The sequence below is a fragment of the Mesoplodon densirostris genome, chromosome 9, assembly GCF_025265405.1.
Source record: "Mesoplodon densirostris isolate mMesDen1 chromosome 9, mMesDen1 primary haplotype, whole genome shotgun sequence".
Lineage (NCBI taxonomy): Eukaryota > Metazoa > Chordata > Mammalia > Artiodactyla > Ziphiidae > Mesoplodon > Mesoplodon densirostris.
In genome coordinates this window covers 64,047,591-64,191,769 of record NC_082669.1, presented here as the reverse complement: position 1 = coordinate 64,191,769, position 144,179 = coordinate 64,047,591, and positions in this window count along the sequence as shown.

Below are 144,179 nucleotides of genomic sequence, written 5' to 3'. Positions count from 1 at the left end.
CGTCCGATTCTAATATTGAGAAGAATCCCAGCACCACAGGGAGGGAGGTCTCCCACCTTTACTGCAAAGCAGGCCATGACAAGCCAAGCAGAAGGAGAACTGTCCAGGACCCGCTCTGCAAAGCAAGGCAGGGAGGCCTCCCGTGAACTATATATAGATTTCTGGCTCTGCAATCCCCGGCTGGGTGAATCTTTTGCTTTCATCTTAGATCTTTGTCTTCAACGTGAAAGGAGGCTACACGAGAGCCTGTTAGAAACTGAAATTCTTCTCAAAGACAAATTACGATGGGTTTCAGCCCGAGATCGGAGAATAGAATGTATCCTCCAGGCTCCTTTGTAACCTCAATACCTCCCCCAAGCCTCCTGGAGGAAGGTATTGGGAGATCCCCTGATCACAGCCTTTGGGTCACATCCAATGAGGCACAGGCACAGCAAGTCAGCCTCTGAGCTCATCCATCCTTAGTGGAAATCATACTCTGCAGAGATGGTACTCAGTACACGCACAAGCCTATCTGCCGTACTCCACTCTCTCACACTGAGGAATTAAACAACTGTTGGCTATTTACCTTGCTACCTCCTGGCCCACATGATGTATCGCAGCTTCTGTTTATGGCCTCTTGGTGACAAAAGCTGATTACAGACCTGAGGGGAGGAAGCTTCGTGGCTGGACTGCTGTTGTTGATGTCACGATCACCACGGTTTTCCATGGACTCACCCACGTTCTCTGCATCGTTGGGTGTTCTCACTAACAAAGTAGGGTATTTCACAGTATCTGTGAAATTCACCCCTGTCCCCAGTGTATTATCCAATAATTAAGGAACCTTGGGGGTGTGCCTAAACATTGCTGACATTTTATAAGGGAAAATGGACGTTTGTTGAGAGGAAATCTTATTAATAGAGAGATTCTCTGGCATTATATATGTGTTGTAACATTACCATGGACGAAAATATTTTGCACATATTTACTTATTTATTGTACACAGCAATCCTGTGAGGTCTTCAGGGTGGCTCTATTTGTCCCATTTTATTGATGAGGTCAGGTGATTTGTCCATGGACTTCAGGCAAAGCCCCTGTTTCTTCTGAGGCAAAGCCCACCTCTCTGCCCAGCGATGCAGTCCTCATCTCCATGCCTTCTGACTTTCTCTGTGGAGTCACAGTCTTTTTTTTTTTTTTTTTTTGCGGTACGCGGGCCTCTCACTGTTGTGGCCTCTTCCGTTGCGGAGCACAGACTCTGGACGCGCAGGCTCAGCGGCCATGGCTCACGGGCCCAGCTGCTCCGCGGCATGTGGGATCTTCCCAGACCGGGGCACGAACCCATGTCCCCTGCATCGGCAGGCGGACTCTCAACCACTACGCCACCAGGGAAGCCCCGGAGTCCCAGTCTTTTGCTCTCTTTAAATTCTCCCCCAGGCTCTCATTGCCTCTGCTCTAATTCACCCCACACGCCTCATTCTCACTTCCAAAACGGCTTGCCACTGTCGCCAATACTAATATGAATGTCAACATTTCTTGAGCGTTACCGAAATATCAAGACACGTGTTGCCTCAATTACTCCTTAAAGCAACGTTGTGAGAGAGGTTTCATTGTGAATCCCATCACAATGGGATGAGGAAACGGAGGCACAGAGAGATCAATTAACTTGCTCAGAGTCACACAGCTAGTCGGTGGGGAGCAGGGGCTTGAACCGAGGCAGCCTGACTCCAGAGCACATTAGCTGCTGCGTCCAAGAGGCCCTGCAGGGCTTCATCAGCTGTCTCCTCCCTGATGCAGGGTCGTCTGTGTCCACTGCCCCTCTCTTGAAGAGAATGAATAGAGTACTTGACCTTGACCTACTAAGTGGAGCAGTGATAAAGTTCTGCCAACTTTCTTGATACATTTTCCCCCTTTTGCTGGCCTCCAAAACAAAGCCCATTTGCCTGCCGCTGAAGCTCAGGGACTGCAGATTGTAAATGTGGTCCTTGGTCTCATCCCAGCTGACAGCTAGCCCCAGGGCTGGCGGCAGCGCTCTTCTCAGGGAAGGAGCACTCTCACCAGATGTCATTCCCCGTTCTTTTCCTCTACCTTTCACAGAAGCTCTGGGGATCCTTTCCAGTCCCTCTCTTATCGCTCTTCTGGAAGATGAAAGGAAGCAAGCGGCCAGCTCCAGTCTTTTCTCCATCCTTGGATTCCTCCTATGTCTCTCCCACCATCACAATCAGAAACTTCTGCTCTGTCTTGCTTCCCGTCCAGAGGACTGCTCCAAGGGCCACAGTGGTGCCTCTGACCCAATCCAAGAGGTTCATCACTTCGAATCTCCAAATTCATACAGACTCACTCTGTTCACTACTGTTATTCTAGACACTTCCTTTCTCCCCCCCCCAACCCCCCTGCAGATTTTGCCCAATACTTACCCACTCCCTCCCTCCTGGGCTCCCATCCACTTCATCAGCTCCTCCCAGATACACAGCTTCACTGGACATGTCTTGAATCTCCTAGCAGCCGGTGAGATGGGGAGAGGGGGTGCTTCTATGCCCAAGAGATGCTTCTAAGGGAATTCACCTCCCATTTGCTCAATGCGACAACTTCGTCCTCCTCCAGGAAGCCCTCCTGGACCACCTTTCCCAGGCACTGGCCTTTCTCTGAATTCACAGCATCTACTTTCTGGCGTCCACATGCTGCAGTTCATCCCATTCAGCCTCGTGGCATTTCTTGGACTACTGTCATGCTTATTATTATTGTTTCATATATTTATGCTTTTGCCTCCTCAAATAAATTGTAAGTTCCTTGAAGGGGTTTATAGTTCTGGATATTCTTCATAGTGCCTTGATTTCAATAAATTTGCTATTTAATTTAAGCTTTGGTTGGGTAGCAAAATACATTTTATTGAGTGCCCAAAGCAAGAGGATTTAGGTGAGCCATTTTGAAATTCCTTGAATTCTAGTTAATCATTTTATCTTTGCCAATTGGGATTCTATTTCTAAATCAGTGAATGAACAAAGGAGCTAACAGAAAGTCAACCTCTAGCTTATAATAAGAAAACATTTTTTTAGCAGGACTTTCTATGGCCTGAAAACAATTTTTTTTAATTATAAAAAACAAAACAATTTATTTATGGGCAGCATTACTATTTACTGGTTAAGAAGATGCATGTCATGGGCTGAATTTTGTCCCTCCCCACCCCAAATTCATGTGTTGAAGTTGTAACCACTGGTAGGTAACCATATTTAGACATAAGGTCTTTAAAGAGGTGATTAAGTTAAAATGAGGTCGTTAGGGTTGGCCCTAATCCAATATGAATGGTGTCCTTATAGAAAGAGGAAATTTTGGCATACAGAGACAGCAGACACACAGAAAGGGGCATAAGCCAAGGGGTGACCATGTGAGGACACAGCAAGAAAGTAGCCACCTGCAGGCCAAGGCAAGAAATCTCAGGAAAAACCAAACCTGCCAACACCTTGATCTTGGACTTCCAGCCTCCAGAATTGTGAATAAATAAATTTCTGTTGTTTAAGCCACCCAGTCTCTGGTATTTTGTTATGGCAGCCCAAGCAAACGAATACAAGGCTTTTTCTTTTTTTGAACTTCTGATTTTGGTAAACCTCCTTTTTCATGGGTATGCTATGGATATAATCCATTGTGCAAATTTAGCAATAATTTATGTTACCATTTCCCTAGTCTAAGACATTTAGACTTAACTCCTTTGTTTTTTTTCATTTTTATAAATCTCACTACAAAGAATACATGTGCACAAAGGTTTTTGTTTTTCTTTGTTTGGGCTGTGGAAATGTTTTCAAAGAAGCTCAGTGATTCTAGGATGAGGTCAGTTAGCAAGTTCACCAGCCTGTCTTTCAAAGACTCGGAGGAATGAAGTTTGCTTTCCTTTTTCTTGTGCCTGGTACCCACCATAGCCCATTTGGAGGGCGGTGGGTGAGGTTGAGATGGGTGATGGGGCAGAGGGTCCAGGAGCGTCCCAGGAACGTTCCCCTGGGGTGCAAGTGCAGTGAAGCTGTTTTCAGAGAACACGTCTGTTCTCCTAACTCACTGTCTTTGGCTCTAATCTCCAGAGCCAGCTTTCACAGCCACACTTTGGAGTCATTGCCTTCAACGGCCACGTCTTTAGGGGGTGCGTGCAGGGCGATCAAGACTATTGGGATGGGGCTTCCCTGGTGGCGCAGTGGTTGAGAATCTGCCTGCTAATGCAGGGGACACGGGTTCGAGCCCTGGTCTGGGAGGATACCACATGCCACGGAGCAACTAGGCCCGTGAGCCACAACTACTGAGCCTGCGCGTCTGGAGCCTGTGCTCCGCAACAAGAGAGGCCGCCATAGTGAGAGGCCCGCGCACCGCGATGAAGAGCAGCCCCCGCTTGCCACAACTAGAGAAAGCCCTCGCACAGAAACGAAGACACAACACAGCAAAAATAAATAAATTAATTAATAAACTCCTACCCCCAACATCTTAAAAAAAAAAAAAAACTAGACTATTGGAATGTAAGTTCACCTATTGCTTCCAGCCCCATACATCCCACACCCTGGCTGATTAGTACACTGAAGAGGTCTCATTGACATTTCGTGGTTTAACATAAAGGTTTCTTGTGCATAGCTCACGAAGAGAGAGACAGATTTTCAAATAGCTGCCTAATATCTTTGTCAACATAGAAATTAAATAGATTTAGGAACTTCAGGAAAGCATACACCCATTTAATGCCCAGTAATGATCAATTCCAATTTCCAGTTGCAGAAATAGGAATTATTTTCAATGTGCTCTGTGGGTTATTCCAAATAAACATCTGGCATCATTTTATTTCTTTTTAATCATTTGAATATTAAATTCAAATGATTTAATATCATAGGTCTATCTATTTATTTGTCCAGCTATAGGGCTGATGATACTATGAAGATATTGAAAGGAATCCACGTCTCCATTAACTTTCAAATGAAAACGTTAAATTGTTTTAAAGCAACCATTTGCTTTTTTTTTTTTTTTGTGGGGGGGGCGGTACGCGGGCCTCTCACTGTTGTGTCCTCTCCCGTTGCACAGCACAGGCTCCAGACGCACAGGCTCAGCGGCCATGGCTCACGGGCCCAGCCGCTCCGCGGCATGTGGGATCTTCCCGGACCGGGGCACGAACCCTCACCCCCTGCATCGGCAGCAGACTCTCAACCACTGCGCCACCAGGGAAGCCCCATTTGCTTTTAATATATACCAAGGTTGGATTACAAACTTCTCTAAACTTGTTAGCAGTATTTTTTTTCTTTACCAGCAGCAATGAAGGACAGAAATACCACCTTGCCTTCGGGGTCAGACGTGGGTTTGTGTTTGAATGAGATTAACCCTTTGCTTTCCATATTGGAGAGAGAGCACACAGAAGAATGATCCAAAACTCCAGATTCTGGTGTGTTGTTCTTTTAGATGACTTGTTCTTTTAGTCTCAACCAATCAGAAAAACAGTTCTCCTACAGGCATCTTGTGCAGCAAGAGGAGAGGTTTGGGTGATCCGAGCTCAAATCCCAGCTCGGCTCCTTTCTAATGCCGTGAGCTTCATCAACGTGATTCACTTCTGTGAGTCCCAAATTCTTCTTTAGGGCAGATTAACAATAATCCATCATTAAATGAGGTAATGTACATGGAACATCTCAAACTGTACCCAGTAGGTGCAGAATAGATGACAGCCATCCAGATCATGAGAACAAATCCAAAGCCACAGAGGCCTCACCAAAGGCCTACTCAGGACTGAGCTTGGGGAACTGGGTTGAGATTAACTAGGTTGTGTACCTGCAAAGGTCATCCGGAGTTACAGTAATACGACCAGAAGCAAATTAATTTGGGTCTAGAAGCCCAACTCCTTCCTCCCTCAGAGGACCACCTCAGACAAATGAGCAGTCCAGCCTCTGTTCAGGAAGGAAACGTGAATTCAGTCAACAGGTCCAGGCCTCTGCTGAGAGCAATAGAAACTAATCAAAATTATAGATCATTTTAATAAGAGGTCACTTTGGAAACCTGAGGACAGTTATAGTTGATTTAGGTTAGTGTGAGGACTGTAAAGAAAACACCTTGGGTCTTTAAGTCCTATAGCTTCCTTTGGGTAATTACAAAGAAATACAGTAGTGTGTAGAGGTGCACCTCTCCATGGCCTTCCATGGATCAGATGCACATCCCTGCCAATCAAAACCAGTACTTCATTCAATAAAAGTTTGAGATAGGGCTTCTCTGGTGGCGCAGTGGTTGGGAGTCCGCCTGCCGATGCAGGGGACACTGGTTCGTGCCCCAGTCCGGGAGGATCCCACATGCCGCCGAGCGGCTGGGCCCGTGAGCCATGGCCGCTGAGCCTGCGCTCCGCAACGAGAGAGGCCACAGCGGTGAGGCGCCCACGTACTGCAAAATAAAGAAATAAAGAAATAAATAAAAGAAATGTTCTTTAAAAAAAAAAAAAAGTTTGAGATAATGTATTTCCTACTGTATTAGATGTCCCGTCCGCCACACGAGGGCTATGACCACATTCCTCAGCATTGGATAGTATTTCAAATGCCATTTGCTCTACCCAAATCAAGGCCCTAAAAGTGACAGTTCTATTTTCTGTACTCACAGGCATTAGTATAGCATGTGGACAAACAGCTTTTGATCCCAATCCTGTCTGTCACCTCCTACACGTGTGACCAGCTCCCTCGTCTGAGAAATAAGAGTCTTTGTTTTTTTGTTTTTTGGGGTTTTTTTTTGCGATACGCGGGCCTCTCACTGCTGTGGCCTCTCCCATTGCGGGGCACAGGCTCCGGACGCGCAGGCTCAGCAGCCATGGCTCACGGGCCTAGCCGCTCCGTGGCATGTGGGATCTTCCCGGACTGGGATACGAACCCGTGTTCCCCTGCATCGGCAGGTGGACTCTCAACCACTGCGCCACCAGGGAATCCTGTGAGAGTCTTTGTTAATGAGAATAATTAAACGAGTTAATGCCTGTGATATATTTTGTCCAGTGCCTGGTTCATAGTAAGTGCCCACTAAAATGATGGAATAAATGGTAGCTACTCATAGATGGGTTGTCTGGATTCTAATAGAAACATAATGGATAATTAATTTTAGCTGAGTTAGACTTGCTTTAGGCTGGGGCTTCTCAAGGTAGATTTAAAAAGCCTTTGAAAAAGCCATAGACATAATGCCAGCCCACAGATTTGAGACCCAAAGTAAGAAGGAAAAGCCCAAGAAGTGTTATTCGCTCTTTCTCTTCCTTTTTAGTTTGGTTTTCAAAAGAAGCTACCCTCACACATTCCCTTCCCCACTACCCTGGGGATACTGTAGTGTGTTTTGTGTTCATCACTCCTCTGCTTTATCCAAAGTCTCCTGCCTCTCCCTGAAAGACGTAGTTTTAGACCTGCCCCATCATCTTCTTTTTGCAGGACATTACGTTTGTGAGAGTCATCCACGTGGCCACGATCTATTCACTCTCCGGGCTGTATTCCTTGGTACAAATATACTCCAGTGCGTTCTTCCAATCTATTGTTTTTGGGCATCTGCATTGTTTCCAGTCTTTGCTCCTATGAGCATTCATATCCACTAGGAGAATGCAACAATGTTTCCAGGGTCCTTATGATGAATGACTTTAGAATTTTACTGAATTCTGTACCTATCAAGATGATTTTGTGGTTTTCCTCCTTTAATCTCTTAATGTGGTAAATTAAAGTAACAATTTTTTTCTAATATTGAACCAATGGTGCATTTCTGGCATAAAACCTACTTGAGAGCTTGTTTGGAGGTTCTAGCAGGGGAGTGCAGCTTCTCACATACCCTTGACCGAAGAACAGTCCTCCTCTGTCGGGGAAGGTCATCCTCTTCGATGGAGCACACAGCTTGGCGATGGACGCACATGGAGCTGTGAGGAGGGAAGGGGACACCCGCCTAGCCTGCCAGATCAGCCGAATCAACCCTGGCGATCAATGGGGTGACAGATGTCACAGCCAGATCACCCTCACATCCCATAAACCCTACTTTATCTCTTTGTTGCAGAATTTGGTTTACTTTTATTTTATTTAGTATTTACAGATCGTGATCCACCTTTACCTAGATTTGGTATCAAGATTACACCCGCATCAATAAATTACTATTTCCTTCTTCCCTCCCTCCTTCCCATTCTTCCTCTTTTCCTTCCTCTCTCTCTTTTCTTTTTTCTTTTTTTTTTAATGCTTGAGAAGAGCTTGTGTAAGAGGACAACCATTCATGTTTTGAAAGGTTGATGGACCTGGAGTTTTTGTTGTTTTTAGCTATTACAAGTAAAGCTGCTATACACATTTGTGTACAAGTTTTCGTCTGAGCATAAGTTTTTATTTCTCTGGGATAAATTGTTTTAGCCCAGGAGCACAATTGTTGGGTCAAATGTTAGTTGCATATTCAGTTTTTTTAAGAAATTGCTGAAGTGTTTTTCAGAGTACTTGTACATTTTATGTTCCCACCAGCAATGTCTGAGCGATCCAGTTTCTCTGCATCCTCAACAGCATTTGGTACTGTCATTATTTTGTATTTTAGCCATTCTGATAGGCTTGTAGAAATATCTCATTGTGGTTTTAATCTGCATTTTCCTAGTCTAATGATGTTGAACATCTTTTCATTTGCTTATTTACCACCTGTATATCCTTTTTAGTAAAATACCTCTTCATGTTATTTGCCCATGTTCTAATTGATTTGTTTGATATTTTACTGTTGAGCTCTGAGAGTTCTTCATATATTCTAGATACTAGAATTCCACAAATTCAATTGATAACGTTTCCCTTATTTTTTGTCATTTTAAGCATCTTCTCATTTCCATCAAGAACCATGAGTAACCATGGGTTACTTTAAAGTATATTCTTTAAAAGTTCAAAACAAGTGGATTTTTAGAAATTATCTTTTTGTCCTTTATTTATAACTTAATTTCATTGCAGTCAGTGACTGTGACTTGACTCATACCAATTATTTGAAATTTTTCAATACTTGCTTTTGGTTTATAATGTGGTCAACTTTCATAAATGTTTTCTGTGTGCTTCAAACGAATCTCTATTTTCTGATTATTAGGGGTAGTTTTTAAGTTTATCCATTAGATTAGGCTTGTGATGTTCAATTCTTCTGTATTCTGATTTTTTTTCTCTGCTTGATTTACCAACTACTGAATGTCTCCCTCGATCATGATGGATTTGATAGTTTCTTTTTATTTTCTATCAATTCTTGTCTTTTGTATTTTGCAGATTTGTTACTGAGCACATACAGGGTCCTGGTGAATTCAATATTTTTAAAAATATGGGGCTTCCCTGCTGGTGCAGTGGTTAAGAATCCGCCTGCCAATGCAGGGGACGTGGGTTCGAGCCCTAGTCTGGGAAGATCCCACATGCCACGGAGCAACTAAGCCTGTGCACCACAACTACTGAGCCTGCGCTCTAGAGCCTGCGAGCCACAATTACTGAAGCCCGTGCATCTAGAGCCCGTGCGCCACAACAAGAGAAGCCACTGCAAGTCTGCGTACTGCAACAAAGAGTAGCCCTTGCTCGCCGCAACTAGAGAAAGGCTGCACGCAGCAACGAAGACCCAAGGTGGCCCAAACCAAATTAATTAATTAATTAAAGTAAAAAAATATATACTAATACTCATTATCTATAGTAATGCCTTTTACCTAAGGTCTGTTTTATCTGGTATTATTATACTAGCTGTCTTTTGGATACTATCAGCCTGTTGTTCCTCAGATTTGTTCTCCCCTCTATTATGACATGATTTTTCCTCTCTCCCATTTTTAGCTGGAGCCTTGATCTCCTGAGTGAAAACTCAGCAGCTAGGTGTGGCCATGTGACTAATTTCCGGCCAGCGAGATAAAAATGTTGGGTTGTTTGACAGCTTTCAAGAACCTACCTTAAGAGGAGGTGCAGGATGTGCCATTTCCTCTTCTTCATCCTTCCTTTATCCTGAATCCTGGAATGCAGATGCTGCCATCTGGGACCATCTGAGACAAGGCTACCTATTGTGAACCGTAAGATAGAAAGAGCCAGAGGCACCCACATAAGGCTAGTTGCTCTCAGGTATTAGGTAACCATTGACAAATCAGTCCATGAGTCCTCAACAGTAAATATGGCCAACAGTTTGAAGGTCAAGCCACAGCTGGTCCATCTCCATGGGCCAATGGCCTGCTTTCCACTCTAAACCAATGGACCAGACAGAAAGCTCTGGTCCCAGAATCCTCCCTGGGGTACATCAGGCCTGTCTAGTGTCACTGCCCATGTTAGATAGCTCCCAGATGGCATCAGGGCCCTGATGCCCATGAGGTTAGGAATCTGCACAATTCATCCTTCCTGCATTCCTCAAATCTGGTCCAAGCACAACTTTAATTTTCCAGCAATGTTTGAAGCCTAACATTCTTGACTAAAGCAGAAAATAGGCAAGCAAAATGTCCACTAAGAGTTTTAAAATGTGTTCCCTTGGCTTCCTGCTAAATTCTGTTTCAAGTGTATCTTATCACTGACATTTAAAAATTTTTAAATTAGCTATATAGGGCTTCCCTGGTGGTGCAGTGGTTGAGAGTCTGCCTGCCGATGCAGGGGACACTGGTTCGTTTCCCAGTCCGGGAAGATCCCACATGCCGCGGAGCGGCTAGGCCCGTGAGCCATGGCCACTGAGCCTGCACGTCCGGAGCCTGTGCTCCACAACGGGAGAGGCCACAAGAGTGAGAGACCCATGTAGGGCAAAAAAAAAAAAAAAAAAAAAAAAAAAAAAAAAAAAAAAAAATTAGCTATATAGTTTCACTATATATCCTGCTAATATTGAGCTGAATTGGATTCAGAGATGAGTAGTATAGATACACTGAGTTCATAATATCTTGCTTCCTAAGTTTCCTGGACAGCTGCTTAAAAATTTAGGTCTGGCCTAACAGTTCTCTAATGGGTTTTTTCTTTCTTTCATAACTAGAGAAATAAGGAATTCTGCTAAATTGAAATATAATTTTCTTATACTAATTGCTAAAAGTAAAGGGCTACCATTTCTATGACTCTGCCCATGCTCGAAGTCTCTGTGGTGACACCCTGAAAGATTAATAATCTTCTGAAATAATTAGCAAATTAGCTATTTCCTTTTTTCCTTCTCTTGAGGAAAAAAAGTTGAGGCTGATGAAGTTTCCTGTTCCAGTGTCCGAAGGTGTGTGCTTGTAGACAGCACCCTCTCATCACACCTGTGGCTCTCAGGTTTGGGTGTGCATCTGCATTCCCTGGGAAGTGGGTTCCCATACCACACTCCTCTAGATTCCCAAAACATACTCCTCTAGATTCAGGAGGCTTAGAGAAGGGTTCAGGTATCTGTATTTTTATTAAGTCCCCAGAAGATTGTAAGGCCTTCCAAGATGAAAAACCAGTGCATTTTCTTCTTGGATTATCCATGCCTTCCTCCTTGTCAAGATAGGGAAGGGCAGGAGGGCATGGGGCTGCCACACCAGGTGAGTTCTCCAGGGCTGGTCTGGTGGATGATAACTGTCATCCTACAGGGGATACCAAAACCAGGGGAGAGGAACGAACAGCTCAAGTTCACCAAGCTGATAAGAAATTGCCCAACCTGTTGCCAGCACCAATGAGGCCATGACTCGGAAGTCAGGAATCCAATGGAAGCTGAGAAGCAAAAGCATGGGTCCAAGGGAGAGGCCAGGGCCACTGTGAAGGTCAAGTGTTGTCTTCTACTTGTGGCTAGGGTATAGGTGGGGCAGCTACATCTTAAGCATCACCATTGTCTGACAGCTGGAGCAGACTCAATCAATCTGTGATTTTTCCAGGAATTATTGACTGAGAAACTGGTGGAGAGAGGAGCTGCCTGAACATAACTACTTGATCTGCTATTGGGTCGGCCAGCTCTTTAAGAGGCAATACCTTGGGACCCTGAAAACAGAAGCAGAGGTTGGAATCCTGACTCTGCCATCACCACGCTGTGACCTTGGACAGGCCAAAGTCATCTCCCCAGGGCTGACCAAGTCAGCACTTGGTCAGTGTTGGTACATTTGAGAGCAGACTCCTCGTGTTTTTGCTTTTTATATTTTTATGATTGATCATCAAGCTTTAAATACAGTTAGTACCCAAAAAATACCTGTTGAATGAGCAGATTCTAAAAATAATCAAAATAAAGTAATCAATGTGATGTGATTCATTGATAAACAGCAGGCTTATCCTGTCTCTGAAACTTAACTCAGCCACGCTCAGCCAAGGCAAGATTTCGAGGCAAATGGATAAATAACGGTGGTAAGGACCTAAAGACTATTTAATGAACAAATGAATGGTTAAATGAATGGATTGTTAAAACTAAATTACTGTGTAGACTTTCAGTCACAGGATGCTAAATACCCACATAAAAAATGATGCCGGGCCTCCCTGGTGGCGCAAGTGGTTGAGAGTCCGCCTGCCGATGCAGGGGATACGGGTTCGTGCCCCGGTCTGGGAGGATCCCATATGCCGCGGAGCGGCTGGGCCCGTGAGCCATGGCCGCTGAGCCTGCGCGTCCGGAGCCTGCGCGTCCGGAGCCTGTGCTCCGCAACGGGGGAGGCCACAACAGTGAGAGGCCCGCATACCGCAAAAAAAAAAAAAAAATGATGCCAAAAAAGTATGTTTGCTATTAAAAGTCAATTAAATATTTCAGTAAATCCAAATATCTGGATATCTGGGTTAAGTTCATCAAGTGACTGATTCTTGACTGAATTTTTCATTTTAATTGAGTCTCTTTTGAGATGGTGTAGCCCGAGTCACTCTTGAGGACACAGTGAAGGAGAAATGTGAGGAGGCATCATGCGCATGGGTAGCCTTGGACTGTCTCATGAGTTCAGGTTGCAAAGAGAATTTCAATGTCACCACAGTCAAAGCAGGTTCACAATGAAGGAATCATTTCAGAGTTTCTATTTTTAGATTCCATCACAGTAAAATAGGGCTTTGAAGTTTTCCAAGACCTTTATCTCATAGTTTTTAATTAAGGAGAACTGCATTATCACTGAAGTATATAATCTTCTCGGAGCTATAAAGTCCAGCTGATGGCCAATTACGTTTTAATCTGTTTAATGAAATTTCCTAATAAAATATCTGATCAATGAATATTTGTATTGTGCATGTTTTACACTAATACATGGTGACATAAATGCCTAGTCAGAGGTGCGCGTGTGCTTACATACATCAATACTGTTCAGGCTCTTCAGCCTTATAGATTTATACCCAATTTGCTTTCAATGTTTCCTGCGTTTTTTGAGCAAAATCCCTTGTTCAGTTTAAATTTCTAATATTCAAATTTATATCTAGATGTTAGTAACCAAAGGGAAATTATTTAGCCACCGCTATGTATTTTACATGCAGATTTTTATGGAGTTGCACTAAACCAAGCATTGCAATATATGGTGTGCCAATTTGTTGCTGGCTTTTTTTCAGTATATTAACTACAGAATTGTAAAATGAAAGAGGCGAGAATTTCTCACCCCAGTCCATGAGTTGTATGTGGCAGTTCAAAAAGCCCAGGAGTTCTGCCAGCAACTCAACTGAATCCGAACATTTCTCTCCTTAGGATGCTACTTTTTGTGCAGTGTTTTTCTCTAACCCTGAGAAGGGACGATTAAATAAATAATGAATAAACATGTCTCACTGAAGGGACTTTGACGTTTCATCTAAGTTTACACGTTAATTAAAATAAGATTGTTCTAGTCCCCCTCAAAGGGTATTTCTTTTCTTTTGAGCAACTAGACTGAAATATAGTATAAAAGTGTGTGAACACTCTGTTAAATGCACAGATTTAACCCTGCCGTTTTGCTTCTAATCATTATTAATTGCCTCCAGTGGTGGACATTAATTTCCCTATTGCAGCAACATGCATCTTGAGCTTGGGCATATCCTAATACATCAAACGGGACAGGTGATATAATTCAGTTGGTCACAGCTGGAAAGGAGACAGCCACCCACATGCAGGCAGTCTGTCAACCTTAGTTACACTGCAGACACCACCACAGCCTCCGAAACAACGTTGTACATTTATCTCTGGGGATAACGTTACATGAATTATGGCCGCTTGGTTCATCCTATTTAATCTGTTATTGTCTTAGCGACTACAAGAATCAAACAGTTGAAACTCAAAAATCTGAATTTGTTCCTAGCCATTGAAGGGGGAGAAAACGGAGACAAATGGTCAAACTCATGGTTCAGATGAAGTGATAAGTGCTTGGTTCAGTGTGGATTATATCTGAAGATAGATGTCATCAAAGGATTTAGAGTGAGCCGCTAGTGATGTTTACTGTGATGTGACTTCAGGGTCCTGCCTTGCTCTGTGGACCTTTAGGAGATCTTGACAAGTTGCTCCTAGTACCTTGTGTTTATACAAGACTGGCTCTTTGGAACAAAGTTATTAGCTTTGTTATCCTCAAAGATTAGCTCAAAGCTTCTCAGTGGTAACACAGAAAAAAAGAGGTAGGGTGGGTATTAGAGTCGACTGGCTGAGAGAAACGAGACGATGATGAGGCTGTGTTGAGTTATGAGCCAACATCAAAGTTGCAACTGGGACTCAATGCCAAATTTTGGTTCTTGAGTCTGGCTCTCCCTGAAGAGGTACTTTCTCTTCCTCTGCAGGATTCATTCTAAGTAAGAGAAATGCAAATCAAAACCACAATGAGATATCATCTCACACCCATTAGGATGGCCATTATCAATAAGTGTTGGCAAGGATGTGGAGAAACTGGAACACTTGAGCATTGCTGGTGGGAATGTAAAATGGTGCAGCCGCTACGGCAAACAATATGGTAGTCCCTCAAAAAATTAAAAATAGAACTACCATATATACCATATATATACCATATATATATACATATATAATTCCACTTCTAGGTACATATCTGAAAGAATTGAGAGCAGGATCTCTAAGAGATATTTATACATCCGTGTTCATAGCAGCGTTATTCACAATAGCCAGGAGCCGGAAGCAACCAAATGTCCATCGACAGACAAATGAACAAAGAAAATGTGGTACTATATAAATACAATGGAATACTACGCAGCCTTCAAAAGGAAGGAAATCCTGTCACAGGCTACAACATGGATGAACCTTGAAGATGTTATGCTAAGCAAAAGAAGCCAGCTGCAAAAGGACAAATGCTGAATGATCCCACTCATATGAAGTATCTAAAGTCAAAGTCATAGAAACAGAAAGTACAAAAGGTAGGGAAGGGGAATGGGAATTCCTGTTCAGTGGGTATAGAGTTTCAGTTTTGCAAGATGAAAACATTCTAGAGATCTGTTGCACAGCATCGTGAATGTACTTACTACTAAACTGTACACTTAAAATGGTTAAGATGGTAAATTTAATGTTATGTGGTTTTCACCACAATACAAAATACATATAGACAGATATATAAATCGAAAAGTCTAGAGGAATATCCACACAATGTTTACAGTGTTAGAATTGCGGGGAATATTTTCTAATTTTTTTGTTCTCATATACCTATATTTGTAAATTTTCTCTACAATGATATATATTGGAATTCTGTCCAGAAGTTAGTTTATCATAGTAACTACCTTTTCTAAAAATAGCCCCAGGCCCACAGGTGTCTTGGCCAAGGACACAGAGAGTCAGCAGCAAACCAGGAGGAATGTTGAGTCATTTGCTCACCCAGCAAGGTGGGCAAACACGCAAGTACGCTCCTGTCTTGCTCCACATCCAGGGACATAAACTATTTCACAGCAGGAATCGCTGGACCTTCTCTACCAAGGCATTCTTGGGATTTTCTTTACCACCACCCAGCTCCCCATCTGCCCAGAGTCAGCTCAAGTAAAACCTCCCAGTGGGAGGCCACTCATCACAGCACTTCCTCTCATCTCTCTTTTTGTATTTACCATATCCTGCCTTGTTAATAGTTCTTTGTGAACCTGTTTTCTCTTTCTCATTAGATGATAAACTCTTGGAGGGTAAGATCCATGTTTGCTGCATTTGTGTATCTCCAAACACAGTGTCTACTCATGGCGACCCCTGGAGGGGTAGCCGCTAAATGAATGACAATGAATGAACAAACCAGTGACTGAATCGACGAATGACATGACCACTGAACTCTCAATGAGCAAATCGACAAATCAAGTCAGCTAGGACAAAATTTTTCCCATGAGTTCTGGATTGGTTCTTATTTTATCCAAAGCAAAGCAGCAATCCTTACCCTCAAAACTTCTTTTTTTTTTTTTTTTTTTTTTTTTTTTTTTTTGCTGTACGCGGGCCTCTCACTGCTGCGGCCTCTCCCGTTGCGGAGCACAGGCTCCGGACACACAGGCTCCGCGGCCATGGCTCGCGGGCCTAGCCGCTCCGCGGCATGTGGGATCTTCCGGGATAGGGGCACGAACCCGTGTCCCCTGCATCGGCAGGCGGACTCCCAACCACTGCGCCACCAGGGAAGCCCAAAACTTCTTTTTGATCAAGGAATTTTTATTCGTTGTACTTAGTAAGAATTATAAAAAGAAGGATTACAATAATAATTATAACTATGTCATCTCAGCCCCATATTTTAAATAATAAGAATCCATTTTTACCTCAATAGAGGCAAATTTTCATTCTTAAATTTGCTTTAGCAGTGATCTCAGACTTTTATACAAAGACAGGATATATGCTTTATAAGAATGGTTTTGTTTTATCATATGTCTCCAACCTGGTCCCTAGGGGAGAAGTTATAGGTGGGTCCTATTTTGTATATTAGAGATGCCTCTTTGTGTAAATAAATTTTTCATAAATCAAATTATAGTTGGGGGCTTCCCTGGTGGTGCAGTGGTTGAGAGTCCGCCTGCCGATGCAGGGGAAACGGGTTCGTGCCCCTGTCTGGGAAGATCCCACATGCCGCAGAGCGGCTGGGCCCGTGAGCCATGGCCGCTGGGCCTGTGCGTCCGGAGCCTGTGCTCCGCAACGGGAGAGGCCACAACAGTGAGAGGCCCACATACCGCGGAAAAAAAAAAAAAAATTATAGTTGGGATATCATAGGGGCACCACTATTTCAGTGGAACTTTCCAGAAGGGTTCTGTAAAAACAAGTTTTGCAAAGCAAGTAACCAGACATCATTTGTAGTGTTTGTAAACTTTGCTATATAAGATTTTCTAAAAGTGCAGCATGAGGTTTTATCCAATGGTTTTGGCATTAGGTTTAAAAAAAGGTAGCAAAATACATTCACAGCCTCTGCAGGTAAGGCGTCCATAAGTTTAACCACCACAAAGAATCAGGATTCCGTAAGACAGATCCCAGGCTTGCAGTGACTGTCACTCTTTCCTTGCTTTCATCTCCCCTGCCTTTCCAGAGGAGAGTCTTGCAGGATCCAGGCCTGAGCACCGCTTTCTTCCAGGGCTTCCACAACAGCTGTTTATTTTTCTCTCATTCTGTTTTCTCTTGGAAGAATCTGAACTCCCCCTGAAAAGCCGGCCTCAAACGCCTTTGTCAACTTTAACTAGAGGGCCTGGCTGGCTTTTGCAAGAGTCCCTCCCTGCAAGATTCACTGTCCCTTGCCTGCCTGCGAGGAGGTCTGGCCACGATGCTTGAACTGTTTTTCACTCACACGGAGGTGAGATTCGCAGCCAGGCGGGCGATGATGGGCTTCAGATGGCAGAGAGGCCGTGTGCCGCCAGCACGGCCTCAGACGTGGAGCTCCTCTGGGGTTGCTGTCAGGGACTCACACAGGACATTTCTGTTATCTAGGCAGAATGTGTGTCTGGGTTAAACTGTCAGTGTCACCGTGTCACCAAGTTCTCTGCTGAGCCCGAGACAGGCCTTCCCTATCAGTGATGGCTACAGCAGGCTGGGATCAGCTGCCTCTCCAAGCAGCCTGCTTTTTGCAGTCACAGTGTTTACAGGGCATCACAGGCAGCCGCCAGGACTGGGATCAGCATTCTCTCTGAGTTTGCAAGGGAACAAAGACTACTCCGAAAGACGCACGCGGAGGAAAAAGCATGATAAGATGTCCTGTGACTACAGAGACGCCTTTTGCAACCATGTACAGTCATGCTGTTAATTAAAAGAGTTAAACTTGGAAACTAGACTTTGATGCAATGTGTTGTTTCCATTCTTGGAAATACAGTCACGAGGAGCTAATAAATAATCCATGAATGCTCATCTTTTTAAGTCATTTCAAAGGGATGAAGTCAGCCTGGATAATTGTAAATGCAATGGCTCAAGCCCAACTCCATTAAAATGGAAAGGTGTGAACTGATTAGACACTCAGCTGCTTTTGATAGAAGTCTTAAATTCAAATGCCACATCATTTGTTTTTAGAAAATGGAGTAATTACAATAATATTTTCTTCATTTTTAAGGTCAGATCTCTTAAAGTCTACGTGCCTGTGCCTTATTTAAATGCAGCCAGAATAATTTTCCCTCCATTTGTTAATTAAATGTGTATGTAGTTTAAAGGTAACATCCACCCTTATTTTCTCTGGAGGGGAAATAAATAAATATTCCAGGTGTCTAGCTCCAAGTTTGGAGGGGAGAGTTATAATGTTATTTCATTTCAGATATTATTAGTGAAATGGAAATTAACCTGACTTTCCACCCTAGTAACTCTATTCTTGCTGAGAAAGATAGCTTTTGTTTAAAGCGAAGGTGTTTTCCTACTGCTGTAGCTTCTCAAACCTATTGTGATCTGAATTTTTTTTAATTGATAAAGGATTCATTCAGTGGTAAAGTCAATACTTTTTAATATTCTTGTAGCATCAATGCCCAAAGCAAATTTTGTAAATACTTACCTCTTGTGGGAACTGCAGTATGTTAACAAATATGTATTTTTCTAGGATTTTGATAAATACCTGAGAAGTTTTTTATAAGGGAAAACTAAACAAGATTTTATTGTTTCAAATGGGCCTGGCATTTTAAATGAGCCCAAAAAAACCACAAAAAACAAAACTGATCTCTGCTTACTATAAATTAAAAGGGTTCCTTTTGCCTCCTTCCTCCTGGCTTTCGGGGAGTTAAGCTCCGGAAGTCAGTCACTGTACAGAAGTGATGGAACCGGAAGCAATCAATTTGCTCAGGAAGGGCAAGTCTGGTTACAACTGGGTCCAGAAATCTCCAGATGCACCCCTCTTCTGTACTGTCAAAATATTTAAATTTCCTGCAAGCAAGCAGTTGGTCAGTCTACTTTCAGGATTGTAGCAAAACAAAAGAATTAATAAAAGGATTCAACAAAACCAGGTAATACAGACCAGAAAGGAAACCATCGATTCAGCTGGCTTGGTCCCTGGGCAGAGTTCTAACCAGGTCTAGCAGGATTCCTGGAGTGCCCCTTCCAAAATATCTATTTGCAGCGATTCTGATTCCAGGGTCCACAGGAGCCAGGTGTCTGTCCTCTGGTGATTATGGTGTGCAGCCCTGGGGAGGGATCACTCATGTTTTATTATTCATCTGTTTATGTACTAGAAAGAAAATGTAGGGCTGAGGGTGGGGGTGAAGAATAGACTTGGAAATATTTAACCCATGCTAACAAAAGCTGGAGAGAGGCAGCTCTCTGACAGATACTGCCCCCGACCCCAAGAGTGGGTCTGTGTTCGAGTCCTCCCCATCTTAGCTGGGCAAACTTGGACCCTCAATTTATCTTCTCCAAGATTCAGCTTTCTCATATGTAAAACAGGACAATCTATTACCTCCTTCATTAAATTTAGGAGAATTAAATGAGTTAACGAATGTAAAATGAAGGCAATTAACAATGTTTAGTACATAGTAAGTGCTAAGCCATTATTATTTATAGATCTGTAGACCTCCTTTAAAAAAAAAGGTCTACAGAACTGGAAAGGATTTTAAAGGTGTTCAAATCCAGCCCTCCCTCCAGCATCTCATGCACATCCCATTGGAAACTTGAATGTGTTGGCTTATTGATTATGGAAGACATGTTTAGACAGCAGGGAGAGACGACTAGCTTGGGGAAAGGCTTGGAGATAACCTTGACAAAGAATTTTGAATGTCACTGTAATCAACAAGGGAACTGGTTAAGGTAAAGTTTCCTTCATGGGTGTTACATGTCCCAAGCATCAATTTGAGACCTGACCTGACTGCTGGGCGTAGAACACATGGAAAGGTAGTACATAGCAGGGGTGTGAGGTCAGGTGGCCTTGACCTGGGAAGGAGGTTGGGGTCGGCAGTGAGACTAGAAGGGAAGAGCGAGGTGTGAGGGTGACTCTGAAGTTTAAAGAACGAGTTGAAGGGCTGGAGGGTGAGACAGAATGTGGGATTGAAGGTTCTGTGTTTTGAGTCCAAAGACAATTTTGTGCAGGCCCTGGTGATGAAAATATCTGCCGGAATTTTTAAGGTTGTGCTGTCCTTTCAGCTTTGTAATAATTTGATTGTACTCATCTGTGTTCCTCAAGGCAGGATATTTATTACCTCTGTGTAGACTCACATAACTGGATTCTGTATGTATGGGAGTGTAATAAAAAGCAGCTGATGTTTATTGAATACTCACTATGTGTATGCCAGGTACTAAGTTAACTTCCTTAGTTCTCACAGCAACCCTGAGAGGTGGATACCATCCTTTTCCCCATTTCACAGATGGGGAAACTAAGGCACTGAGAGGTCAAATGGCTTTTTGAAAGCTACTCACTGAGTAAGTGGGGAAGCAGGGATTTGAGCCCAGGCAGCGTGCCTCCAGAGTCCTGGTCCTTGACCCCTGGGAAGCGATGAACACTACCCAATTTTCCCAAGGTCACAGCTGAGTAGTGATCACATTGGGATTCAAATCCAGGTCAGATGCCAAAGCCCAGGCTCTTTCCCTTATTCCCCAGCCGACCCCAGAGACGACATTAGCAATTCAAACACCAGGTTCAATCACTGCTTGGGGGTAAAAGTTGTCCAGGGTTCAGAGAAGCAATTTTGCAGTGAACCAGGGTGACACTAAGCAGAGTTTTCTCTTCCTAGAATATAAGACTTGTATGAAGGGAGGCACTTTCAAAAAAGATTTTTCTTAGATTTCTTTGCACATTAAGTTGATAATTACACATAGGAGTTGATAATTACAAAAGGAGGGCACTGATAAACACCAAACCATTATCTCGCAGGGGGATTGGGTGGGGTGGGTGAGAATGAGAGCCTTTTGGAGTTTGGGTCATGTAAAAGGGAATTTTTCACATTTTCCCCTATGTCCGTACTATATCGTTTGAATCTTTTATAATGATATTGTATTCATGTATTAATTTTCAAATTTAAAAATGAATTTTAAAAAATATATAGAAACAGAAACTTCAGGTTTTTAGGCAGAAATAAGGAAGTCCTAGTTATCCAATACTATAAACACATTTTTACAATTAGTGTTATGCAGGCAAGGAAATAATTCCAGTGTAACTAAATATTGTATCTATGTATGTCTGTGTGTGTCCACAGATATACATGGGCAGGGCACCTCACCAGGATGGCAGGCCGCAGCTGTATATATTGGGGCAACTAATTATCCCTCACTTCACTAAAGGAAGAATTTCACAAAAGCTTTATAGATTCCAGGAAGCAAATCTGCAAAATTTGGTAAATGTAGAAGAAATGATCCAGTATCGAGATAAGGCATCTAACCTTAAAAGATTTTTTTTAAAAGGCAACCAACAGTTAAGTGCCCACTGTCTATTGCTGGGTTTCTCCTGGCTGCACCCCACAACTTCACACCTTTAGTAACAGGGATCCCCTGATATGCCGAGGCATGACAGAGTTTCCAATTGAAACTCACTTGTAATTTATTGTTCTTCTCACATCAGTTTGCAAGGAAGGGAGCACAGAAGAGAGACATGCATCCTGTACATCCAAGACAGTCTGGTTGATCTCTTCTGTTCTACCTATTATTAATAGCACACTCCCACCTTCACTCAGCATCTGATTTTGATCGATCAGCCATATGGTCACTGTAGGCTAGAGCAAAGCCTGTATCTTGCCAGGTCCAAAGGAGAGAGCCGCCCATTCGTCCTTGTGCACAGCAGCTGTGGTGCCTTCCTGGTCTTGCTGTCTCTGCGCAATCACAGAAATGTCTCAGTCCTCTTATCTCAACTTGGGTCCCCTATCTTTTCCATCCCTCCTTCCATTTCCTTTGCTTAAAGCTAAAACCAGCTTTACTAGTCCCCGAATCCCACCTCTCCCCATTGAACTTCTCAAGGCCACTGAAGCTTCACACTGTAGCTCCAGCTTTAGGTGAGTTCCCAGATGAAGGGAAGAGAGAAACTGAAGTCCCAAGATACCATAGCAACACCAGACAAGTTAAGCTACTTCCTAGGGTGGGAATGAAGCTAAGGGTGTGGAGAAGACATTAGACCTACCTTTGATACCAACATACTACGCAAATAAGCAGTTATGGGCTTGGAATCTGATAAATTAAAAAAAAAAAAGAAAACAAAACACATATGCATGTACAACTCTCCCTCGCTCTCTCTGTCTCTCTCTCTGTCTCTCTCTCTGTCTCTCTCTCTCACACACACACACACACACACACAGGAAAACAAGCTTTTAGAATGGTAAGTGCTTCAGAAAAATAAAAAGAGACTGGGCATCGCTCTGGGGTTTCTCTGGGAGGCAGTATCTGCTGTGGGTAGGACCTCCAGCTCAGGATTCAGACACATCTTAGCTTACAATCCAGCTCAGCCATCTACTAACTACGTCAGCCAGTTTTATTCTCTGTACAATGGGAATAATAAAAGCATCAAAGCATTGTTTTGAAGTTTTGAAGATTAATATGATCGTGGGGTTAAAGTAACCACAGTAATGATTCAATAAATGTTAGCGAGTATTGCTGTTATTATAGATATACTACTGACAATGTCATGATAAAGGGACATTGTGACCTTATCAAAATATGTTACTGGAGCATAGTACACGCTGCATAAATGTTAACTGTTATTATTATTACAATTGTTAGTTCAGCCTGTGTAACAATTTATCATTACAACGGCAAGGAATTGCCAACCTGGCTCTTGACGGCGGGTTTGCCATCCTGTGCTGCCTCCTTGGTTTCCTCTCGTGTGAGGGCTGCTGAATACCGGCATTATGTCAAATCTGGTATTTCCGGTGGCGTCTCCAAGGCTCCCCACCCAGCCGCACATATACAAGAAGCCTTGTAGTCAATACCCTCACTACAATTCTCCAGAATTCTCCTAGCCCGGCCTGCAGCACTTCCAGTAGAGTTTCTGATCTAAAATGAGAGGCAAGGTAGGTCGTGGGGTATTTTAACGCTAAGGAGGTTTTCCCCACTGGCCATTTTTACAGCATCATACTTAAGGAGGACCCTTTCTGAGGGCACTTATTCTGTTTGTTTCATAGTTTGGTGGCACATACAGTAGTGTTTTTCTATTGAAAAATGAAGCCTCTAAAATTAGATGGTGGCCGTAAATGTTTTATGGGTGCCCTGCACCGTTCATACTCTCGCTTTACCTCCTGTGCTCCACTCAGCTGGGACGGCTCCAAGCTGCCAGCCGGATTTGCGGTCAGTTCTACTCGCTGAGAAGCAGCGGCCGATGACACTGAACGCTGGGCAGGGCAGGAGACCCAGGCCCCTTTCCAGGCATCATCTCCAGCTGCGTCCACCGTCATGGGGAAGCCCTTCTCTCTTGGCTTCCTTAGACCCCAGCTGCCTGGGGTCAAGTCCAGCTCTCCGCTTTCCAGCTGTGTCACCCTGGATAATGGCTTGACCTCTGTGAGCCACCGTTCCTCACCTGTAAAGTGAGAATAACAATGAGACTCGCCTCCCACGGTGCTGGGAATGAAATGAGATCGTGTTCGAGAAAGTTCTAGGCATCCATAGTAATCCCTCCTAAGCGCCCGCTTTATCATTGAGCAGACTGGCATTTCCTGAGCACCTGTTCTGTGTCACCCCCATGCCAGGTGCTTACCTGGGCTATCTCGTTGAAGCTCTGCCACCCTGAAGGGCTCCCACTGTCATCCCGCGTACGTGTGAGGGAATGAGTTTCAGGGGTAGAGTCCCCTCTCTTTGGACCCGCAGGGGATGAGAGTGCAACACCAACTCGGCCTGTCTGATTTCAGGGTCTTACTTTTCCTACCACCCCCACCATGCAGAGGCCTCATAAATAACACATCTCTGGTGGGGCTCAGGGCCTGTAGACAGTGACCTTTGCTTGGCTGTGGGTCCTTTCCCACGAGCAGCCCTGCAGGGTCTGCCTCGGGCTCTGTGGTTCCCTGGAGCCATTTGCTAAGCAGGATGTGAGGTGTGGGGCGTTCGCTTACCAGCCTGGCTTATCTGCTTTGGGGCAGGGCCTTCCTGGCTCCGGCCTTGTGGGTTCATGATTTGGCATAATTACGGTGACCACAATGCCACCACTGGCTTTGCTGAGGAGCCTCCCAGGCCAGGAGCCTGAGAGGAAGCAGGATGGGGCCTTGGTTTAGATTTCAAAGGCTGGAGATAAAGGGGTGTGTTCCCCAGCTTCCCACCTGGTTCTATCTCAGAAAAGCAGCTCTTGATTCTTTTGCTTCTCCCATTATTTCACGAACTGAAAACTGAAAGAAAATGATTCTTCCCTCTATCATCCCTGTTTCACTCTCTATTACAAATGACAGGTCTAGGGACAGTCGTCCAGTTGCTGTTTTCCACCTGTACAGGTCAGCTGCTGGTGGGCTTCCCGGCAGCCACTCCCTCCTCTTCTGTCCCACGTCTGAATTTTCCTCTGCGGCGTCACTGCTTCTCTTCTCTCAGCCCTTGAGCTTCCGGTAGCACCACTCACCCCAGGCTCAAGGGAACACCATGTGACTCAGCCCCAGCCAATCAGAGCATTGCATTCCACTGACCACAGGATTGGTCCAGGACTAGACATTGGCCCACTGAGATGGAGAGATACTTTTGCCAGGACTTCTCAAAAATCATTTTTAATTGCTTACCATCAACAGAGCAAACAAAGAAAATTTTCATCCACACTTGCATACGTCCTGACATACCACTGGGTACCCCTAGAGGTACATGGCCCCATTTTGAGAAGCATAGTCCTACAGGCAAATTCCAAACTCCTATGCACTCCGTATAAAGATCTTCACAATTTATTGCAAACTCATCTTTTCAGCCCCATCTCTTGCCACCCCGAGTTTCTTGCCATTTCTGGGACAAGCCCTGGTCTTCCACTCCTCTGGATCTTTGTACCAACTGTTCCCCTTGTCTAGAATGCACTTCCCCCTCCTATGCCTAGAAAACTCTATCCATGCTTCTATCTAGATCCACATCAGATGTCGCCTTCTCAGGAAGCTTTTTCACTTCCCAGATTTTTAGCTGCTTTCTCCTCAGCTAGACACATATCTTAACCTGGGCTTGTCTGATTCTCACTTCCTCACTGGGCTATAAGCACACCCCTAGGCACCTCTGTATATCCAGAGCTAACACAGGGCCTGAATAAAGGCTTATTGGATGGGTAGATGGATGGATGGATGGATGGACAGACCAATGGACAGAGGGACCATTGTGCTTAGGAAACCCAGCTCCCACACCTGCCACAGCATCCCAGCCCAACTGGCATCACTTTCGAGTCACAATGACGGTTGAATCACATACAACCTGGTTCTTACACAGGCATAATTCTATTTATTAATTGCCAATTTCATAACAATCCATTTCACTGTCTATGCCTATTAAACTCTTGAATGTTTTATAAGGAAAGGAAAACAGGGCCAGTTGCTCTTTTCCCTTAGTCTACTTGCTTCCTGACGGCAGCCAGGGCAGGAGTCACTCTTAGAGCTGTGGCAGAAACTGGCTACCTGCCCACCAACCCCGTTTCCTTTCCTCTTGGGCACACAGCTCAATTATATTTCCCAGCCTCTCTTGAAGTTAGGTGCGACCATGTGACAATTCCAGCCAACGGAACATGGATGAAAGTGATAGATACAATTTCCAAGTCTGGCCCATGAAAACCACCCATGTGAGATCCTGTGTGCTCTTTCCCCAACTCCTGGTTAGAAGTGAGAGGGCTCTGGGGTCCCCAGGGGGTAATAGAGAGTCAATATGGAAGACCCCAGGTTCCTGACTCACTGTGTGGAGAGCCACTACAAACATCCACATTGGACTGGGTTGTAAATAAGAAATGTCATTTTATACTCTTAAACTCAGTGATGTGCTGGAGCTGGCTTATTCTGACTTGTGAAAACCAACGATTAAATTTGAAGGAATTTTGCAAGTCAGTTGTTAAATACAGCCATTATTAAGAGTTAAGTTTTATAAACTAACAAATACATTCTATTTTTTAAAGGTAATAATATTCAAAACTCATCCCAACCTAATAATTTTACCATATTTATTATGTACTGCTCTTGAGGTTATTTTTGTGGAAATACTGTGTAATGGGAGGGTTACACATATCTCTTCCCAACTCTGCATTTAATGATGTCACATTGTGTCTTGACATCAGCCACAGTAGCAGTACTTACACTGTAGAAATCGGCAAATACTACAAACCAGGCTTTCCCCCCACTGGAAAGGGTTAAACATTGGCCAACACACCACTCTAAGGCTTGTCTGTTACAGGAGCAAATACTTCCCTACCACACTGACTTTCTACGTTAGGAAAAGATAACAGATTAAACGCACATTAGCTACGTGCATTAGCTCAGCATAAAGGAAAAGCAGCCACAGTGGCCACAGAAGCTGCCCAGAGCCGTGGCACGTGAAGAGTCACACCAACGCTCAACATGCTCAAGTTGAATGTCAGTGGTATTGTGTGCTTGAGATCCCGCTCATCTTCAGAGCACGAGCGTGTGATGACGGAGGCACAGCAGTTGTCATTGCCTGCTTTCACATTTATTGGGTGACAAGTATAAATAAGAGGGAATGGAAATATGTGTGCTAAGTTTCAACCCACAGCACTTGCTGGAGAATACAAAAGTGAAGATGCTCTGTGTTCCTGCCCAAGTTCTTTGAGGAAGAAAATTTCTCCATGTTTTAACTCTCAGCAAAAGCATACGTTTTGGCACCAGCACCTGGAGTGGACCCAGGGAGAGCAGAGAGGCCGAGAGAGTGGGAAGTCCGTGGCCAAGGCAGATCCTGGGCTGCAGGTGTGAGGACAGCAGGCCTTGGGCCAGAGCCAGATCGACGGTGTTTGAATTCACCAGGTTTGCACATGGCAAAATGATCGAAATAATTATCCTTTGTGGAAGCCATAATATTTTACTTAGAGGAAGGCAGGCAGATCCTTGGGCAGCGCGGCCCTCCTCCTCGGGATATAAACTGCTGAAGTAGACCCCAGAGTGCAGGGCCATTTGCGAGAGACATCACGCAATTCGCAGGACATTTCAGTGCAGACACTGAATGAACTAATTCTGCTAATAGAGTATTTGATTTAATGGCACATTAAAGGGGAAAGGGGAGCGCAGACACATCCTTCAGCTCAGCAGCTGATGGGTTACCGTAGATATCATAAGTGAAGCAGCTAAATTCTTCTCTGCCTGCACCAGAGCATGAGAGTTGCAGGAACAGACACGGTCATTTTGCGCCTGGGTTTTGGCTCAGGAGCTCCGAGCAGAAATCATCAGGTTAATGCAGTGCTCCTGCACGGAGGTTATAACGACTGGCTGGAAAGACTGACCCACACAATAACGATGAGTTTCTTTCCCTTTTTGTTCAAAAATAAAAGTTGCTAGATCACACCAGAGTGGAATAAAATAGAACTAGGGGTCACCTAGTGGATCATCACTTTTCCTTTCTGAGCCATTTGTTTTTAGTTATTTGCCCTTTGGTTCCTTCTGTCTTTTATGAGTGCCAGGCTCTTTACATGTATGCACATGTTATTTACATGTACATCATCATGTAACCCTGGGAAGGAGATGCTATTTTCATCCTACTTTACAGATGCATAATCTGGGGCACAGAGACATTAAGTAAATTTCTCAAGGTCACTCAGCTAACTGGGGCCAGAGCTAGAATTTAAGTCCAAATTTCTCTGACTCCAGAAGCTGGGTTCTTATCCCTCCAAAGTACTATCCTTTCAGCTGGAAGGTGGGGCACAGCAGAGCTCATTAAATATCATCACCCAAAAAAGCCCATCAGAATTGATTTGTTTAGAGACTCAAGCAATAAAATATATATCTCCAAACCTTTAGAGCAAACCTTTACTTTTACAATTTCAAATTCAGTTTTTCAATTTTTAAAGAGTGCTTCCTTAAAACAATCCAATGGGAGTTTTACAGTAATTTTTTTTTTCAAGAAAGCTTCACCTTGTATCTTTTTCTTCAAGATTCATATATAAACCCTAATCAGAAAAGGTGGCAAATTTTAATGATTTTGGTTTGTTCATTCTCTATTTATAACACCCCTCCTATTTATTTTTTCATTCAGCTGCCAGAAGGTCTTTTCTGAAACTGAAATCTGATCAGCTCAGTCCCTTCATTGGGTTTTCCTGTAAAACGTGGGCCGACCTCCCCAGCGTGGTGCACTCACCGCGGGGCCCTGTTCACCACTCCTCCTGTCTGCCCTCCCTCTCCCTCTCACTTGCATCTTAGATATCAACCACAGCAAGCTGCTAGGAGAGGCTCCAGGACTTTGCCTGATCTGCCTGCTCCATTCTTTGACTGGATGACGCACAATTCCTGCTTCTTTTTTGAAAGCAGCTCCGTGTCACCTCCTCCAGAAAGTCCCTGTGGACTTCATCTCCTCGCCCTACCTGTATTTGGGGCTGCTTCTCTCTGCCCCCATTGAAGCCTGGGTTTATTTCTTTCATGGCCCTTGTCCCATTTCATCACCCTTCTCCACATGACGGTCTCCTCAGAGCCTGGCACAGTGATTCAACGATGCATGAGAGGATCACCCAGAAAGTCTGATTTGATTCGTCAGTGGAGGGCTAGGGTTGAGAACCTCACCTCTGGCCTCATTAAGGTTTGCTGACCAACTAACTGAATGGATGGATACATGAATGAATGAACGAACACACTGAGGCACAGAGCCTGAGATTCTTACCTGCTTCCACCAACCCTGGAGACTACGACTTGCTCTTCCTTAACATAATTAGAATTTGTCTAAGGAGGCTCCTTGATCACGCACTAGGTTGGGGGCTGTGAATTCAGGTCCTGAAAGTTCACAGACTCCTCGTTTGACTTCAAGAACAAGAATGGACTGCCACTTGTTCCAGTACACAAAATGGGAAAGATGATTCCTCCCACGTAAAGGAACCCCTCCGTGGAGCTGATGGCAGATGCTGTGAAATTATTAATTCTGACTCAACAGATACCCCTTTCCTCCTCGACCAGCTGGGATGAGAGCTCATCTCAAGTTCTCTGCCAACTAAGAATCCCAGAACCGTTGGTGGTTGGAAGGGGTAACAGCACTGCCCAGTGACCACTGGAAACACCCCCGTGTACTGGAGGGCACGTCATCCTGACTCGGGCTACACCTCTGGCAGAAGAGGCCTGACAGCCCATCCCTGAGGTCACAGCAGAGCAAACCCCCAACATCACGGCCAAGTCTGAGAGGCCAGTTCATGGAACAAAACAACCTTGTGCTGCTATTGCTGAGACCCACAGGCATGGAGAGATACCCCTTGCTAAACCTGCACCCTTTTGTCCTCATTCTGAGGAGAAAAAAGCCAAAAGTCCTGGAGATTTTAGCTCACAGAGCCCAATCTCATAAGCTAGAAAATCTCAAGCTAGAAATCACAAGCTAGAAAAGCTAGGAGATCTCTTGCATTTGAAAAATCACAGATGCATGCTCTGCCTTCCAGCACCAGGCAGGAGAAATGAGACAAACAAGCTCTGAAAATAAATCTGACTCTCTCGTGGCTCCTGAGAGCCGACAAGTGTTTGTCTATCTGCCGCAAGCACTCACACTGTGAATTCATTGATTTGATAATACTCTAGCATAATTGATTGAGGAGCCTGGCTTCTTGACTTGCCTCCATGTTTGCTGTCCGATATCTTCCCAACACCGCTCTCTCCACTTTACTTGTGACGAGGAAGGAGAAACCAAAGATTTTCCTGGCACTTTCTGATGGGATGACACCTACTCCATTGGCCGTCCTGAGACAGCATGCTTTTTGAATTCTTGAATGGCGGGAACTGTTAGCTGAGTGTTCCTTTCTACTGACAGATCTTACTCATCTTCCCAATACTGCGTGCATCCTCTCTACCCTGGCTGTCCATTTGTATTTATAGGTAACAAAAAATAGCTAGAGGTCTATTGCTACACCTGAAGTCTCTCCCTAGTAAGAGGGACATAACAGCAACCACGGGCTGACACAGAACAGTGATAATGGCAGAATTGTCACAGGAGCTGTTAGCCTGGGGAATAATACTGATCTTTCCACTCTCAGCAACCAGACCCATCCACCTCTCTGCAACTGTGACATTCAGATGTCACCACCATTTCATTAAATGGAATCAAAACAGCTGTGAGGATTGCTGTTTTATTTTCTAGCACAAAGTCATCATAACTTACTTTACAAAGCAGCTAGCAGCCAGCAAGTGCAGCTGAAATGGAAAAGCCGACTGCAAAAGGAGGAACTTGAAAGGGGGACGACCTAGGGGCAGGTGGAATCTGGAGCTAGCTAGGAGCCCCCCGTGGCTCACTGCTAATGACCCAGGAGCCCTGGTCATATGGTTATTCGCGAAGATATAACCACAGGACAAGTTGAGTTTGGCATCTAGTAAACAGATAGCTATATTCTAAGGTTCAGTTCAGCCTTCAGTAGATCACTATCCGGCCACTGCTAGAGGCAGAAGCTCAGACAATATAGTACTTCCAGTGCCCTTCTCCGCCCTGCCACACTCAGCCTCAGCCCTGATGCAGTGTAAACCTCCTCAAGACATGGTTGTTAAGTCTTAGGAGGCATGCCAGCTTCTTCAGCTGGACAGCGTGGCCAAGACAGTGTGGCTAAGTGGTTAAGTCACTGACTTTCTAGTGAAATGGGCTGGGTTGCATTCTGCCCTGTGCTGCTTAGTAGCTGTGTCACGGGGAAAACTACTTAACCTCCATATCTCAGTTTACGCATCTGTAAAATGAGCTTCATGGGGAGAGCAGATCTTGTCAGTGCCTTGCCCTTACCTTCAACCTGACTGCTTCCAACTGTGTTTCTTGCCCTAAAGCTTTTTCTGGTGGTCAGAGTCCACTCTCTGCTCACCTGGCAGGCTGGATGCACCAGAGAATTAATGCTCCCTAGGAGCAGCTCTCGACCAGTGAGAATGGGAGTTGGTGTATAAATTGGTGATGGTATATAAATACCTCAACTCCCTTGCCCCTTGAGTAGGACAACCCTAAGACACAGTTTCTCTACTGACACCCAGATTGCTACAGCGGATCAATCTGCAGTCGACCTCAGCGGCCACTTGCTTAATAGCAAACCCTTTGCTAGCTGCCTTCTTTCTTTGCCTCACTTTCCCACTCATCTTCTGGGGTTTCCTGAAATCATCTCCCAGATAATTTCAGAGGGCACCTTTTTTCTCACTGGTCTTGTGGAAAGGTAGGGGCTGCCTTTTTCTCATTGGTCTCTCCAGAGAGAATGTCTGTTTCTAATTGCCCCCCCACCCCGCTGTAGATGTGCTTTTTTTTAAAGCCCATGGTCAGGGAGACCCTGCAAATCTACATATGAGATTTTCTGGTTCCCAGATATATTTGGGCTCACTTCACAGCCATCCTCAAAATCCAGCAGTGAGCCTTCCCAAAGTACTATGTTTCTGCATGCATGTTGTTTGATACTAGAAATATCCTAGCATTATCATTTGAAAACTCCATTATCAGGACAGTGAATTAAGTTGCACATTGCTATTTCCTTTCTGAAACTGGTACACTCAACCCCACAGCTTCTAAAATGTGCTAGATCAATACTACATTCCGACCAAGTGAACCATTTGCTGTCTCCAAGGACAGCACAGCAAATTTTAAAAATCACAAAATCCATTTTATTCTTGACTTCCAGTATATAACTGGGAATACTTCAGGGAAAAAAAATCCATGAATCAGTTTTGCTCTTTTAACCTTGTAGGATCTTGTAAGAATTTAGGCATTCAAAAAATGAGCAACTATACACCAAAGGCTTAGAGTTCCTTGGTAATGGTACTTGTTGTGAATTAGCACTTATTCATAGGAAGGTTGAAGTCTACAGCTTGTTAACGTTTTAGTTGGAGAAAAGGTGTTAATGAAAGTAGTATTTGCATTTATTTCTCATCAAGGCTAAATGAAACTGGGTAGAAGAGTCAGATCAAGTTCATCTTCTGGGGGAAAAAACAATTCAAAGCACACACTTTCTTAACAGAGAGACAGTCACATAAAAATAACAGCTGAGGGCTTCCCTGGTGGCGCAGTGGTTGAGAATCTGCCTGCTAATGCAGGGGACACGGGTTCGAGCCCTGGTCGGGGAGGATCCCACATGCCGCAGAGCAACTAGGCCCGTGAGCCACAACTACTGAGCCTGCGCGTCTGGAGCCCGTGCTCCGCAACGAGAGGCTGCCATAGTGAGAGGCCCACACACCGCGATGAAGAGTGGCCCCCACTTGCCACAACTAGAGAAAGCCCTTACACAGAAACGAAGACCCAACACAGCAAATAAATAAGTAAATAAATAAATAAATAAATAAATAAATAAATAAGCTCCTACCCCCAACATCTAAAAAAAAAAAAGAACAACAGCTGATATTATTATTAATCCTCATTATTTTAACTTCAGTCTTTGGGTCAGGGCACCTATGCAGAAGAGTTTTTGTGGGCCTGGGCATCTGGGAGCCATGTACAGCTACACAATGTGGTCATGGCACTTTGCGCAGGCTGCCATTCTCTGATGGCAGGACCAGTGTCAACTCCCTCTGGAGAGTTGATGCCTCTCTGAGGGTCCATGAGAAGTCTGGCAATTCTGATGTGTGTCTCAGGGTAACATTTATTCCAATTCTTCCCCCTTTTAATCAGTTGAAAGTCAAACCCGTTTTAGTGCTGATGGGCCAGCACCATCTGTAGCGAGCACCCATGATCTCTTTTCTGCTCATTGAAGGGACTTAGGAATGCCTGGTAGACAGTCTCTTACTGGAACCAATGGGACACATATAAAGCTTAAGGGATGTCGACAAACCTGTTCTTGGCTTTCATAAAATTTCTTCCTCTGGTGTCTGGACAGCCCCATAACTTGTCCATGGAAAGGGCTGCTTCAGAAAATTGCTTTTTATGGTGGCAATTCAGTCTCACATCTGAGTCCTTGATGGTAAAAGGTATTTAAATTTAAAAGCGTATTTTGATATAAAGTCTATGGAAACCCACTCCCTCCCAGTTATTTGGATACTCTCGCCAAGCAGAGACCTTGGGGCTGGCTGCTTCATGCCTATTTCGTTTTCCCATTCAATCCATTTTCACTGAAAAGGAGACATAAGCAGAGAAGCCAATATAATTTTACTGGATCCAATGCACTGCCACTAAAACAAATATGTGTACACTCAGGCCAATACACTTTTATTAAAACAAACAGAATTTAATTCAAACCAGCATTCAATATATTTTCTCAAAGCAATGAAATTAAGCTCCACCAGTACTTCTGCTCAATATGTTTTCCCAATCAAATCCATTTGAACAAAGTGAAATATATTTATCATAGATAACACAGTTTTATTAAAAACAAATTCACTGAAACTGAGTTTCCCTTTGAACTGATAGATAAAAATTCTAACCAGTTGTACAATTAGATCATAGAACAGATGTATTTTTACTTTAGCAAAAAGCATTTCTATTCAAGTCCACTTTAAAACATGCTAATGGATAATAAAAGTTGCTCCAACAATGTCTTTAACGGAGTATTTTCTCAAAAGTATGTCCTTTGGGGTTGAAGTACAATCTACAAAATAAAAAACACTTAGGGAAAAAGAACAGTGCTGGGAATATGATCACAATAAATTCAGACTTGTAATGATTAAGTACTTAAGTCTACCCATGTGTACTTAGTGTGAAGTTTTTGGACATGTGTGAACACACAGACATGCTTGGGGACATTCTGTAGCTGTGCTATTATACCCCATTACCCAGAAAAAATCTTCCTTATCAGTGTTCAAACACATAAATTCTCATCTGTCTGAGGTCCACTAGGGATTCTCATGCTTAGGGCTAACATGATGGCATGGGGAGTCGGGTATTCGTATGGCTCTTTGGAGGGGATTTCAGTGTTGGTGCTTAGATCACAAAACACCTTTGAGTCTTCTGAAGAACCGTGGAGAGGGAGAACTACTTCCAAATGCCATGCACCTTTTGCAGAGTAACAAACTCACTTACTACATACAAGCAAGAGTATCCAAATGCATTCCACCTCTACCCAGGGCCACCATGCTCCTGCCATGTGCAAACTCTCAGGTAGAGGAGCACATCTGGAGAAATTAGAATCCTCCCCATCAGGGAACATTAGGGCTCTAATCCATGGCCAGCGTGAACTCCACCCTGTCTGCCTCTGCAGTGATCCCCACCCTCTGTCTTCTCTGCCTCTATCCTACCCAGAGGCTGTAGGTCGTAGGGGTAGGACAGAATTCTACTCCCTTCATGAAGCAGCCCAGAAAATACTCTCTAAATCAAGATTGTGGGTTCCCTTCACTGTTTCCTCTTCCTGCCTAGAAAAGTGCAAAAAGTACAGATTGTGCCCACAAGTCATTGGGCAAATAATTCATTGACCTCTAGAGCACCCTGGCCTTGAATGAACCAGACCCACCTTCCCTGAAACACAGCTAGTCACAGAGGACCCCTTGAGAACAGTTAGCCCCAGACGTTCACAACAGAATTGTTTATAAAGGTGAAATGTTAGAAACTTGAATATTTAGCATGGAGGGGCCTGGTTAAATGTATTGTAATACCATCTTCCTAATGTATTCCATAGTATTAATACCAACATAGTATTGCATGCATTCAAAATGATATTGTGGAGAGATTTATTAAATGGGAAATGTTCATCATATATGACTAAATGAAAAAAATGTTTAACGAAACATTATGTGTAGTAATTTCTTATCTTCATAAAGTAGACATGCATTCCTTTGCATAGATGGACAGACGACACTAAAATGTTAATAGTGGTTAACTGAGTGGAAGGGTTATAGATTTCTTTTTTTAATCTGTAATTGACAAATTTCCTACAATAAGCATATATCACTTTTGATATAAGAAAAACTTATTTTAAAAGTGATTTTTAAAAAATTTTATTTATTTTTGTCTGCACTGGGTCTTCATTGCTGCACATGGGCTTTCTCTAGTTGAGGCGAGCGGAGGCTACTCTTTGTTGCAAGCGCGGGCTTCTCCTTACAGTGCCTTCTCTTGTTGCAGAGCACGGGCCCTAGAGCTCGTGGGCTTCAGTAGTTGTGGCACGTGGGTTCAGTAGTTGTGGCTCATGGGCTCTAGAGCACAGGCTCAGTAGTTGTGGCGCACAGGCCTAGTTGCTCCACGGCATGTGGGATCTTTCCGGACCAGGGATTTAACCCATGTACCCTGCAAAGGCAGGCGGATTCTTAACCACTGTGCCACCAGGGAAGTCCCTAAAAGTGATTATTTTTTAAAGGACAGTGTTAAGTCCAATCTAAAATGTAGTGACCAAATATTGGGTGTGCCTCTGTCATCTTAACTCTGCCATCCTTTCAGAAAGGGTCCATGTCACATTTTTTGTCTTTGTGTGAGATTCTATTTGAAGGATTTGTTCAACTTGTCATCCAACATACACTTATACAAGAACCCAGGTAATAAATTCCTCCTTGAGTTTGTTCCAGGAAGCAGTGGCTCAGCAAAAAAAAAAAAAAAAAAAAAAAAAAAAAAGATGTGCTCACTTTATTTTGTCAGATGAAATGAACTATGCCACCCCAGATTTTCCTTTTTGCTTTCGCTCAGAGCCATGCCTAGCTGTTCCAGTGATCTCATTTCAGATGTCTGGAAACATCCAATGCCTCTTCTCCTCTTCAGCAATTTCAGTTCTACTTTCTTCCTTGTTTTCTGTTTTTGTTTTTGTTTTTTACTGTGTTTACTTATAAAAGAGATTCAGATTTATTTTGGAAATCTTTTGAATTACAAAAAAAATTACAAAAAATATTACAAAAAAATCCTATAGAAGCAAATCCTAAACAAATATAAATATTTGACCATGATTATGCAAAGAAAGCTCCTGTTGCTTTCTCGATGTCCATAGAGACATCATGCTGGGTGAGTGACACCTGAGGAGGAACCCTCAGGAGCTTGGGACTCATCTCATTCCTCTTGCTCAGGTGCATGATCCTCTAGCCTCTGCTTGGCACTGATAGGGACAGGTCAGCTTCCCTGCCTGGAGGAGCAGCTGGGGTGTCCCCCTGTGGCCTGAAGGCATTGGACGGTGAGCCCAGGAATGGAAGGCATCCCCTTTCCTTCCCTGGGATGCTCCGTGTGCCCTTCTGGGGAAGATTTGCTCTTCTGGGCTGCTTCACGCACATGGTTCGGCCCCTTCAGTTCAACTGGGTCCCTATTCGATATTTTTCTGTGACCCACTGGGAAGATGGAGGATGGGGACGAGAAGGAAGAAGGAGAGAGGGATGGTTTGGTGGTTGGTGGTAAAGAAAGATACAGACAGACAGACAGAGAACAGAAGAGACAACACAGAGTACACGGAACATGTTTAATGAATACTAACATTTATCCTGCTGCAGTTGAAACCCAGGTGGAATAATTGCTGTTCATTGTATTGTTTTAGATGAAAATGGTAGAAATAAATGTAACTGTCAAAATTGTAAACCTTCCCATCTTCATTAAAAATAGAGTTAAGAAATGAAAAGCTGAAGGCAGGGAGGCAAGAGTGTTCCGAGATTTCATTTCTTCCCCCAAGGCAACATTCCTGACGAAGCTTGGCATTCAGGTGTCCTGTTTTCTGTCTTGCTACTAACAGTTACTTCATTTTCTCCTCCCTTGGAAAGGGTCGCCCAGAGCCCCACGCCCCTCCCCCAGCCTCCAGCCTGTACGTCTTCCGAGACCAGTTATCCTCCCTCACTGGCCTTCAAAGCATCCTACTCACCAGTTCTTCCTTCCGGTCCTGGGAAAATGCCTTCTCCAGAAGCTGTCCATGCATTAACCAATCTAAACCTCTTAATGACCCTTTGAGAGGGACCTCTTATCCCCATTTCACAGCAGTGGAAATTGAGCTTCAGAGAAGTTGAATAACTGACCCCGGGGCACACAGCTCGTGCAAGGACTGAGTGACAGGGCTAAGATTCAGAGCATCAGCTGACTCCAAAGCAGGCGATCTGCCCTACCCCTCACTGCTTTCCCAGGAAGTCGCAGGGATCGCCTGGCTCCATGTGCACCTGGTGCAGAAGAGGAAACAGAAGCCCAGAGAGGTGAAGTGGCTTGCTCAAGGTCACCCTGACCCTGCCAGTTAGCCTGGGGCTTTCTGCACACTACCATACTGCATAGTTCATTATATTCGAATTCTTTAGCTAATACATTCAGATGCTCAAAACGTGCCACTAAAATTACTGCCAGCATTTTCTAAGAGAAAGCAACTTAGTTCCAACCTCTTTCTCCATCATTTTTCTTTTAATAAATAGCACAGCTGTGGTTTTATTCCGTCTCCTTTCATTTCCTCTCCCTGCCCTCAAGTGGTGGTGTCAACGTGTGACCACGTGGCTCCAGAATGGGCCAGCGGGAGAAGGGAAATTCTTGGAAAAGACAGGAAGAGGATTAGCTCTCTCTCTCTCCATTCATTTCCAACCCATGTCCTTCCTGTGTCCCTGGAATCCAACCTCAGTCTGTGGGCTTGGGAAGTGACTGAAGCCAATGGCTGGTCTGTGAGGGAAAGAGGAGGCAGATAAACCAGGGAGCTGAGAAGTACATGGAAATCACACCCTGACCTGCCCAGGTGCAGGGAGCAGGTAGGCCAAGCCCCAGCCTGCCGATGCTTCTCCTTGCACAGGAGAGAGCCAATCGCTGGTTTCTGTAAGATTCATAGACCTTATCAAGAAAAGAGACCAGATACATTTACTATTTGTTGAAACATGGAGGTTTAACTGTTGATGGAGACACACAGGGTGGTAGAAAGAGCACGAACTTGAGAATCAGACGGATTTTGCTCAGAGTTGGAACTAAGCTACCGACTAACTACTCGGCTAGGGGTCTTGAGGAAGTTATTTAACCGCTCTGAACCTCAGCTTTCTCATCTGTAAAATGGGATACTAGCACACAGTGGGTGCCCAAATATGTATTTAATGAACTGATTTTAGAGTACTCAAAATCATTCGGATTACTGTTTTAAAATAAGAATAACCCAATTCCTGTCCATCTGGAATCCAATTACCCAGTGTGGAGTTTCAGAGGCAGCAAAGATCTTAATAGCTGAACATCACTGAGGTCATCCTGAAATTTATTACGTATCCGAGAGCTTATGTTGACTGTATTCTGGAGGCAACACACGATGCACAGAGTCAGCCCTCTCTACGTGGTTCAAGTTGTTAGAATGACTTAAATTTGCAGGACCACGCACTTATGAGTAACGGTATGCGTGAATGTACACACACACACACACACACACACATCTGCACTCACTCACACACAGGACCGCAGAACTCACTAACAGGCAGGAGTGGAGTAGCAAATCATTACGTTCAACCATCATGAGCTCCTGCAGAGCTCAAGAATGCATGTGAGTTTCCCCCCTAAAATCCCAACAGGCTAGAGTATTCCCGAGCTTTAAAATAATGTATTTTTTAATCCAAACACTAGCAGACATTTTCCCAAAATCCAGAAGTGTTTTGTCAAGAAGGAAAAGGAACTAACTAAACAGAAGATGAGTGGCATTTCTCAGCTATTTTATCACATCGCAACTTCAACAAAACCAAGCCTGTCCTGGCCTCACCCATGACGGCTCTGCCAGCAGAATGAGTGAATTGGGGCAGATTTCAGTTTTAAATGCCTCCTAATATCATTTGGGCAAATTAGCTTACGTGGCTGGACATTGGATTCCAGCCACAGAGAATGTTCTTTTCCTGTCAGAAGCTCTGATAACCCAATGCCAGAGTGAAATATCAGTAACCTCTTAACAATTTTTCTTGATTTCTTTAAGAGTGAACATGAGACATATTAAGAACAACAGCCCAATCATTAAACCCCATGCGGTTCTCCTAGGAGCCAGCTCTATTGCTTTAATCAGATTATGGACAACTCATTCTCAGCCCGGCCATTCATCTTCTTTGTTTATATACACACCAAGTGGCATTCTTCTTAACTTCAAAAAATAGTAATCAAAACTGAGAACCACAAAAGACCTTTCACTATGTACGGAGTTAAGTAACATCTATTTGCTTTCATTAGTTTCTAAACAACAAGTACACTGGTTCTGATTAAACCTGGCATGTGTTAATTACATCCGAGGTCCGGGGTTGTTTTGTCTACAATAGAGGATGACTTAAGAATGAAGCCAGAGCTGAAATTTGAGGCTCCCAGGCCTCAGGAGTCACCTGTCTCCATGCGTTTCCTCAGTGAAAGTTTCCAGCCTCAGAATGGCAGCAACGGATGTGAGCGTGTCACAGAAAGTTACGTTTTGGGGGGGTTTTGTTTTGGTTTTAAGCCCTCAGCTTTATCGCCCGTTTTATGGGCTGGAGTTAAATGGCAGTACAAGGCAGTTTGCTCTCTTACTGCTCAGCACTAACAGCCATCATGAGCCATAATTAGAAGTAAAACCACCACATAAATAACACGGCAGAAAAATTGTCACCAGGTCGAGCCAGAATGTGGCTATGGGAAACTTCAGTGGGTCCTGGCTACTTAAGGGGCATTGTGTGTTTTAGCCCATATTTGCCTTACTAAAGCCAAAATGGGAGCTGTTTAGACTTTCAAAACAGCTCTTGAAAATAGACAATGCCAGTTTAAACAGACTGTCTGCTGCTTAGTGTGATGTAGAAACCCTTTGCCTGGAGGCCAGGACAGCTGCAAGGGCTGAGAGGGAAAGGATGGGAGCCAGAGGTGAGGAAGGGTAAAGAAGTGGCTGGCAAGGAAGAAGCGCATGGACTTCCCCCATCAAGGAGGTCTGGATAGATTTCACTACTGCCCATCATTGAGCCGGGAAGGTCACACTTCCTCTGGGGGAACCAGTGAAGTTGGGTGGCCTCACAGAGGTTGCTTCTGTGACTTATACTCAGTGATGAAGTGGGAGCAGGCAGACTAACATTTCTAAGCATTTTACATCAATTTTCGTTAATTCTTATAACAGCTTTAAGAAGTCAGAGAAAATAAACTGAGTCCTGCCCTGGGACAGGGCCCTGAGGAAACAGGACCAATGGCCCACTTTCTGCCTTTGGCCTGCCCATGTGCAAAGAGGCAGAAGATAGGAATTAACTTAAGGGCGCCATACAAATAATCAGAAGCATTTCCTTTTTTCCTGATTTAGCCTCCCTCATGCAGGGGTTAGGAAACAAACCAAATACAGTAAGCCTGGAATGGAAGGAACATGGTAGACAGTAGTTTTCAATTTTGAATCACTTAAAAAATTGATTTAAGTACATCCACTTGCTTTTTAAAAATAAGTCATATGTATTTTTCTATGGTTCAGCCAGAATAGTTAAGGTCTAATCTTCAGATGGAATGAAAGAGAACATTCCTCTGAACGATCTAAAAGCCCACATGTGTCCTCTAAAAAAGGATGGTTTGCTTTCTCCTTTTCTTTCTGCTTTTGCAAAATCAAACAAATAAAAATAAAAACAAAACAAAATTCATCAAAAACTCTGTGTTGAGAGTTTTTTTAAAAAAGAAACATTGTATCTGGTATTAAGCAATGCATGTAGTGGAATGGCTCTCTACATATACACGTAGGTAACACAGCTCCATTTCACATGCAGATTTTTGTCTGCATTTATATCTCTGCAGGCCACATATGGCGTGACACCGACATTTTTTAAATTAAGATATGAAGTGCTCATTTTTTTGTGGACCTGCTATATTCTAACAAATTTACTACACATCTCAGAAAACACATAGCTTTGCCAAAGTTGGTGAGCAGCCCAGCGCGGTTTACCTCCAGCCCACAGCTCTTTCCCTGAATTCAATACTGCAGGCACAATTTAATGCAAACCCAATTTATGACTTAATGCTCTAGGGACCATAGTGAGAGATTGTTACATTATTCTTTTCTAATCCTATTTGTGTTTTAATTTGCTAAGTCTGTAATGAGGTGCATGCCTTGAATAGATTCAAGATCTTTCACATCGCTTTTGACTTTGTTTAATATAATAGATTTTACAGTTTGCATTAAATACCCAGGTGCTACGGTCAGTATTATCTCTTCATTTTCTCAACTAGAGTGAATAAAATTACACCATGAAAGTAATTGTATACATGTTTCCTTGTTTATTGTAATGGTTTATTTCCTATTATAATTCTTGATTCAAATTACATCTAGTTCTCCAAAAGTCAATTCTCCATGGGCTCTTACTACCCCCTTTCCATACAACTGTTCATCTCTGAAAAGAATGGAGACTTGGCTGACAATTGATTAGTTGAGTAATAAGAGAATAAGTTTCCTAGCCTAAGTTGTGATACTTCAGTTAAACAGAAGGGAATAAAGTGAGGAAGGCAGGGAGGGAGGAAGAAAAGGTGCTGTGTCACTGTAGACTCACTATTTTATTTCCGGTGTTCGGCTGAAACGTACCATCCCTAATCAGAGCTGCTACGTCACCCAAACCCACAGTGTGTCATTTGCTGTCCATAACTGTGTTATAGCCAATTATAGTTAAATTCTCTGTTCTGTATGCACAATCAAAGGGTGTCTGGAATGCATTTTGCTATTTTCTGAATCCTATTATTGCAGACATGTTTATTACATTCAGAAGATGGCTTTCTAAAATTACATTGGAATTGTACAACCCACCTGCCATTTACAAACAAAAGAATTTAAGCATTTTTTTTTCTTTTTTTTTTTTTGTGGTACGCGGGCCTCTCACTGTTGTGGCCTCTCCCGTTGCGGAGCACAGGCTCCGGATGCGCAGGCTCAGCGGCCATGGCTCACGGGCCCAGCCGCTCCGCGGCATGGGGGATCTTCCCGGACCGGGGCACGAACCTGCATCCCCTGCATCGGCAGAGGGACTCTCAACCACTGCGCCACCAGGGAAGCCCTAAGTATTTCTTAACAAGGAGAAAGTTCATTGTGCTCTTTCCTGGTAACTTTTCTCGTGTTATTTTCTTCCATGGCCATTTTTATAAGACTCATTGCTCGTCTCATTTTTGTAAAAATATCTAAGCTCTCCAGTTAAGGTTTATTTTTAAATTGATAACTACACAGCCAGTCAAAAAGGAGTTGCAAATTGGCTGTTGACACCTGGGGTAGATGCTTGTGACAATTTTCACTGTGAAATTCTTCTCAGACTATGTATAAAGGAATTGTAAAACGGACCCTAAATATATCTATTTGATAGCCCTGAAATCACTCCTTTAGGTTGCCTGTCAAAAGAAAGAAATTTCAAGTTATGCCCTTAAATTTCATTTGGGGCCATTTTAAGAGGAAAGTGAGTGGTGTTAGAAAGACACATGATATCTATTTGAAAACGTAACACTTCATCATTAATTATTAAGGGAGAAGTGAAAGTGTTTCTGAACCCAATGCTTTTCCTTTCCGTTCTACTGAAGTTTATACTCTTAAATCCCACCGACCCAAGCTTATTTTATTACTGGTATTTGCCTCCAAGGGCCAAGGGATATTACACCTTTTTATTTGCTATTTTTACAGGACCCAACAAAGTGCTTTTAAAATATATAACCACTTAATTCAAGTCAAGCTTTTTCAATACTCCTTTCCTTCAAGCCCTTTCTAATTTGTTTTCCTCCAGCCAGGAGCCTGGAGAAGACATTGTGATTTATGTTTTCATTTATTTATTTTATTTGGGCTTTTCATTTAAGCAAAGAAACACTCCCCACAGCCCTCAATTCTGCATCATCTCACCCCACTCCACCCCTTTGTATTTGGACCATTAAGATTTTCTTAAGGCCAGACTTTGGAGTATTAAACGGATTTCTTCAGAGCTTTGACCACAGTCTGGAGGAGGCTTGGACTGGGGTGCTTCTGGGGGTGCCAAGGGAGGGTTGGGGGAGGCTCTTTACACCACTCAGGGTGGCAACATCCCAGTGCTTTACACTTTCACCTTCTTGAGGACAAGCTCTATCTCTTTTTTCCTTTATCACTTCATGCCCAGCCCACTACAGAGCTCCTTAGACAGAGCACTGGAAGAACTCAGCCTTTCCCTAATGATGAAGGGTGCCCTGCCACAGAGCTTAAATTTCCATATGTTATTGCTCAAATTGACATATTGTTTTTGTTTGGACACTGGGTATGGGATGGAGGAAACTTCTACATGACATTTAAGAGTTTGGATTTGACAGTTTAGAGCCATGGGTTTGAGTATCTGTTCTACTCCTTACCCAGGGGCCTTGAGCAAGTTATTCCCCTCCACACTGATTCACTGATCCAGCCAGTCAGTCAGCAAAAACTTCTTAGGCACCTACTCTATGCCAGGCACTGAGTTAGGCACAGTGGGTAACAGGTAACAACATAGGCATAGTTCCTGACTGCACTGATCTAGTGAGGCCGACAGATGGGCAAACATTTACAGTAAAATGTGTCAGGCATGATAATAGGAGAAGCCAGGAAAGCCTTTTGGAAAAAAGTGATATATAAGTGACATGAAATCAGTTTCCTCCACTGTAAAAAGGGGTTAATATATTACCTGCCTCATGGGGGCACTATGAGATTAAGTGAGATAACATACAATGGGCCCTTGCATTGCTCCCACATGAAGTGAAAACTCTGTTAAAAAAAAATGGGAAAGCAATTATTGTCATCATTGCTAAGTACCATTCCAGGATTCCCAAAGAAATTAACATTGGAGAACCACATAGTTCTTTTTTTTTTTTTTTCTTTTTTTGCGGTACGCGGGCCTCTCACTGTTGTGGCCTCTCCCGTTGTGGAGCACAGGCTCCGGACGTGCAGGCTCAGCGGCCATGGCTCACAGGCCCAGCCGCTCCGTGGCATATGGGATCCTCCCGGACCGGGGCACGAACCCGTGTCCCCTGAATCAGCAGGCGGACTCTCAACCACTGCGCCACCAGGGAAGCCCCACATAGTTCTTTTTTTAATAGAAAGGAGTAAACAATAATGTTGCCTTTAGAACATTAAAGTAAATTTGAAGATAAATGAACTAAAATTAATAGACTCTCTCAAGTAAAAGTCACTAACAATTGAGTCTGTTTCAAACACCAGCTTCTCTAGGGCAGAAAGGATCAGACAGCTCGGTTCTACCCACTTAAAAAGAGGACTCATCCTCCGCATGGAGTCTTGGACATTTCCAGCAGAACGATGCTCCTCCAAAGTGTTTTTACCAGTTTATAAAAGGTAATAACATTTACTTTCATTTAAAGCGAGCAAGGAAGCATTTTTAAATGAGTATTCATACATTGAGAATTGTATATGTAATTGTAAATTATATTTGCTCATTGTAACTTCAGAAATGAAATTCCCACAGAGACAAACTTTGGCTTCACCTACCATCAAACTAAGCCACCCTTAGGAGACCATGGTTCATTCCAGGAGGTGCTATGAACTCAGTGGATGCAGTGTGGGTAATGAAGTTCTCCAGTGCAATTCCTGAAAATAATAAAATAATCAAACATTAATGAGCACGATCTTTGATTACTTATGCAAATGTCACAAATATTTGGAGAAAATTATCTGTTAGTCACAACAGAATTCATCTTAGGAGAAGGACTGTCTTCATTTTAGCAAATACTTGGCTGGCCATTTTTGTGCCTTTTGGGGTCCAAGACAATTGTCCTGCTTAGTAACATAGGAGTAACGTTAGTGAAATGCTCTGCTTAGTAATTTTGAGGTGCTGGGAGCAGCCTAAGAAAAAGAGAGAGGGGAAGAATATTTTGAGGGATAGGGACAGAGCAGCCGGTGGGAGATGTTTAGGAGGAGAGCTGGCAAAGAGGTTACCTTGATGTGGGTATGACAGAGGCAACATCACCAAAAATGATGTCCAATATTCAGTTTTTAGTTAGCAGTACGTAGTCTGCCAAGCTGGATTGCTAAGGAGCACTTGCTATGTGTGAGCACACAAATACATGGAATTGTCACCATAGGTCTCTATGTATTGCATTATATGAGAAGATACTGGAAGCCCTCAAGGAAACTGAGGGTGTCTTGGTGGCTACCGGGAAGAGAAGAGAGAGCAGCATTGGTGTCCAAGAGAGATCCAGAGGTCGGCAGGAACAATGTATTGGAGGAAGAGACCCCCAAGAACACAAGCCCCTAGGAAGTCACAGAAATCATGGGCAAGGCAGTGATACTCATACAGCACGTGAACAAGAGGATTTTTAGCCTGTTTTACCCCACCTGGGCTATATGTCTACATATAAACTATAACAAGCCCTTAATTCTTCTTTCATTGGAAATTCTTCCCAAGGCAAGGTAACCTGAAAATTTAAGCCACTATACTGGATGAGCCCTCGGGTCAGACTTTGGAGGAACTGACAAGTTGAAGAGACCACATGGAGCTACTTTTCAGATTTTCAGAGATGCCAGCAACGGCTCCTTTGTATGCTAGTATTACTATCCCTTTAAGATGAATTCCCCCACTGTCCTCAATGAATGGTTGCTGATCTAATGATTAATTGATGGCAAAGAGTCTCTAATGACCTAATAGCTCATTAGGGTAGACTGAGCCAGCAGGGGTCTTCGAAAATGTTTTTTATTCCACTCTGAGGCTTTGTGAGTTTTCCTGTACATACATCAGACCATGACCCAGGTTATTAAACCTACAAATGTGAAACCACAGCAAGAACAGGATGGACCTACAACTATAACTTGGGAGTATAAGGGCAAACATGGAACCCACATGACAGAGATGTACAACACTGCCAAAATCATATGATGGGGAACTAGAGAGAGACATGCTGGGAACCAAATGGGTTCCCAATAGGTGATATCTTATGCCAAGAATTAAATTGTCACCATGAGAGTGTGGGTAAATTCACCATTCATTCCTCATCTAATAAATTAACGTTTATTAAATACCTATCACTAATATGGTAGTATATAGAAATGCTTTATATACATTATATCAATTTATACGATTGCAATGGTCACCTCACTTATAAGAACACTGAGCCTCTGGCAAGTCAGGAGGCTCGAAAGAGTTATATAATATGTGCTTTATATCTACACACCAGGTCTGGAACAGATCTGGGGCTCAAATCTAGGTCTCTCTCTAAAATCCCTGCTTTTTTATTTCTCAACACATTGTGCCCTAGCAGGGTTCAAACAACTCAGGCATCTTATTTCTTGGATAATGTTTGTCTCTAAAGATATAGGGAAAGGTGATTACTGTTGGTATTCATTTTTAAAAAGCAGTCAATTCTGGTAGCATGAATAATTAAAATATTCAGGTAAGCCCCAAGCCATAGTGCTGAAGAATTCGCATTCATCTCTTCTTTCCTGCACTGAGCCCGACACTCCTGGGCTATCATTAGGATGCTCCATGGATGGATGAGCTCCTTTCCTGGCAACAATCCTCATCTGCTGATGGAGCTGGAACTGCCGGGAAACAGGGAAAGAGATAAGAAGCAAGCACCCGGGAAGACTGACCTTATGGTACAGAAGTGTCTCTAGTTAAATTTGAGAAGACACCGGTTGTAATATTTTTGTTCAGCACAACAAATCCCACCTAATTTTTTTTTTTTTTTGCGGTACACGGGCCTCTCACTGCCGTGGCCTCTCCCGTTGTGGAGCACAGGCTCCGGACGCACAGGCTCAGCGGCCATGGCTCACGGACCCAGCCGCTCCGCGGCATGTGGGATCCTCCTGGACCGGGGCACGAACCCGTGTCCCCTGCATCAGCAGGCGGACTCTCAACCACTGTGCCACCAGGGAAGCCCCCACCTAATGCTTAACTGAACTGAAGTTTGAACTGAAAACAATCATCAGGGAAAAGACGAGGGTATCAAGAGCATGGCCAAGGGACAGATGTCAAAAGAGAGGTATGTCTGTAAATTTGGCCAAGATATTTATTCTCCAACTTCTGTCCACCAGGGCTGAGGGCTGCTCCCTGGGGCATTAATGTCCCAGTGTTTCAGGCTCCTGCTGGCCGAGTGAAGGCCTTCTGGTTGAGAGGCTTGCTGAAGGATGCTCAACACAAGTACCAAGGGTAAAGGCGATATGAGCAGGCCTTTGAAAGCATCTGCTACATGTGCTTTTTTTCTAGAAGAATGACCAGAACAGCCCCCAAGCCCACATCTGTTCATGAACATACAGAATAGGAACATATTTTTACCTTAGTAGTGTGTAGTATATACATCCTCCCCAGAACCATGAGAGTATATAGTACTAGCATAAACATCCTGAAATATGTCCAGCTATGGAGAGGCAGCTGTTCATCCCTCTTTTAAAGGATTCAGGCAATGTCGGTTGACCTCTATTATACAACTGGCATATATGAGCTGAAATAATACTTTAACAGTTTTTTAGTACCCAACTATATGTTCTAAGAAATAGCAAATGTTTAATCATAAATATTTTAATGGCTTCAGGGATTCATGATATTCAATGACCGTGTTAAATGATAATAATCACATCTGGTTTATTACTATAGTAATTCAGCAGCTTCTCTTCAGCAGTTATTTTTTATTATATGTGCTGTGCTACTGTCATGGTCATTTATAGCAGTAATATTTTAAAGTGGCTCATTTGTTTGTTTAAGGACAGTTTCACAATATATTTCTGTATTAATGTACATTTCACACTATTATTTCCAAGCTGCCACTGGAAAATTGATCCTAGCCTGTTACGACTGGAGAGGCTGAAGACATGCGAAATGCCCAAGCAGAGATGGAGTGGGGTTGACCAGATGGGGCTGTCCTGGTGCCCACTGGGGTTATGACAACCGCGATGAGCCTTACTCATAAATGAAGGTGTGCACTAAGAAAGAGTTAAGCAGTCATAAATATGAAGGGAAGACCCTAGATCTGGGGAGGCATTCCAGGTGAAATACCCATCTCAGAAGCAACAGCACTTTGGGAAGAACCCAAAGACGCATGGTTTGCAAGGCCTGAGGCCATCATCAGGCCTCAGCAGGCTTCTCAGTGTCAATAACAAAATAACAGTGAGGAGGTGAAGAGTGAAAACATGTGAACTCGCAAGAGTGAAGCGAGGGCAGATCAAGGTTAGTCGCTGGGTGGCTTAGATGATGACAGCAATTTCAAATCTGCTCCAAGTGGGCATTAGGAGTGAATTGCCGAGGCACGGGCGAGCAGCTCGCTATTCGTGTCCTTTCATTCGAGTGGCTCAGGGCAGCAGGGATTACGCTGGATTTGTGTGTGATGCCCAGTGTACTTTTGTCCTGTACGTCACAAATTGTTGCTTGTGATGGGGTAAATATTAGCCTGAAATCATATATTGCTCTTCAGTGGAGAGGCGGGAGGGAAGGGGTCCTTAATAACCCAGGAGAGTTAATTTTCTGTGACATTCTGCTGAACCTGGTTGTGGAAATTCAGAGGAGCCCAGAGAAGACCGCCAGGCTCCTGCCCTGCTTCCTCCTGGCTGGATCCCGATTGGTTGGGTGACAGAGGGCAAATGGCTTTTACGGCTATGAATGATGTATGACCGTAAAATGGTCTGTAACCAGAAGTGCCAACTGACATGCCTGCTGATTTAACGGACACCCAGGGTTATGTTTGCACAGAAACGCTTAAATAAACATGTGCTAGGTTTGAGGCCATTTCCTAAGCAATCATTTCTCTCGCTCTCCTTTTCTATTTTATCTTACCTCATCATAAAAACAAGGAGAGTAAAACTACAATTCCCTTTTGTATAATGATGAAAAGGTGCTCATTGCCCTGGCAGTTTCTGTCATCCTCTCTACGGAGTCTGGCCCTTTTTTCCTCTGTCTACCTGAAGGGGGCGCTGTGATAGACTATGGAAGCCCAGGCAGGGCTGTCCACTGCAGACACTTGAACGAGCTGCCTCTTGGGAATGGAAGAGATGTCCTCTATTTACTTTTGCCCTTGGTGAATTAGGAAAAGAAAGCTCTGAGGTCACTTTTCAATCAATGGAATGGCAAGATTTCCTTTCAGCTACAAATCAGCAAAAGCACCAACGATGGGAAGATAATCTTCCCATGATGGTCCTCAAACTGGAAAGTATCCCATGAGCTTATTGGTTTCTTCCAATACATTTGCTGCACCCAGAGCAGTGAGGATTAATGCAGTTAGATTTGGGTGTCGAAGTTTAATCTAGATGATTTTCATATGTCTGCTGAATGGTCATTAGAGGAATATAAATTTTACTGAACGTGTAAGTTTTCTCAAATAAATTGATCAGAAACCCATAAGATATCATAGAGTAGTTCCTGGTTATGTCAGTGGAAAAAATCCCATAAGATCCATTTGATATATATTCCAGGCTGAGTCAGGGATGGTAAATCAGACCCCAATTTTTCTTCACGGGATCTCAACTGGGTCTCACAATCTCTTTCACAGGGTCTCCAAGCAGACACTACCCACTGATCTGGGTTGGCATTCAAGATAAAATTTAGGTGCTGCTCCTATTCTAGAACTTTTAGCTCCTTCCTTTCTAAGAAGAGGAATTTACAGAATTTTCCATCTTTTTCTATTACCTGGAAGGTTTTCTTTTAAACTAGTAGAATTATTTGTTTTTTAAAGAGTATGTAAACCTGTGAACCCATCTGATACTGGTGTCTTTTCCAATGGTAAACTTTTAATCATCTTTCTTCTACGGCACTTGGTCTCCTCAGTTTTCATTTCTTCTTGGATCAATTTTGATAGTGTGTGCTAGGAGATTGTTTATTTTAGCTTTTCAAATTTATTGCCATTTTGTTGCATGTAGTATTCTCTTCGATTTAAAAAAAATCCTTCCTGTAGCTGTAGTTATATCTCCTCTTTCATTGCCAATTTTGTACATTTTTGCTCTCTCTTCTTTTCATAGTCAAACTTCCAAGGGTTTCTCTATTTTATTGGTCTTAACATCCAGCTTTTGGATTTATGAATTCTTTCTATTATTTTCTTTTTGTTTCTTGTGCCATTTATTTCAGCTTTTGTCTTTATTAATTTCTCTTTGTAGTTTCATTTGTTGCTGTTAACATTTTTTTCTGCTTCTTAAGATTAGTACTGAAGTTTCGGGGGGGGGGAGTCCTCCTTAATAATAAAAGCAGGAGTCACCAACCTATTACACATGAGCCAAATTGGACCCACAGCTTGTTATTGTACAACTTGGCAGTTAAGAACGGTTTTTACATTTTTAAAGCAATGTCAGAAAAAAAGTCTGTAACAGAGACCATATGGCCCACAAAGCCCTAGCCCTTTACAGAAAAAGTTTGCTAACCCCAATAAAAGCATTGGCTATACCAGGGGTTCCCAACCCCCGGGCTGCAGACTGCTACAGGTCCAGGGCTATTAGGAACCAGACAGTAGGAGGTGAGCGGCGGGCCAGCGAACGAGGCTTCGTCTGCCGCTCCCCATCGCTCCCCATCGCTCACGTTACTGCCTGAACCATCCCTTTCTCCCCTGACCCGGTCTGTGGAAAAATTGTCTTCCATGAAACCTGTCCCTGGTGCCAAAAAAGTTTGGGGACCACTGGGCTATACTTTTCCCTCTGAGTACAGCTTTCACTCTAGATCCCATAGATCCATAGGAAGTGTTCTAATTTCCCTTGTTTCTTAGATACTTCATAATTTACTTTTCAATTTTCTCTTTTATCAAGGGGTTATTCAAGAGTGTATTTCATGCTAAGTATATTTTTACCCACCTTTTGTTTATTTGTGTCTAATATTATCAGCTTAATAAGAGAATGTGGCCGATCTCCATTCCCCAGCTTGAGGCTGTCCCTTCCAATCCATCTGACTGGCTCTTCCTGTCTGGTCCTGGAGGCACTGGGGTTTACTACCCACACGGTATTCTTTTTTTTTTTTTTTTTGTCATGTAGTAGTTTTTAAACTTTCTAAACCCATGCTCCCCTGAATACTTTTTTGCCATTAAAGACTTTCATTTTTTAAATTGAGAGATGATTGTCATATAACATTGAGTAAGTTTAAGGTGTACAAAAACATGTTGATTTGATACGTTCCTATATTGCAGTAGTATGATTACCACTGTAGCATTAGCCAACACTTCTATCATGTCACATAATTATTATTTCTTTTTTGTGTGGTGAGAACAATTAAGATCTAGTCTCTTAGCAACTTGGAAGTTTGTAATACAGTATTGTTATCTATAATCACTATGCTTTGGATTAGACCTCCAAGACTTATTTATCTACTAATTGCAAGTCCCTGAACACTTTTGATGAGACAAAATCCTCTTCCCCGCCTTTAATAATAATTGACCTTTGATCTAAATTAAATATTAAGACGAAAATAAATCAAAACAATGAGACAAAATATTGCTCTGTTTTCAAAGTACACGCTCCTGAAATAGTGACACCCCATCCTTAGGGTCGGCAGTCACCACTCCAGAGAAAATTCCTCTAGTCTGACATGTCACATTTCTAGTCTGGTGGGACTCCAGGACTCCTTAGTCACTGCAGTGTGCTCACTGTAATAGAGATGACAAAGCTCCTTGGTGTAATGTGAGTGACAGAGACAAATATGTTTGAACCTGGTCATCGATAAAACTGCTGGCTCAGTAAAATAAAGATGTCCAAGAATTCAGGCCGTGAAGGAGGAAGTAACACTCAGAATTTTGATATCATCACCATACACAATGGACCACAGAGAAGAAATGACTTAATTACCTGGGTTTCAAGGAAAGAAACTTTCAGTCTCCATGAGTTATACAGAATTTTTTTAAAAATAAATAAATGCCACTGACTGTGGCCCAGAAAGACCACCTGGTCACTCAGACTGAAGGTGGCATTTGCCTTGGAGAATTCACCCACCTAGAGTCTGGCCTCAGTGCTATAGAAACATCATTGCATTTATGACTGCAAGTTGATTGCACCTGGGGACACTGGTACATGCTAACAAGTCTCAGAGAGACATATCAAATCATATGCCAACTTCTTTATTTACTATGAGAAATGGAACTGTGTGTGGATGGAACCATCGTGTGTACATGGCCAGTACATTCCAATAGTCTTTTGTCCCATAAAGTCATTAGCACACTGCACCACTCTTCTTCCTTCTGTGTATTTCTGTGGGTACTCAAAAGTACCACTGAGTTCATCAACTGACGAATGGATAACTAAAATGTGGCATATCCACACAACAGAATATTATTTGTCAATAAAAAGTAATGAAGCAATGACACATGCTACAACATGGATAAACTTTGAAAACATTATGCAAAGTGAAAGAAGCCAGTCTCAAAAGATCACATAACGTGTGATTCCATTTATATGAAAAGTCCAGAATAGACAAGTCCACAGCGACAGAAAATAGATTAGTGGTTGCCTAGGGATGGAGAAAGGGGCTGGGAGTTAGGAAGTGGTGGTAACTACTAAAGGGTACGGGGTTTCTTTTTGGGCTGATGAAAATGTTCTAAAATTGATTGTGGTGATGACTGCACAGATCTGTGAATATATGAAGAACCTATGAATTGGATCCTTTTAATGGATAAATTGTATGGTATTGAATTATGTCTGAATAAAGCTGCTACCAAAAAAGGATCACTGAGATAATTTTGGATCATAGTGCTTCTCGGTTGATATCTTCATATCTTTGAACTAGACGAAAAAGGAGCATTCGTATATTTTCATACATGAGCATTTCATTTAATGAAGTGTGCTTCTCACAGGAGATGGCAGGAGTGTAAGAGGGCAAGCAAAACCACCAAAGCACATTTCAAGCCTCTACCTGTATCACATCCACTAACATTCCATAGACTAAGCATGGCCAAGCCTAAAATCAATGATGAGAGAGTGTCCTTTCTGTCGACTCCACCAGGAAGCATTGCCAATGTCATGTGATAAAGGGTGTGGATATATAATCCTACTATGGGACAAGGTGGGGAGTTTGAAATGACAATCAAATCCATTACAGGTGGCTGTTTTCTTTCTGGGGGTAGCAGTGGGTGAGTGTGGCCCTAACACAATGGAATGCTGACACACTCATGTCTCCTGGCTCTGCCACACTGGGAACTCAGATCCACCTCTTCCACAGATCATAGTTTTCCTTGTTTTTATTTTGTATGTTGACAAAAGTCTTGGGAATTTTAAACTGTTGCAAAATAAATTGAACCATGACTTTTATGTTTCACAACTTGCATAATTGACTTCATCTACTTTGATAATTCTATCTTATCTTATTTCTAATACTTTGTAATTTTCTTCTAAGAAGTTGGGGGATGTATTGGTAAGAATCAAGTTTGACTGAAAATAACTGAGACCCAAAATAACACTGTCTGAAGCGAAATAAAAGTTTACCTGTCTCTCAGGGAAAATCCCAGAGCAGGCAGTTCAGGCTGGTGTGGCAGCCCTGCTCCACGAAGACTTCAGGTAGCCATGCTCCTTCAGCAGTGACAGCAGTGAGTAGTTCCTGCTGTCATGATCCAAGATGGCAGCCACCACATCCACATTCCATGCAGCAGGATGGAGAAAGTGATAAGGAAGAAAGAGGCAAGGGGCATGTGCCAATTATTAGGAAAATTTCTAGAAGCTGCCATATCTCATTTGCCAGAACTTTGTCTTATGGCCACATCTAGTGCAGGGATAGCTGGGAAAGAGAGTCTATATTCCAGTCAGTCAGATGCTCCAATAAAAATTGGGAGTTCTAAGAGAGAGAATGGATATTGAGTGGACATGTAGAAATCTCTGCTCCAGAGGAAAACTGTCCCGTATCCTGCAGCTTCAGTACTACACAGGTGGTTTGGGTAGTCATCATTTTTCATGAGAACTATTATTATAGTTTCTTAGATAGTAGATATCTAGAAAGATTCCATTGCCTAGTGTTTCCATCTCCAGACTCTGGAGTCATGTTGATAGGGTTCCAATCTAAGTGGTTCCTCTTAGTTGTGTGACCTTGGGATAGTTTCTTCTCTGTATTTCAGTTTCTTCATCAGTAAAGTGGTAATAGTAGTGCCCATGTCACAGGGGACTTGTGAGTTAAAACATGAGCTATTCACAGGGAGATCAGCTCGGTGCTTTGTGACCACTTAGAGGGGTGGGATTGGGAGGGTGGGAGGGAGATGTAAGAGGGAGGGGATATGGGGATATATGTATATGTATAGCTGATTCACTTTGTTATAAAGCAGAAACTAACACACCATTGTAAAGCAATTATACTTCGAGAAAGCTGTTAAAAAAAAAAAAAAAAACATGAGCTATTACTATTAACTGGTGTCCCTGCCTCTAGTTGCAGCCCCTTTCCTTCTACAATGGAAATCTGATGCTATCTTACTCCATTAAACCCGTGGAAATTTTCTTAGTGTACACACATAAAGCCCCAGATCCTTGGCATGGCCTGGAAATTCCTTTATAATCTGGACTCTGTTGGCTTGTCTTCCGCCTCCCAGTGTGTAACCTGCTTTGGGCCCTATCACACCACTCACAGTCTTAGAACAAAGAATGTCACATGCTTCCCATTCCTCTCCCTGTGCTTCCTGCATGCAAAGTCTCCCTGGCGCTCCTCCTTTCCTTGAGACACAGAGAGCTGCTTCCTCTCCCAGCTCCGACATATTTCCTATCTGTGATATGAAGTGATATGACTCTTGACATAGGTAGATGTCTGCCTGCACAAAACTGGGCCTCCCTATGCACAGGGACATAGGGGATTCAGGTCTGAGGCCCTAGGAAGATGAAGTCGGGGCTCAATATTTGTTGAACAAATGAATGAACGCATCTAATACGACACAAATATTTGGCATCAGGCAAGAGAATGAAAGAAGTATTGCAAAGAAGAAAGAGCTTAAAGTACACTTTTCCCAAGTTATACACTTTATAAAGCAGAGCAAACAAAACCCATAAAATCCAATGCCAGTCATCACTTTCCAAATAAAAAGAGTACCTTATAGCCATGTTTCATGAATAATATATTGTGACACGGACTGAGGATTGTAAACCCTCTTGTTCACTTCAAAGTTTATAGACTATGATCAGCTGGTTTTGATCGGCCGTCAGAAGGTGTGTACTTAGGGGCTCGCCATCATGACAGCTGACATTTACTGAGTTTTACTCTGCACTCACACACGGTATGGTGACACCTGCCTTACCTCGTCATAGCTAAGAGGTAGGCACTACTAGTATCTCAAGCTTATCAGTGAGGAACTTGTCCTGTGGAGCGGGTAAGCTGGGCTTGGAACCCAGGCATTCTCACTGAGTCTAACTCAGTCACTTTAGCTACAATTGGTGCGAGAATAATAAGCCAAGGATCCACGTCTAAGAAAGGAAAAACACATTTGTTTTGCTTTGCTCACGATGATCTCTTGAGTTTTGCTCTTAACCATAAATGGCAAATGTATTCAATTCTGGGAGAACCAAATCCCAGAAATACATGTAATTTCCAAGCATAAGAGATTAATCAATTAAAAAGGAAGTTAACCTCAGAGTCAGTTTGTTTAAATTAAAAAAAAAAAAAAAAGCCAAAGCCACTGAATTCCAGAAATCACTCCACTGAAGACAGCAGAGATGCCCCACATTTAACCTCTCCACAGCCCGGCTCTCTCCTGGTTAAGGCAAAGCTCTGACTGAGCTCTTAAGAAGCTGGAGGGAGGGCCTCCCTGGTGGCGCAAGTGGTTGAGAGTCTGCCTGCCGATGCAGGGGATACGGGTTCGTGCCCCGGTCTGGGAGGATCCCATATGCCGCGGAGCGGCTGGGCCCGTGAGCCATGGCCGCTGAGCCTGCGCGTCCGGAGCCTGCGCGTCCGGAGCCTGTGCTCCGCAACGGGGGAGGCCACAACAGTGAGAGGCCGGCATACCGCAAAAAAAAAAAAAAAAAAAAAAAAAAAAAAAAAAAAAGAAGCTGGAGGGGTCAGTTGCTAGAGACAGATGGGGAGATGTTATCAACCACATAAGAGGCCCTTGGGGGCATCAAGCACCTTCCCCATGTTTCTAATGACGAAGAGGCCAGTTAATCTGGCCATAATTAAGTATCTTGAAGTGCCTGCAGTAGCCAGTCCTCGGGCCACCTGCCTACTCACCTCCCAGCCCGTGTGGGTGCCTCTCCCACCGGGCACTGATTCCACACAGGCGTTTACAGCACAGTGACAAGAACAGCAGGAAAGCACTGCTTTCTCCCAAGGGTGGAAAAGCAAAGACCAGCACGTTCTCCAGAACCGTCACCCCACAACCCGTGTCCCCAGCCTGGAATGAAGATTCCTTAGTTTACTTGGCCCCCTACACCCAAGTTGGAGATAAATAGAAAACCAAGCAGCAGCATCTATAGTATGTCAAAGGGTGCTAAGTACTGTGGAAAAACTAAACCAGAGAAGTGGAAGAGGAAGTGCTGGGTGGGCATGAGAGCCATCTCAAATGGGGATGATGAGAAGGCCGGGGGGAGGAAGCAGCATCTGAGTGAAGACCGGAAGACAGCAAGGGAGTGACCCACTGGGGGATGAGCAAAGACCCAGAGACACCTGGGGGATGAACCTTCCAGCAAAAGGACCAGAAGGTCAACGTGGCTGGAGCAGAGTGAGCTACGGGGAGAGGAGGAATGACAGTTAGAGAGGTAGCAAGGGGAGGGGTGGCCGAGGGCCCTGATGGCCAATATGAGGATCTAGGCTTTTATTCTGCGTCAGATGAGAAGTCATTGGAGAGTTTTGGGCAGAGACATGACACAAGCTGCCCTATTGATCAACTGATTGAAGTATAGTTGATGTCTAATATTATATAAATTATAGGTGTACAATATAGTGATTCACAATTTTTAAAGGTTATACTCCATTTATAGTTATAAAATATTTGCTATGTTCCCAAGCTGCCCTATTTTAAGAGGCAAACCCTGGCACCTGTGTTGAGAAGAGACTGTGGTGGGAAAGAGCAGAGGCAAGGAGAGCAGGTGTGATAATCCAGGGGAGCAGCAAGGGCGGCTGGGAAAGGGGTGGAGGTCGTAGGGGTGGGGAGAAGTCACGGGGTGCTGGGTATCTTTGGTGGTCTTTGGAAATAAAATCCTCCATGAAGGCAACCAGGCTTAATTCTGTGCTGTTCCCCATCACGGTTGCGTGTTATTCATGGGGATTTACTAAAGTGTGGAACACGTGCCTAGAATTTTGGGGAAAGCCAGAGTTGGGGGAAAGACAAAAATGTGTCTGGCTTTTAATCAAATTAACCCCCGTGTAGGTCATCTTCTAAAAGGAAAAACCATGTGGATATTGGTTTCAGTTCCCACTCAAACTTCCCCAAAGCAGGGCACACGCCTCCTCTCTAGGCAAATTCTCTTCTCTTCTCCCCTCCTTTTCCTCTGGGTCCCTCCTAAGACCTTTGTAGATTTCCCAGGGATGTCTTGAAGCTGTGGGGACCCATGAACTTTGATTCCTTTGACTGCCACCCTCCAGTGCCTCTGGACGGCCAAAAACCCAGCCGGCGGGCCACACAAATACGCTCCTGTGGGGCCTGGGCTGCCAGCCAGGAGCAGGTTGTGGAATTTGCAGCCAACCGAGGGCAGATTGCTGGAGTTTGGTCAAGAGAACAGATGTGCATAGTGGGCCAATCTGACAACAGAGAAACATTTCCCCGTACCTTTTAAAGGTGCACAATTGCCTGGTTAAGCCAAGGCAATTTGACACACATCACCTTGTTCACAAACAGAGAGAAAGCCCTTCCTACCCGGGGGTGTGCAAACGACTGGAGAGGAAGCCAAGGACCTCAGAAATGCTGCAGCGCAGCTTCAGGAAACAAATGTCAGTGGAAAGGGCCCAAAAACATATTAATGGACTAGATGTTACCACACCCAGGCCAAAGCAAGAAGCTGTTGATCGTCTGTTCACGCTTCATTTCAAGGCACCAGTGGAGTTATCCTTACACAGGACAACCTTCCATTCCATTTAAAGGAGCCCACCCTGCAGACCTTCTGCTCACTCCTCCACCACCTACCCAGCATCTGTTCTTCTTAATAGTGCCTGCTCCTTTTAGGAATTTCACGAAATCCCAAGGAAGTGGCAGCATCTTTGTTCCTAAGACACTTAAAATAGAGCAGGGGAGACCAGATGTCCATTAAGCGAAACGCCCAAGGCAACAGAGCGGAAATGCTGAGACAGAGAAATGGCTTCATAAATGAGACCAGTCCTATATTCTCTCCACTCTGCCTGGAATAGTCCATCCTCTTCCACCATTGTCCACCCGCCTTCTGCCATCCCATGCCTTGCACCTGTGATCACCATCTTCTCCTTTGAGACTGAACTCAGGTATCGATTCCCGGATGAACTCTGCCAACACACACCTCTCTCCCCTGATCCCTGTTCCCGGGGCACTGAACTCATGGAGTCCTTCCCTCATGCCTGTCTTCCCCACCAAACTATTCACAATGCTTGGCACATAATGTGTGCTCAATTAATACTGATGTCCATGACATGAAAGTCTGGGCTCTGATTTATCTGAGGGAGCTACAGAGGATCGTTTGACACGGATGTGAATTGAGGTAAATACTCCTTGACTATGTGGCACATTTAAGCCAAGTGCTTTTCATGATACAGAGCATGGAAAAAAACCTAGGATTACTCAAAATGTAAAACAAAAAAAAGTTAATTTTAGAGGCACTAAAGCTTTCCTGGAGGAAAACAATGAGGTCTGGAAATGGACATGATGTCTGTGTCACCAAGATGGCAGGAGACTCTTGGGAGCAGTGGGGAAGGTGAGGTCAAGGAGATGTGGAAAGCACGGGCAGATGCAAGAAGGCCTTGGAGCACTTAAGGGAATTAGGTTCAAGATCACAAAGGGGAGGAGAGAAACACGGTGCACCACCAGTGTGACTATCTGGACATTCTCTGGGCAAACCTCAGGGAGTTCATCAGCCGGAGTGAGGTGATTTCAAAAAAAGGCATTGTCACCCCAGAATCAAGGGGGAACCTGCAAGCCAGCAGATAGAAGGACAGGAAAGTCCCAGAAAGAACTTTTCCAGGGATGAGCTTATAGAAAAAGGGTGAATGTCGGATAGTGATGAACAACTAAAACAGCGTGATTCACAAGGTTAACCTGGGCCGAGTTAAAAGTGCAAGGAATACCTTGTCCTCTATAAAGAGGTTCTGCACTTCAGAAAAGGGGTTTGAATGTTAAATCTCAACTAGTGATTTAGAGAAGGAAAAAGTGATAGTGTAGTCAGCTGTCCGTAACTGCGGCTTCTACATCCTCAGATTCAACCAACCAAGGATCAAATATATTGGTGAAAAAAATTCCAGAAAATTGCAAAAAGCAAAACACGAATTTGCCTTGCTTTGGCAAGTATTTACATAGCACTTATATCATATTAGGTATTATAAGTAATATAGAGATGATTTAAAGTATACAGGAGGATGTGTGTAGGCTATATGCAAATACTATGCCATTTTACATAAGGTACTTGAAGATCAGTGGATTTTGGTATCCACAGGGGTCCTGGAATAAATTCCCTTGTGAGGTAGTTACCACAATAGCACCTGAAAAGACTGTTCACTCTTACATTCATTCAGTGACAGAGCAAAAATTTTTTAGTAGTAAATATGAAAATATGTACTAGTTATTGTGCTAAGTGTATGAGGGAAGGATGAAACATGCCTCTGCCCGTATCCAGGCCCTTGGGGCTTAAAGCCAAATACAGGATATCAAATATACTTTATTAACTACACTACAAGATAAATAAATAAATGTCATAGGTCAACTGCTAGGAAAGTCCAGAGGAAAGTGAGATTGTTTCCAAGAAGAATGATCAGGAAAGGTTTCACAGGGGAAGCATCGTTTGAGCTGGGCTTTGAAGGATAGGTAGGAGTATGAAAAAAGCTTGGACAGAGTTTTACACAAAGAGCTATATGGGAGTTTGCTGTTAAGATGATAAATCAAGCCAATATATTTGTAATTCCCCAAAGCAATTCCATGCCTTTGTTCATGATATTCCTTTCACCTGGAATACCCCTCCCCTCTTCACCCCCTTCTCCCCAACCATCTCCCTATTTGTCTTTCAAGATCATCACCTCTTGACAAACACACCCCTGACACCCTGAATCACACTCTCCGTCATGCTATCACTGGGGTCTGCACTCTGCGCAGGCCTCTGTCACACACTCGCCACCCAATCAGGGGTCTGTGATGGCTTCTTTTTGTACGATTGTGCGTGCATCCAGAGGGCCCCGCCTGGGCTAGATTCACCTTCACAGACTCAGTGTCAGGCCAGAGCAGGCACTAGATGGACAAAGGTGAAAGATGAAGCCATGGGGTGTATGGTAGTGCCGAGCGTCGAGAGCAGAGACAAGGGCCTAGGATAGATCTTTGGAAACTGCCTATCTTTTGAAGAGGGCAAGGAGGAAAACAAAAGCAGGTGTAATCCAGGGAGAAGCCCTGCTTGCCCAGGTGTGGCCACAGGAGGTGACCTTGAACATCACTGAGGTTTCTCTTACTCATTCTTACATAGGAGGAAAATAGCTCCCCTGTGTTCATGAGGAGATCTGCTCAGGAGCAGATCTCCGCGGCGAAGATGCAAAGATCCTTGCCTCCTGCCACACACAAACCCTTTCCCCCCAACACATTAGTGAACAGCCATAGTAGGACAGTGTTGTTATTCTATTGTCCAGGCATCAGCTGGCTCTGTTTGCCACCCTCAAACAGGCAGGGGTGAAGGCAAACATTGATCCACGGGGTCCTCATCCAGAAACACAAGCAAATCACCAATGATGGGGCCCCAGGTGAAGGGAGGGGATCTTTGTTCAAGGAACTTGCAAAGGAAGAATCAAATCTGCTGTTTCACAATCTAAGATACCAACGAGACTCACAGTTTGGAGTTTGCCCCTGTTCTCTAAAACATGGGTCACACAAGAGGCCATTTGCTTTGAAAAGAAAACCAAAAAATTTACCCCTGCCAACTTACCCAATTCTAAAAGGGTGACTTAGCTTAGTTTCACAGTGAATTCCTTCTCCTTCAGAACCACTGGGACTCCTCCTCCAGGAAGCCCTCAGTGGAGTTTTTGTTGTCTATGTGTGTTCCACAGCACACCATGGGCATCCAGTCCACAGCACTAAGGCATTTTGATCTAGCTTTCGGCAAGGGGGCAGTGTGCCCCAAAGCTTTTCCAGAGCCTTGTTTATAATAGATGGCAGCAGCCTGTGTTATACACCACACGCTATTTGTCAATGAAATATAATTGTCAAAGCAAAAAAAAATAGTATATTTATTTCTACACTCTTTGCCATTTCACCAGACAATAAAAGAAAGTTGTATTTGCACCAAATACGTCTCTTAAGCCAGTGTGCAAATTTCCTTTCCCTTCTTCTGGCTCTAATGGGAGGCCTATCAGTTCCACATTCTACACAACTGTGAAAATTCTAGAAAGAGAGAGGAGGAAGCAGATTTAGTATTTATAAATGGTGCTATATAGATAAATGACCAGTTAGTTCCTACTTCCCGTGGGCATCTGAGCAGGGAAAAAAAACTCATTAAGTAGGAATCGAACAATTCCTTCAAGGACTGTAAGGGAGCCCTTCCTCTCCTATTCTTTCTTACTTTTGTGATGAATGCATCACTATCTTCCAGAGTTTTGGATTGCAGTGAGAACGTGGTCAAGATGTGGAGTTTTTCTTATATGTAATATACCTCCGTTTCATTGTATGAGAAAATTTGGCTGAGAAATTGGTTTGTATATTTTGAAATCTTGGTGAAAATAAATGTTACTTATTCAAATGTTTTTGTTAGTTTTACTTGTTTAGTTTTTCATTTTATATCAGTTTTATTGAAGTACAATCACATACAGTAGAATGCCTCCACTTTAAGGACACAGTTCGATGAGTTTTGAAAAATGTAGACACCCATCATGTGACAATCACCCCAATTAAGAAATAAACTATTTCCAACACCCTGAAAGGTTTTCTTCTACACTGTTGCAGTATCTCCCACCCCTAGACCTAAGAAACCACAGCTCTTCTCTCTGTCACTATAGATCAGTTTTGCTTTTTCTATGGTTAAGTAGAAATGAAATCATACATTATGTAGTCTTTGGTTTCTGACTCCTTTCTCGGCACAGTGTATCTGAGACTCATCCAAGTTGTTTTATGCATCAGTAATTCTTTTCTTGTTATTGCTGAGTAGTATTCCATTGTATGGATATACTATAATTTGCTTATCCTCCCAACAGTTGATGGCCATTTGGACTGTTTCCAGCTTTTAACTACTGTGGATAAAGCTACTATGAACATTCATACACAAATTTTTGTAGGGATTCATGTTTTTATTTCTCTTGATAAATTATCTAGGAGTAGAATTGTTGAGTAATATGGTAATGGTATAATTAACTTTATAAGAAATTGCCAAACTGTTTTTCAAAGCAGTCACACCATTTTACATTAACACAACAGTGTATGAGAGTTCCAGTTGCTCCATATACTCACCAACACTTAGTATTGTCAGTCCTTTTAAATTTTAGCTGTTCTCATGGGTATGCAGTAATTTCTCATTGTGGTTTCTCATTTTCCTCATGACTAAAGACGTTGAACAGCTTTTGTGGATCTTTTGTGCCATTTATATATTTTCTTTTGTGAAATTTCTGTACATATTTTTTGCCCATTTTAAAACTGAGTTGTTCCTATGGAATGGGAGAAGATATTTTCAAATGATGCGACCAACAAGGGCTTAATCTCCAAAATATACAAACAGCTCATACAACTCAACTCAACCCAATCGAAAAATGGGCAGAAGACCTTAATAAACGTTTCTCCAAAGAAGATATACAGATGGCCAGTAGGCACATGAAAAGATGCTCAACATCACTAATTATTAGAGAAATGCAAATCAAAACTACAATGAGGTACCACCTCACACTGGTCAGAGTGGCCATCATCAAAAAATCTACAAACAGTAAATGCTGGAGAGGGTGTGGAGAAAAGGGAACCCTCCTACACTGTTGGTGGGAATGTAGGTTGGTGCAGCCACTGTGGAAAACAGTATGGAGGTTCCTCAGAAAACTAAAAGTAGAATTACCATATGATCCAGCAATCTCACTCCTTGGCATATACCCGGACAAAAGTATAGTTCAAAAAGATACACGCACTCCTATGGTCATAGCAGCACTATTCACAAGAGCCAAGACATGGAAGCAACCTAAATGTCCATTGACAGATAAATAGATAAAGAATATCCATACAGTGGAATACTGCTCAGCAATAAAAAAGAACAAGATAATACCATTTGCGGCAACAAGGATGCAACTAGAGATTATAATACAAAGTGAAGTAAAAGTCAGAAAGAGAAAGACAAATACCATATGATATCACTTATATGTGGAACCTAAAATATGGCACAAATGAACTTGTCTACAAAACAGAAATGGACTCACTAACATAGAGATCAGACTTGTGGTTGCCAAGGGGGAGGGGGGAGGGAGAGGGATGGACTGGGAATTTGGGGTTGTTAGATGAAAACTATTACATTTAGAATGGATAAACAACAAGGTCCTACTATATAGCACAGGTAATATATCCAATCTCCTGGGATAAACCATAATGGAAAAGAATATTTTTTAAAAAAAGAATGTCTGTATGTGTATAACTGAGTCACTTTGCTGTACAGCAGGGATTGGCACAGCACTGTCAATCAACTACCCTTCAATTTTTAAAAAGTAAAAAAAAACTGAGTTGTTTTTCTTATCATTCAACACTAAATTGTAAGAAGTCTTTACATATTGATACAAGGCACTTTTTTGTGAGATATATGTTTTGTAATCATATATCTGGCTTGCTTATTCAATCTTTTATGGTATCTTTCAAAGAATCAAAATGCCTTATTTTAATCAAGTCAAATTTATCTTTTTTGATGATTATTGCTTTTTGTGTCCTAAGACGACTTTACCTAAAAGAAAATTATAAAAATATTCTCTTTTCTTTTCTTCTGTATTTTATAATTCCAGCTTTTACATTGAGGTCTATGAGCCATTTCAGTTAACACTTGTGTATAATGTGGGATAAAGCTCAAGGTTGGTTTTTTTCCATATAAATATCCATTTGTTTCAGCATCATTTATTGAAAAAAAGTACCCTTTTCCAATTGAACTGCTTCAATACCTTTGTCAAAACGCAATTGACCAAATATATGCTGATCGAGCTCACTGGTTTTTTCAAATAATAAGCTTTGAATCTGGTAAATTTCAAAAAAAAAAATTAAGTTCAATGCTATTGAAAATGGATCAAATCAGGGAATATGTTCAGGACATTTGAAAAATAAAAACAGCCTTGAAAGGAATTGCCCGTGAGTGTGTGTGTGTGTGTGTGTGTGAGTGTGTGTGCACGCACATGCGCCCTCACCAGGCACCAGCCCTGGGAGAGCAGAGACCGGGCCTGACTCAGACTTAGGCTTGTCTACCCAATGCCTGACACACGATAGGCTCCCAATACACACGTTCATTGAATAAACAAAAGAATGAGTGAATGAGTGAGTGAATGAATTAATGAATTTACAGTGGCTCATAACACAAAACAGAGCTTCGTGGATATTGCTGCTGTCCCCAGTGCAGCTATTTATCTCCCCAAATTTATTTGCACTCACCATAGTCTCCAAGTGGTTCTTCCCTTACATGAAACAGCAGCTTGGACCAAAACCAGGAGGTCCTTCAGTGAGGGCAAAACCTCAGTAGAGGGGGAGCTCCTGCCTGGGTTTCTATCTGGCTACACTACTTTACCTCTCTGTGCCTCAGTTTCCTTATCTGTATTTTATAGCAGTTCTGTGAGGACTCACTGAGCTAATCCTCCAGATATAAAACTCCTATAACTCGACTCCCTTTCTGATTGTGAGTCCTCACATCTCCAGCAAGGAAGAGACAGCAGGCAGCTGACGCACCGTCCACAGTCCCTGCAGGTCCCTGCTGAGAGGTCTACATTCTTGTCCAAATGGTCCATCTGGACCTGACTGCTCTCTGCTTCTGAGCCATGCAGGTGGTGGCAGCATCCATAGGTGCCCCAGAGACTCCCTCTCAGGGGGTGTGGGAGACCCGGGCAGCAGCTCTGCCTGGGAAACCAGATGTGGGCTCTCATGGCGGCACTCAGACCCAAAGTCCTTCCCACTCACACACATCATCTCTCAGGAGAATTGGTGTCTTGATAGAGGACAGAAGCTCCTCTCTCTTCCTGCTTTTCCCAAATACTTTCTCTCTACTATGCATCCTCTACGTGCTAATCACATTTGTCCCCTGAGGCGATCAACACAGCTGACTAGCTGCTTGAAAGGGAAGATGGAGAGTAAAGAGAAACATCAGGGGCTAAAAGAACAAAGGGTCTCAATAAGATAAAGTGTCTAGAACACTGTATGGGAATAATTAGTGTTAGCTGATGTTGTCATTTATTATTATTATTATTAAGATAATAATAATATTCTTCTTATTATTATTAAGAGCTGAAGAAGAGGAACCCCAGTTCCTGACAGGAATTAGAATGAGGCCTCAGCACCAGGCTGGCCACAGGGGGCCGCCCTCCTCCCCCTGTTGTTCACGAGTGCCAGCCAATTTTCAACCCATGTGACCACGCTTCCATCCAAGACAATTTGAATTAATTTTGCGCATGAAATTTGGTGGGAAGCAGTGCCAAATGTTTAACTGAAATCAAGATGCAAACTTCCCCTCATCTACTCGTTTTGTAAATCCTGTCAAAAATAAAATAAAAGCCATTAAGCTTGTCTGGCAACATTTGGCCTTTATGCACCAAGCTATTCAAGGTTCCTGATTCCTCTCCTCTGTTTGCCTGCCCGCCCCCCAATATTTGTTCTGTTGTATTTATGGTCCCTGGGCTGGCCCAGCACACTGTCAGCTCTACTGACTTTGCCAAGTCTAAGATCCCTTTCAGGGACTTACTTTATTTAAAGAGCATCCCATTAATGGGTTTAATGGCCTTTCAATCACTTAGTATGCATTGTCAATGAGGGAGAATCGATTTTCTGAGAATTCCTGTTCTGGGAGGAAAGCAAACAGCCCTTCCTTCCCATTGCAATTTGGCCAATGAACAGATGATGCAGGACTCCTCCATCCTGGGTTCACAAGCTTGCCTTGCAGCGGGCCTGTCTGTGAGCAAGCGGCCTCACCAGCACAGCACTGAATAAGACTGGCTCCTTTCTTTCTGCACTTCCTTTCTCCTTTGGGGTTGCAACCTGCTGGGCCGTGGGGACACCCTGCATATGAACTCTGGATGAGGTTGACTGTTGCTCTCACAACAGACCCACTGCTGGGTTCTCTCTGGGGAAGAATCAAACCATTACCTTGGGGCTTAGTCAGATCCTCGGGTCCACGGGAACAGATGGGAAAGAATGGCTGCCGTTCCAGAGTCCCCCACGCCCAACACAGAGTTTCTAGAAGGGCACTGCACCCCACACTCTTGAGTTCCAGAAGCTTGAAGCAGTGGTCAAACACATATACTCTCACTGGGGCACCTCTAATTCCATAAATATCTGCTGACAACTTTCCATGTATAAGACATTACACTTGGCATCATGGGAGATGCACGCACGGGACATAGAGTAAAAGGCGGTCTCAGCTCACACTCAGGTGTGTCTCTTCCAAGCTGGGACCTCCTTTAGGTGCTGTTAACCAACTTCTCTCTCCTCGCTCTTCTGTTATACTCCCCCTCCTCACCCCACCTCCTCTTCCTCTCTCCAGCCCTTCCCCAAGAATCTCCACATTCTCAGTAACGATGGCGATATATTTTTTTTATTTTTATTTTTTGCGGTACGTGGGCCTCTCACTGCTGTGGCCTCTCCCGTTGCAGAGCACAGGCTCCGGACGCGCAGGCTCAGCGGCCATGGCTCACGGGCCCAGCCACTCCGTGGCGTGTGGGATCTTCCCGGACCGGGGCACGAACCCGTGTCCCCTGCATCAGCAGGCGGACTCTCAACCACTGCGCCACCAGGGAAGCCCCGATGGCGATATTTTATAGAGACTAACAATGAGTGTGAGTCCCCTACTCAGCACCCTACATGCACCAGGCTACATAACCTTAACTCCACATAAAGGCAATTATTTTATTACTAGCCCCTTTTTTCAAAGAAAGAAACCAAGTTTAAGGGAAGTCAAGTCATTAGCTGTGGAGCCCGACCCATCTGACTTGAAAACCTTTTCCCTTAAACCTGACACTTACTTTCCCTTCTCTTGCTCTTTGGGGGGTACTTTGCTCCCCAGGTAGTCTTAACCAGCAGGTACCCACTATCTTAAGGTAAGTGACACAGACTTGCTAATATCTGGCTCCTTAGAATAATCTTGTTCATAATAATAGCCATCACCTACCAAGAGCCCATCCTGTGCAAAACGCCTCATCAATCTTTTATTGCTTAATCCTCACAACTACCTCAAGAGATGGAGGAGAATACCATGAGGTTAAAGGACTTGCCCAAGGTCTCACACTTATTAAGTAATAACAATGAGGAAATTGCTAGCATTGATTGAAGGCTTATATGCCAAGTGCTGGGCTAAGGTTTTTTTTTTTTAATCCTAACAAGGTAAGTATTATTATTTATAGCTTCCAGATGACGAAACTGAGGCTCAGAAATTCAAAGTAACTTGCCCCAGGTTACCCAGCCCCTACGTAGCAGGACCAGCATTTGAACAGGTGGCCGTGCCTGTGCTTGTTAGGACAACGCTACAGCCATACCCCAAAGCCCACAGTCTTCATATTGCACCAAGGCTGCCTCTGTCCTCTCAAAAGCCCTTTGGAAAATGGCCCATAACTTTTCCCCAAAATAGTTGACGACAAACCCAAGAGACTTGGCTGTGGCTGTCCCTTGACGAGTTTCTGCCCTGAACTGGAATCTCATTTGCGTTTGTCCTTCCGTGGTAGTTTCCCAATTCCTGAGCAGAACACAATTTAACTGTAAAATTCACCTTAACTAGGCAGCTGTCTGCTGCAGTCAGGCACCAGGCTCAGGTGCAACTCCCGGTAGGCTCTCCCGAATCAGTGTGCCAGCCTCTGTAAAGCAATATAAAGTCACGTCCAAGAAATGAGATGCCACTTGGAAGAGGCATACGCTGCCATGCTCTCTTGTTGTCAGCTTAGAACAGTGCAGGGGTTGCCAGTCACGACTCAATTACTCCCAGGACTTCTCTCCTGAAGGCTTCCCTGTCATTTATGAGAACCGGTGCAGGGAAGACTACCACACATCCTGGACCAGGGGTGCTACTGGGGACAGTATTTTGGAAGGGAGGGATTACGGGTTTAATTGGCCTTCCTTCACCACAGTGTCAGTAGGCCGTCAGAATGCGGGCTCCTGACATCCAACGGGCAAGATAACACCAATCACCAAATGGCATCTGAGCCTCTACTATATTCAAGACCTTATGCCTGGGGATACAGAGGTGAATCAGAAGCACAATCTCAGCCTGAAGTGACCCTACAGGCTAGACAGGTATATGTAGAGCACCAAGTAGAGTAAGAAAAAGTGCCCTTAGTGGTTGAGAGTCCGCCTGCCGATGCAGGGGACACAGGTTCGTGCCCCGGTCCAGGAAGATCCCACATGCCGCGGAGCAGCTGGGCCCGTGAGCCATGGCCGCTGAGCCTGCGCATCCGGAGCCTGTGCTCCGCAACGGGAGAGGCCACAACAGTGAGAGGCCTGCGTACCGCAAAAAAAGAAAAAAAAAAAAAAAAAAAAGTACCCACCTCATCTGGTTGTTACAAGGAGTGAATAAAGCAATACATGTACATGTTTAAAAAAAAAAAAAGAAAAAAGAAAAAGTGCCCTTAGAAGGAAGGTATAAACAATGAAGTTCAAAGACATCTGCTTAGTTGAAATGGAGGGAGCAGGTGATATTACTGGAAAGAGACTACAGGGAAAGATGAAGAAAAGTCTCAGAAGGAGGCTTCAGCAGAGACCTAAATCTGTGGGGCAGAGGGATTGGCAAAGCTATCCTAGAAAAGGAGCAAGGGAAGAAGTAGCAGCTCAGGATCCCAGGAAGCACAGGGGGACAGGTGGCAGGGGGTGTGTCCATAGTGTCCAATGAGACTGGGATGATGATACAGGAATAAAGACCATGGGCTCTGGAGTTCAGGAGGATGCTGGCAACCCTTAGAAAACTGTTGGTAAGGGGTTACCAGCAGTTTGCCCAAGGTCAAGGAGACAGGTGGGGGATGAGGAAAGTAACAGAAGAGTGTAAACTGCTCTTTAGAAATGTTTCATAATGAGAGGAGAAGAGCTGTAGGTCCATGAGGTAAGGGGACAGCAGCCCTGAGGGACGTGCTTTGAAGGATGGGGGCGATTCGAGCATGCTTGCAGGTCCCAGGAAAGGAGAGCTGGAAGATGCAAGGAGGGCATGTATTCCTGATGGAGTGAGACTCTAGGACAGGCAGGAGGGACCAAGGGCACAGGGGGACAAATTCACACTGGGAGAGTGAGCAGACACTTCAGAGACAGGAGCAAAGAAAGAGGGAAAGCGATGATGCAGCTGTTTTGAGCTGGAGAAGAGGATGTCGAAAGAACTTACAGCAGGTAACCTTGACTTTGTCCTAATATCAAAAATGACCTCCAAAGGAGTGATTGTCCTATTGCAGTAGTGTGGGGACTGTGTTAAAATGGTCATTTTCTGAAGGAATTTGCTAGAATGGGGCAAGATTCACTACATTCATTCTTCATCAAGCAAATTTGCATCTCTTCCTTTCTTGTTGGCTTTTTTTAAAAGTTACATTTATAATTACGGTAGATTTGGTTCTTCAACTTTTCCTGTCTTTACTTCTCCTTAGGAGTATCTTATAATATTTATCTCAAGGATTTGCTTCCTCTTACTACCATCAACTCAAGAGTCCGTCGGGGCTAACTACCCAGTCTGAAGATTATCTGGGTCTTTCTGTATCTCCCCACTCAGACTCCCTGCATCTTAGCTATTTTACTGCTCATCAGGCCTTCCACCACATGTGGGCAGGGGAAGCAGGAAAAGCTAAAACCCAAACCAGTTCGTTTTACTACTTATTTTGGGATATAGCCAAATATTTTGAAGCCATTAGCTCAAATGAGGTTGGCGGCTATCTGAAGTTCAGTTATTTGATTATCCCTGAATAGAACGACCACCCACAATTAGTCCCAAAGTCAAAAAGATAAGGATGTCTGTGTGAGAAAAAAAAAAAAAAGACACACTTAGTGAAGGTCTTACTGGCAGAACTCAAAGTTAATACCTCTTGCCTCATAGCTTTGATATCTCCTTGCCCTTTACTCTGAGTCTTGCTTTCTCATCGGCGCTGTCTAATTTGAAATTCCACATATCGTGTTTTCAGATTGGAAACCCTAAGAGTTAGTACCGCCAATATTAACAGATTAGTGGTTCTTCCAGTTCCTGAAATGTGACGCTCAGAGTATTCATCAGCATTAAGGTTACGACAGCTTCCCATGCTTCATACTCTACCTGTCTCATTGATAATCGAGCACAAGGCATGATCAGATGGTGTCTGGTTTCTGTTTACTTTTTTTTTTTTTTTTTTTTTTTTTTTGCGGTACACGGGCTTCTCACTGTTGTGGCCTCTCCCCCCGTTGCGGGGCACAGGCTCCGGACGCGCAGGCTCAGCGGCCACGGCTCACGGGCCCAGCCGCTCGCAGCATGTGGGATCTTCCCAGACCGGGGAACGAACCCGCGTCCCCTGCATCAGCAGGCAGACTCTCAACCACTGCGCCACCAGGGAAGCCCCCTGTTTACTTCTTATTAAACTTTGAGATGCGTGTATTTTTAAAAGACTCCAATTAGTTGTGATATTGTGCTACAGTTTTTCAAGAAAATGGGTAAAAGAGCCATAGATTCTATTGTATTACTGAGAATCTAGTCATATTGTGAATCTACAATTATTTCAAAATTAAAAATTTAATTTAAAAAAAAGTCTTCTAGGAACTTTTCACCATCAGAACAACAAAACCAAAACAAAACCTAACAATGATTTTCATATATTCAATACATCCACTAAAATGACTAAAATTAAAAAGACTGACAACATCACGTGTTGACAAGGATATGAAGAAACTAGAACTCTCACACACTACTGGTGGGATATACAACTACTATCGAAAGCAGCTTGGCAATTTCTTATAAAGTCAAACATACACTTATCACGTGACCTAGCAATTCCACTCCCAGGTATTTACTCAAGAGACATAAAAACATGTCCACAAAAAAGACTTGTATATAAATGTTGATAGCACTTCATTCAAAATAGTCCCAAACTGGAAACAATCCAAATGTCCATCAACTAGCAAATGGATAAACAAATTTTGATGCATTCATACAATGGAATACTACTCAGCAATAGAAAGATTAAAACCACTGACACATACAACATGAATGCATTTCATAAACATTATCACGAGTGACAGAATTTAGACACAGAGTACATACTAGGTGACTTCATTTATTTAAAATTCTAAAACAGACAATGCAATCTATACCAAGAGAAAGCAGATCTGTGGTTGCCTGGAGACAAGGGGGATCAGGAGTGGGGACTGATGGCAAAAGTACACAATGGAACTTTTTAGGGTTATAGAAATATGCAATATCTTGATTGGGTGATGTTGGTGGTTACACAGGTATGTATGTATGTATTTTATTTTAGGTAAAATATACCTCAATAAAGTTGATTGAGGGAAAAAAAGAAGACTCCAAGAATCTCTACCTAAATCAGAAAAACGAAATATAACCTAGCAATGAGTTTCTAATACTCAATAGTTTAACTTCCTTATCTTAAATACATCTTCAACAATGAACAGGTATCCTGAGACAACAGACTCTGGCTTAGATCAGCCAGTAGAGGGAACTCTTTCTCAAATTGAGGCTTCATTAACTCAATGGCCTACGAGATTAATCTCTACACTGTGAAGATGAAACTCTTATGTCTCCACATTTCTCCCTCTCCATAGGTACAGACACTTAGCCTCAGGTAGAAGGAGCTCAAACTATCCAAGTAGAGAAACCAACCCTGTTCCCATTGAAAAGTGGGGGGAAGGAAGAGGTCCACCCCAGCAGGTCGTTGCTTCAGCCTCTAAGCCAACTTCCCACTCTGATCTTTAACCATATATGGTAATTATTAAGGATGTTTGTAAACAAGCCCTCCTTTTACTCCCCAGCCCCTGCAATTAGAGCTATACACAGTGCTACACCGGCCCCCTCCCCCCGTTTCAGTTGCCTGAGAGTGGAGTCTTGGCTTATTGGTTTATTTTTGTCAGCTGTTCTATAATCTGGAGTTCCAGTTCTACTTAATGTCAGACCATCCTAGAGCCATGCTGGTCTGCCATTTGCCTGCAGCCAGGTTCCCATGACAATCCTCTCTACCTATTTACAGGATCACACCCAGGACAGCTCCCTGCAGGAACTCCTCAAAGTCAGGCCCTTGCCCACCTGTGCTCTGACTTGGGTCTGCCATAGCCCTGGCAGGCCACCAGCCCATCCTGAGTGTCCTTGTCACCATCTCCTGAAGCCTTCCCAGATTTGTGAATCGCAGATTTACCCCCAGGGATGTCCACCTACTACCAACTAGACTCTGGTCCTCAAAGGCATTTCTTCAAGTCATTGTTCACCAGAAAATATGTTGGTGAGACAACCGTAAGTTCTTAGAGGGCAAATTCCGAGTCACTGTAAAATAATTCTGTTTATGTTGCATCTAGATTCATGCAACTTTAGAGTCAGGAGGTTTTCAGAGCTACATGCTCCAAGTTCCCTGCCAGTCACTGAGAAATGGACATGGATGTCCTACTTTTGAGCCTTTCCAGTAGGGGGCACTCACTACTTTTCAAGATAATCTATGCCATTATTAAGCAGGTGTAACTGTTAAAATCTCCTTTATATTTGGATTTCAAATTTATCTCTGTGGACATCTACCTATTACCTTGGACTCTACTCTTTTGTGAGGAACATAGAATTCCCTGTTACATACAAGAGCATTTTAATTGCTTATAGTCAGCAGTCCTGTGCTCCTCTTCCTCCTGCTTCTCACATTATTTCTTCTTCAGGCTCAGGAAAAAAAAGTCAATTCAATTCAGTTCAGTTCTTACTCAGTTCTAGGTAGCATCCAGAGCACTTGGGATGCAAAGATGAGTAAGTTATGGTTCCTGCCTTCAAAGAGTTTATAGGATGGAAGGGAAGAGTTAGCAAGTGAGGGGGGGGACACTCAGAGGAGATAGCAGCAGTCAGTGAGGAGGGAGAGAGTCAAAGAGTATTCCAGACATTGGAAACAGTGTGTTCAAAGGCCCAGTGGCAGTGCTAGAGAGTTTTGTTTGTCTGTTGTTTTTTTCTTTTTGAAGGGGGAGCGTGTAATAAGAGATAATGCTAGAAAGGCAAGCCAAAACTAGATCTCGAGGGACATTATAGACCATACTAAAGAGTTCTAAGCAGGAGAATGACATAACACTATTTCAGTTTTAGAAAGATTTCCTTCACTTCTATAGTATAGTGCTAGGCACAAGTTAAGCACTATTGTATTGTTAAAAATAAACTTAGTAGGAATAAACTAACCAAGGAGGCAAATGACCTGTACACTAAAAACTGCAAAACAAAACACTGTTGAAAGAAATTAAAGAAGGCATAAATAAATGGAAAGACATCCCGTGTTCATGGATTGGAAGACTTAACATTATTAAGAAGTCAGTTCTACCCAAAGTGATCTACAGATTCAAACAATCCCTATCAAAATCCCAACAACATTTTTCTGCAGAAATAGAAAAACTCATCCTAAAATTCATATGAAATCTCAGGGGACCCGGAAGAGCCGAAACAAAGTTAGAAGACTCATCACTTCCTGATTTCAAAACTTATTACCAAGCTACAGCAATCAACACACTGTGGTACTGGCATAAAGACCAACATATAGACCAATGGAATAGAATAAAGAGCCCAGAAATAGACCCTCTTGCACATAGTCAAGTGATTTTCAACAAGGGTGCCAATACTGTTCAGTGGGAAGAGGGCAGTCTTTTCAACAAACAGTGCTGGAGAAACTGGATATCCACATGCAAAACCATGAAGTTGGATGTTTACAGTACACCATGTACAAAAACTAACTCAAAATGGGTCAAAGACCTGAACCTATAAAACTCTTGGAAGAAAAGATAGGGGGAATTTTCATGACATTGGATTTGGCAATGATTTCTTGGATATGACACCAAAAGCACAGGCAACAGAAGAAAAAATAGATACATTAGACTAATTAAAATTTAAAATTTTTAGAAATCAAAGGACACTGTCAAGAGCGTGAAAAGTCAACCCATAAAATGGGAGAAAATATTTTCAATCATATATATGATAAGGGATTAGTACCCAGAATATTTTTAAAACTTCTTTAAAAATTTGTTGCAACTCAAAAACAACAACAACAAAAACCTGATCTTAAAATGATCAAAGGCCTGGACACATGCTACAACATGGATAAACCTTGAAGATATTATGCTATGTGAAATAAGCCAGACACAAAAGGATAAATATTGTACTATTCCACTTATAATTAGTACCTAGAATAGTCAAATTAATAAAGACAGAAAATAGAATAGAGGTTATCAGAGGTAGAGGGGGAGGAGGTGATGGAGAGTTATTGTTTAATGTGGACAGAGATTAAGTTTTGGATGATGAAAAAGTTCTGGAAATGGATGGGAGTGATGGTTGCCCGACAAGGTGAATGTACTTAATGTGACTGAATTGTATATTTTTAAATGGTTAAAATGGTAGATTTTATGTTATGTATACCTTACCACAATAAAAATCTAAGAAATAAAATAACAACAAAACATAAAATCGAGTGTTTATTATGCGCCAGCTGCTGTTCTAAATGTTTTTCGCCTATTACTTGAGTTGATCCTCTCAACAATCCTATGAAGCAGGACTATGACCATCATTTTACAGCTGAGAAATGGAGGCTCAGAGAGGTTACATGTTTTGCCTATGGAAACAGAGAGAGTAGGCAATAGAGCTGGAAAAGGGAACCCAGAGAGTCAGTCTCTGGGACCAGCACGTATAACCTGAAGGCCACACACCCTCCCAAGTAACTAACACATTATGAGCATTATCTGTGGTTGGGTAGGGAGAGGGCTAAGTGACGAGGGGCCAGCACTAGGCCTCCACCCAGAGCCTGGACTTGGTAAGCCCTTGATTCAGCTCCTCCCTGATACTGGACAAACCAGGTATGCCCCAGGGCCTTCTCATTCTGAACTTTTCTGCTGGTGGTAGAGACCTTGAGGGAAGATGCAGCCCAGATATGTAGTCACTGTCAACATAAAGGGGCATATGACCTACCCCCTCACCGGTGGGGGAGGGGCTTCTTTAAACATTCTCCAAGAAAAGGTCTCAGAGAACATGTGCCAGTCTAAAGATGTCTGGAGATTACTTGGCCCCTTATTCAGCTAGAAATCCTTTGAAGTTTAAAAACAAAAAGAAGGAAAGCAGTAACTAATGCTGTTGGTGTATCATTCACTAAAACACCTGCACAGTCCGGTTATGGGGAAAATTCTTAAGTTGGAAATTTCAAAATGTTAATGTTTTACTAATATGTTTGCTTACTTCACTCTGTATGACAGTCTCTAGATCCATCCACGTCTCTACAAATGACCCAATTTTGTTTCTTTTTATGGCTGAGTAATATTCCATTGTATATATGTACCACATCTTCTTTAAGTCCGAAAGAGAAAAACAACTATCATATCTTAATGCATATATGTGGAATCTAGAAAAATGGTACAGATGAACCAGTTTGCAGGGCAGAAATAGAGACAGATGTAGAGAACAAACGTATGGACACCAAGGGGGGAAAGCAAGGGTGGGGTGGTGGTGGTGGTGGGATGAACTGGGAGATTGGGATTGACATGTATACACTAATATGTATAAAATAGATAACTAATAAGAACCTGCTGCATAAGAAATAAATAAAATAAAATTCAAATCAAAAAAAGAAAAAATATGTATGTTGGTTTTCAATATATTAATAGATTGAATTAATATATTATTAATGAGTAGTATGCTGGTTTTCAATATATTAATATATCTTTCTTTTCTGAACTCTCTCTCTGACTATGAAACCAGTGTTATCACTAAAGACTGTATTATTAATATTTATTGAGCTCTTACTATATGTAAACTTTTTACATGTATTATTTAATCCTCACAACATCTTCATTTTATAGCTGAGAAAACACACAGAGATTAAGTACCCTGTCCAATGTCAAATAACAAAGAAGTAGAGAGCTGACAGTCACACCAGGCAGTCTGATCCAGGTCCATACTATAAGCTAGACCCATGATCTGGGGAAATTCCCATCTACACTCTTAGGAGCCCATTTTCCTCATCTGGGAAATGAGGGGATTGGACCAGATGGTGTGTAAGATTTTCTTCCAGCTTGAACATGTCTATTTCCTTGTCTCTGCATGCAAATGATGCTCCACTAGGGCTTCCTACGTGAGTCTCCACCAACATTTCCCTGCTTAAATTATGGGAGCCGTTAATGCTGTAGGCCTGGAAAAGAGAGTTGAGCTCAGCTGAAACTGACATGCTCCCATCTGCCTTTACGCTTGAACTGCAGTCACCCTCTAACTACCTGAACATCTCAACTCTCTTAACAGTCTCCCCCCGCCCTGAAATAACCAATAAAAGAAAGAAACAGACATAAAGGTTCAAGACAGAGGAGGAGAAAAGGGTTTGAATTGATACTTTCTTCCCCTGGAGTCACAGGATTTCTTCCCACTTATGAATTTCCTAACAAGCCTAGAGAGCGGTGTGCTGATAAGTATTTAACAAACAGTTCGCCAAGATAACAAAAAAAGCCCCAATTGGTAGCATCTACTGAGTTTTGTAGTTTAAATATTCCCACCACGGCTGATTTCAAGCTACTAACACCAAGTCACTGACCAGGAAGTTGGAAAGAGGTTGAGCCCATAGGAGCGGGCACCAGCCTGCCACTGAGTCTGGGTCATAGCTCTATTTCATCTGTAAGCCTTGCGGTCTAAAGTATTATTCATTCATCCATTCAACAAACTTCTTTTTATACTAGGAATATGAACAAGGTATCCATTAAATTAGTTCTTTATTATAAATCAAATACTCTATTGAGTTCATTACAAAATAATATTATTTTCCCAGCATTTCCCCATAGAAGTTCCTTGAGACAAGACAGGTGGAATGATGGCTTTTCTACCTTCAAATAATTCACTTACCCAAATCAGAAGAGACAATTTGCTCATCTAGTGATTCTCATTAACATTCTAGGTATTAAGGAAAGTGGCCTCAAAACAGCCTTGACTATAAAACCCTAAAGTGTTTTATTATGGAAAGTTTACCCAACCAATGCAAAAGAAAAAAATCACCTCTAGAAAATGCTTACCTAGACATAACCCTTCTATAATACTTTCTCTCTACATTGGTGTATTCAAGATATGTGTGGGTTGTGAGGAACTCTGGAGCTTAATTGCCTGGGTTTAAATCACAGTTCAGCTACTTACTAGATGTGTGATCTTGGGGAAAAATTACTTAACCTCTGTGCTTTGATTTTCTCACTGTAAGATGGGGTTCATAATAATAATAGTAGCTGTTGTGAGAACTGAGTAAATATACATACAGCACCTAGAACAACATGTAGGAAGTTCCATCTAACTGTTAGCAGTTATTAGCAAAGGCTTCTTGAATGTTGTCTAAGCATGTCTTTCCAACAAGAATGGAGTAGCCCTCAAAGTCTTTGTGCAATCTCTTGCAGTGCTTACACATAGTATGACTTTAACAAATTCTTGTTGAATAAGCAAATGAAGTAATTAATTGACTAAATGTGATTGGATCAATGTGACTCCAAAACATTCTCACCACAGGGACTTCCCCGGTGGTCCAGTGGTTAGGACTCCGCACTTCCACTGCTCCACTGCAGGGGGCACGGGTTCCATCCCTGGTCGGGGAACTAAGATCCTGAATGTCTCGAGGCGTGGCCAAAACAAATCACATTCTTGCCACAAATAAACCACTTGGTCTCTCATCTGGATCTTGGGAATACTTACGTCTCCATAAGCCTCTCTGAAGATAAGGAAAATAACCAAGAATAATACCTGGAGTAATTTGTCAGAGCTCTTAACATGCCTACATGTTCAGGAATGTTTATTATACATAAGCAAGCAAAAATGAAAGCAATCTAGATGTTCCACATCAAGGGAAAGGTTGAATAAATTATGATATAAGATACTATGTTTTCAGTAAGTATTTATTAACATGAAAAAATGCCCTAAGTGTAAAAATGAAAACAGCAGCATATAAAATTATATAAACAATATAATTCCAATGTTTGTTTTAAAAAATGTGTTTGCATTAGGGAGAAATAAAAAGAGACATAAGAAATATACAAAATTATTAACAGTAGCTATCTCTGGTCAGTGGGATTTAGGGTGATTTTCTGGGATATATTTCTGTATTTCCTAAAATGATAAAAAGAAAAGATGAAATAGATCTGGAGTATCAACCTTGAAATTAGTGTCTCAGGAATGAAATTATGTGTTCCTATTTGCATATAGATTCACTGACCTAACCACCTCTGTGGATCAGCTACGTCACCCACCTGCATGTCCACCCAGTCTGACATTGGCCACCACCCATTTCATCCCTCTCCCAACCTCCCAAAGTGTCCCAAATCTGACATGACAGCATAATCTATGTTTTGCAAATATGACTCCAACATCCAGCTATTTGGAAGTACCAATGATTGCCTTAAATTTTCACATTCCTTTCAGATATCCGGCATTAGGTAAGTACAGTCAACCTCACGTAGACGTATTTCTACCTGTTAAAAATCAAGCACATTTGTGTTATCTCCTGCCCTTGAGGTGCCTGATACAAGGGAAGCATGACTGAGTACTTTACTGATAAGGCTGAACAAATCTGTCTTTTGAAATAGGCTACAGGAAAAACCAGGTTGGAGATGTGTGATATCCATTAAAACTTAGCTAAATTTGGGTAAAAGGTGGGTCTCAATTTAGTGAAGTGAGAATTCGAGAATATTTGTTTAATAAAAGCTGTTTTACTACTCTCAAATACAACTGGGCTTGAAGCACAATATGATAAGTCTAAATCAAGGTAGCAAGTATATCATTGGCTCCTGCTATTAGGAATAGGTTAAGAATTATTTATAATGAGCATATCAGTCAAGTCTGATTTCGTTTTCTGATGTTTAAAACAACTTATTCTAAATAATAAAAAGCTACTTATTCCCTTAAGTAGTGCAATGTTTAGCATCTTATTTTTATTCTTAATGTGCTAACATCCTCCTCTCCTCAAGGCAATCTCAAGCCCTAGCCTATCTAAAGCATCATAACTTTCAAACTGCTGAGCTAAATCAATAAGGCTTTATGGTATATCTTTCTTTAAAAAATAAGAAGAAGAAGAAGAGGCATAACTTAACTAAATGTAGCTGGAGAAATGCACAGAAGTTATTTCTCTCTTAGCTCATTTGCTATGGATGGAGGAACCAAGCACAAGTTCTATTTTCATTTGTGAGGAAAATCGCACAACAGCAGCCACATCTCAGGACACAATTAGCCCAGGTAAGAAGAAACAGGAGAGCAGGTTTAGCAGCTCCTGAAATATTGAGGGGAGGAAATGGCTAATACCAAGGAACATTTTACTGTGAACCAAAATGTGTTATTTCTGTCAGCATGTCGTTAATTTCATGGAAATAATTTATTTACATGACATATGTTAAGCACCCCCTCCACCTTCTCTACTTTATTCTTGTCCACAGCCCGTGTCACTAACATGTTACATATTTTAATTTTTTCTTATTTTTATCATCTGTCTCCAGACAGACAGATGGAACTTAGAATGTAAGCTCCATGAAGGAATGGATTTTTGTTGGGGTCTCTGTTTTTCCTTTTTTGCTTTTGCTGTATGCATTGAAAATGTGCCAGCACAGTGGAGGTGCTCCAAAAATATCTGTTGAATGAATCAGGCTCCCTCGTAATCAAGGGGCATATTCCTGAGATGTCTATGGTACAGGAGAAAGAGCACTGGATTCAGAGTCTGCAGTAAGTAGCACTTTGCTTGGCTCATAATAGACAATGACCATTTTTTGGATAAAGAGAGGGTGGATAGATGTAGATAATGGGCACATGTTATAATGACAACTCTCCTTATCTGTAAAATGAGGATGATTATTCATTAAGAAAACAACGCGGAAAAGGTGTGACATCTTAGTTACTCAAGTAGGTAACTTTTTTTCTTGTAGCTAATGTACTGGAAGATGAAACAGGGCAGTGAGAACGGTAGCCATCGAAGACAAGGAAAGAAATCATTTAATCTCCTGTGTAAATGAGAGGAGACAGGAATTTGGGTAGAAGTGCATGTTTTTATTCTGCCTTGTACTGCTGCCAAGTCAAGACGGGCTTTGAGCAGAGAGGCAGGCGGGAGGCAGCCAAGTGGAGAAGGTGAGCCGGGCGCCGGCATCCAGTGAGACCTGAGCGAACAGCCTTCAGTTTCACTCCAGCGGCTTCCTTGAACTGAGAAGCAGCGGATTGTCAGGCGAGGTGACGAAAGCCCCTGATAGACGGTCAGGATTTTAGTTCTGGTCATTAAGTCTCAAGGGTAATCCAGCCCCAGCGTTCCTGTTCTTAAATGTGTGCTTTTTGCCACAAGAGATAAAGCCTTCGGCTTTCCCGTCCCTCGCGGAGCCTTCAGATTTGTAGGGTGGGCGGTCTGCTCCGTTAAAGCCGAGGTCTTCCCTCCCAGTGCAGCACCAGCAGCTTCAGTGGGCGGAGGTGGGGAGGGACGCTGTGTCCTGGGAAACCCGGGGAGGTGGAGGTGCAGAGGAAAACCGTAGGCCATCTGGACCCCCCAAATAGTAACAGGCAGGTTTGGGAAGATGTTCCAGGGCCCAGGGACATAGCTCCTCCAGAAGAAATCTCAAATGCCTATTGGAAATGAATTGGGGTCTCCTGGCTGAGAAAAGACTTTTCTTCCCACGGTTGCTGCCTCCGGTTGGGAGATCTCAACGTGTTCCAAACCTATACCTAATGCTGTGATGTGCTCAAGAAAATCACCTTGTCTGAGGACCTCAGCCCTTCCTGTGTGTAATGATTCAACATGCAAATTCTCCTCCTACCAGTAAGAGGCCCCCAGGCTCCCATGGGCCCCAACAATTGTTCTTTCAGTGTGGACTGCTCTAAATCTCTGTTGCTGCAGGGCCTGTGGGAGGCTAGACAGTAGGCGACCTTTGAAACCAAGCCCCAGGAGCAGTCAGGAAAACCTAAAAAAGCCTGTCTCCTGAAGCTCTGCGAATACAAGCTGGCCAGCGTTAGGAAGGGACTTTCCTACCTCTGTCGTAGGAATGGTAAGGCTGCACAGATGTCCCCAGACAGAAAGGAACTGAGAACAGCATTGGGTTGGCTGGTTTCCCACCTGTGATAGATATGGAAACTACATCCTTACTCTCCAACAAGCAAAACATCTCCCGCTGGGATGTGGCCGATCTGTGGCTCAAAATACAGTTATTTTGTCCATGCCTTTTTATGGTTGTTGGTTCCAAAGAACAGCTCATGTTCATGAATGTGCCACCCTAATTTCCACACGATCCCCTCTGTCCTTGAGTCTCTTCCGGGTTAAAATCGTAACGGTGGGAGTGGCTAGCCCTGCAGTTCACCAGCCCGATGTGGAAGGCAAGTGGGGAGAAAGACTGGAAGACAGAAAAAGGTCTGGAAACCACGTCCAGGTGAAGTGTGAGTAAGATTCCACCCTTATCTAAACTCAGTTTTCTGGCAGTACTACTGAGACCCGGAGCATGGAGAGGAGAAGGCCCAGAGCAGGTTCCAGGGGATGGGTAGCTGGAGCTGACCCAACTTGGAAGCAGAGAAGGGAAATGCATTCTACTACGTCACTGGATACCCCCCATGAGAGGAGAGGGGACCCAGGCACTAGACTCAACTGTGGGAGTTTTTTGTTACAGAGGGCCAGCTCCCAGTGGGGAAGGGACTCAGGGTCTCTCTCAGAGTGTGGGCAATAATGTGGGCCCTCTTTTTCCCCCTCCCACTGCTCCCTCTGGAATTTCTGTAGAAGTAGTACATTGAGGTTATCACATCACAAGCTCAGCCAAGCTTCTCCCTGACCCCACCGTCTGCCCACCCCACTAGGATCCCGTAATAAGAGCTACCATCCACTGATATGACCCAGGTGCCTAGAACAATGCTGGGTACCTAAGTGCTTAATAAATATTTGCTGAGTAAATATACTTCATGAACACTTCCTACATGTCAGTCGCTGTGCTAAGAGTTTTATGACTATTATTTCTTTTTATTTTCACAGAAACCTTGCAAGGTAAGTACCAATATCGTTTTTCAGATGAAGACATTGAGGCTAAGAGATGTTGAACAAATTATTCAAAATCCTGCCACCTGGTGTAACAGGAAGTTAGATCTGGATCCCTCCTCACATGTTTAAAGACAGAGCTCTTCACTACAAATTTTTTTTTTTTTTTGGCCACGTCACATGCCATGCGGGATCTTAGTTCCCCAACCGGGGGTCACACCCGTGTCCTCTGCTGTAGAAGCGTGGAGTCTTAACCACTGGACCACCAGGGAAGTCGCATCTTTGCTATAACTTTACACTGCTTTTCTGTCCCATCATCTTTTGGGGGCAAGAACAGGAATTGGAACACGTGAAGGAAGGAAAGACAGAAAGGGAGCTGGATTGTCCCACCCACCACCTGGCAATGGCCTCTTGGAGCTGGAGCTGGGTTCTAGAGGCCCAGGAGAGGCTGTCATGCCTGTTTCCAGTTGAGTGACCTAATTCCCTCAGGTTCTGCCAATTGAGCTGCTCCCTTCCCCCATCACCCGCCCCCCTGCCCCCGCCTTAGATCCATCCTTCAAGGAGAATCAGTTGGGAAGGGTGATCCATGGACTTTCAAATTATGTTTCTCAGATGGAGGACAATGTCATCCTTAACACCCTGTCATTTCATTTACCAGTTTTTTTTCCATCCAGGAAAGCCAAGTCTTTATGTCCCCCGATACGCATATCCCACTGTATGTGTGAGCGTGTCCCTTCAGGGCATTTAGCCAAAAATATCCACCTGGGATTATGCCAGCAGAGCTTTTAGGTATATCTCCATGTGGAACAAGTGGTGTCAGTACACATAACCATGTGACACCTTTGATGGGAATGTTGTACAAGGAAATGTCACCCCTCCTGGGACTTTCCTGCCTTGAAGCTCCAAGAACAATAAATCAAGTTCCCCTTCAGTCTTCTGGGAAACTTGTCTCATGATCCAGGCTGTGGGCCTTCATGGGCTGGATAATCCAAAAAAACACTATGGAGCAGAAGTGAACTGGAGACGGAGCAGGCTCCTGTTCAGTTTATCCGTGTGTCATTCAATCAACCAGCATGGCCTCAGTGCCTGTCCCATGGGAGGTCTGGGGAAAGATGTTATGGAATAAATAAAGAAATGTAAGACCCTGCCCTCAGCGTCCTTTTCATGCAGTCAGGGAGACAACTCACGCAGGTATCCAGTGAGGCACACAGGCAGGGATAGGTGTAAAATAAATATCACAGCCCAAGAAGACTAGAAGTGATCAGGGGCTGGATAAGCCTTCTTAGGGCTGGGTTGCCTGGGAAAGTTTGGGGGAGGGCAGAAACCATCTAGTGCTTGGAGGGGTGGAGCAGCAGAGAGACGTGGGAAGAGAGTCTGTACAACGACCTAAGAACGTTCATTTATCCATCCTCATTCCAACCCAAAAGACTGAGACAGTCACCACCTCTGACTGGGGAACTCACCAGGGCAAATGTTGAGTGCATTGGCTTTCCTACTTTAATCTGCATGACAAGGCACACCCAAAGCAGCGACAGAGGTGGCTGAATTATGTCTTTTAAGGTAACTGTCAACTTATACCAGGAGGTAAGCTTCTGACCAGCTTTGTAAAGAGCTGTTGTGATATTTCTAATCCCTCAGACAGCATCTTTAATGATGGAAACAAAACTCATTTTTGGCCCAAATCTTTCAGGTTCCCAAACTCTACCCATCACCAGTATGGTTTCTTTTCTGATTGTTATGGATTCACATTTTCTTTCCTACCACTACCTTCTCCCAAGCATCATCACCTTCGGGGCTCACTGCGTACAGATTACTGTGACCTGTCCCACTGTCCCCCGCTGCTCTTTATAATAACTCATTCACTGAAAGTTATGAAAGTGTGCACACCCTTTGACCCATTAATCCCATTTCTCAAAATGCATCATAGCCTGACTTCCCTCTTCTGTTCATTCTTTCATTTGTTCATCCCATGTATATGGGGATTCCTGCTAGACACTGGGGCTACATAATGAGAAACAAGCCAGTAGCTCGAGGCCCTGTGTGAGGTTTACGATCTAGGAGGGTTTTTGTTTGTTTATCCCCTAAATCCAAACTTTTTTGGTGGGGGGTGGATCTTGGACAAGACAGGTCTGTAGTTCAGGTAGAATATACAATCACTGTGCCATATCATGAAATAGAAGCTTGCTGCCACAAAATGACAGGTGTAGACAGAAAGAGAAAGAAAACGGTTCCAGGTCAGAGGTTTTCAAATGGGTCACCCAAGCCTCAGGGGTGGGTTAGTGTGGGTGGGGTGGGGACACCAAGGAGAGAGAGGAGGGGACCGTGCATCACATGAGGACTGTCACGACCCCAGCACTCCCAGCCACCAAGCAGCTCTGCACATGTTTTCCCTGTGACTTTAGGTTTCCTGGTAAAATTTATTTGGACAGAATGTTCTGTGGTTGAAAAAGTCTGAAAACCACTACTTGCCTCAAGTTTCTATATTTAGTCTGGAAACCTTCCAGACTGGGAGGTTTGGGGGTTTTTTCCCAAATTCCCTTGAAATCCTCTAGTTTTATGTTTAATGAATGGGCTTTAATGATACCTGATATGTGTTCGGGGTGTAATTAATGGGCAATAATATCATGGGCGTGATACGTGACAAAATCTTATAGACTGTGCAAGTGTGCTAGAGGCTAAAAGTCCTAGAACAATTTTACACAGTATGTGACATGAGGACGGGGTGGAGGCGGGTGGGTACTAGTTTAGTTAAGAACATATCAAAAGCAACAACAAAAACGTAAGCAGTTTGCAGGAGAAACACGTAAGCAGTTTGAACAATTTGACATGAATTCTACATGGTATCATTTGATATTTTATTTAATATTTGCTGAGTTCTCAGAATGTTCTGGATAATCTTTTTTCTCTAATTCTCTTTAGTACCTTGAACCAACAGATTTTACATCTAAACTTTCAATATTCACAAACCACCACTGTGATGATTTCTTTTTACAATGTCTGCAGGCCTCTTATACTAGTAAATATTTTATTTAAATAGATTTGTTTTGAATTTAAATAAATTTATTTTAAAAGTTTATATCACTACCTATAAATAGAAGACCAAAAACACTTGCCAAAAATAAGAGGTAACTGTAACTATAAATTCATAATGATGAAAATTGTAAATATTTTTCTCTTACACCACCTAAGATCCCTTTTGGTTCCACCAGGGTTATGAGCATCACATTTTGGGAAACACTTGTTTTAACTCATATTACCATAATACTCAGCCAAGAAATTATAAGGTAAGCATAGCTCCTCTTTGTTCCCTCCCACTTCATCTTACAGGGCCTCTGGTACCCACATACCCACATTCCAACCCCTTTCTAAGCACTTGTCTTGCTCCAAGCTAGCTGAGAAGTAATAGTTGATAATTATTAACTTATAAATCTACTATTTTGCATACTTATAACAGATTATTCCTTTTTCAAAACTCAAATACCAGAAGGCTATTGGAATTTAGACATAATGCAAGAAAATTGTACCATTTAATTCCAATCACAGGGCTTCCCTGGTGGTGCAGTGGTTAAGAACCCGCCTGCCAATGCAGGGGACATGGGTTCGAGCCCTGGTCCGGGAAGACCCCACATGCCACGGAGCAACTAAGCCCGTGCACCACAACTACTGAGCCTGCGCTCTAGAGCCTGCGAGCCACAACTACTGAGCCTGCGTGCCACAACTACTGAACCTCGTGCGCCTAGAGCCTGTGCTATGCAACAAGAGAAGCCACCACAATGAGAAGCCTGTACACCGCAACGAAGAGCAGCCCCCTCTCAACGCAACTAAAGAAATCCCACGTGCAGCAATGAAGACCCAAAGCAGCCATAAATAAATAAATAAATTTATAAATAAATTTATAATTCCAATCACATATATTAGGTGATCTCTTAACCACCTACTCATAAACCAGCCCTCGTACTTCCCCACAGGCTCATATTTAGACTTCCCCAAAACACGGAAACTTGCCTAAGATGTATTAAAGGCTTTAGGATTTGACAGATATGGTCTTTTCAAACTGTGATGGCATTCCAGGAGAAGAAATATGGCTCAATCACCTCCTTAGCATACACTTGATTGCAATCCCACCCATAGCTATATTCTCCCCCCACTCACCTAGGAAAGGGGGAGGGGAAGTTTGTATAAGGTCTGAATATTGAATTTATATCACTCTTGATGGTTGTCCTTGCGTATTCTCCCTCTCACCTTCCAGAATTCTTCCTTCCCTTGCTGCTCACCAGGAATTCCTCCTCCCAGGGAGCTTTGGGAGAGTTGTCACAGATCAGGTTCCTGGGGAAGCAGACTCTGAGATGAGTTTGTGGGCAGGAGGTTTATTGGACAGTGGGAACCACACCTGTGTGGGCAGGAGGGAAGCAGAGCTGGGCAGAAGAGAAGGTTGCACTGTGCCACAGTCACAACAGAGGACTTGGCCAGCGCAACAGGAGCTGGGACGGCCCTTCAGAGTTGGCCCAGCTGTGGCAAGAGGGTTGGGCCTCCATCCCCCAACACTGCCAGTCATTGGATGCAGGGATTCAGCTGTAAGTCACCAGCAGGGGCAGCTCATGGGGTGGGGGAGTGGGAATACGATGATACCTCAGTTTTGGAGGAGGATGGGGCAGAGGTTCCACCGCAAGAGTAAACCCACTAGTGCCTTGTTCCCCCATCCCTCCCATGTGGTAACAACATGGAGAAACCGTGGGGCCTAGTTTCCAGGCCGTTCCTCAGAGCGATGAACCAGAGGCCTGGTGGCTGAAATAGAAAGTAAGAGCCAGGAAGCATAGCATGTGTGTGCGTGTACGGGGTTGGCTGGGGAGCAGGACACCCACAGAAACCTCGATGTTCCCCTCCAGGCTTCTGCACGCATCCCTCCTCCACTGAAACAGTGCTGGGCAGGAAACAAATGTGGTCCTGATGCCTAACGGGGTTATCAATCTTGAGATACAGCATTCAGTTTTGAAGTTACTTGACCAAAGCCAAGTTACAAATCCTGAGGGAAGCTGACTTTCCAGAGAGGCAAGGACTTTTGGAGGCATGCACTGGGGTGAATTTTATAAGAGAAGTCTCAGGAGTCTTTGATTGCCCACAGTTAGCTGAGCATTTGCTGAATTGCTTGCCTTCCTTACATCCAGGGAAAAGTTTAAGTGGGGCTGGAACTTCTGGTGCCAGGCCTGAGAAGCCAGCATGAAGAGAAGCTGCCCAGGTCTTAGATGTCCTCTTTGGTCTGCCTTCTTCCCCGAAAGTCAGACGGCGAAGGTGAGTGATAAAGCACGGTCACAACCGATGACCTTGATTTCGTCCACTTTGTTCTTCTCGGGAAACACAGCGGAGCCTGGAGTGTTTCTCCTTCCACATCTTCTCGTTAAATGCGTCTAACTCAGGTAGGGAGCAGCCCAGCATAATTTTGTGGGGAAAGGCAGACTTGTGTCCACAGTCTTCGACCCTTGCTCAGCCACGTGAGAATGGACCTTGGGCCCAGGACACTGCCTTACTGAGAGAGAGAGCCACACAGCCCGTGCTGGGCTTGTCACCTTGTGTGGAATTATCTTTTCCTGTTTTAGGCTCAATGAGTTTCTTTGTTCTGCTTAAGCCTGTACTGAATGGCCTTCAGCTTTAGTATTTCAGACTCCACGGAAATGGGGTCAGAGTCCTTCAGCTGCAGCGGGAGTGGATGCGCATAGGCCAGCTGCCCTGTATCACTGCCGGGGGCCCCTGCTGGCCTTGATAGCCGTGAGGGACCCATGCACACCACTGGAGCTAATTTTGCTCCTTCTCTTCTCTCTCTCTCTACGTGAGTAAAAGCGTTGTTCCATTCACTGCCGTGCTGTGTTGTTTTCCTTGGCAACTGATACCAAGATGCAGTGGGCAGGTGTTTGGCCCTCTCTTCCTGGTGGCTGGCACTTTGATGGTCTTTGCTATCCTCCGTGGAGCTGGAGTCCCCCCCACCCGGCATGGGGAACTGGTGTGCCATGTTCTGCTGGACATTTTGTAGTGCCCAGTGTCGGGGATGAAGAGGAAATAGTTCACGCTGGACTCCAGTACCAGTAGCAGGGTGGAACCCTCGACATCTTCAGAAGTTCATTGCCATGAGGCCTATTTAAACAGGGATTTCTCCCGATGGGACCGGACATCCTAGGAGGGTCCAAGAGGAGGTCCAGCAGAGGCACCTAGTAACCGTTAGTGATGGCAGCAGGTCGGGCCACGTGACTGGAGTTAGCCGCCTCCTCTCGATGTGGTCTTTCTCACATGTTAAGATGTGCTGTCACTTCCGAAAGGAGATAACCCTTGTGTGGGGAGGGAAGGGGGAGCCGTATGATTTGGGGTACAGGTGGGTGGACCATTCCCAGGCATCCACGAGGAGACTGAGCAATGCTGCTCTAAGGGCACAAGGAACTGCAGTCCCTCGTCCTAAGTGGATGTTTAACTGGTTACTTCGGTGGATCAGAGAAGCTCTCCGTAACTGACAGGTGTTAGGCTAGCTCACCACACGGTTACCAAGTGCTTCCTGTGTGCCTGGCACCATGCTAGGTCCCTGCGTTTATTCTTTCATTTTATTCTCACAAGTGCCCTCTGAGGCAGATCAGCTTGTTCTCTCTTTACTTAGAGAAATCAAAGATCAGAGAAAGCAAACAATTAGCCACGGACTCACAGACACACACCCAGGAAAAAGCAAAGTTGAGACTTGAACCCAGGTCTGTCTGGCTCCAGCCCAACTCTGCTGGTGGTTAAGAAGCCCCAGTTCTCCTATTGCCACCCTGCACCTTTCACATAAAAGCGACATTAAATGGCAACTTTTTTTTTTTTTTTTTTTTTTTTTTTTGCGGTACGCGGGCCTCTCACTGCTGTGGCCTCTCCCGTTGCAGAGCACAGGCTCCGGCCGCGCAGGCTCAGCGGCCATGGCTCACGGGCCCAGCCGCTCCGTGGTGTGTGGGATCTTCCCGGACCGGGGCACAAACCCGTGTCCCCTGCATCGGCAGGCAGACTCTCAACCACTGCGCCACCAGGGAAGCCCTAAATGGCAACTTTTGATGCATCCAGCATCCTATTCATCTCCGTGCCCAGCTCAGATCCCCTGGGCCCCAACGTTCGCCTCCAGGACAGAGGTTTCTCTGCGTCTTTTCAACCTTCCCAGTCACTCACTGCAATGTCCTGAGCACAATAAAAACCCAGCAAAATCTGCCAGCTGACTGGCTGCTGTACAAGCAAGGCTGAAAGATAAATCAGCCGAGGAGAGAGCCGGCCCGTCTTTTCACAAACTGGCAGTGTGTGATTCCACATAAAATGCTCTTATATACCCTGCTTGTTTCTCTGGGCCCAAATCTCCTTTATTTGCTCTGAAAATCTGGATCACCATTTGCTTGTATTATGCTGATCATTTATTAAAAAAAAATTTTTTTTTAATTCCAGGCAGAAAATGTCACTGGTAATTAAGCCTGTGTCTGTAATTAATTCCTGTAACAGGTATAATTCCTCTCCTTCATGGTGCAGGCACGCTGGCCCATGTAGACCCGGGTACGAGTGGTCATACCTGTTTATGTACGGCTTGTCCTTCTCCATATTTCACAGATGATAGGATACGGCTCTGCATCTCTTCATGTTAATTCTATTTGAAATACTCCCCACCAGCATCTTAGGGCTCTGCCATCTAATAAGTGCAGCCAATTTATTGATAGTAAATCTAGGACAAGACAGACTCACATTGATGTGGGCCACAGGGCATTTAAATTAAACAGGAACTCTCCAGCCATCTGTGTTTTAACTTTTTTATGCCTTGATAATAAGCCCTGTTTAGAATAATTTGCTGTGGAAACTGGGACTTCGTGACTGACAGAGAAAGGCCGGGTATAAACAACCCAAGCAGGCCCCTGAATTTGCGAGAATGTCAGGCGAATTTAGACTCATCATAAAAGAATTCTCAGTGACTGTATTTCAATATGACACTTTTATGGTTTTTTATTTTCTAGTCCATTGCAGCCCCAGAGCCCTGGCATGATTTATATAGCCTGGCAGTGCATAATCTTTTGTATAAGATATACAGGCCTCCGGAGGTTTAATTTCTTTCCTCACCGCCACTGACAGCATTTGTGCTTCCCTTCTCTTCTATTTTCATTTCTAATGAGATATTGGACTTTGCTCAGTGAGAGGTGATATTTCCACATTTGCAGCCTGACAGGCTAAATCACCAGATCTCAGTGGTGAGGATACAAACCCATTTAAACTGTGTCAAAATATTCATGGAGCCCCATTGATTTGGGCAACGGTTATTAGGAAGCTATTTGGAAAGTTCAGGTTTAATTTTTGGAGCTTTCTGCTGCAAAATCACTCAGTTACATCACAGAGAAGATGGTATCAAAAGGAGAAAACAGAGTGAGGGGTGTGGTATGTAGCATTTATTTTGTTGGGATTATTTTTAGTACAGAGATGACCTTTGTTAAAAAAAAGAAAAAAGAGGGCTTCCCTGGGGGCGCAGTGGTTGAGAGTCCGCCTGCCGAGGCAGGGGACATGGGTTCGTGCCCCAGTCCGGGAGGATCCCACATGCTGCGGAGCGGCTGGGCCCGTGAGCCATGGCCGCTGAGCCTGCGCGTCCGGAGCCTGTGCTCCGCAACGGGAGAGGCCACAACAGTGAGAGGCCCGCGTACCGCAAAAAAAAAAAGAGAGAGAGAGCGAGCGAGCAGCGAGCGAGAGATTCTTGCAATGATGCATTTGGTCAATGTGTGGCATGAAGCAAAGTAAATTCTTCTGATTGCATATAAATGAATAATATGTCAAGCTATTGAAATGTTTTTTTAAAAAGCAACAGTGAACACAACTGACATAGGAGATTAATGCTTTGCATTGCTACACTGACTTTTACCTCTGCCTTTGATCTTAAATCTAGCTGAAACTATGGCGACAGGAGTTTAGCTTCTAAGTGGGATGGGTTCAAGTAGCCCTGGTTCACCTAGTATTCAGAAATGTCACAGAAGAAAATTCCCTTGAACTGTAGAGGTGACTGTGGCTGCCCCTGTGAGGAGCTGTCGGGATAGAAAAGTAACAAATGGCCAACCGAGGGAATCTGGGAGCTCCCAGTAGAGCACAGCAAATGCACATGCTGAGGGGACCCTTGAAATGAGGCCATTGCGATACAGTGTTGGGATGTCTTTAGACCCTACAAAACTGAATCAAAGTCCTTTGATGGGACCCAGCACATTTGACCTTTAGACAGTAAGGTCATTTGCAATAGTTGCTTGATTTATGATCTGGGACTTTATATGAAGTTTATATTTACTACGGTTCCCGAGTTCACAAGGACCTCATTAAATGGCACACATAACATATATACACACACAGGGGGAAATCAGTTTGGCAATTTGTGGGCAATAAAGTGTTTTCTGTAACACTTTACAATAAATGGACATTAATGAATGCTCAATTACAGCGGAACTCCTACAGAACAGCACATTACATTCACATTAATGCCAAATGAGTTGGTTGTAAGGCATGCCATTGCAGCAAATATCACAGGAATTGGTGCAGAATTAGGAAATACACTGCAATTAGACCGGTGTGGTGAGAAGCGACCACCCATTCACATGGCGAGCCACTCACATGCCAGTCCTTTCTGGCCTGGCTTGAGTGAAAACTTTGGTGCCAGGAGTCTTGCAGAGTCCTCTGACAACACGACATTTCTATGCTTACACACGTGAGAACTTCTCAGAACCCAGGATCCACAAAATCCCCAAGGACTACTGCTTTGTGAATTCTCTGATAACAGGGCACCCTCGACATGGGAAATGTACTAAAATTTGGTGAGAAATTCAGGGCAGATGTAAATTAGAAATTCTTGGAAGTCAAGATTGTTAAACAGTGGAACAAGCCACTTGAGGAGTATGCTTTAAGGACAAGCTTGGCATGCAACGGACTTCCTCATGACTCCCTCCTCCTCCAGGGCCCAGGCCTTGACCTCCATGAAAGAATCCAAGAAAATTCCCAGCCCAGGAGCCGTTAAGTCATCTCCAGAGCAGCAGAGCCCTGTAGCAACCTCTCTCGCTCCAGAGAAGTTCCCAGTGTGCCAGTGACTCATGACACCACCAAAACAAAAAAAGCCCACGTGTCCTCTTGGGGCAGATTCATAAACACCAAAATATAACCCCAACATTTACCCATGGCCAGGATACCAGGAGGCATGAGAAAAGAAAGCCCTGTGGATTAGTGCTCTTGTATAGAAACCTCAGACAGCTCCCTTGCCCCTTCTACCTTGGCAGGACTCAGCAAAAAGCTGTCTGTGAACCAGGATGTGGGGTCTCACCAGACACTGAATCTGCTGCACCTTGACTTTGGACTCCCAGCCTCCAGAACTGTGAGAGATAAATTGGGTCTTCCGGGTAAGATGGCGGAAGAGTAAGACGCGGAGATCACCTTCCTCCCCACGGATACACCAGAAATACAGCTACACGTGGAACAACTCCTACAGAACACCTACTGAACGCTGGCAGAAGACCCCAGACCTCCCAAAAGGCAAGAAACTCCCCACATACCTGGGTAGGGCAAAGCGGAGAGATCCCCACACAGAGGATCGGTGCCGAGCGGCACTCACCAGCCCGAGAGGCTTGTCTGCTCGCCCGCCGGGGCGCGCAGCGCTGGAAGCTGAGGCTCGGGCTTCGGTCAGAGCGCAGGGAGAGGACTGGGGCTGGCGGCGAGAACTCAGCCTGAAGGGGGCTAATGTGCCACAGCTAGCCGGGAGGGAGTCCGGGAAAACTCTGGAGCTGCCGAAGAGGCAAGTGACTTTTTCTTCCCTCTTGGTTTCCTGGTGCGCGAGGAGAGGGGATTAAGAGCGCTGCTTAAAGGGGCTCCAAAGACGGGCGCGAGTCGCGACTGAAAGCGCGGAGCCCAGTGACGGGCGTGGGATGCTGGGGCTGCTGCTGCCGCCGCCAAGAAGCCTGTGTGCGAGCACAGGTCACTGCCCACACCGCCCTTCCGGGAGCCTGTGCAGCCCGCCACTGCCGGGGTCCCGGGATCCAGGGGCGGCTTCCCTCGGAGAACGCACGGCGCGCCTCGGACTGGTGCAATGTCACGCCGACCTCTGCCGCTGCAGGCTCGCCCCGCACTCCGTGCCCCTCCCTCCCGCCCGGCCTGAGTGAGCCAGAGTCCCCGAAGAGGCTGCTCCTTTAACCCTGTCCTGTCTGAGCGAAGAACAGACGCCCTCCGGCGACCTACACGCAGAGGCAGGACCAAATCCAAAGCTGAGACCCAGGAGCTGTGAGAACAAAGAAGAGAAAGGGAAACCTCTCCCAGCAGCCTCAGAAGCAGCGGATTAAAGCTCCACAATCAACTTCATGTACCCTGCATCTGTGGAATACATGAATAGACAACAAATCATCCCAAATTGAGGAGCCAGGAGTCAGTGCTGTGCCTCTGAGGTGGGAGAGCGAACTTCAGGACACTGGTCCACAAGAGACCTCCCAGCTCCACATAATATCAAACGGCGAAAATCTTCCAGAGATCTCCATCTCAACACCAGCACCCAGCTTCACTCAACGACCAGCAAGCTACAGTGCTGGACACCCTATGCCAAACAACTAGCAAGACAGGAACACAACGCCACCCATTAGCAGAGAGGCTGCCTCAAATCATAAAAAGTCCGCAAACACCCCAAAACACACCACCAGACGTGGACCTGCCCACCAGAAAGACAAGATCCAGCCTCATCCACCAGAACACAGGCACTAGTCCCCTCCACCAGGAAGCCTACACAACCCACTAAACCAACCTTAGCCACTGGGGACAGACACCAAAAACAACGGGAACTACGAACCTGCAGCCTGCAAAAAGGAGACCCCAAACACAGTAACATAAGCAAAATGAGAAGACAGAAAAACACACAGCAGGAGAAGGAGCAAGATAAAAACCCACCAGATCTAACAAATGAAGAGGTAATAGGCAGTCTACCTGAAAAAGAATTCAGAATAATGATGGTAAAGATGATCCAAGATTCTATTTCCCAGATCCAAAATCTTGGAAATAGAATAGACAAAATGCAAGAAACAGTTAACAAGGACCTAGAAGAACTAAAGATGAATCAAGTATCGATTAAAAACACAATACATGAAATAAAAAATACTCTAGATGGGATCAATAGCAGAATAACTGAGGCAGAAGAACGGATAAGTGAGGTGGAAGATAAAATAGTGGAAATAACTGCTACAGAGCAAAATAAAGAAAAAAGAATGAAAAGAACAGAGGACAGTCTCAGAGACCTCTGGGACAACATTAAACGCAACAACATTCAAATTATAGGGTTTCCAGAAGAAGAAGAGAAAAAGAAAGGGACTGAGAAAATATTTGAAGAGATTATAGTTGAAAACTTCCCTAATATGGGAAAGGAAATAGTTAATCAAGTCCAGGAGGCACAGAGAGTCCCATACAGAATAAATCCAAGGAGAAATACGCCAAGACACATATTAATCAAACTGTCAAAAATTAAACACAAAGAAATCATATTAAAAGCAGCAAGGCAAAAACAACAAATAACACACAAGGGAATCCCCATCAGGATAACAGCTGATCTCTCAGCAGAAACTCTACAAGCCAGAAGGGAGTGGCAGGACATAATTAAAGTGATGAAGGAGAAAAACCTGCAACCAAGATTACTCTACCCAGCAAGGATCTCATTCAGATTTGATGGAGAAATTAAAACGTTTACAGACAAGCAAAAGCTGAGAGAGTTCAGCACCACCAAACCAGCTTTACAACAAATGCTAAAGGAACTTCTCTAGGTAAGAAACACAACAGAAGGAAAAGACCTACAATAACAAACCCAAAACAATTAAGAAAATGGGAATAGGAACATACATATCGATAATTACCTTAAATGTAAATGGACTAAATGCTCCCACCAAAAGATACAGATTGGCTGAATGGATACAAAAACAAGACCCATATATATGCTGTCTACAAGAGACCCACTTCAGACCTAGAGACACATACAGACTGAAAGTAAGGGGATGGAAAAAGATATTCCATGCAAATGGAAACCAAAAGAAAGCTGGAGTAGCAATTCTCATATCAGACAAAATAGATTTTAAAATAAAGACTACTAGAAGAGACAAAGAAGGACACTACATAATGATAAAGGGATCGATCCAAGAAGAAGATATAACAATTGTAAATATTTATGCACCAAACATAGGAGCACCTCAATACATAAGGCAAATACTAACAGCCATAAAAGGAGAAATCGACAGTAACACACTCATAGTAGGGGACTTTAACACCCCACTTTCACCAATGGACAGATCATCCAAAATGAAAATAAATAAGGAAACACAAGCTTTAAATGATACATTAAACAAGATGGACTTAATTGATATTTATAGGACATTCCATCCAAAAACAACAGAATACACATTTTTCTCAAAGGCTCATGGAACATTCTCCAGGATAGATCATATCTTGGGTCACAAATCAAGCCTTGGTAAATTTAAGAAAATTGAAATTGTATCAAGTATCTTTTCCGACCACAATGCTATGAGACTAGACATCAATTACAGGAAAAGAGCTGTAAAAAATACAAACACATGGAGGCTAAACAATACACTACTTAATAACGAAGTGATCACTGAAGAAATCAAAGAGGAAATTTAAAAATACCTAGAAACAAATGACAATGGAGACACGACGACCCAAAACATATGGGATGAAGCAAAAGCAGTTCTAAGAGGGAAGTTTATAGCAATACAATCCCACATTAAGAAACAGGAAACATCTCGAATAAACAACCTAACCTTGCACCTAAAGCAATTAGAGAAAGAAGAACAAAAACATCCCAAAGTTAGCAGAAGGAAAGAAATCATAAAGATCAGATCAGAAATAAATGAAAAAGAAATGAAGGAAACGATAGCAAAGATCAATAAAACTAAAAGCTGGTTCTTTGAGAAGATAAACAAAATTGATAAACCATTAGCCAGACTCATCAAGAAAAAAAGGGAGAAGACTCAAATCAATAGAATTAGAAATGAAAAAGGAGAAGTAACAACTGACACTGCAGAAATACAGAAGATCATGAGAGATTACTATAAACAACTCTATGCCAATAAAATGGACAATCTGGAAGAAATGGACAAATTCTTAGAAATGCACAACCTGCCAAGACTGAATCAGGAAGAAATAGAAAATATGAACAGACCAATCACAAGCACTGAAATTGAAACTGTGATCAAAAATCTTCCAACAAACAAAAGCCCAGGACCAGATGGCTTCACAGGCGAATTCTATCAAGCATTTAGAGAAGAGCTAACACCTATCCTTCTGAAACTCTTCCAAAATATAGCAGAGGGAGGAACACTCCCAAACTCATTCTACGAGGCCACCATCACCTTGATACCAAAACCAGACAAGGATGTCACAAAGAAAGAAAACTACAGGCCAATATCACTGATGAACATAGATGCAAAAATCCTCAACAAAATACTAGCAAACAGAATCCAACAGCACATTAAAAGGATCATACACCATGATCAAGTGGGGTTTATTCCAGGAATGCAAGGATTCTTCAATATACGCAAATCAATCAACGTGATACACCATATTAACAAATTCAAGGAGAAAAACCATATGATCATCTCAATAGATGCAGAGAAAGCTTTCGACAAAATTCAACACCCATTTATGATAAAAACCCTGCAGAAAGTAGGCATAGAGGGAACTTTCCTCAACATAATAAAGGCCATATATGACAAACCCACAGCCAGCATCGTCCTCAATGGTGAAAAACTGAAACCATTTCCACTAAGATCAGGAACAAGACAAGGTTGCCCACTCTCACCACTCTTATTCAACCTAGTTTTGGAAGTTTTAGCCACAGCAATCAGAGAAGAAAAGGAAATAAAAGGAATCCAAATTGGAAAAGAAGAAGTAAAGCTGTCACTGTTTGCAGATGACATGATACTATACATAGAGAATCCTAAAGATGCTACCAGAAAACTACTAGAGTTAATCAATGAATTTGGTAAAGTTTCAGGATACAAAATTAATGCACAGAAATCTCTGGCATTCCTATATACTAATGATGAAAAATCTGAAAGTGAAATCAAGGAAACACTCCCATTTACCACTGCAACAAAAAGAATAAAATATCTAGGAATAAACCTACCTAAGGAGACAAAAGACCTGTATGCAGAAAATTATAAGACACTGATGAAAGAAATTAAAGATGATACAAATAGATGGAGAGATGTACCATGTTCTTGGATTGGAAGAATCAACATTGTGAAAATGACTCTACTACCCAAAGCAATCTACAGATTCAATGCAATCCCTATCAAACTACCACTGGCATTTTTCACAGAACTAGAACAAAAAATTTCACAATTTGTATGGAAACACAAAAGACCCCGAATAGCCAAAGCAATCTTGAGAACGAAAAATGGAGCTGGAGGAATCAGGCTCCCTGACTTCAGACTACTACAAAGCTACAGTAATCAAGACAGTATGGTACTGGCACAAAAACAGAAAGATAGATCAATGGAACAGGATAGAAAGCCCAGAGTTAAACCCACGGACATATGGTCACCTTATCTTTGATAAAGGAGGCAGGAATGTACAGTGGAGAAAGGACAGTCTCTTCAATAAGTGGTGCTGGGAAAACTGGATAGGGACATGTAAAAGTATGAGATTAGATCACTCCCTAACACCATACACAAAAATAAGCTCAAAATGGATTAAAGACCTAAATGTAAGGCCAGACACTATCAAACTCTTAGAGGAAAACATAGGCAGAACACTCTATGACATAAATCACAGCAAGATCCTTTTTGACCCACCTCCTAGAGAAATGGAAATAAAGACAAAAATAAACACATGGGACCTAATGAAACTTAAAAGCTTTTGCACAGCAAAGGAAACCATAAACAAGACCAAAAGACAACCCTCAGAATGGGAGAAAATATTTGCAAATGAAGCAACTGACAAAGGATTAATCTCCAAAATTTATAAGCAGCTCATGCAGCTCAATAACAAAAAAACAAACAACCCAATCCAAAAATGGGCAGAAGACCTAAATAGACATTTCTCCACAGAAGATATACAGACTGCCAACAAACACATGAAAGGATGCTCAACATCTTTACTCATTAGAGAAATGCAAATCAAAACTACAATGAGATATCATCTCACACCAGTCAGAATGGCCATCATCAAAAAATCTACAAACAATAAATGCTGGAGAGGGTGTGGAAAAAAGGGAACACTCTTGCACTGCTGGTGGGAATGTGAATTGGTACAGCCTCTATGGAGAACGGTATGGAGGTTCCTTAAAAAACTACAAATAGAACTATCATATGACCCAGCAATCCCACTACTGGGCATATACCCTGAGAAAACCATAATTCAAAAAGAGACATGTACCAAAATGTTCATAGCAGCCCTATTTACAATAGCCCGGAGATGGAAACAACCTAAGTGTCCATCATCGGATGAAAGGATAAAGAAGATGTGGCACATATATACAATGGAATATTACTCAGCCATAAAAAGAAATGAAATTGAGCTATTTGCAATGAGGTGGATGGACCTAGAGTCTGTCATACAGAGTGAAGTAAGTCAGAAAGAGAAAGACAAATACTGTATGCTAACACATATATATGGAATTTAAGAAAAAAAAATGTCATGAAGAACATAGGGGTAAGACAGGAATAAAGACACAGACCTACTAGAGAATGGACTTGAGGATATGGGGAGGGGGAAGGGTAAGCTGTGACAAAGTGAAAGAGCGGCATGGACATATATACACTACCAAACGTAAGGTAGATAGCTAGTGGGAAGCAGCCGCATAGCACAGGGAGATCAGCTCGGTGCTTTGTGACCGCCTGGAGGGGTGGGATAGGGAGGGTGGGAGGGAGACGCAAAAGGGAGGGGATATGGAAACATATGTATATGTATAACTGATTAAATTTGTTATAAAGCAAAAAATTAAATAAATAAATAAATAAATAAATAAATAAATAAATAAATAAATAAAATGCAAAAAAAAAAAGAAAGCCCTGTGTTATTGTCAGACTTCATTCCGTTAGGAGGCAGCCTGGCTGGCACAGCCTCCGGAACCAGGCCTGCGGGGTGGGCATCGCAGTTCTGCTACGCACTGGTTAGGTTATTCCACCTCGCTAAGCCTCAGTTCTCTTTAAAGTAAAATGGCGTGACAATATGGCTTCACAAGGCTAGTCGTGAGGTTTATGTACAATACTATTTTAAAATATCGAACATGGGGGCTTCCCTGGTGGCGCCGTGGTTGAGAATCCGCCTGCCGATGCAGGGGACACGGGTTCGTGCCCCGGTCCGGGAGGATCCCACATGCCGCGGAGCGGCTGAGCCCATGAGCCATGGCCGCTGAGCCTGCGCGTCCGGAGCCTGTGCTCCGCAACGGGAGAGGCCATAACAGTGAGAGACCCGCGTACCGCAAAAATAAATAAATAAATAAAATAAAATACCGAACATGCAGTGCAATCCCGGGCACCTAGCAAGAACGTCGAGTGCACTGGCATAACTAACATAACCTCACCCTCCCCTTCTTGCTCCTCTCCACCCCTCCTTCCTCATTCCAGCTTCAGTCTTCCCTGTGGCCCAGCAGAGCAGGACCAAAAACACCCAAAACAAGTGGCTTTCAAGGATTGTGCCGGAAGCAGAGAAGATGGTTGAGGGATGGAGAGCCAAGCTCAGCTACCATCATCCCAAGTGTAAATTATCAGAGAGCTTCTTGCAAATATTTAAAAGAGCAGGTTTATCCTAACTGCTAGTCCCAAATTATCATGGACCACGGAGTCTACATTTCTTTGTCCCATTTTCTGGTCCTCCTGTGTTTTACTCCTGCTGTGGGTATTTTATGCAACTCACCATTAGCTGGCATGCCTGCGTGGAGATGCAGGTGGTCTTCCGTACCCACGGACGCAGAGGACCAACTGTACTCACTGCTCTACATCATTTTATATAAGGGACTTGAGCATCTTCAGATTCTGGTGTCTGAGGGGGGCTCTTGGAACAAATCCCCCGTGGCTACCAAGGGATAACTGTATACTATTAGTTCAGTATTTATGAGCACTTGCTGAATACAGGTTCTGCATTAGGCGAAACAGCAGACAAAGGACTGAATCAGAGATGGGCTCTTTACTCAAGAAACACATTATCTAGTAGATGAGATAAGACTGCCTCTGAATAAATTTGCTCCTTACTTGGGGTTCCCAAGGAAGAATTCACTAGTTTATATTTGTTCATGTGGTTAAGGCAGTGAGTTGCTAGTAAATTTTAACAACCAGCTCTCAGCATAGGGGGAAGAGGTGTGAGGGGAGGCTGCGTATATATACGTGTGCATGGGTTTATTGGAAATTTTACTGATTTGAAGGATGCATAGCACATAATTTACAAATAAAAATGAAATGAGTAAAACTATTGTAATTGCACATACTCAGAGGCTTTGCCAATTTTTCATGAACTCTTGTGTCCGTCACCATCCTGGGTTGCAAGTGATGAATGAAGTGTAGTTCTGACACAAAGAGTGGTTGATATTTTCATTTACATTAATGAGTAACACAGAAGTGGAAAACGAAGACATATGTCAGCACTGTATTCGTTCGTTAATGACATGAGTGACTTCTTTGCTCAATCAGATAATGGTTTTCGAATACTGGAAGAATAGTTCCTCAAAGTTTTGTGGTAGTCACAATGTAACAGCTATAGACACAGCACACTTATAAGTGTAATCTGCATTATTAATTTTTTCTCCAACCCTTTCTTAAGTCTAGATAGTCCATGAAACAATAAACCAAGTGCTGATCTGCAGTATTTGCTGATTTCCATGGTGTAAATACACCTGCCATAGTCAGTTTCCAGCTGCCAAGATGATGTTACTGAATGCAGAACTGGGATAAGACACAGAGTAGCTCACCACTGCATAGCGTTTCTGCCATACAGATCCAACAGATGTAAATAACCTCAATAGCACAGATAATAGTAAAATAATTAGGAGTTGATGAATTTGAGTATCTGTTATTTTTGTTTTTAATATAATTCTTTTCCTGCAGGTGTTCCACGAGTTTCCTTCCTAAGTCCCAGGGGGTCCTCACAGATCTGCCCCATCCTCTTCAGAGGCTGCCTTTCAGCAAGTGTTAGCTGAGAGCAAAAGCAGATTTGTGGTGCCGCATCCCTTGCCGAGCAGCATCTCCTCACATCTGACCCTCCCTGGACGTCCCAGGTGTCTCCCAGTGACATATGCTCCAGGAAGGGGGGTCTGCTGCTTCCTTGAAGGCAGCATTTTCCTAGGGCCCCTGCAGGGCTTTGTTCCTGAGCAGTAGTTTGGCATATATTTTTATTCTAGAGTATTTTTCTTCTTCCTCTCCTCTCCTTCCCACCTCTTCATCACAAAATTGTATTATATGCCTAATTCTTTTGGAAAAGAGAGAGCAGCCTTAATATCATTTCAGATTTGGGCCTTTCTCCTAAGTGGTTATGTTCTTCTCTGAAATACTTGAGAGCAGAGCTGGAAGAGATGGAGCCTGGGGGAGGGCTGCAGGGAGGAGGTGGAGCCTGGGGGAGGGCTGCAGGGAGGAGGTGGAGCCTGGGGGAGGGCTGCAGGGAGGAGGTGGAGACTGGGGAAGGGCTGCAGGGAGGAGGTGGAGCCTGGGGGAGGGCTGCAGGGAGGAGGTGGAGCCTGGGGGAGGGCTGCAGGGAGGAGGTGGAGCCTGGGTCAGCTACATCACAAGCAGATGTCTGGGACAGAGTCCAGGGCCTCCTGCCAGCTCCCTGCCAACCCCTGATCACTCCCACCTGACCCCACCCCCACCCCCAGCTTTTTCCATGCATCACCTGAGCAATTACTTAAAATGCAGGTTCCTGGGCCCCGCCCCACACCTTCTGCATTTCTAGGGTTGGGACCCAGGAGTTTGCTTTTCAACAAGCTCCCCAGTCATTTTCACACATGTTCAAAATAGACCCTGTGCCTGGAGACAATCTGACTTCCGGTTTCTTTGTAATTTGGGAGTTTTTCACATGGCAGGTGAAGATGGCTCTGATTGGTTCTCTAAGAATCAGGCACCTTCAGGATTGGTGAGAAATTAATAGTACAGAATGATGGAGCAATTCTATTTACAGGCCAAAATAGCAGATAAAAGTAAGAAAAGCTGGCCTAAGTGACAGGAGAAGGCAATAATCAATATCATAACATACAACAATAATGCAGCTGGTCCCATAAAGCACTCCCACCCAGAACTGCCTATTGCATACTTAGTGTCCTTAGATTCTGTCCACAGAATGCAATGTGCATTAACCAGGGCAAAGCCTCTTCAATGCTGAATATTCTGCCACATTGCAGGCACATTTATTTTGTTTGAAAGAAGAATGGTCCTGTTGCCAAGCCATCAGATAGTAAAAAGAGATATATTTGATGGATAATAAAAAAGCGTCTGCCACAGCCTCACAAAATATGTTTCTAATGTAAATGCATCTAGTACGTGCAATTCATACCTCTGATGTGCAGATACCTGCAGAGAAAGGCAAGTCAGTCCTAAGGGAGTCGTGGAGGGTGAGTCAGGAGTGTGGCTGGAGAGAAGGAGACCATTAATTTTAACAATAACAAACAACAACAAAAATCCCACTCGGCAAACATCACTCACTTTTTCTCAGCCTGTTCCTGTGATACAGACTGACAGCCTTTTTAATATGAAATAAATCAGGCAGGAGAGGGAGTGTCTGAAGAACATACAGATTGAGGGCTGACTGACAGAATGCCCCCAAACACGCTCTGTTTGCATTTGCCTTTGTAGCAGCTAACTTGAAAGGATGTCAGGTGATTTGAAAGGCTGTGAGGATGCATTTTGAACCTGGAGGACGAGTGTAATGTGCTTACGGGGTGGGGGGGCGCTGCTTAGACGCTGGAGCCCTGCTGTGCACCTGCAGGAATGCAGAGCAAGCAGACCCTGCAGGTGCAAGTGGTCTTTTCAATTTCCCTCCCACATCTTGGGGTAGAAAGGCATTTTGTCTCGTATCTGGTTTCATACTTAGTTAGGACCAACCAACTGTCCCAAGCCAGTGTGCTCACACTGAAGCATTAGGGTCTAGTCACTTCTCACCAAGAAAACTGCCTGGTAATGAGCCGCGTCACCTTTCAAGTTGTGCGGTCAGTGGACATACCTGTCAAGCACACCCCCGCCTCGGTCCAGCCTTCAAGGTGCTGACGTCCCTTTGGTTAGCTGTCTCCTTGGATTTCCTGGACTGTCCAGTGTTTGCGGGTATCCTGCAAAGCAATACCGGGACCCATCAGTCATGAGACACCCAAAGTCAGTTTCAACATCTCCCACGGCCCAGGGGCAAGTATTTCTGCTCTAAGGCAAGAAAATGCTTGCAAGGTGTGGGGTGAGTTGGGACTAAGCGTGGAGGAAAAATAAGAGAACAAGGCAGGAGGCAAACACAGAAAAAGTAAGCAATGCTGGAGGCGTGTCTCTATCCCCGACCAAGCCCCACGCACGCCCTCCTTAGCACCTTTGCCCTCTTTTGAGGGGAGACCCTGCCCAGCCTTCACACCCACGGGGTATCAAATCCACAGGCGTACTCAGCTAACCTGGCTTTGTGACCATTCAGCCAATAGTAGCTGAGCATCTGTGAAGTGCTGCTGGTCACTGTCCTGGATGCTAGAGCTAGAGTGATAACTAATTCAGACAAAGCTGCTCCCCTCATGGAGGAGAGAGGAAACACAAAGTTCTAGGGCGCTGAGCTGGAAATGGTCTCCAGCACCTCCACATGGGACCGAAACACCTGCTTAGAGCACCCACTTCATGGGGCTCTGGGGAAGATGACAGGAGAGGAGGCAGTGCACGCAAATGTCTTACACGGTGCCAGGCACAAGTCAGCACTCAAGAAATGTTAACTGCTACTATTATTTTCAAAGACTCGGGATCATTTTCAGATAGGATGGGAATATTGAGCCAGCTTCTCAGGGGCCTTCTGAGCCAGTGTGCCCGAGTCCCTATGATGTCAGGCACCAAAAGCGTTCTAGTACAATTATAAAGAAATTACTTTCCCAGCAATTAATCAGTGGTATAAGATTGCCAATACATATCATTGCCACATTATGACACACTGCTTCACACAATCAGAATGCAGAGTAGAGAGGGGGCCATTTGTAGCTGATCTGATTCAACTCAAATCAGCTCAATCAATTGAAAGTCAGTGGGAGTTTTTGCCTGAATAAAGGTCAAGACCAATTATCGAAAGGCATAATAGAACAAGGGGATGTTTTTGAAGATATTAGATCTTAGGGTAATTTTTCACAGTAGCACTCTATAATACAGGAAATACATTGTTCATAAAGGTTTTCTGTCTAGTCCTTTATTTCAAGAGAGTCTATCTGCATCTTTTAATTTTTTTTTTTTTGGACAGATGTAGGAATAGGGTAAAAAGTACAAAATGGCTAAGATATGTATCTAAAGCTGAAATGGGGTAATAAGAAGACAAAGACTTTTCACCACTATCAATTATGTTATTAATTTGTATTATCTGTTCCTCTCCGGTAGCCAGATACAAGGCAGATACCGGAAAGCTCCATAGCCTAATTTTAGCCATCAGATTTCTCCTCCATCTTATAAGTCTACATGCCCTTTGGAGAATGCAACTGAATCATAACACTGGCTTAAACATGTTTTAATTTGGATAATAAATCTACCACTAGAAAATAGTTATTCTGTATATTTCTGAGCCGACATTGTCTATGGACTGCTTGCCAGTTTTGTATCATCTGCAGATCTACTCCCTCCAAGTCCGTTCAAAATGTCAGTAAGCAAGAGAGGAAAAGGCTAACTTCAACCCGCCTGTGATCTTTCACTGGCACCAGCTACTGCATCTTTTCCTCTCCAGTCTCTGAGCCTGTTTTGTACCTGCTGGCTCATCACCACCAAGATTTTCAATAGCTCCAACAGAATCATTTGAATTTTGAAACATCTTGGTCAAAAGACATTTATAGAAGTATTTCACATGTCTGACCTGATAAGTATACTTTCAATTTGGAGGGAACAAAAAGCAAAAATGCTTGGTAGACTGTAAATAATTTGAGAGCAGAAGTCATATCTTTTATTCTTCATACCCTTCACCATGTCCTGAACTTATGAATTCTCCAATAAATAAGTCCTCTGTAATTGGTAAATTACCAAGAAGTTAAATTGCTTTGTCTAGACAGAGAGGATTGATTTAGGCTGTGTGAGTCAAGCTGATGAAGTTACAGTTCAGATTCTATGCACAAGTGGTAAGTAATAATAGTTCCTGACATCGAAGCTTGTATATAATCTACAACAGGTCTTTGGTCAAAAAGAATCAACTGAAGCTTTGCAGTAAGAGGTTCTTGAAATTTGCCCAAGATACAAAGTTAGGGAGAAGGCATGTTTTGTACAACAGACTTGTGGCTTTAATCAGTTTAGAGAGGGGTTTGCTAGTTGATAAGAAGGTATAGTAGCCCAGGGTCCTAGAAAAATGGAGTCTGAGGCAAAAGCTTGTGTGCTGAGACTTTGCTAGGAGGTGCAATCCCAGGAAAGCAAAAGTGAGGGAAAGGGGAGTAAGTCAGGGAAGGAGATGAGATATCAAGCTGGGCTCCACTGAAGTACATGCACAACTAACCGCTCAGTGGAACAGATAGTCTTCAGAGAGGCCATGTGAATGACTGCATCCCAGGCAGTCTGCTGGGGCTGGGTCAGGAAGAATAATTTATCCATTGACTCCTGCACCTCAGTGGTCAAAGTTCTGTTTCCCAGGGTATTAACCCCATGTGAAGAGTAATTTTATGTATCAACTTGGAGAGTGTTTTTGTTTCTTTTTTCTTTTTTTTTTTTTTTGGTCACGCGGCTTGTGGGATCTTAGTTCCCAGACCAGGGGTTGAACCTGGGCCCTCAGCAGTGAGAGCCCTGACTCCTAACCACTGGACCGCCAGGGAATTCCCAACTTGGAGAGTGTTTTTGGATGCGACTAACATTTAAATCAGAAATAGCCTGCTGGCCTTCACACTGGAACTGCACCATCAGCTCTTCTGGGTCTTGAGCCTGTCTTGGATGAGCCCACACAGAGATTTTGGACTCGCCAGCCTCCATAATCAGATGAGCCAATTCGTTTATCTCACACACACACATACACACACACACACACTCACACCCATATCCCACTGGTTGTTATTCTTGAATACCCTGACGAACACACCCCTGTATTTCCAAGCTGCAAAGACGCAGATTGGGGTTGCAAGTAGTATCACACGTCAGTGTCCACAGGGCAGCTCATGGACAGGCATGAAGCAGGCACTGCTGGTTACGTCCATAAAAGACAGTCACTGTGGCAACCCAGGCAAAACAAGTGGCCAAGGGCTGGGAGATAGTTCAGGCAAAAGGATCTGAGGTGATGCCTAAGGATAGTGGAATTATGTGGAGAGAAATACATAGACCAGGTTCTGATTCTAGAACGGTAGGTTTACAAAGCTTCCTAGAGTGGCCTCATGGATAAAGTGAGGAAATGTGTACTCATTTACAGTGGGGTAAATTTTCAAATAACAAGACAATATATACTCAAAGAGTACCCATGGTTTAAGGCCACTCTCCAGATGTCTGACTTTGAGACAGTTATTTAACTCCTTTAGTTCTTGGTTTATTGGTTTTTAAAGTGAGAGCATTGGATTGATGATGTCCAAGCCTTCTTTCGGCTCTAAAACTTCTCTTTTTTCTCTACGATTTGGACAAAAATGTAGAAATTTAAAAATTATACAAATCTGATGCATTAAATGTCAGAATCAGAATTTTTAAATATTTCATTAATAGAAATAAAGGACCAAAATCAATATGATGAAATTTTGCATAATTAAATGTCAAGTCCAACGGTTGGGTCCAAGCAATCTTTTTCACAAGTGTGGATTAGGGGAGATCTGGCTTGAGAGTCATTTGCGTTAAACAACAACAACAGCCAACCTTGGGATTTGTGCTGACCCAAAGTCTAATGAACCAACTATTAAATAAGCATGTACTTATTGGAGTTCCTTCACTGAAAGAGAGGTTGGGTAAGATGGATCAGAGGAACTCTGATGATCCGTCTGAAGATTCCAAGCTTCATTCACACTTATCTCTTCCTTTTAGCCTTTGTCTCAGTACAATCAGATTGTGGCACAGGGCACAGTTACCACAAGGTCAAGTGCTCCTCTAGGATTTCAGTGGGATGACTGAATAGCACAAGGTCACTCAGAGAGCCTCCCAGCTTTTCCTTCTCCTCACGCTCAAAGGGCCATTGTTCTGGATTGTGGCTCCCCTGCCTGGTATGTAAAGTCACCTAAACACAAAACTCATAGCCAGAAGGCAGCTTCGGGAATCCTCACTCAGCTCTTCCAGAGTTACAGGCATTAAAAGGTGGTCCCCTGGAGTGCTCCACCACTCTGTTGACTGGTATCAAATCTATCTTAAAGTTGGAAATATGATCTAGGTTCATAGGGGATGGGCTGTGATTTAATGCCATCCAAGTACTATAGGGCACACTTCTTAAAGCAACCGTTGTAAATTATTTGTGGCTAATTCTGCTGGTGGATGGAGGGCATGGTATATTCTTAAGTACAATAGCCCGGCTTGTATCTAATAATTGTTATATCTTCTCTGAAATTTACTGCAGATGTCTCAATTTTAACAATTTAAATAACAAGCTTAACCAAGTGGAACGACGCTCAGGCAGGCTGGCGCTCTTGATGAAAGCAGGACAACTCTTAATGTCTGACTGCATTTTTACTTTGACATGAGCAGTGACACACAGAGATGAAATCTGGTTAAAGCGGCAGCCTTCTCAACACCCTGACAGCTTCTTAGGCTAAGCAAAACAATTTCAAGAGAGCGCACACATATACTTGTTAACTTTACTCTGGTAGACTGATTAGGGACAATGCTTATGAATATGATAATAAGCGATGGGCGCTGGAAAGGTAAGCTAAAGGGGCTGGGTAATTGGCATGCTGCTTTCTTCATTTTTAACGGACCGCTCTGTAGCCTTAATCTTTGGGCGCATCAGTTAGTTTAGAAAACAGGTGGATCTCCTCCATGCGCCAAGTATTACTGATGAGCGCACGTTTTTAGTTTACCTGCTGTTGATACTGTGAGTGGTCAGAGATGATTTCCTGTAGATTATACTCTCATTACCCTTTCGATGTTCTTTACTCCATCCCCTGAAAAATTCCCCCGATTTCAAAAGATGTTTCATGCCCAAAGTTACATATCACATGCAAATCGAGGCCTATTTTGAATATTTGTGCCCTTGGCAGTCCTAACACAAGACCGTGCTGAGAACTTGCAACATAACTAGTAGAATTTCTCCCAAGTTGCAGGGTCTTATAAAAGAGTGAAGAGACTACCCTGTGAGCTGAAAGCCCTTGTAAAAGTCACTTAACCTTTCTGGACCAATGTTTCCTCTTCAGTAAAGCAAAAAAATGGATCATAATACCAAGTTCCTTCTAGCTCCACTGTCCCATGATCTTATGCTCCTATTCTCAGGGCAATTAAAACTAATTCAAATTCACTTGCATTATTTTAAACTAAATATTGAAAGTCTTAATAGGGTACCACCACTTTATCAAACAGTTTGGCAGTCTCTAAAAAAGTTAAACGTTCACCCACTATATGGCCCAGCCAATGCACTTCTAGGTATTTACCCAAGAGAAATGAAACCTGAGGTCTACATAGTCTTGGGCACAAATGCTCATCGCATCTTTATTTGTAATATAGGCAAAGGTCATTTTATTGTGCTTTGCGTTATTGCACTTTGCAGATATTGCGTCTTTTACAAATTTAAGGCTTGTGGCAATCCTGTGTCAAACAAATCTATTAGCGTCACTTTCCCAACAGCATTTGCTGACTTCATGTCTCCATGTCTCACATTTTGGTAATTCTCACAATATTTCAAACTTTTTCTTTATTATTATATTTGCTATGGTGATCTGTGATCAGTAAACTTTGATGTTACTATTACAAAAAGACTTACGACTCGCTGAAGGCTCACATGATAGCATTTTTTTAGCAATAAAGTATTTTTTAAATAAGGTATGTACATTGTTTTTTTTAGACATAATACTATTGCACACTTTTTAGACTCCAGCAAAGTGTAAACATAACTTTTATATGCACTGGGAAACGAAAAAAATCGTATGACTCACTTTATCCTGATATTCACTTTATTGCAGTGATCTGGAACCAAACCTGCAATATCTCCAAGGTATGTCTATAGCCCCAAACTGGAAACAACCCAAATATCCATCAACAGGTAAATGGATAAATAAACTGTGCTCTATCCATAGGATGGGATACTACTCAGCAATAAAAAGGAATGAATTGCTGATATACTCAATGACACAGATGAATCTCAAAATAATGTATGCTGAACACAAAGTGTATAATGCCATTTATATAAAACTCCAGGAAATCCAAACTATAGTGGTAAAGAGCAGATCAGTGGTTGGCTGGGGAAAGGGTGGTGAGGGCATGAGGAAGGGATTACAAAGGGTCACAGGAAACTTTTGAGGTGATGGTTATGTTTACTATCATGATTGTGATGATGGTTCCATGGGTGCATATATATGTCAAAACTTTCAAAATGTATACTTTAAGTATGTGCAGTTTATTGTGTGCCAACTACACCTCAATAAAGCAGTTTTTAAAAACAAAAAGTCTAAATGTTATGCATATACCTTAATTCCAACTCTAAGAATTTATCACAAAGCATCAGAAATGTGTGCTAAGATGTAGAGTATCAGGGCATTCACTGCAGCACTATTCATATACATATATGGAAACAGCCTACATGTCTAAAAGAAGATAATTTATTAGGTAAAGTGTGGCACATCTAAGTGTTGGGATGTGATACAGCCATTAAAAAGTCATACTGCAGACAAAATATTTATTGTCATGAAAAAATGTGATCTATTTCTACGTAAAAAAAGCAAAGCACAAAACAACATGTGTAGTGTAATGGTGCTATATTAAAAGTCTATGTTGGAGTTTGATAATTAATCACACTTCTCTCATTCCCTCAGAATTAGAAACCAACTGAGAAATGGACTAAAGAGTCAGACAGATGAAGAGCAAAACACCAGCTTTGTTACTAAGAGTTCTGATTGGGAAAATGTATCTTAGAGCTAAGGCAAAGTGGGCTTCCTACTCTTTTCCTCTGTGAACTATCCTGACCCACTAAGGTCCTTCCTGCGAGGGAAGGGCCAGCCCTGTAAGCCTATCCCTGGGAAGTGCCTCTCAATCCCAGGCCACAGGCAAGTTGGGCAGGGCTGTCTGATACGTTGCAGGTGGTTAGCATCCTTAGTCCCACCCACTAGATACCATACTATCCCCCAAGCAGTGTGACAACAAAGAACCTTCCCCACATATTTCTAAATTCTCCCCCAAACAAGGGTAGTGGGGCTGCCCAGCTGAAAGCCACCAGAGGTATTGAGGATAAGCTAATATGAAATCCTTGAATATCAGAGTGGAAGGGGAATGCTTAAATAATTTCCCACCCCAATAATTCCTCTTCCCATGAGTGTAGGGGAGTAAGTGAAGCAGCAGAGGGAAAGCCGGAAGTACTCTGCCGAATTCTTCTTGAGGGATGGAGTTCCAATCTAATTGTCCCGGGTGAAAACACAAGGAGAAAAAAAGGAATGTTTCCCCTTGCAATCTACATGTCTCTATAATGGTAAAGAAGACCATCTGGAAGGACATATACCGTGCTTCCATAATGGCCACTTGCTTGGCGGGGTAGCGGGACTGAGAGAAACTGGAAGGACTATAGGTGATTATTTTTCTTTGGCTCTTTGTATTTTGGGTTTTCCAAGTTTTCTGAATATATGACTCTTGCTACTTGGGAGGGAAGGGAAGAGAAGCCCCCCCCCTTTTTGTGGTACGCGGGCCTCCCACTGTCGCAGCCTCTCCTATTGCGGAGCACAGGCTCCGGACGCGCAGGCTCAGCAGCCGTGGCTCACGGGCCCAGGCGCTCCGCGGCATGTGGGATCCTCCCAGACCGGGGCACGAACCCGTGTCCCCTGCATCGGCAGGCGGACTCTCAACCACTGTGCCACCAGGGAAGCCCAAAGCCCCTTTTTAAAATTAAAAAAAAAAAAAAAAAAAAAGTGAACTAAAAGGAAGGAGAATTCCTGAGCTTTCCAGAGTGGCAGTGCTGGGCAGTATTTGACCTGAGACCCCCCCTCCCTGCTTCATTCTTCCTGGGTCATTGTCATATATTATGTGAAGATGCCATTTGGGGACACATTGCCCAACATCTGTTAACAGTATTGCCCTGGAAGTATCCAAAGTGCTCCATAAACAGGATTAGATTCTGCTTTTACCTTTCCTTAGCTGATGAAAAGCGAGGCATGAAATGACTTTTCTAGAATAGCCGCCACTTAGCATCACCAGGGATCAACATTCAGGCATGCCCTGGATCAGTCTTCTCAAATTGACCAAACTAACGCCTCATGGGCTTCAATCTATTACAAAACTAAAGTCACAAAAAATTGTAGATATTTGAATAGCTCAAGTTGGCGACATCAAAAACTACAATGCAATGTCATAGTGCTGTCCATAATATAACGACATGATTTGTAAGATATTAATTTATAAAGCTCTACCAGTAGCTTTGTCCTATAATAGGAAACAAAGTTGTGTGAAAACCATCTGTACCTCTACCCACAGCCTCGTTTGAAGAGACGTCAAAAGTCTAGGCTGAGGCCCTCTTTGCATGCACGGCTGGCCCTCACAATCCCTTCACACTCCATCGTGCCCCAGTGCTCTCCCAGGGACAAACTCCAGCTATCATCACAGACTCAGTCCCGATGGCAAGCCCAGCACTTGGAATGGCAGAGATTCCGAAGAAAAGGTAGGGCACATTGCTAAAAATGCAGCCTAGCAGTGTGGAGAAGCCCTCCCGCCAAGTCCCCTGACCACCACCCTCCTACACATACATAATCACCTACCAATTCAGAATTTTTGCAATCAGAAAAATAAAAGTTTCTTTAAATTAATGGCTTTTCCACTTGTGGTTGTAGCCAATCCCATAGAGACAATCTGAAACTATCCAAGGCCTATAAACAGTCTTCATAAAGTGTTGCTCTTAGAGATTCTGGCCAGCTTATCCCACAGGGACCTCACTGGCTCTAGGCTCTTGTGAGTCTTCTGTGAAAATGTTTCACCCAAACAGAGACTCTTTTTTTTTTTTTTTACATCTTTATTGGAGTATAATTGCTTTACAATGGTGTGTTAGCTTCTGCTTTATAACAAAGTGAATCAGTTATACATATACATATGTTCCCAAATCTCTTCCCTCTTGCGTCTCCCTCCCTCCCACCCTCCCCATCCCACCCCCCAGGTGGTCACAAAGCACCGAGCTCATCTCCCTGTGCTATGCGGCTGCTTCCCACTAGCTATCTATTCTACGCTTGGTAGTGTATATATGTCCATGCCACTCTCTCGCTGTGTCACAGCTTACCCTTCCCCCTCCCCATATCTTCAAGTCCATTCTCTAGTAGGTCTGTGCTCACCATCATTAATCATTAGAGAAATGCAAATCAAAACTACAATGAGATATCATCTCACACCAGTCAAAATGGCCGTCATCAAAAAATCTAGGAAAAATAAATGCTGGAGAGGGTGTGGAAAAAAGGGAACACTCTTGCACTGCTGGTGGGAATGTGAATTGGTACAGCCACTATGGAGAACAGTATGGAGGTTCCTTAAAAAACTACAAATAGAACTACCATATGACCCAGCAATCCCACTACTGGGCATATATCCTGAGAAAACCATAATTCAAAAAGAGATTCTTCTTATTGAAAGGGTTGAAGCTCAGCCTCATTTGCTGGTGTGCTGCCTGAGTTTCTGTCACCTAAGTCATTGACACCTTCTCCCTGAGCCATGTGCTTCAAAATGCCTGACCCCAGCCCCCTCCCTCCAGGGAGTAAGGCAGAAAAAAAGGTAAAAAACCCACACTGAATTCTGCCGGGCAAGCACTAGGCAACCAGAGCACTATATCCTGTATCCAAGCCTCGGGTTGGCCGGAGAGAATCTTGGAGCCAGAAGTAGATTGGGGATGCATAGATGCTGGGAACTCCATCAGGGATTTGCCAAGATTTTTTACACCAAACTATGGTAAGAGATATATTTTATATTGTGATCCAGTACACCTATAGCTGCAAGTGGACACAGATATAAACATATAACTGAAACCAGCTCCTAGAATTCAGCCCCACTAACTGCCTGCTAAGGAATAGCCATTTAATAACCATTTAATGAACAAAGCAAAACCAAACCTTAGTGAAACAGTACGTACCATCACCAGGTGCAATGCACTCTGATATTTTCTATTCTGTTCTAGTCTCCATTTCTTAAAAAGGTAACAAGTCGCAATCCACTAAAGTGATGTCGCCACCAACAGCCTTGTTCTGATGGGACTTCTGTACACTGCCTGTCCCTCACTGAAGATTACTGAAACTTGTCATGTGGGAAGCAGGGGCTTGGGGACATTGGAGGCAAGCAGGATGACACTGGGATGTAACCAGGTCGGGCAGAGAAAGACTGTTGGAGGGCGGGGGAGCTGCGATGCTGGCCGAGGGTGAAGGCACTATTCTCTGGGTGAGACCTATGTCTCGTCTCCCCGCCCCAGTCCACACACTGCCACCATTCCCTCATAGGAAACCATTCTGCACACCCAGGAAGATTTTGCAAATGGATTCGGAAGTCAGGCTGGCTTCACTTAGGTATCACTTGAAGGACCAGGAAGGGGAAAAACAAGGGTTGTTTAAGCTGCTGAGAAAATCTCGGAGTAACCTGGTAAATGAGAAATCCACTCAGACCCACAAGGAGCACAAAAGTGAGGAATTAAACAACATTGTAAACAAAGGGATCATTACTCTCGATGCATGAATACACACTCAAGACCTATTGAAAACTTCCCATTTCAAGATGAATGAAGAGCATTAGCTGCTCATTCCCCAAGCTGGATGGGCTGCTTTCACAGCCCAGTGCTGGGGGTCTGAGGCCTGGGTCAGCAGGGGCTGGCCCAGGTGGCATGCTGGTGGAGCAAGGTCTGGGACCCATGAGGGGATGGTCCCTGCATTTCTGCTACGGTGAAGGTTGTAACCACAGCCCCGTTTTTCCGAAAAGGAATGTGCCCATTGCACACCTGATGAAGTCAGGAGGAAAGTTCTACCCCAGTGCATTTGCCTCCTCCAAGTTTCATCATGATTCACGAAATAAGCATAATTGCCCTGTGTTTAAGAGGTGCTGGGAACAGGGCCACTGCTGGTAATTGCCTAATGGGCAGGCGAAATGATGTGTGAGGCACATTGGTGTGAAAAAAGCAATAGCCACAAGTTTATTAACACTGAAAATTAAAATAAGCTCGTCCCCAGCCAGGCAGGCCTTGCTGAAATGAATCCCATTATCCCTCTAATAGCTGCACAGGGCTCAACTGGATGCCACCCAGGGGGTAGAGAGGCCTCAATACAGGTCACCTGTCTGCCAGCTTCGGGACTGTCACTGAGGAAACACAAACACCCCCTGCCTCCCCTCCAGCACCTCCAGCTCCACTTAAATCCAAGGGCAGGAGCTTGAGGAGCTGTGAAAGAGGGAAGCCGATGAGAATTATATGCCATTCTGATGTGGGTGCCTTTTTAAACAGTTGCTGATTGGCATTTGCGAAGACATACTGTAGGGTTCTGGAATGGAATGTTACCGGGTCCACTAGAGGGAAGTCAGGGGCCCTGCCTGGAGCTCAGCAACTCGCCTTGCCTTCTTTTTTGCACCTTGATCATACTATCAAATATTTATAGATGTCCAGTGCCAGGAGAGTTGCCCTTGACCTCGAGCACATTCAATCTACGAAGGAAACAAGGGTCTCCGGGTAAAATAATCAGAAAGCAATCAGTGAATGCTGCAGCCCAGAGCCTAATGAAAATGCAGAGAAAGGAAAGCTGGGGCTGTCTGAGAGCTCCCGGAGGACATGCAGCTTAGGTAAAGGAAAGGCAGAGGGAACTGCATGAACAGAACTTACAGAATTGAGGCATCTGGAAGAAAGGGAGGAGGCGGACCAGGCAGAAGGCAGGCTCTGAGCTAGGAACTAGTAGACAGTAAGCTTGGGTGGGTAAAGAGAGTGACACAGGGAAAGCCAAGTGTGGAGTTTGGACTTAATGCTAGATTTAAAGCGAATCCTGTAGGTTTCAGAAAAGAGGTATCATGGAATTAAAGAATTTAAATGACTCTACATTAAATTCGCTTTATGTTTTTAAAAACACATTTGGATTTTAAATTTTGATTCGCTTTAAATTTCATGAATTTCACTCACTTTATATTCACAGCCACTTACTTCAAATGGGGCTTCGGTGCTTCCCAGAGATCTGACTCTACTTCCCTGGTCCATTCACTCCCCTAGCTGCTGAGTGACAACTGTGCACTTATTTTCTCTCTTCTCAGACATTCAGCACTTCTGCTGGCATCCTGCTCTCAGCCGCTGACCTTGCCTCCTACTCCTACCCCTCCCCCCTCTACCCACTGGCCTGCCTGTGCCCCCAAGCTCTGGTCGCTCCCATTTCTTCCTGTGGACCTTCCTGCTCCAACGGAGGGCGCCCCTCACCTGTGTGCCAGATTGGCCCCCTCCGCTACTCAAGGTCACTCCTCCACAACTTATTCCCTCCCACTCCCATTAGCATACAAACCTGCAGCAATTTCTCTCTTCTTAAAGAAACGGACAAACATTTATCGCTCTCACGTTTCAGCTATTGTCCCATTTCTCTGCTCCCTTTCTGCAGGATGATTCCTCAAAAGAGGTGTCTGGGGCTTCCCTGGTGGCGCAGTGGTGGAGAGTCTGCCTGCCGATGCAGGGGACACGGGTTCGTGCCCCGGTCCGGGAAGATCCCACGTGCCGTGGAGCAGCTGGGCCCGTGAGCCATGGCCGCTGAGCCTGCATGTCCGGAGCCTGTGCTCCGCAACGGGAGAGGCCACAACAGTGAGAGGCCCATGTACCGCAAAAAAACCCCCAAAAAACCAAAACAAAACAACAAAAAAGAGCTGTCTGAACTGGCACCCTGCATGGCCTCTCCCCCCATCCTCTCTTGAACCCACTCCAATCAGGCTTGGCCCTGTCCCTCCACCATACCGCTCTTGTCACCGATGACCTCTATGCTGCTGAATGCAATGGTCAACCCTCCATTCTCATCTTATTTGAGCTCTCAGCAGCCTTCTTCACTTGGCTCCCAGGACACTGCTCCTCCTCAGTCTCCAGGTGGTTTCTTCCCGTTTTTTCAACTTCTAAAAAGTATAGTGCCCCAGGGTCCAGTCCTTGGACCTCATCTCTCTCTAAACTATACCCGTAGTTGGTCTCATCCGGTCTCATGGTTGTAAACACCATCTATTTGCTAACAAGTCCCAAATTTATACCTCCAGTGTGGACCACTCCAGACTCCAGAGAGATCTCTACTTGGATGTTGAACAGGCATCTCAAATCTAATATTTCCAAAAACAAACTCCTGGGTCCTGGCCCACCTCCCACTCCTGCGTGATACACACGTGCATCACCTCCTTCTCCCGCAGGCTTCTCAATGCATGTCCTTTGCTCAGGACCAAAACCTTAGTCCTACTTGACCACGCGTTCCAGTCCATTAGCAAATCCAATTGACTCTGTTTTCAAACTCTATCCAGACTCTGACCACTTCTCACCACCTCCATCTCTCGGCTCCAAACCACCATCTGCCGCAGCCTCTTGCCTGGTTTCCCACCTCCACCCTTGCTCCCATACCAGCTTGACACAGCAGCCAGAGTGACCCTTTTAAAGTAAATGCAAATCATGTCACTTTTCTGCTCTAAGCCTTCTGATGACTTCCCAGATCACTCAGCATAAAATCCAACATTCTTACAATGGCCTAAAAATTCCTACTCTCTCTGGCCCCCGCTCCTCCTCTGTCTATTCCCTCCCTCTCACGCTGCTCAGCCCCTTGCTGTGTGTGTGTGTATGGTCCTTCTCAAAGGACATACAAAGGACCACGTGGTGGACACTCCTGCCTCACTGTCTTTTCACTTACGGTTCTTTCTGGCTAAAATGGAATTCTCCATGGTCACACGGCCCACTCCTTCAGTTCCCCCAGATCCAGCTCAGTGTCATCTGATCAGTGAAGCCTTCCCTGGCTACCCTACATAAAACACACATATGCATCAGCCTTCCAGTTCACCCTTTCTGCTTAACTTCTCTCTATTCAGCCTATCACCACCGGTTAAACCACGTTTTATTTGTCACTCATTCATCATCTCTCCCTTAGAATATAAGCTCATTGGGGCAGGGGCTATGTCAGTGCCTAACATGTAGCAGGAGCTCAAGAAATATTTGGTGAGGGAACAAAATTTATTTGAACAATCTCTTTTCAGCACCTGCCATGTAGAAGGAAAACAAAAACAAAAACAAACCTCTCTCTGCTCTAGCCACAAAAAAACACCAAAAACCACCTTGAACACAGGGTGTTGCTGGCACTCCCTTTCCTCAGTGCCCACACCCTTCAGGATTACCAAGATGGGTTTATTTCCACCCTCTGTTCCCTTGCCTAGGAAATGAGTTTTCTGATGCCAGCTGCCGCCTGGCTGTCTCTCTCCAAAACAAAAGTAACTGACCATAACCCACAGTTTCCTTCCATTAAGCTGAGAAAGCGGTGGCCGGGATGTCAAGTTTCAGCTCTTCCATTACTTACTATGTGATTTTGGCCAAGTTTTTTAATCCTCTGAATCTCAGTTTTCTTAAAAATAGGATGGGAAAAGTAAAGCTAACTTCTAGCGTTATTGTGGGATTAAATGAAATGGAGAATGGAGAATACTTGGCACATAGCACTTGCTCACTAAACGTTGGTTGTCTTTCTCTCCCCATCATGAAATGGAGCCAAACACTATGGTCCTTCCCCCCATGTCCTCCACCTGCCTTTTGTCTGTAGAAAAACTTTAGTCAAAGAATAAATTTAATCAGAGAAGGGAGAAAATGCAGAAGCAAAGGAAAACAGCCAAACAAGACCAAATAGTAATAGTTTAGTTATTAAACAAAGCCAAGGACCTTTAGTTCCTCCTCAAGGGCTATAGATAATATTCTGAGCCGTATTCTGTGAGCTGTCTTATAGATACTGAAACCCCCACCAGGTGGAAGAAGTTAACTATATGATGACCAGACTGTAGCCATGACATAAGCTGCCACAATTCTGAGAACTGGCCTCAAAGAAATGGGAAAAAAACAAGCCTGGAACTAAAGACTAACTGTACTTAATCAAAATAATGCTGATCAGACCGCTGCATGACCAATTTCAAGATCCCTGTCAGAACTGAATGTGCTGTTTCTGAATGTAGCCCCCTCCTGCTGCCTATACACCTCTGAAACTCCCGTTTAAAAGCTCTTGGTCCACTGGTTGTCAGGGGAAAGTCAGCCTTTGGATGTGAATCCACCCTCTCCCCTGGTTGCTGGCCTCCCAAATAAAGCAAACTTTCCTTTCTACCAACCTGGCCTCTTGAGTACTGGCTTCTGAGTGGCAAGCAGCCGGACCTCACTTTTGGTAACAATCAGAAGGTGATCCTAGAACCACTCTGAAATCACAATTTCTTCTCTTTGCTTTTTGTTTGGCTGCACTGCTGGGCCTGCAGGATCTTTGTTCTCCAACAAGGGATCAAACCCAGGCCCTCAGCACTGAGAGCACAGAGTCCTAACCACTCAATTGCCAGGGAATTCCCTGAAATCACAATTTCTAACCCAACACTTGACCATGGCCCTCCAGGTGGAGATGCCTGATGGAGACCAGCAATGGCTGTCTGAACCTGTTTAGGCCACCCCCACTCCCCATCTCCCCTCCCCCTCCCTCCTCCATCACACAAGCCCACAGAGGGACAGGCTGCCTGCCCTTGGCACCCCTCTTGCATTTATGGCAGTATTTCTCCGTCCTGCAAGGGTGGTGAACTGAATTCAGAAAAATGACAGGTAGTTACAAATATATTGCATGTTGTAAAATAAAAGAATGTCCTTGTTAGAAAGCCAAATGACTTACTTTGGGAATAACTTTAAATGACAGGCATAAGATATTGCAAATGCAGAATGCATGTGTTACACTTTGGTATAATACTTTAAATATACATGCGGTGCTCCAGTATCGATACATGTGGACACTGGCATTAATCCTTTAACTGAAATGCTCTCTGACAGTAACTCTCCATTACTCTTTATTGATTTGGGTTCATCCCTAAAAGTTCAGACTTGGAGACTACTCAGGCCAGGTCTCAACTGAGGAGAGTAGCATGGACTGTTGGTAATTATCCAATGAATTCCAGTAATTATACAATGAATTACAAATTGTCTATACCAGTATTTCCTGGAATTCAAGAAACACAGATATGTGAATTCAACAGCATACCTGTGAACTTTCCAGGATACTTTCGGGGAGTGGATTGGGGAAGGGGGATGTCCACTGGGAGGGCCTTGTCCAGTTACCACTGCCATAGTGCTTATTCATCTACATCTCCTTATCCCAATACATTCTTAATAAACACATGTAATTCATATGACTTGGTTTTAATCTGCCACCATTCCCTTCTGAGGAAACAGAGAAATAGAAATAGGAAATGGAGAAAAAGAAAAACTAAAGAGTCCCTAATTGGCTGTGTGTGTTACCTTGGGTAAGTCACTATTTGTACTAGATAGCTTAACTTAAGTTCTGTGATTACTGCTCTGAAACCAGGACTTTGACACAGGTCATGGACTTCTTCAAGAGTCAAGAAAGAACAGGCTCTACCCTCAAAGCTCAACACAGCTGATAGGAAAAATTCTCCCAAAGATATATTTGATTGTGGGTATTCCCAGGCTCTTGCAAATCTACTGTTTATGAGCCTACCATTTGGCCGAGTTGAGTCCAGCAGGAGTTACATGTCTTTTGTTGGGGAAATAGTTTTTCTGATGTTCATTTTCAACAACAAACTTATCAAAGTGAGTGAGTGCCGGAAGCTGTGTAGTCCTGAGGATGAATGAATCTGGGAATGAGGGAGAAGCCTCCAGATACTTCTGAAGACACAGCATCTCTCCCACTTTCAATGGTCTTTTCCTCTGTACTCTGCCATAACAAATATTCATTGTATATTCTTCCAAATCAGATGATGGCAATACTAATTAAACTCCTAAGACTGCATTCTTCCTCTGGGCCATGATTCATGACTAGCCAGATGACCAAAGTAGGATGACTCTGCAGTTAACTTTGGGGTAACTACAGGGCAAGAGAAAGCTTGTTCAAGCTCTCATTCCTCAGTTAGCCCAGGTTTTCTCCTGGTGCAACTCCGTAGGTTCAGGAGCATTTCTCTCCTCCGAGTAATCACATATGACACTCACCACAGAAACAAGGAGTGTGGAGCCTGCTGGGGTCAAAGGAGTGGATGCAGTTATCACCCACCTGCGAAGTGGGCCTCCTTCAGTCACTCAGGAGACTAGTCAGTCTTCCTCAGGAACTCTACAGTGGTCTTCAAGGCCCCCTCAGGTCCTCAACCAAGGACCACTAACAAATGTGTTCCCTTGAGTATCCATGCAGCACTCATGCTATTGATTGCTGGGGCAAGGGGGAGGGGTATTCATTCAACAAATGTTCGTTGAGCCCCTGTGATGACCAGCCCTGCAATAGAACCTGGGGTACAATAGTTAATAAGGCAGACATTGTGTTGTCCTCACAGAGATTGCTAGGCTTGTGATTATAAGGCAAGCATTTGAGTCCAGGCTCCCCCATTACCTCTTTGAGTCTCAGTTTACCTTCAGCAAATGAAGGTGCTAGCCCCATCTACCTCCTTGCCTATCTACCTCATAGGATCAAATAAATATGTTGACATGCTCTGTAAACTTCTATAGTTTACACTATAGAAAGATCAGGTGTGACTACTACAGACATTTAAAATGCTTTCTCTCATTCTCAAAAGAATTAAAAGCAGGGACTTAAAAAGATATTTGTACATCCATATTCATAGCAGCATTATTCACAAGAACCAAAGGCAGAAATAACCCAAATATCCACCAGCAGATGAACGGATAAAGGAAATGTGATATATATATATATGATGGAATATTATCCATCCTTAAAAAGGAATGAAATTCTGATACATGCCACAACATGGATAAACCTTGAAGACATTAGGCTAAGTAAAATACATCAGACACAGAAAGACAAATACTGTATTATTCCATTTACATGAAGTACCTAGAGTAGTCAAATTCACAGAGATGAAAGTAGAAAGTGGAACAGTGGTTACCAAAAGCTGTGAGGAAGAGGAATGGGGAGTATTATCTAATGAGTACAGAGTTTTGGTTTGGGATGATGAAAAAGTTCTGGAGATGGGTGGTGGTGACTGCTGTATAACAATGTGAATATACTTAAAAAAATTTTTTTTAATTGAAGTATAGTTGATTTACAATGTTGTGTTAGTTTCAGGTATACAGCAAAGTAATTCAGTTATGTATATATTACATATATATATATTATGTTTCAGATTCTTTTCCATTATAGGTTATTACAAGATATTGAATATAGTTCTTTGTGCTATACAGTAGGTCCCTGATGTTTATCTATTTTACATATAGTATTGTGTATATGTTAATCCCAAGATCCTAATTTATCCCTCCCCCACTTTTCTCCTTTGATAATCATAAGTTTGTTTTCTTTGTCTTTGAGTCTGTTTCTGTTTTGTAAATAAGTTCATTTATAACATTTTTTTAGATTCCACATACAAGTGATATCATGTGATATTTGTCTTTCTCTGTCTGACTTACTTCACTTAGTATGATAATCTCTAGGTCCATCCATGTTGCTGCAAATGGCATTATTTCATTCTTTTTTATGGCTGAGTAATATTCCATTGTATATATATATGCCACATCTTTATCCACTCACCTGTTCATGGACATTTAGGTTGCTTCCAAACCTTGGCTATTATATCAATAAATAGTGCTGTTATGAACATTGGAGTGCATATATCCTTTTGAATTAGAGTTTTCTCCAGATATATGCCCAGGAGTGGAATTGCTGAATCATATGGTAGTTCTGTTTTTAGTTTTTTAAGGAACCTCCATACTGTTTTCCATAGTGGCTGCACCAATTTACATTCCTAACAATAGTGAAGGAGGGTTTTCTTTTCTCCACACCCTCTCCAGCATTTATTATTTCTGAATGTCTTCTTTGGAGAAATGTCTATTTAGGTCTGCTACCCATTTTATGTTTGTGTTTTTTGTCGTTTGTTATTGAGGTGTATGAGCTGTATTTTGGAAATTAAGCCCTTGTCCATCGCATCATTTGTAAACATTTTCTCCCAGTCCGTAGGCTGTCTTTTCGTTTTGTTTATGGTTTCCTTTGTTGTGCAAAAGCTTATACGTTTGATTAGGTCCCATTTGTTTATTTTTGCTTTTATTTCTATTGCTTTGGGAGACTGACCTAAGAAAACATTGTTATGATTTATATCAGAGAACGTTTTGCCTATGTTCTCTTCTAGGAGTTTTATAGTGTCATGTCTTATATTTAAGTCATTAAGCCATTTAGAGTTTATTTTTGTGAATGGTATGAGGGAGTGTTCTAACTTCACTGATTTACATGCAGCTGTCCAGCTTTCCCAACACCACTTGCTGAAAAAACTGTCTTTTTTCCCACAATGTGAATATTCTTAATGCCACTGAACTGTACACTTAAACATGGTTAGAATGGTTTAAAAAAAAAAAAAAAAAGCTTTCAGGCATGCTGCTGTGTCAAGGTGAGGGCCAAGGTGAAGTACCAGCAGCTTTTCCTGGAGGAGGCTCCTTAGCATGCATCAGCTTGGTGTATTCCCACTGCCCAGGGTCTGGTCTTCAGCTTGAAGGTTCACGGCCCTGCCTTTGTCAGCACAGAGAGAACTCACCCAACTCTTCATGGGCACACATCAGGAGCACAACGTGTATGTAAAAGATCAAAATGTACCATTCACACTTTTAGTGAGAAATCACTACCAGAAATACTCTAAATCAGTGTCATCATTCCATCTGCTTTCTGTTGGCAAGTGTTCACAGGAAGAAACAATCTAAAGGCAATCGTGGGATGCAATCTGAAGGCTGTTTGGTGAACACTTCATCAAGACAGGGCAAACTGAACATTTAAGTGGCACCATGGTAGGATAGGATGTTCCTGCCAAAGGAACCTGAATCCTTGAAGTCTGTCGATTACACACAGGTAATGTCTATGGCTTCCGTCACCATATCAGAGATGCCTCTTCCAAGAGCATCGGAAATTACCTAAGTCAATGGACTTCAGCTCCTTCTCCCTTGGACAAGGTCTGGGTGGGCCTTGCTAACGTTTGCCTCTGAGACCTTCTTTTTGTCGTGCTTCCATGGCTGAACAACCCTCCCCCTTTCTGATCAAATCATTCTTTAGATTTTCTAATAAAATGTCAAACAAGCTGTATTTGAGTTCTGTGGTCCCGGGAAGTATTTCAGCTCCTTCAGATGACTTCTAGTACCTCCAATCTGGTGTACTTTGTGTTGCAGGTTTACATCTCAGAGAGTGACAGCCCCTCTTTATAGAGTTCTTGGGGACATCTCCTAGAGCCCCCAAGTACTTACAACAGCTACTATTACCCATTTTCTCCAGTTTTCTCAGCATAGGCATGACTAGGGAGAAGTTAAAGATCTCTTTTCTGGGCAGTGGAACTGGGAACGCAAACGAGAGACATCCCTAACAGTGACTGATGGAGAGATGATGATCTTGATGGCCAGGCAGAGCCCTCCCTCTCTCTGTTCTCCTTCTCCCCTGTGTGCCAGGAATTGCCTGATGTCAGTGACAAATGGCAGGTAAATCCCAGGCTGAGGGCTCAAAATAGACTTTGGATATTTCTCTTCCTGGCAGGTTCTTGTGGAAAGAGGTGAAGGAGTGCTGGCCCTGAGGTTGTCTCCCCTTAAACCCGCCTGGTGGAGGTCAGGGATGGGGGCCCAGGGTGAGTTTTACCTTAAGTAGAGCAGATCTGCAGGTAAACAAAGGGAACCATGGTTTTGAGCCTGGTCAGTTTCTTAATCCTGTATAAGCACACAATCACTCACTGCAAATTCTTACTCCAAACTGGAACTCACCGGAAGAAATCAATGTATGGAGGCAGATGTTTCTTCTCTTGCATGTCTTAAGCAAAATAAATGGCACAACTAGCAACACTGGTAATGATAATATTAAGTCCATAATAACCCAAATCAATTCCAAGTGTGAAATCTGGGATGGTAAGTTGGGCAGAAGTTTATGATAAAGGCACAGTTCTTGGAAGCTGTAATAGCCTTATGTTATGTGCTACCTTTAACCTAGAAAACACACACTTGGGAGTCAGACCAACCTATGGTCAAATCCCAGCCCTTCTATCATGTCATTCTGGGTCATAGCTGGGCCATTTTCTAAATTATAAAATGGCCCATGGTTGGGCCATTTCCAAAATCATAAGGTTTGATGAGAGAATTAAATCAGAGAGCCGGTATCAAGCCCATAGTAGGTGTTTAATAAATGGCAGTCCCTGTCTTACTTTCTTCAACGCCTAAACAAGCACAACCTAGCCTGGGCATTTAACAAGTTAAGTCCTACTTCAAACTCCCTGTCTTTAGAAGTTACAGCAAATCCATACCTTTGATAAATAGCTTTATAATGGGCTGCTCTTGCGCTGTATATCCCAAAATCAAATGGACAGAGAATAACACAGTGTCATGGGCTCATTTGATGAGAAATCCCCCATCCTTTTCCCCAGGAGGAAAGCTGTGCCTGGGTCAGCCCCCAAACTAGTCATACAGGGACCCTGGGTGAGTATGGGACTGGGGAAGGAAGCAAGAAGGAGATGTCAGAGGCCACCAGCTCGTTCTTGACCCCTGGCTACACCTCAGGACCAACTTTAGGATGCCCAGGTCCCTCTGGCCATCAGAGAATGAGGACTTTAGAGATGTCCGAGGCGCCCGCACCAGCAGGGCAGGCTGCCCAGGCACTGACTGAGAGGGGGAGGTGAGGAGAGACTGGGGTCGCCTTGCCCTTCCTGTCCTTGCTTGACAGCCCCTATAAGACTATAGATCCCCCAAGACCAAATCACTTCCTTTTTAAGCTATCCTCACATTTGGAACTCCCATAAAGACAGCAATAAAAAGAGAGGTACCCTCAGATTACCATTTGCAGGTGTTCCAAGATGTAGCGAGTCATTTGAATCCCCCCTTAGACTAGTGGATTCACTCCATCTGTGTCTGCAATTCAGTCGAGACCAGTATTTTCTGATGTGTGGCTTTCCTGAAATGTCTGTTTCTCCTTTTTTTTTTTACACACCAAAGAAGAAAAATCAGCATTTCCATCCACGTTATTAAAACCAAAAATAGTCTCTTTTCTCCCTAACCCATATCATTGACCCATTACAAATACATTTTGTGCGTCAACCTTAAAGGTTGTTGTTTCCCTCCAGCCTTCTCCTTTTATTATACAAGATTTCCAGTTATTCAGTATTTTGCTCTCATTAGAACACTGCTTGTCACATGTTTTCACCAGAGACATTCATCACCAAGGTCAAAGGGTGAATATCATGATCTATTACGCTTAGAGGAATCTGATGAAAAGCCACGTAATTATCCAATTTAAAGAGAAGCATGTAAAAAAAAAAGAAGGGGGGCACTTGCTATAATTTAAATTGTTTTGTTTCCCTGAAGCAAAATTCAGCACCTGATTGACAGGACCTAATGATAATTCTTATTGATATGGTGATGTTAATTGTGGAGAGATATTTAATAAGTCCCATATTCCAGAGGTAAATGTGTGCTCTTAACCTGCACCTGAACCTGATTTTTGATGCAGCGTGGGGATGAGGTACAGATACAGATAAGTGAGCACAAGTGGATTTTCAGTCTTCTGTGGCAGAATGGAAATTGGAATCTTCAGAATCTATTAGGAGAACAATTCCACAGTTGCTCACACTTTTATAAATTATACTGCATATTATAGAAAGACACAAAGTCAGAGGAGGTTCAAGAAAGGATATTGTTGAGACTTTGCAGAGAAGTTTTTAGGGGGTATTTGGTGGTGGCGTTGTGTGGTTGTTTTTAACCAAAGACATACACCAAAGATTGTGATCTGTATTCAAACAAACTTTCAAACAAAATGGACTCATGAACTCTGTTTTCTGTATTAACTCTCTCCTACCCCTAGGGGAGGCTGACCTTGCAGAAAATGAGGGCAACCTTAACACCTAGGTAGATTCTTGAACGAAAACGAATTCTTGCACCGTGAACAAAATCATCTGAGAAAATGTTCATGGGACTAAATTCCAAAAGGAGGTGATCTGTGGGGACTGAAAAGTTCATCTAGATCTGCATCCCATCATGAGATTGCTGAGCCTCAGGAAACAGTTGCTGGGGCTGCTGACAGAGCTGGAATCAGCACTGACCTTCTGAGAAGCTGTTTCAAAATCATTAGCCACCCACGGGCCTCAACTACTGAGCCTGCAGGCCACAACTACTGAAGCCCGTGTGCTACAGCCCGTGCTCCGCAACAAGAGAAGCCACCGCAATGAGAAGCCCACGCACCGCAACGAAGAGTAGCCCCCGCTCACCGCAACTAGAGAAAAGCCCACATGCAGCAACAAAGACCCAACGCAGCCAAAACTTTTAAAAAATTAAATTAAAAAATAAAATAAAATAGAATAATCATTGCCTGGACGAGAGAAGATGGGTCACCAGGTCTGGTTACGTGTGACTTGACTCTGTAAACTGCAACGTTCCCTCAATGAGAAGCTGTGTGTTTCTTATGTTTTTATCATGTTCTAACAAAGTTTTAAATATTGGAACTTTAAAATTGAATCTGCTATCATGAGACAACCCCATCATTTGGGAAGTAATACTCATATAGCCAACTCTGGGCAAATAATACAAGGTAAAAAAATGAAAGCTACTCTAAGGAGAAATAGACTTGGAAAAAAGTAATCAAAGTAGCTTAAATCTGAGGGAGAATAAGTTCTGAAATTGAATTCAAATTATTTTCTAAAAATTCAAGTTAACTCAGTCTTCCGTTTTTACTTACGGAAAAAGACTATTACATGGTTAGCATTTTGACATTCTGGGCAATATAATTATTCGTGCCAAAGCATATGTAACTTCAAAATAATCAAGCCAAAGATCATTCTATATAACCTGAGTCACAAATGGGCCACTATCACCAGAAACTAAAAGCTATTGATCTACAGATAGGAGCTTGAGAGTCAAAATTGATCATTGAAAGGGTGTCACAGAAAACAAGAGTAATTTTTTTTTTTTTTTTTTTTTTTGCGGTACGCAGGCCTCTCACTGTTGTGGCCTCTCCCGTTGCGGAGCACAGGCTCCGGACGCACAGGCTCAGCGGCCATGGCTCACGGGCCCAGCCGCTCCACGGCATGTGGGATCTTCCCGGACCGGGGCACGAACCCATGTCCCCTGCATCGGCAGGCGGACTCTCAACCACTGCGCCACCAGGGAAGCCCAAGAGTAATTTTTAATGAACAAAATATTTTAAATGTTCAAAGAATTCCAGGATCAGATACTTCTGAACACAGCATCTGGGGGCAGGCACATAGTTGATGATCAGTAAATGATTCGACTTCGAAATACTTTCTTTTCGCTTCCTGAATTTGCTTCATTGTTTTTGCTTTTAATACACACGCGCGCGCACGCGCACACACACACACACAGGAATATTCCAGATATAAATTATATTGACTTTGAGCCCTGTACTCTCCTTAACTGAAAACAAAGTCAACTTAATTGAAGATGACCAAATTGATCGCAGTTATGATACCAATGGCAGTTGAAACTACTGCTATGATTTTCAACTTCCCAGGCCAAAGCATTACATCATGCACAGGAGATTATAATTTCTCTGAGCACTTCTGGTATCTCGCTACCCGAAAAGTGATAAGACAGCAAATTGAAGACTTCAGAGAAAAGCAATAAAGATAATTAAGGAGGCACTCAGACTGACTGATGGAAAGAGATGAAAAGAATTCAACTTGGACTGTGTGGCCCAGTGATGACCTGGTAGTTCTAGGAATGATATGCAGATATCTGGAGGAGCAAGATTCCTGTCTACGCAGGCGTTAGTCCACACGGAATCACAATGCAATCACAAACACACAAACACCTGCTGCTGGCCCAGGTCCAAAGCCTGGACCACGTCTGTGCTGGGCAGCTGCCCACACCCAACCTGTGCTTCTGGGCCTCCAGTGTGGGATCGGGAAAGCCCAGAACTAAGAGAGGCTGGGATGTTGCCAAAGTCCCCCTATTTCCATCTAGTGCTTATCTAACCGTACAATCAACCTATGCCAGACACCTGCATCCTTGAAATGGCCTGCACCCCAAAAGGGAAAAAATAAGGGCTGGTTACCATCATGGTTAGGAGTCTGGGTTCAAATCCCAGCTCCAAACCTTCTCAGCCGAGTGACTTTGGGAAAGTTACTCAACCTCTATGAGAGGCTCTTCCCTCCCTTATAAAATGGAGGTAACAATAGTGCCCTTCTCCTAGAGTTGTTGAATGAAATTGTTCACATAAAGCACTTCTCACAGTGCCTGGCCTCTTGTAAGTGCCCAATACACAGTAACTATTATTCTTGTTTATTATAATTAGCAGCAAAAGCAGGGAAAACCCTAAGAGTCAATGAAGAGCTGACCCTCCGAATAGGAGATCCTAAAACATTTGCCTCTGGGTTGCCTGGCTTGAGCAGATACCACAGAATTTCTCATGTTATTGATGCCCTCCCTTAACATGCCAGTTTCTTCCATATCTATTACAGGTTGAGGGACCAAATGTCCCAATTTGCCCAGGACAGTCCTGGTTTATGCCTCTTGACTCAGGGTAATTATTAATAGCACCTCTTTTCACTAAGAGTCACAGTTATGATGATAAATGATGTGGTCACCCTAGCTACTATGAAAAAACCATTTTCACCAATCCTTACCTTATATTTCATACCTGTGACTCATATATTTTGTTACTGGAAGTTTGTACCTCTCACTCTCCCTCACCTATTTCTCTTATTCCCATTCTTATGGGGAAAGGGTTTAATGTTTTGCCACTAAATATGATGTTACTTGTCGATTTTTCATTGATGTCCTCTATCAGGTTGAAGAGGTTCCCTTCTGGTACTAGTTTATCAAGAGTGTTGAGTTTTCTCTAATCATTGTGATGATCACATGATTTCCTCTCATATTCTGTAAATTATTAAATTACAATGATTAATTTTCAAACATTTGAAGAATCTTACATTCTTGGGATAAATCCCACTTATTGCTGGATTCAATTTGCTAATATTTTGTTAATGACTTTTGTGTCTATGTTATTAATGTAATGCTATAAGAAAAGTATTTTTACTCCCTTCCTATACTTGACAATCAAATAAGATTGTGAATTTTAAAGTGTGTTGTAGACTGTAAAGGACCTTGACACTCACTCCTCTAGCTGCCAGAAGTTTGGGCTACTGATAACTCACATCTGAGACCCTCCATAGGCCTTGCCCTTGGCCAAAGGGAACTGCCTCACCAGAAGTTACATTCCCTTCCAGCCACATCTCATGATTGGTGGAATGGAAGGAGGGGAAGATACAAAGACCCACCCCCTTGTCTCAATATGGGACAACTCTGAGGGGCCCATCCTAGCTCTAGAGCCCAGCTTCGTGGCAACTTAATTCCTCCTCCTGCCCCATTCTTCTTCCCTCACTTCTCCCAGGTATCATTTCCAGAGCATTCTCCAATCAACTTCATGCACACAAATCCCCATCTCATAGACTGTTCGCTGCAGGAACAGAATTAAAACTAGCCCAAATCCTGATATCTTCTTAAATGCTACCTCTGGGATGAGGCAAGAGATTAACTGAATGCCTTTCTTCAAAAATAGTAGAGCTTAAAAATATACCAAACCTAAGTAGAAAAGTTCATTGAGAAAAGGAAAACATTTTTTCCATAATTAAAGCCATAACTGACAATTCTTCAAGGAAATCATGACTTACAACTAATATGCTCCCCAAAAGCTCAATAAACAAACAAAACCACCCACCATCATCCTTACAAGAGTTTCAGGGAAACTTGTGTAACATTAAAAGTTCAGGTATGAAATGTCACAGACGTTAGCTGTGGAAGTAATTATAGCACTATTAAAGGGGCAGAACCCTCAGCTATGATGGGGGTCACAGGCTCCCACAAGCTATGAAATGGCATTTCTGTCTCACACAAGAACTTTTATAACACAGTGACCTAGAATCTTCACATGAAGAGCATTACTTGCATGGTTTGTGACATTCTTTCAAGTTTGGTTTCTTTTGGATGGCACAGCAAAAGCTGTCAGTGGAGTAGTGAGACACTGCAAGCTACAAGGGAGCTTTGGGATGGGAAAGGAAGGGGATTCCCAACCAGTGAGACAGTTCATGGTACGTGTTTTTCAAAAACCTGGCAGATGCTCAGTGAATGATTCCTGGTGATGGCTGCCCCCTCTCTTGCCCTTGTGGAATGATGGCACAGGGTAAAATGGTGAGCCTCTGAAGGTTCACTCACTCATCCAACAACTATTTTATTCAACAGTGTGTGGTCAGGCTGAAAGCCAACCCGAATAGCAAAGAGGCCACCCACTATAGTACCTTAAAGAAGCACAAGTTTATTCTGCACTCTCGTAACATTAGAAGGCAAATGGTCCAGGATGGGGGAAGTTCTGCCGTATATGGTCATTTAGGTCCCTGTCTTTTGGTCCACTTGCTCTGCCACCATCTAGAGTGTTGCCCTTGTCTACATGGTCAAGATGGTCACAGGCAGAGCCACGCTCCTGCCCTCAGGAAGGTGAGTACCAGTCTAGGGCTAGGGCTTGTCTTCCGAGAGAATGAGGCAGAAATTATACACATCACTTCCTCTCTCACTCCACAGGTGATGACTTGGGCACCTAGCCTCCCAGCCACAAAAGAAGCTGGTAATGTGGTCTAGCTGGCACCTGGAAATGTGCAGCTTAAATCCTATTATTGTGGGGAGGAGAACAGACTTTGGTGGACGACTGGCAAGCTCTGAGCCTGGCATTCTGCCAAAGCTGGATGGATGGCAGTGAGAGCACCTACAGTGCTTGCTCCCATGGAGTTTACAGGCTGGTGGGGATGACACGGGTAAGAAGAGAAGTAATTACCAAACAGAAAGATCCATGAAGCGAATGAAGATGGTGCCGTGATAAAGACAAGAAAGAAGTATACTAGGCAGAGAAACCTAATGCTCAAGGTCCCTGGAGGGACAGTGGATTGAGTGTGCCTGAGGCCAGTCCAGAGAGTGGAACTGGAGCAGAGAGTGAAGGGGAGAGTCATGGGCTAGGGATGCAGAGGGAGCCGGGCAGATCCTGAAGGACCTAGCAGGCCATGGTGAGGCATTCTCATGGGGAAGTACAATGAGAAGGTGGTTTACTGGATGTGATTTACATTTTTAAAGATCCCTGTGACTGGGCTTCCCTGGTGGCGCAGTGGTTGAGAGTCCGCCTGCCGATGCAGGGGACACGGGTTCGTGCCCCGGTTTGGGAAGATCCCACATGCCGCGGAGTGGCTGGGTCCGTGCGCCATGGCCACTGAGCCTGCGCATCCGGAGCCTGTGCTCCGCAACGGGAGAGGCCACAGCAGTGAGAAGCCCACGTACCACCAAAAAAAAAAAAAAAAAAAAAAAAAGATCCCTGTGACTGCCGCAAGGAGAATATAGCCCTCTGTGTAAACCACCCAGTACTCTGAGAAGGGAATTACAGGGCCAACAGAGTGAATGTTTAAATCTTGTCTCTAAAGAGTAATTTTAAGGTGACAAATGAATCCCCTGGTAGCTGATGCTTCTTTGGGTTTTCAGAGGGCCCACTGAGACCAGCCACACAGAACAGCAGGCTGAAGCCATGGCAAAAAATCCAGAGCCTTCAATTAGAAAATATACATGCACCCCAATGTTCACAGCAGCACTATTTACAATGGTCAAGATGTGGAAACAACCTAAGTGTCCCTCAACAGATGAATGGATAAAGAAGATGTGGCATTTATATACAATGGCATATTACTCAGCCATAAAAAGAATGAAATAATGCCATCTGTAGCAACATGGATGGACCTAGAGATCATCATACTAAGTGAAGTTAAGTCAGACAGAGAAAGACAAATATCATATGATATGACTTCTATGTGGAATCTTAAAAAATGATATAAATGAACTGATTTACAAAATAGAAACAGACTCACAGACATGGAAAACAAACTTATGGTTACCAAAGGGGAAAGGGGGGAAAGGGATAATAAGTTGGGAGTATGGGATTAACCAATGCACACTACCATATATAAAACAGATAAACAACAAGGATTTACTGTACAGCACAGGGAACTATATTCAATATCTTGTAATAAACTACAATGGAAATGAATTTTTTTTTTTTTTTTTTTTTTTTTTTTTTTTTTTTTTTGTGGTACACGGGCCTCTCACTGTTGTGGCCTCTCCCGTTGTGGAGCACAGGCTCCGGATGCGCAGGCTCAGCGGCCATGGCTCACGGGCCCAGCCGCTCCGCGGCATGTGGGATCCTCCCGGACCGGGGCACGAACCCGTGTCCCCTGCATCGGCAGGCGGACTCTCAACCACTGCGCCACCAGGGAAGCCCTGGAAATGAATTTTTATAAAATTATATATATATATATATATATATATATATATATATATATATATATATATATAAACAAATCACTTTGCTGTATACCTGAAACTAACACAACATTGTAAATCAACTATACTTCAGTTTCTTAAAAAATTTCAGAGCCTTCAAACCAACTTTGCTGGAAGGAAGGTGATCGGGAAGCACATTGTGGGGAGTGAGGGATAAGCACTGGGTTTTATGTCTAAGTCACTTCTTATCTCCAATGGTGGGACTCCTCACACTTGAACTGCAAGTTTGTCACCTGACTTGAAAATTCAGGTAGTTGGGAAACAAGCGTTAGTTTCTCCCAAGTATATAAAAAGACATGAAAAGTAGAAATACCTTCTCTGGTTTTGTTTACCTTAATATGGAAAATAATAAAGATTTATTTGTAACAGAAATGGTAGGTAAATACCAGAAATGGTAGGTAATTGTCTAAACCTTTTAAAAATGCAGTCTTACATTTATAACTACATGCAGACATTATTAATACCTAAAAGCTGCATAGCTTTCACCAGTGTACAAAGTCTTTGTCCACGTTACTTTATGCAGATGCTTGGTTGAACTGGATTTTCTATAAATGGATCTTAATAAGCAAATGAGATCAACTGACTAAAAACTGAAATTTTTAATGGATCTATATTACCTATTCATGCATCATAAGCATTAAAATCTTCAAAAATAGTTGGTAGGCCCTGATGATTCAAGAGGCTTTGATTTCTTGAGCTCTTGGTTTGTAAAATGGTGACAACCTTGGATGAAATTTTGCACATTTGTAAGTAAAATTCTGAAACTTTGGAGACAAAAGGCTATTTCCAACCTTTCTTATGAGAATATACATGCAAACTGTGTCTGTGTTGCTGCAAATTCTAAATTAGCTGCAGTGTGAACTAATCATTTCAAACATTAAAGCTTGGCCTTGGGATGAATTTAAAGGAGAAACATTTAGGCGGAATCATTGGAGAATTACCCTCAAAGTAAGATTGCTGAATCCATAAATATTTTCCTAAGGTAAAAAGCGAAAGTATCATCACATCAGTTTCTAATCCCAAATAGGAAAAAAAAAAAAAAAAAAAAGCCTATGGACCATAGAAAACAACCTGTGTCAGAACACTGAATTATGTTTTTCCTACCTTTCATTTTCATTGTAACTAATATTTCCTAACATATTCAACAAAGGAATGTAAAATAGAAATCTGCATTAGAGGTCTTTGATTTATCAACCACAATAGCCCAAGTAACTGTTCTGGACAGGGGTATTAACTGGGTAGCCATGTCCCAAATGCACAAAACCCAGCATGTTAGGTATTTCTAGAAACTAAGGATGCACCAAAAAAATGAGTGTGAGGAACAATGCCAGAGGGAGAGAATGAATGAAAACAGGAGGAAAGGAAGCAGAGGGTGCCACTCACCTCTCTTGACTTATCACTCTTTTCAGAAAACCTTTTCCCACAACTTTGCCAGACAGCACACCTCCCTCCTCCCTCCCAGGCTTCCATTCATCCATCAACAAGCATTGACTGAGCACCTACTATGAGCCGGACACAGAGTTGGATCCAGACTACAGAGGTGAATCACACATGGCCTCCATCCACAAGGAACCACAGACTTGCTAAGAAATGGGCACAGAAACGAAAAATCCGGAAAGAGCTCTAAGAGAGGGAATTGCCAAATGCTGAGTGACTTCATCCTGGGATATAACAACTTCTTTACTCACAGATGCTGTGGGGCAGGGGACTGCATGTGAGGCTGGCTTGTCTCTGGGTCTCCATGATGTCTAGGATCTCAACCAGGAAGACACAAAGCCTGGGCTGACTTCCTGACTGGGAGCTGGATTCATCTGGTGCCTGGAGCAAAAAAGCTCAGGGTCTTCCATGTCTCATGTCTGGGTGAGGGGACCTATAAAACAATCCCTTGCTGCTCCATATTGCTCTATTTCCCTTTACTTCTTACTGTGTCATCTGGCTGTGGCCTCCAAGATGTGTCCTGCTCATAGCTTTTCAGCCTCAGCTTCCACACACCCTAAATCTGCAGCAGACACTTGCTTGGAGTTGCCCAAAGACACTCTCTTCTTTCTCCCCTTTTGCCTTTTCACCAACTGGTTCCTCTACCTGGAATATTCCCTGTGTGCCTAGCAACCTCCTACTTCCCTTTCCAGATTCAACCCTGATATAGTCTGGTCTCTGAAACCTTTGCTGAGGTCCCAGCTAGAGTTAATGCCTTCCTCCTCTCTGCCCCCTTACATGGTGTATTCTCTTCTGGTCTACACGTTCAACATGGTAATAAACTGTCTTCACATCCACCTCTCTCACCACCCGGTGAGCCCTCAAAACCCTTGAAGGCTGGAGAATGTGTCACTCTCATCTGTTGTCTCTTCTGCTCTCAAGCATCTAGGCACACAGCAGATGTTTGGCTAATGTGGACTTCTCATGGTGACTTTCAAGATGACCTTTCACGTTCTTACAGAATTTTGTCAAGCTTACATTAGGAAAACCCTCTTAACAGCTTTCATCTTCTATATGCAACAATCGTGCATTTATTAGCCCCATTTAGAGATGAGAAAACAGAGGTTCAGAATCACATGGTGATTTGCCCAAAGTCACTTAGCAAGAAAGTGGCAGAGCTTGTTCCTGGATGGCCTGTCTGCTCAGAGCTCTCCGGATTGCACAATAGGGAAGTGGCACTGAACCCAGGTTCAGAGAGTTGCCTCGGACACAGTCTCCATCCTGTGCCCAGGGCCACACCTGCTCCTCCGCTCACTCGGTCTCATCAGGTTCAGTCTGAGCCCCACTGAGGGTAGGACTCTTGGGACCCAGAGGGAGGGGGTACTGTGGGAGGTTACTTGGGTTGGCCTCCAGCAGACTGACTCAAGTTCAAATTGTGGTCAAGTCAGCAAAGCTGAGGCTGCGGCCAGGATTGCACTGGGAAAGGGGAGGGCGAGAGCTTGAATTATTTCTCCTGCAACCCCATCCCTGGCATTACTCTGCATAGAAAATCTTACATTAGAGTCCATGTCCTAGCAAAATGGCCATAAAATCAGAAACATCAGAGCCCAAATTAATGAGACCGTTAGCTATTTATGAATTGTTTCCATATTAATGTAATTAATTAATTTTTTGAACAGGAAATATATGTACAGGGTCTGACACAGGAAAGTAGACAGCAAAAGTTGTCCTTCCCACCTGTGTCCTCCTGTCACCAATTTCCTCTCCCCCAAGGTGTTACATGAATATTCAAGAAAATACACACACATATTCTTTTTTCTCATTTTTACATGACAGGTAGCCTATTTATATACTGTTCTACGTCTTGACTTGTTTTCACTTGATAATGTGTCTTGGAATTCCTTCTGTGTCAGCACGCAGAGAGGTGCCTCGGTCTGTTTTACAGCTGGACAGTATCCCACTGTGGAGCTGTGCCAAAGTTTGTTTAACCAGAGTCCCCCAGTGAGGGGCATTTCGTTTGTCTCCCATGTGTTGCTATTATAAATATTATAAATAATGTTGCAGTGAATAACCTGATACATACATCATTCTGTTCACATGGGATTATATCCATAAGACAGATTCCTAGCCTTGCAACTGCTGCGTCACGGGGGGCGTGCATCTGTAATTTCAATGAGGAATGTTGCCAAATGGCCCTCCACAGAGTTTGTACTGATTTAAAATCCAACCAAAAGTGTACGAGCGGACCTCTTTCCCCATGGAAGCCTCTTTCATGTGTTAGCCATCAGGGACGATCTGAGGAGTCAAAGAAGCCAGGCGGACCAAACAACTCCTCTGCATTTCGAAAATCAAGATGGGGGCAACTGCCAATTGAAGCCACAGGGAGACACCACTTCACACCCACAGGATGTCCATACTCCACAAAAACAGAAAACGAGTATTGGAGGGGCTCTGGAGAAGCTGGAACTCTTGTGCATTGCTGGTGGGAATGTAAAATGCTGCAATTGCTTTGGAAAACAGTTTGGTGGTTTTTCAAAAAAATAAAATATAAAATTACCATAGGACTCAGTAATTCCACTCCTAGGTATGTATACCCAAAAGAACTGAAAATCAGTACTGAAACAAATACTCGTTCATGAACGTTCACGAATGTTCACAGCAGCATTATTTACGATAGCCAAAAGGTAGAAACAACCCAAATATCCATCCATGGATGAGTAAAGGAACAAAATGTGATACGTATATACAATGGCACACTACTCAGCCATAAAAAATAATGAAAATTTCATGCATGCTACAACATGGATGAACCCCCCAAAACATGCTGAGTGAAAGAAGCCAGGCACAAAAGGTCACGTATTGTATGATTATACTTATATGAAATATCCAGAATAGGTTAATTCACAGAGACAGATACAAATTGATGGTTTCCAGGGGCTGAAGAGGGGAGGGAATGGGGAAGTAACTGCTCACCAGGTACAGGGTGTTTTCTTTCGGGGTGACGAAAATACTTTGGAACTTGATACAAGTGGTAGTTGCACAACATTGTGAATGTAAGAAATGCCACTGAATTTTATACTTTAAAATGGTTAATTTGTGTTATATAAACTTCACTTCAACAGTAAAAAAAGGAAAAAATTAAAAGTGCAAGTGTCTTTGCATCACTGTTTCCAACATTCTTGGTCACTGACTTTCTGACTTCCCCACAGAGAAATGCTTCTTTGTTACCCCCTCCCAGGTTGATCTATTGGTGGGAGCAGACAGGATGCTTACCCAGTGGCTCACTGGTAAAGGAAGGTCACAAATATTAGTGAATACCACATGCCAGGAAATAAGCTCAGTGCTTTCTGTGCATTTTCTCATAAAATCTTTACCACAACCCTACAAAGTACATATCATTATCTTCATTTTACAGACGCAAAGACTGGGCTTTGGAGAGTGCGAATAGCTTGCCCAATGTTACTCAGCTAGAAAGAAGCAGAGGGTGACTCCAAAGCCAAGCCCCTTCCATGAAGCAGCCAGCCTAAATGTTTTAGCCATATCAGCAAGGGTCAGGGACAGCAGGCTCTTGCCACCCCCAAAGGCAACTCCTAATAACTCAATGACCTGGGCCTTTGGCCAGTTGCTCCTCTGGGAAGCACCCAGCTTCTTCTCCTCCTGAGGCCCGCTATGTTCAGCTTACTACAGGCATTTCCCTGAAGCCCAGCTTGTCCCTTCTTGCCCTCCTATTTAACAGAGTGAATTGAGTTCATGGCACTCCATAAATACTAAGTGAATTAAACTGATCTCAGTACGCTGGACCAAGTGAAACAAAATGAATTCATAGTGTTCTGGTTTGGGCCTGAACTAAAATAACCTCACCTTATTCCTGCTGTGATATGAGAGAGGGCTTTAGCGTTAAACAGACTCAGCTTCAAATCCTGGGTCTGCCACTTCCCTGCTTTGTGATCTCTGAGACTCAGTTTACTCAACCATAAAATGGGGTTGCAAAACTGTAAGGAGGATTGAACAATACAGTGTGAGAAAATGTCAGCATACCTCATTCAAAAAAATATTCACTAAGGCCCCACTATGTAACAGGAAGGATATTGGTTCAGGGGGATTTCTTTTAATGTGATTAAGACAAGCATGATCTTTGAACTCAGGAGACTTTTGTTATAATGGAAGAAACAGACACTAAATAACTACAGTCAGCCCTCTGTATCTGCAGGTTCTGCATCCACGGATTCAACCAACCTTGGATTAAAAATATTTGGAATAAAATTCCAGAACATTCCAAAAAGCAAAACTAGAATTTACTACATGCCAGCTACTATTTACATAGCATTTACATTGTATTAGGTATTATAAGTAATCTAGAGATGATTTAAAGTATACAGGAGGATGTACATAGGTTATATGCAAGTATTATGCCATTTTATATAAGGGACTTGAGCATCTTCAGATTTTGGTACCCAAGGTTGTCCTGGAACCACCCCCCACAGATACTGAAGGATGACTGTAATTGCAAACCAGGGGTCTCGTCTATTTTGTGTGTGGAGGGGTGTCTGAGAAGGCTTTCTAAGGACGTGACGTTGGAGTTGAGACTGAAAAGTAGGTTTAGCAGGAGGGAGGGAAGAATGTTACAGCAAAGAGCACAGTGGACGCAAAGATCCTAAGGAGAAAATGAGCTGGGTGAGTTTGAGGAACTAAAAAGGGACCATTGTGACTGGACCCAGGTGTCCGGGGGAGAGGGACAGGAGATGGCTACCGTTCACTGCCAAACAGAGTAACCCACCCAGTTTTCCTGCCTCTACAGCCACCCTACTGTCTCTCACCGGCCCTCCTAACTGGTTTTCCCTTTTGCATCCATGTGCCCCTCCAGCTCATTCTCCAGGACGGAGCCACAGGCAAACTGTTAAAGAGGCAAAGAGTCAGATCACCCTCCACTTAACGCCCTTCAATGGCCGGCTGTTGTTTCTAGGAGACTCTCAGGTCAGCATCCTTAAGGTGGCGCTGCAGAGTCAAGTCCCTTCACCTCAGCCTCAGTAAGGCTGCAGTGCCACAGCCTATTCCCCAAGCAAGCTGCCCCATACGCAGCTCTGGTCACCCAGGTGGTCATGTATTGTACAAGAGGATAGGTCCCCACCCACAACCCACCTGGCTGGCTGGACCAGGTGCCAACCTAAATGCTTCCCAGTGACGCACGGCATGGAACCTAAGATGTAGTGGAGGAAAAAGAACTGGACCAATCAGAATGTCTTTCTCAGGAGTTAAACTAGGGAATTCCATGAGACTGGAAGTTGAAAGGGTGCCTAAGGTCCAGTCAGTGCCATGTCCAGCCAAAGCCACATGCAGTCTGACACTATGAGAGGAAAAAATGCCACGAGGTATCAGGAGAAGCCCGTCAGTAGACAGAGAGCAAATGGAGCAAGGGCACAGAGAGAAGCAGGAATGCAATGAAAGACACTGTATATACCAGAAACTAACACAGCACCTGTAAATCAACTATACTTCAATTAAAAAATTAAAAATTTTAAAGAAAGAAAGACACTGTGATTCTGGAGAAAGATGGGGATTCCCTGACCTGGGACAGCTCCTGGCTCCTGCCCCAATGGGCAGCTCTGCTCTGAGCCCTTTTTCCTTTGTCACCCTAGGTGAACCTCTGCCATCAGACTCCTCTTTGCTTGAACTAGCCTGAGGGGCCTCTGCTCCTCACATCCCTGTGACCCAAGCAGGCAGCTACTCAGTTGGGTCACTACTTTTTGCTCTTTTGCATCTCCCTTGCACACAGGGCTTACACAAGCTCAATACACACCTGTTGGGAAAACAAGAGTGAATGAAATTTACACCCAAAACAATGGCTAGAGAGGCATTTGGAGCTTGTTTTTCTCATTCGTATCAGTTTTAATTGGCACATTCTGCACCCTGAATAAGAGATGGCCTTTTCACAGTGTGGTCCCTGTAGTCAGCCTAGAGCAAAAAGAAATAGAGGAAGCAAGTGGGAAGGAGGAAGAGCAGGGCAGGTCGGGAGGTCTGTAACACCCATTTGTATAGACATTTACCTACAAGCAAATACCTGTAAGCACCACCTCAATCACTAAACTTGAGTGAAGACGGTAGCACAGCACACACAAAGGAATCTGGGCCTGGCTGAAGTCTACGTTTTCTCTGTTTAGTTCATGGTTTCCTTTCCTTAGATAACACATTTTTAACCTTGCGTGAGGCAGAAACTTCCCACTGTAATGCAGAGTTGTGCCCTTCTTTTCTTGCAATGGCCTGATGTACCACTGTTATCCTTTTTATTATTACTATATTAACTGCTTGGGCCCCACTCCATTCTGTGAGCACCCCCAGATTGCAGCACCCAGAGTGGGTCCCTGGACAGGGGAGAGCTATAATGTCCTCAGACACAGACAGGAGATGATTCCCTGTGCCTTGGATTCCAGCTGCCATGGCCATGGATCCAAACTCCTTGAATAGTGGTCGGTTGGCCCACTGGGGCCTTGCCATTAACTGAAGAGAGGGTTCCAGCTATGTAGGAAATAACTCAGTGGCAGAGCAAAAAAATGGAAAGGAAATAATCTGGTTGTTATTTCTCATTCTGTACAAATAACAAAGGTATCCTTCTCTGGGCATTCTCTCATGTTGACAATCATGAGGTAAAAATATGCATATGGGATAAGGAGCAGGTTCAACAGACATCATTTACCTTCTTGTGACAGGGACAATGCATGCTCACCAAAAATGAGCTCCCTTCCATTTCCCAGCCTCCCTTGTTGTTAGGGGGCCATGTGGCCAGTTGCAGCCTACAGGCTGTGGGGAAAGTTCTGTGGGTCATTTCCAGGCTGTGGCAGTCAAGACCAGTCTGCTGCCTCCATCTCCTTCCCATGCTAGAGTCTCCCTGAAGGCCACCTGCTCTTGAGAGCAGGGGCTTCAAGATGAAAAATGGGGCTTCCCAGGTGGCACAGTAGTTAAGAATCTGCCTGCCAATGCAGGGGACATGGGTTCGAGTCCTGGTCTGGGGAGATCCCACATGCCACGGAGCAACTAAGCCCGTGCACCACAACTACTGAGCCGCGCTCTAGAGCCACAACTACTGAGACCGTGTGCCACAACTACTGAGCCTGCGTGCCACAACTACTGAAGCCTGCATGCCTAGAGCCCATGCTGCACAACAAGAGAAGCCACCACAATGAGAAGCCTGCGCACCACATCGAAGAGTAGCTCCCACTCGCCGCAACCAGAGAAAGCCTGCACGCAGCAACAAAGACCCAATGCAGCCAAAAATAAATAAATAAAATAAAATTTTTTTAAAAATGAAAAAGGGATGCCCAACAAGCATCTGATTTTACATGAACAAAAAATGAAACTTCATTGTGTTCAATCGCTGAGATTTTGAGTTTTATGTATTACTATAGCACAGAACAGCCTCATCCGGGCCTCACACTGCAAGATTCCAGGTAGGAAACACCAAAAGGCAAGAAACAATCCTGCTTTCAAGGAGCTTACAGTCTAAATTGAAAGAACAAGCAGGCAAATATTCCCACATTAAATGCTGAAGTTCAGGCCACAAAGCTGGTAAATGGATATAGATTCAAATGGCCTTATAATAGGAAGGTGATTTTTATATGTGAGGTAAAAGGATAGGCTGACAGGCAAATATTCAAGGCCCTAAGAGATCAAATTTCATTAAATATGGTGACCATGCCATCCTGAGGTGGCACATTAACATCTTCTAACTGTAATATAGAATGTTTTAAAACATGCAGAAAAATAGAGAGAATAGTGTAATGAACCCTCATGCCACTCATCACCCAGTTATTGTCATTTGTCAGTGAGATTTTCTCTACTCCGTATATATCTTTCCCTGTAGTATTTTTTAAATGATCTAATAACCCACCCTGACCGCCTCAAAAAATAGATATCTTTTTACATTTAGTTTGTTCAAATTGGGACCCAAACAAGTTCTAAACACTGAATCTCACTGTTATGTCTTTAAAATCTGATTTCAGCTATGATTGTTTACCCTCACACACATTTTTAAATGCCACTTATTCACATCGACTTTATAAAGTAAGGCGTTTTAGAAGTCCTGCCTACTCTGCTCTCACATAAGGGCAAAAGAAATCTTATAAACATCAGCTGAAATGTCGAGAGCTACCTAACCATGTTGGGTTTGCCGAGGTTACACAGAAAAATGTCTGGCCAGGCTGCTTGCAGCAAACACACATGACACGTGGCCTGTGAGGGGTGTCAGAGCCAGAGACCTAGAAAGTGCCTACTGGAAGAAGAGAGCCCACATACAGTGTGTCTGTCCCTTAAACACTGGGACACACGGTCCCGTCCTGAGACTCAGGGACTATGCAGAAGGTTGTATTCTATCAGATAAAGTGGAAGGTGGCCCCTGACTCTGGTTCCTATCTTTGGCTTCTGACCAAGAATAAGTGGCTTCTGTGAGGCAGTGGCCTGCAAAGATATTCAGTCGATGATTCTGGAAGGGAACGACTGCCCCCTGGGTTTGAGCCTGTGCCTTTGGCATAACCGCGACTCAACCAACCAACCGGGTGAGCGAGTATGACTCAAAGGTCTCAAGGCCAAGTTCCAAACTCATGATTATGCTCACTGTTATTGCAGAATCAGAGAGGATTTTAGAATCTGAGACAGAGAGAGAGAGACAAAGAGTAAGGGACAAACACAGACGGAGACACAGAAGAGGACAAGAGTGAGGAAGCATCTATCCATCCATCCAGCCAGCCACCCACACAAAGGTGAGGCAAAGGCAGTAAGAAGGAGCCAGAGAAAGGGCCAGGCCAAGAGCAGGTGTGAGGCAGAGAAGGCAGGCACAGAGTAGAGGCAAACACCATCTTTTCAAGTCCAACAGTTTTCTGAAGAACACTCCAAAACCAATCCACTCCAAAAGAAACTAACAGGTAAGCTGCACCCTCGACCTTCAGTTTTCCACAAAGCACACAGCTCAGCCAGCTTTGTTGAACCACCCGTGCGGCGCTCCCTGGATGAGTATGACCAACCAGCCTTTGTTCTATTTTCCCAGCTACCGTGGAAAGGAACAGGAGCAATCAGCACAACAGCATATCAGAGGTGGATTATTGGTTTAGAAGGGGACCCAGATCCCAGAACCACCCCCCGCAATAAGACAGTGCAGATGTCTGCAGAGAAAGCAGGAGGCTGTGTCTGGGGTGATGTGCCAATTAAGAGGACTTGTTTGGAGTGACTCGGCGCAGCAATGCGAACAGTGCATGTAAATGATCAAAAGCAGTCGGGACCCTTTCCCATCAGTCACAGAAGATGCTTAAGGCTGGTTCCTTTGAATGCTGTTTTAGTAGTGGTCTCATACAATACATCTTAAGGAACATTTATACTGTGTTCACTGTGCATTCAACTGTGGCCACTTCAAAGGTTTAGCCAAGTATTTTATGGCCATGGTAAAGGGTTCTTATTGATTTAAATTACAAGCTTGGCTCCCATCAGCTCCACTTGAGGGCAAAAATGCAATAAAATATCCCACAGCACAAGAGACAGACATATCACATTGAAAATCTTAAGAGATCCTTTTCAGGATAATCACTTTCAATGATATTTATTTATATGGGCAAGGTTATCAGAGAGATTTGTCTACAATCTTTAGGCTTTGGAGAGTTTGTCTTGGTTTGGATGGTGGCTTTTTAAAAATCTACTTCAGACCTGAGCCAAAAAAAAAGGTCGTTAAGTGCATTCCACGTCTCCTGGCTTAGTCCTGCACCACTCCCTGACTACTAACAGAATGCTTGTTCCAAGAACAGTGACAGTGACATACTGGCCATCATGGCTGAGGGACTATGGTTTTCAGTCCTCCCATCA